A 144,179-nucleotide genomic window follows, 5' to 3' on the forward strand; every position below is an offset into this window, starting at 1 on the left:
GTTATTATAAACCAGGTTATAAATTCTGGGAATGTCTTAAGAACAGAATCGAAATTATAGTGGGAGATCAAGGAAAGTTTAGAAGAAGTAGTAGATGAACTGTGCTTTGGGGAATAAACAGACATTGGTTAGTCAACAAGAAAAAGACATTCCAAGTAGAGAAAATAGCACTTGAGAAAAGAGAAAGGAAATGTAAAAACATTGCACAGTCAGGGATCCCTTAGGACTCAGTATGGCTGGAGGAAAATATATGCAGGAATAAATAATTGAAGGTAATGTTATAGTCTTGCATAGGAATCATATCATGAAAGATTATGTTTGCACTTTTTCTTGGGAGCAGTGGGACACTTAGAAGGTTTTAATCATTTTGCAATTTATTTTCATCAGATTTGTATTTTAGAATCTTCTCTGTGAAATAGAGTAGTGGGTAGACTATACCCAGTTATGACAGAACAGAGAGACACCAACCACAAAGATGACTGACAGCTTGAACCTTGACAATTTTAAAGACCCTACGTGAAATCCTGGATTTACCATTTACTTGGCTAACTTACTTGTGTGACTTTTGGAAAAGTACATAACATAGTTGAGACTCAGTTTTTTTAATTTAAAAAATAGGACTAATGATAGTATCTACATCATGAGATTATTGTAAAATGTTAATAAGATAATTCATGTCAAGTTTTTAAAATATAGTTATTGTTCAGTAAATATTATTTTGATTATTTATCACTGATAACACTCTGACTGATAACCAATGTGAGTAGCACAAAGGCAGTGGCATGGGAAGAGAGAGAGATTAGGAAGGTAGAATCAACAGGCTTAGTGACTTCTTGGACATGACTGGGATGAGGTCCTAGGTGAATATTAGTGTTGTGGCTTGGGCAGGACATCATTCACTAAGATAGGGAGTAAAGAGGAATGACCAGGTTTAGAAGGAAACAACAAATTCATCTGGAGACAGAGGAAAGTTGAGACACCTGTGAGATGATCGTTTGGAGACAGTCAGAAGGCAGTTGGTTGTAGCTCAGGTTTCTGGACCCAGTCAAGGGAATCAATTTCAAGTAACAGGGAGAGTACATGGTTTCAAAGACATACTACCAGGGCATAAGCCATAAAAATAAAGACACTTAAAAGGATGATTAAACAAAAAGATACAAAGAAGACTATAAAGAAATAATGATAAAAGTTTTTTAAAAACCATTATGTTTATTTAGAAAGCAGAAGGGAAAGAGTTTCAATGAATTAGCAGTCAAACTTGTCAAGTGCTATAGAATTATCTGATAAAATAAGGATGAACACTAATCTGCTACCTCTGACAATGTGAAAGCAATTGATGATCCCAGGAAATAAATTATTTTACAATCTTCATTCTTACATTTGTTCCACTATATAAATTAAAAATTAAGAGTTCTAACTTATGGATATTTTTGAAGGATTATAACTTAACAGTATATATAAGTCTGAATTGCTAAAGATCATTATTATATAAATAAAAATCATGTTTACATTATTTAACAGCATTACTTATTTACTTTTCATTCACCACCACCTTCCCAAGGGCATTATAAAAATATCCCTGAATTTTTCAAGATGCAATTAAACCTTAGCTTAAAGAGAGAGCACTTTTAAAATTGGGGATGAGAGGAGCTTATATACTTCATAAATCAAGACCACTGGCAATGACAACCATTTAAATGCAGTAACTTGACTCAGCACAAAAAGTATCTTAAAATAATAACATATTTGAAGCTCAGTCTTTGAAGAATTGTGGGAGGTTGACTATTGACGACTTTATCCATGGAACTGAGAAACCTCCCTACTGATCACCAGAGGAACACATGTAGATTGATTTTCACTATCCTACTCTTCAGCATATCCAAAAAGGATACATAGAAAATAGCATGATTAAGGATGAAACTAAAAATAAGACTTATTAGCTTTTCTGTAAATCCTACCCATTTGTGCACTAGATCACATCCCCACTCACTTGCTCAGAAAACTCACTTCACAAACTCTACCCTCTTCTGAATTGTTGCTGTCTCCCTTTCTGATGTATTGCTAAAAATAAATGAAATAATACATAAATAATTTACTTGATTTAGTTCTATTTCCTGTGCCAATTCATTACAATGCTAATATCTCTTCTCCTCTTTACAGGGAAAATTATGTCTATATTTGCTATCCCCAACTTATTTCCTCTCATTTTCTAAACAAACTTTCACAAAAATTTCTGCCCATCCTTCCACTAAACTGCTTTGTCAATATCTCCAGAAATCTGCATGTTGCTATATCTAATGGTCAGTTCTTAGACATCATCTTAGTTGATCTATGAGCAGTGACATTTGCCACAGTTGACATATTCCTTCTCCTTGATATACCTTCTTCACTTGGTCTCTATGTAGCATACTTTTGGTTTTCCCCATCATCACTGGTCACTGCTTTTGTTTCCTTTGTTCATTCCTTCCCTACCTAACCTCTCAATGGTCTTCTTTACTTGATGTTCTCTTTTCTTTCTACATTCTTTCTCTTGATGACCTTAAGTTCAACCATGACTTTAAAATTCATTTGTATGTGGACAACTCCTAAATTTAAATATTGATCCAGACCTTTCTATTCAACTTTAATTATAGTAATATAATATCTTCTGGATGTTTCATACTCAACATTTTGCATACTGACCTCCTGATAATTTCTCCAGTCACAAACCAACTTTATCCCATCTCAACTGATTCATCTATCCAGTTGCACAGGATAAAAATATTAGAGTTATCCTAACTCATTGTTTATTTTTAACCTCACACCTACTCATTTACCAGATTCTGTTGGTTCTACCTTCAAAATATATCCAGCATATGACCACTTTTAACCATCCACATTCTACTCCACCACTGTTTCTCACCTTGTTTGTTGCAATTTCTCTGTTTCTACATTTGCACCCCCCAGTCTATTCCCAACATAGAATATCCCTCATCATCACTTTTTAAAAACTCTCCAAATGACTGCATATCTCAAAATAAAAATGAAAACTCTTTCAATGTTTATAAACATCTGTATGATCTATCTTTCCTTAGCCCTTACCTTCTTGTTACTTCTCTGAATTGTTCTTATTCTATTCTCTCCTTGAATCTCTTGGCCCTATACACAGTGGTCACTAGTTCCTCAAGTAATCAGGCATGCTTCTTATATGTTCACACTAGCTCTTCCTTTGAAAGTTTTTTTTATTGTTTGTTTGTTTGTTTTCCTGTAAATAACTGCCTGGCTAAGTCCCTCACCTATCTCAAGATTTTGATCGGATTTTAGATGTAAATGAACCTGCTGATCACTACCTTTAAAACTGTAGCCATCTCCAGTCTCTCTTCCCCATCTCCTCCTTCTGCCTTTTTTTTTTTTTTTTTACTGGCTCTTATCAACATCTAAAATGCTGCATAATTTATTACTTACTATGCTTCTTGTTCATTGTTGGTCTTCCATTTCAAGATATGGGAGTTAGATACATCCTATTCATTGATATATCCCAAACTTCTAGAACAGTGTATGACACAGATACAGAACAAATAAATACCTATTGTAGAGCAAATTTCAAAGAATGTTGATCAACTTAAAATGTGCCTGTAGGCTCCTCTGTCTTTGAAATTAAAATGCCAAACTAGAGGTTCCATTGGTTGACTTTTAAAGAAGTACCTTGCCATCTCTGACCTGTATCAGAAAAATTTTAAAATTTAATTGAAATTAAATTAATAGGTATATTGCATTATAATATGTATATTCCCACCACCAGCTCCCAGGGTCAGAGAAGGACAAATAAGGAGTTGTAAGGAACCCCACAGCCATGATGTCAGTGGAGACCACAAAGGCAGACTGAACTTCCACCTCAACCAGTTGAATGAATGTCCCCCTTCCTCTTTGCTGGGGTGATGCCAAGACCTATTGGAGAATCACGACTTGTACCACCACTCAGCAATAATGACATCACTTCCTACTACCACAACCACCATTCTGGTTTCAATGGAGGCCTCATGAGGAAAAGTAACAGGTTACTCTGCCCTTCTCAGCCAAACTGGTATCAGATAAACTCTATTAGGGAGCTTTAATTTCCACTCCCACCCCAAAATAATAAGGAACATCACCCCTGCATCCCAGGTGACCACAGAGGTGAGGTAGGGAACCTGAAATTCTATCCTCACCTCATAGTAATGAGGTGCCACTCCTCTGCCCCCATCAGAGTAGTGTCAGAGAAAAACTATTAAAAGAGAAGACTGAAATAAAATCCAGAGTTTTGTAACTTAATGTCAAAAATGAGCTTCTATTAAAAAAGAACACTTGTCTTACCAAGAGCCAAGCAATTCTTAACTTGAATGAGAAAATACAGTCAATAGAATCCAGCAACTAGATAACACAGAGGTTAGAATTATCTGAAAATGATTTTAAAACAGGCATCATAAAATGGTTGAACAAATAATTACAAACAAGCTTGAAACAACTAAAGGAGAGAAAGTCTCATAAAGAAAAAAATAAAATTATACTAAAATATTTGAAAAACTTTACAATACAAAAACTAAAATAAAAAAACTCAACAGATGGGCTCAGTGGCAGAAAGTAAAGGATAGAAAAAGAATAAATAGACATGAAGATAGAAAAATAGAAATTGCCATATCTGAGCAACAGAAAGAAAATTAATGAAAACAAAACAAAGCAAAACAAAAACATGAACATGAACTTTAGGACCAGAGGATCTATAAGAAAAGATCTAATATTCCAGCATGGGTTTCAAATGTAAAGGAGGAAAGCAGTGAGGCTGAAAAGTATTCAATAAAATCATGACTTTTTAAAAAGATGTAAACCTACAGATTCAAGAAGTTAAGAAAAACTCAAACAAGATAAATGCCAATGTACTTCATAGTCAAAATTTTGAAATCTAAATACAAATAAAAATATCATGACAGTAATGAAAGAGAAAAAGCACTTTATCTATAGAAAAACAATTTCTCAATTTTTAGTTATCTGAGAAATCTCCATACTGTTTTCCATAGAGATTGAACTAGGTTCACAATCCCCAGTGATCCCACTACTAGGGATATACCCAAAGGAAAGGAAATCAATATATATAAAAGATACCTGTACACATATGTTCATTACAGCACTATTCACAATAGCGAAATCATGGGACCAACAAAAATGCCCACCAAGGAGCATCACTACTGCATCCCAGGTGGCCACAGAGGTTAGGTAGAAAACTTGGACTTCTATTCTCACCTCGTTGTAATGAGGGGCCACCCCTCTGCCCCCAGCAGAGTGGTGTCAGAGAAAACCTATTAAGGGAGAAGATTGAAATAAAATCCAGAGTTTTGTAACTCAATGCCAAAAATGAGGTTCTACAAGAGAAAGAGAAAATGTGGATTAAGAAAATGTGGTATATAGACACCATGGAATACTACAAAGGCATTAAAAGGAATAAATTTATGCCCTTAGCAGCAACATGGATGGAGCTAGAGCTCATCATCTAAATGAACTGACTCAGAAAAAGAAAACCAAACAACACATAGTCTCACTCATATGTGGGAGCTAAATGGTAACAAAGATGAAAATAATAGGCTTCGGGACCCCAATAAAGAGGGAGGTGGCAAAGGGGGGTTAGGTTCATAAATAACCTATGGAATACATTGTTCACTATCTGGGGAGTGGGCCACCTGAAACCCAATCTCTACCATTATACAATATATCCATGTGGCAATCTTGCCTGTATAACCTCTGAACCTAAAATGTAAAGAAAGGAAAGAAAAAGAAAATAAATAAACACAAAAAATAAGAACAGTTTCTTTTTTCTCTCTCTGTCTTTTAATTTTTTTTAATTTTAAAAGTGTGGGATACACTTCAGGATTAGGTACACAAATGTTCATTCTGCAGGTCCCCTTGTTGATGAAGTGTGTTCCCCCTCCCCCAGCAGATTCCCACTACTGCCAGTCCCGCTTCCACCACCGCAACCCCCCAGGTGTTTCCCACTGCTGCAATCCTCTTTTTATAGTATTAAGATAATTGTTCAAGGACCCCTTATGAGTGAGAACACGTGATACTCATTTCTTTGTTTCTGTGATACATCACTCAGTATTATAGACTCTAACTCCATACAGGTTGCTGTGAAGTTCACAATTTTGTCATGCTTTTTGATTGTATAATATTCCATCATGTATATGTATGACTTTTTTTATCCAGTCCTCTTTTGATGAACAGCATAGTTAGTTCCATGTTCTTGCTACTGTGAACAATGCTATGATAAACATACATGTGCAGGTATCTTTTTCATAGTGATTTGAGTTCCTTTGGATACATTGCCAGCAGGGGGACTGCAGGGTCATATGGAAGGGTGATTTTTAGATCATTTAGGAATCACCACACTGTTTCCCACAGAGGCTGTACTAGTTTAACTCCCACCAAGAGTGTAGACATGTTCCCTTTTTGCTGCATCCTCTCTAGAATCTGTTGCTTTTGAGTTATTGATGATGGCCATTCTGATGGGAGTTAAGTGGTATCAGAATGTGGTTTTATTTGCACTTTTTTTGATGATGAGTGAGATTGAACATTTCTTCATGTATCTGTTGGCTGCTTGTATGTCTTCTTTTGAGAAGTGGCTATTCATATCTTTTGCCCACTTTGTAATGGGTCTGTTTTGTTTTGTTTGGTTTTGTTTTTGGCATATTTGAGTTCCTTGTAGATCCTAGATGTTAGGCCTTTGTCAAACATACAACTGCCAAAATTTTTTCCCAGTCTTTGGGCTGTCTCCTTGCTCTCTTGATGACTTCTTTGGCACTGCAGAAGTTTCTCAGTTTGATGAGGTCCCACTTATCCAGTCCTCTTTTGATGAACAGCATAGTTGGTTCCATGTCCTTGCTACTGTGAACAATGCTATGATAAACATACATGTGCAGGTATCTTTTTCACAGAGTGATTTGAGTTCCTCTGGATACATTGCCAGCAGGGGGACTGTGGGGTCCTATGTGTATCTCATCTCTTATGGCATGTGCACTTGGGGTTTTGATCAGGAATTGGTTGCCAGTTTCAATTTCCATAAAAGTGTCTCCTGCATTTTCTAAGGTTCTTAAAATTTGAGGTTTTATGTTTAGGTCATTGATTCATTTAGAGTTGATTTTTGTGAAAAGTGTTAGGTAGGAGTCTTGTATGAATATTCTGCATGTGATCAGCCAGAAAAACAATTTCTTATCTGAAACAATGATAGTCAAAAGGAAAGGCCACAATATTTTTAAATACTGAAAAAAAATAGGAGGGTCAGGAAGATAGCATCTGAGACTGTTGGACAATGTGAGTCCTGGTGTGAGTGAGTGAGTGTATGAAAAATTTTGTGTACATGCTAGTGAGTGAGTGAGCATGTCAGTGGCTGACTGAGTGAAGACTAGGGAGATAGTGGCCAGGGCTCTCCAGCTACAGGGCTTGGACTCTAGTGATCCCCAGAATGCAGAAGCTGAGCACCATTTTTTAAAAATCAACAAAACCTTTCCTGGGAAGAAAGTGCTGGGAGAGACTGACTAAGTGGGGTTTCATGAGCAAGTGTCCAGGACCCTGGTGCAATAGCTGGTGCTGCAGCTTCTCTGCTTGGTCCCTGGTTCTTCCCAGGTCTCAGAAGCTGAGAGTCATTATTTTTAAATGGACAAAAGTTTTCCTGTGAAGAAGCAGAGGGAAGAGGCTACCGCCCCAGGCTCTGCCTCACCACTGCAACAGGAGAGACTACTGGCTACAGGCTTGGCCTCACCATTTCAGCACTTGGCCAGGCCATGGCAGCAGAGGCTGTGAAGGGAGTCCAGAGGCAAGGTCCAATGGAAGACGACAAGAGAGACACTCCACCACCATCATGGAGGTGGGGCAGGAAAGTGCTCTGACTTGCTCACCACAGAGCAACAGACCCAAGCTCTGTGACTGGTGGATCAACTACTCAGAGGTTGACCATGACCCAGAGGAAATATCCTGAAAGCACAAACTTCAGAGGGACCCAATGAGTGCTGAGTTCCAGGTGCCCAACCCATTCTCCTGATCCAGTTGCAGGACAAAGGGGGTGGCCAGAAAAGGATAAGGAAGGACTCCAAAGAGATCACTGGTGAGTGCTAGGCTGATCCAAAAGCCCTCCTCCTCAATAATCCTCTGAATGTCAGACCCACACATCTGGGCTATGACTGAGAGGGACAAACCCAGGCAGAGTCTGGACGTCAGTTGCAATGGGAGAATGCCATTCCAGGATAGGCCTGGCTGGGGCACCCACTGCAACTACGTACCTGAGGAAGAGACAATCCTGCACCTCCGCAATGAAGGAGAGCTCCCTGACCATTGAGGAGTGGGAGGGGAGGACTGCAGCCCCAGCTACTTCCACTGTCCCTCTTTCTTCCCTGCTCCGGACACTGAGAAGAGAGTGAAAGAGGTGGCTCTGCAGGAGAGACCCAATTAGAGGAACAATTACAGAGCCTGCCACAAGAAGGCAGGTTTTTAAAAAAAATTTTCAATTAAAAAAATTTTTTTAAATTTTTTGACCATTTGTTAGTTCATCTATTTTTCATTTTTTAAAATTTATTTATTTGTTTGTTTGTTTATTTATTTATTTATTTATTTATTTATTTATTTATGTTGGAGTCTCACTTGGTCGCCCAGACTGGAGTGCAGTGGCCACTCCCAGCCACCGTAGCCTCGCCTGCTGGGCTCAGGCAATCCTTCGTCTCAGCCTTCTGAGTAGCCAGAATCACAGGCATGCACTACCATGCCCGGCTGACTTTTTGATTTATTGTACAGATGAAGTCTTACTGCCCAGGTGGGTCTCGAACCCGCAGGTTCAGGCAATCCACTCACCTCAGCCTCCCAAAGGCACGGGTTTATAGGCTGAGCCACAAAGCCTGGTTTAGTCAATCTATTTTTAAAATAATTGTTCTTCATGCATGAATGTGTATGTGAGGGTTTGTCTGCTTCCCCCCAAATATTTTTCTTTTCTTTTTCTGTTTCTTCCTTTATTTGTCATTTTCTATTTATGCGTGTATGTGAATGGTTGAGTAATCATCTTTCAATTTTACTGTTGTTGTTGGTTTACTTTGCTCTTCTCGGTTTTTTTTTTTAATATTTTCATCTTGTATAGCTTAAGGTGTGTGTCAATATATGTGTGAGGGTTCAACCTGAATTCCATTTCCCACCCCCACCCCACCCCCCGGTCTTTCTGCTTTTCTTCTCTATTCACTTTAGGCTAAGCATGGGTGTGTGTGTGTTTAGTTTTCTTGTTTGTGTGTGTGTGTGTTTGTGGTTTGTTTTGGTTCACATTGTTGTTATTCCAGTTTGTTTTGGGGTGTGTATGTGTGTGTGTATCTGAGTGTGTGTGTTCAATTGTTTTTTTGCAGTGGGTTCTGCTTTGCATCATCATATAGAGTGATAGTGGAGAGTGGGTCTCAGGGAAAACATACCACAATAAGTGAACATTGTAATTTGCAAGAGTTTCTGTATCCTAGTGCTCCATCCCATACTTTATTCAAATTTCAAAAACTGCAAGAGACAGCAAAGCTTCCCATCCACTGTTCTATTTCAAAATAGAACAAATGCAGAGCCCAAATCAGGGAAGAATAAAGGACTAAGCAAACATCAAAAGGGAAATCCTTTCCCACTGACACTGAATAACAGAACTCAAGAGAAAAACAAGATATCTGTCACAAATGAGGAAAAACAAAAGAAGACCTCAGCAATTTCAAGTGTGACAAAGACAAAACTACTGAAAAATCAGACTTTGGTGCCCAAACGATGGAAGTCACCAATGACTGGCCCCAGAATATGATAGGAATTAGGGACTGGATAGAAAGAGTGACTAAGACTCAAGAAAGACAAGACGCAACAAGGAAGGCACTTGCAACACAGATTTTGGCAATAAAAAAATTCATCCAGGAAATAATTAACAAGATGACAACCATGGAAAGCAGAATTAATCTAACTGAAGAAAGAATCTCAGAACGTGAAAAACAGAACATGGAATTAACCCAATCTGCAAAAATTATAGGAAAAATATTCAGAAATAAAGAACAAATCCTACAAGAGATGTACAATTGTATCAAGCGGCCAAACTTATGCATAATTGGTACCTCAGAAGAAGAAAGGGAAATGGAGCACAACTTGGAGCAAGTATTATAGGAGGCAATCCAAGAAAACTTTCCCCATCTCATCAGAGAAGTGACCAACCAAACACAAGAGATACAGAGAACCTCTACAAGACACCAGATGAGAAGACCAACCCCTAGACATATAGTAATTTGCCAACACAAAGTAGATACAAATAAAATCCTAAAGGCAGCAAGAGAAAAAGGTCAGACTACCTTCTAGGGAAAACCAGTCAGAATAGCATCAGAGCTATTGGCAGAAACACTACAAGCAAGAAGGGATTAAATCCCTATTTCAAAGTCCTGAAAAACAAACAATTTCAACCAAGAATTTAATCCAGTCAAACTCAGATTCATCAATGATGGAGAATTAAAATCCTTCCCAGACATCCAATCCCTAAGAGATTATGCAACTTCCAGACTAACTCTATAGGAGACACTTAAAAAGGTATTAAGCACAGAAGAAAAAAAAAACGAATGACCACACATTTCCCAAGAGAACAGTAGAGCACAGAAACGACAGAGAATACAGTACAACAAGAAGCTTGAAAACACACACATACATTAACCCCAAAGCCAAAAGAAAACAAGCAAACAAAGAAAAAACTTTAAAAGAACCTCATGACAGCAGTAAACAGTCACATTTCATTAGCCTGAATGTGAATGGACTAAATGGACCAATGAAAAGACACAGAATGGCAAACTGGATAAGAAAACATGACCAAATTTTTTGCTGCATCCAGGAAAAGAATTCCAATACAATGGATGCACACAGACTCAAAGTAAAAAGGTGGAAAACCAATTTCCAGGCAATGGATCACAAAAGAGGGCAAGAGTTACAATCTTAATATCAGACAAAGCAACCTCTAAGCTACCAAAAATTTTAAAAGATTCAAAAGGTCACTACATAATGATAAAAGGTTGAATCCATCAACAAGAAATATCCATCCTAAACATACGTGGACCCAACACAGGAGCACCAGCATTTATAAAGCAACTACTAAGTAAACTAAAAAAAGATATTGACTCCAACACTATTATAGCAAGGGTCTTGAATACCTCATTAACAGCCCTAGATAGTCATTGAGGCAAAAAATCAACAAGGAAATCCAGAACCTAAACTTGACACTTGACCAAATAGACTTAATAGATACCCACAGATTGTTCCACACAACAACCACAGAATATACATTGTACTCATCACCAAATGGAATGTACTCCAAGATCAGTCACATTTTGGGCCATAAATCAAGCATAAACAAATTCCATAAGATTGAAATCTTGCCATGCACAATCTCAGACCACAGTGGAATAAAAATAAATATCAACACCAACAACATTTCCCCAAAGCCCACAAAGACATGGACACTAAACAGTATGATGCTGAGAACTACCGATCAACACTGAAATCAAAGCAGAAACTAAAAGGTTTCTGGAAACAAATGAAAATGAAGAAACATCTTGCCAAAACCTCTGCAATGCCATGAAATCAGTTCTAAGAGGGGAATTTATATCTCTATGAGCACACATCAAGAAAAAGGAAAGATCACAAGTGTAGAGCCTAACAAATCACCTAAGGGAGCTGAAATGAGAAGACCACCAAAACCCCAACTTTAGCAGAAGAATCCAAATCACCAAAGTAAGAGCCCAAATATGGGGTATAGAAGACAAAAATATCATAGAAAACATCAGCAAAACGAAAAGCTAATTCTTTGACAGAATTAACAAGATTGATGGACCCCCAGCCAGAATGACCAAGAAAAAGAGAGAAAATACCCAAATAAACAAAATAAGAAATACAAAAGATCAAATCACAACTGACCTCAAGGAAATACAAAATATATCAGAGATTACTATGTACACCTATATGGAAACAAACTTGACAACCTAAATGAAATGGAGGACTTTCTGACATCACACAACCCCCCAGGTTGAAACACGAAGATACTGAGACACTAAATAGACCAAAAACAACCTGGGATATTGACTCTGTCATACTAAAACTACCCACAAAAAAACCCCAAAAAACCTGGACTGGATGACTTTCCAGCAGAATTCTATAAAATGTACAAGGAGGAATTCATACCAATCCTTTTGAAAGTATTCCAGGCAATTGAGAATATTGGAATTCTCCCCAAATCATTTTACAAAGCTAACATTACACTGATACACGAACCAGGAGAAGACCAACAAAAAAAGAACTACAGATCAATATCCTTTATGAATATAGATGCAAAATCCTCGATAATATTCTAGCCAATCAGATCCAAAAACACATCTCAAAAAAAAAATCCACCATGACCAAGTAGGCTTCATCCCCAGTATGCAGGACTGGTTCAACATTTTCAAGACCCTAAATGTAATTAAATGCATCAACAGATGTAAAAACAAGAACCACGTGGTTATAACATTAGATGCAGAAGAAGCTTTTGAAAAAAATTCAGCATCCCTTATTGATAAAAACCCTCAAACACCTAGGTATAGAAGGAACATACATCAAAATAGTAAGTGCCATCTATGGTAAACCCACAGTAACATATTGCTAAATGTGTTAAACTGGAAACATTCCCTTCTGAAAACTATAACAAGACAAGGCTGACATTCTCACTCTTCAACATTGTGTTGGAAGTCCTAGCTTGGGCAATTAGACAAGAGAAGTTAATCTGGGATATCCAAATAGGAAAACAGAAAGTCAAGTTATCCCTCTTTGCTGATGATATGATCTTATACCTTGAAAATCCAAGGGAATCTGTCAAAAACCTGCTTGCAATGATAAAGGACTTTGATAGAGTCTCAGGGTACAAAACAAATGTACAAAAGACAGGTGTATTTCTATACAGCAACAACAAGCAGGCAGAGACCCAAATTAAAATCATAATTCCATTCACAATAGCAACACAAAAAATGAAATGCCTATGTATCTTCTGAACCAGAGAAATGAAAGACCTTTACAATGAGAGCTACAAAACACTGCTCAAAGAAATCCAGGAAGACACAAACAAATGGATAAATATTTCATGTGCATTGATAGGAAGAACCAACATTTAAAAAATTTCCATCCTAATAAAGGCAGTCTACTTATTCAATACCCATTAAGTTACCAACATCATTCTTCTCAGAATTGGAAATGGCAATACAGAAATTCACATGGAAACATAAATGACCATGAATAGTCAAAACAATCCTTAGCAATTCCAGACTTCAAACTTTACTATAAGGCTACGGTAATCAAAATAGCCTGATACTGGTACAAGAACAGGCACATAAATCAACAGAACAGGATAGAGATTCTGGAAGCAAAACCTCAATTTCTCAACCAACTCATCTTTGAAAAAGCCTCCAACAACAACCACTTAGGAGAGGAGAACCTATTCAGTAAATGGTGCTGGGAAAACTGGCTGATCACATGCAGAAGATTGAAACAGGATCCCTACCTTATCACCATACACAAAAATTAACTCTAAACTGATCAAACACCTAAATGCAAAACCTCAAACTATAAGAATCTTAGAAAAGGCAGTGAACAACCTTATGAAAATTGGAACTGGTATCAAATTTCTGATCAGATCCCTAAATACCCATACCCTAAGAAGTAAGATTGACAAGTAGGACCTCACCAAGCTAATGGGCTTCTGCACAACAAAAGAAACCATTAAGAGAGCAGGGAGACAAGTCAGAGAATGGAAAAAAATATTTGCCTACTGTATATCTGACAAAAGCCTAACATCTACAAGGAACTCAAACACTCTGCAAGGAAAAAAACAAGCAGGCCCATTAAAAAGTGGACAAAAGACATGAATAGACATTTCTCAAAAGAAGATATATGGGCAGCCAACACACATGAAAACATGTTCAGCCTCACTCATCAACAGAGAAATGCAAATCAAAACCACATTGAGATACCACCTAACTCCAGAAGGAATGACTATCATTAATAAAACAAAAAACAGCTAATGCTGGCAAGGATGTGGAGAAAAAGGAATACTTCTGCACTGTAGGTGGAAATGCAAACTAGTGCAACCTCTTTGGAAGACAGTGTAGTGATTTGAAAGAACTAGGAATTGACCTTCCATATGACCCAGCAATTCCCCTGTTGGGAATATACCCAGAGGAACTCAAATCATTCTGCAAAAAGATACCTGCACACACATGTTTCTTGCAACTCTGTTCACAATAACAAAAACATGGAACCAACCATGTTGCCCATTGAAACTAGGCTGGATTAAAAAATGTGGTCCATATACACAATGGAATATGATGCAGCCATAAAGAAGGACAAACATATGGACTTTGCAGCAACTTGGATGGGTATAGAGTCAATCATACTCAATGATCTATCACAGAAATAAAGAACAGAGTACCATATCTTCTCACTCATAAGCAGACAGTGAACAATTATAATACTATAAGACAGTGATTAGCAATAGTAGGAAACTGTCAGGGAAGCGGGGGTGGCTTGGTAGTTGAGGGAAACTGCTAAGGGAGGGAGGGGCACACCTCATCAACAAGTGTACCGGCATAATGACCATTGTATACCTTACCCTGAATTACACCTCACAGCTTTATTAACCACACCCCCCCCCAAAAAAAACTACAAGTGACAGCAAAGCTTCCCATCCACTGTCCTATTTCAAAATAGAATAAATCCAGAGCCTGGATCAGGGAAGAATAGAGGGCTGAGCAAACAGAAGGGAAAACCTCTCACACTGACACTGAATAACAGAACTAAAGAGAAAAACAAGAGATCTGTCACAAATGAGGAAAAATCAAAGGAAGACCTCGGGCAATTTCAAGAGTACCAAAGTAAAAACTCCTGAAAAATCAGACCTTGGTGCCCAGACAATGGAAAACACCAAAGACTGGCCCCAGAATAGGGCAGGGATTAGGGAATGAATGGAAAGAGTGAACAAGACTCAAGAAAGGCAAAATGCAACACTGAAAGAACTTGTAACAGAGATTTTTGCATTAAAAACTTTCACGCAGGAAGTAAATAACAAGATGACAAGCATGGAAAGCAGAATTAATCTAGCCGAAGAAAGCATCTCAGAACTAGGAGACCAGAATATGGAATTAACCTGATATGTAAAAAAGTAGAAAGAGAACTCAGAAAGAAAGAACGAGATGTGCAATTGTATCAAGATGCCAAATCTACACTTGATTGGTATCCTAGAATAAGAAAGAGGAAATGGAGAACAACTTGAACAAGTATTTCTGAGGGTAATCCAAGAAAACTTTCCCCATCTCACCAGAAATGTAACAGTCAAGCACAAGAGATACAGAGAACCCAACAAGACATCAAATGAGAAAACCAACCCCTAGACACATTGTAATTCACCTACAAAAACAGGCACAAAAGAAAAAATCCTAAAGGCAGCAAGAGAGAAAGGTCAGACTACCTACCAGTGTAAACCAATCAGAATAGCAGCAGACCTATCGGCAGAAACACTACAAGCAAGAAGGGATTGGAGCCCTATAAACAATTTCAAAAAAATGCCCTGACCGGAAAGCTTTCCAACAGAATTCTACAAAACGTACAAGGAGGAGCTGATACCAATCCTGTTGAATGTATTTCAGGCAATGAAAAATTTGGAATTCTCCCCAAATCATTTTACAAAGCTAATATCACACTGATACTTAAACCAGGTAAAGATCCAACAAAAAAAGAGTACTACAGGTCAATATCCCTTATGAACATAGATGCAAAATCCTTAACAAGATTCTAGCAATTTGAATCCAAAAACACTCTCATAAATCATCCACCATGACCAAGTAGGCTTCATCCCCAGGATGCAGGGCTGGTTGAACATTTGCAAGACCATAAATGTAATCAAATACATCAACAGATGTAAAAACAATAGCCACATAATTATGTTATTAGATGCAGAAAAAGCTTTTGAAAAAACCTGCATCTCTTCTTGCTAAAAACCCTCAAACACCTAGGTATAGAAGGAACAAACATAAAATAGTAAGTGCCATTTACGTAAACCCACAACTACCATATTACTAAATGGACAGAAACTGGAAACATTTCCCCTGAACTGGAATAAGCTAAGGCTGCCAACTCTCACCCCTCTTGTTCAACATTATGTTGGAAGTCCTATCAAGGACAATTTAAAAAAGAAGGAAATCAGGGGTATCCAAATAGGAAAAGAAGTCAAGTTATCCCCCTTTGCTGGTGATATGATCCTATACCTTGAAAATCCAAGAGAATCTGTCAAAAACCTGCTTGTACTGATAAATGACTTTAACAATGTCTAAGAGTACAAAAAAATGTGCAAAAGACAGGTTCATTCCTATACACCAACAACAAGCAGGCAGAGACCCAAATTAAAAGCACAACCCCATTCACAATAGCCACAGATAAAATGAAATACCTACACATCTTCCTAACCAGAGAAGTGAAGGACCTTTACTATGGGAACTACAAAACACTGCTCAAAGAAATTCAAGAAGACACAAACAAATGGAAAAATATTCCATGCTCATAGATAAGAAGAAGCAACATTGTTAAAATGTCCATCCTACCAAAGGCAATCTACAGATTCAATGCAATACTCATTAAGTTACCAACAGCATTCTTCTCAGACCTGGAAATGACAATATAGAAATTCATATGGAAATATAAATGACCTCAAATAGCCAAAACAATCCTTAGCAAAAGAAACAAAGCAGTACGTATTGTACTTCCAGATTTCAAACTTTACTATAAGGCTACAGTAATCAAAACAGCCTGGTACTGGTACAAGAACAGGCACATAAATCAATGGAACAGGATAGAGATTCTGGAAGCAAAGCCTCAATTTCTCAACCAACTCATCTTTGAAAAAGCCTCCAACAACAACCACTTGGGAGAGGAGAACCTATTCAGTAAATGGTGCTGGGAAAATTGGCTGATCGCATGCAGAAGATTGAAACAGGATCCCTACCTATCACTATACACAAAAATTAACTCTAAATGGATCAAACACCTAAATGTAAAACCTCAAACTATAAGAATCTTAGAAAACGCAGTAGACAGCCTTATGGAAATTGGATCCTGATCAGATCCCTAAATGCCCATACCCTAAGAAGTAAGATTGACAAGTAGGACCTCACCAAGCTGATGAACTTCTGCAAAGCAAAAGAAACCATTAAGAGAGCAGGGAGACAGCCTTCAGAATGGGAAAAAAAAATTGCCAACTGTATATCTGACAAATGCATAACATCTGAATCGACAAGGATCTCAAACAGCCAAAAGGAAAAAAAATAAACAGCCCCATTAAAAAGTTGGCAAAAGACGTGAATAGACACTTCTCAAAACAAGATATATGGGCAGCCAACAAATACATGAAAAAGTGTTTAGCCTCACTCATCATCAGAGAAATGCAAATCAAAACCATACTGAGATACCACCTAACCCCAGTAAGAATGGCCATCATTAATAAAACAAACAACGACAGATGCTGGCAAGGATGTGGAGAAAAAGGAATGCTTCTACACTGCTGGTGGGAATGCAAACTGGTGCAACCTCTTTGGAAATCAGTGTGGTGATTTCTGAAAGAACTAGGAATTGACCTTAATATGACCCAGCAATTATCCTGTTGAGAGTATACCCCAAGGATCACAAATCATTTTACAAAAAATATACCTACACATGTATATTGGTTGCAGCTCTATTCACAATAGCAAAAACACAGAACCAACCATTCTGCCCATCGAAGCTGAAGTGGATTTTAAAAACCGTGGTACATATACACAATGGAATATGATGCAACCATATAAAGGACAAACATATGGACTTCACAGCAACTTGGATGGATTTAGAGTCAATCATACTCAGTGACCTATCACAGAAACAAAGAACAGAGTGCCATATCTTCTCACTCATAAGTAGATCTTGAACAATTATAATACTATAAGAAAGGAACTGGCAGTAGTAGGAAACTGTCAGAGGAGGACGGGTAGGATTGGCAGTTGAGGGAAACTGCTAGGGGAGGGAGGGACACCCTCCATCAACAAGGGTACCTGCATAATCAATGTTTGTATACCCAACCCTTTGTTTTAACCCAAATCTTTATAATAATAATAATTAAGTAAATAAAATAAAATTTAAAAAATAATAAGTAAATCCTGCTTTAAAAAACTACTTGTGTTATAGCGACATTAAAATGCAAATTTAAGAATAAAAAAGGGGCTATCAACTCTGTATTTTTGAAAAATGATAATTATAATGTAAGTATATCTTTTAATAAATAATTTTGAGAGGCAACCCCTTTGGGTCCCCTCCCACTGTAGGAGCTTCTCTGTCCTCTCAATAAATTCTACTTACTCACAAAAAATAATAATAATTTTGAGGTTGGTGCAAGCATTTCTTCTAAATTACAAATCAAGTTATTGTTTTTAGAAAAGATTGACCAATTTGGCTATAATAAACATAAGCTTATATACCAAAGTAAAAGACAGGCAACAGCCTAAAAGGAAATGTTTTGAAATATGCAACAGAATAATTAAATCTGAAATTTAAAAATGTATCATATGCCACCTCTTACCCATTAGGATGATTATAATTTTTTTAAAAAAGAAAATAACAAGTTGGTGGATATATGGAGAAACTGAAACCTTTGTGCACTGTTGGTAGGATTGTGAAATGGCATAGCCACTGCAGAAAACAAAACATTAAACATAGAAGTATCGAAGATTTCAGCAATTTAACTTATATAACCAATAGAATTTAAAGCAGGGTCCTGGAGAGATATTTATGAATCCATGTTTATAGCAGCATTATTCAAATACACAAAAGCTAGAAGCAACCCAAGTGGATTAACAAAATGTGGTATATACATGCAATGGAATTATTATTCAGCCTAACAAAGAAATTCTGACATATGCTAGAACATGGATGAAACTTGTAGGTACGGTGCTAGGTGAAATAAACCCATCCCAAGAAGGATTGATGGCACTACTATTTTCCTTTCTAGGAAAGTTGTTTCCACTTTAATTTATGCCAGTCCAAATCATAGCTTCTTACTAGTAGAGAATACCCAGGAATATGTGGGCTGGGAAATGCCAGCCCCACATAATGATAAGGAAGAAATTACTATTATTTTCATTGTAGATTCTACTTCTATATCCTTTCTAAAACAAACAGTAATATCTGATGGAGTTATACTTTCTTCTCTTACTAAAGGGTCAGAAAATTTCACCAGAGAAAGTATATTATGTAGGAAAAACAAGGAAGAACTTACTCTTACAGACTAATTCTCTAGTCCATAGAAGGGAGGGTACTGCAGATTTTGGCCTTCTTCTGACTGTACTCTCTCAAGCTCCCCATAATTTCCCTGATGTTCTTTATTAAGCCTATTAATCTGTCTTTACTTTCTGCTACTGGAGGACCTCTTCTGCCCAGATGTCCCCCCTCTGAAGAAGGTGGGATGGATTCTATTCTCAGGTATGGGAAAGATGGTGATTGTCTCTGGTCCTAGTTCAGCTGCCCTACCGGTAAGAGCTGCAGTTACCTTCCTCACTCATCGCCTAGAAAGGAAGCACACATCACCAAAATGGCAGGAACTTTTTTCTCCTGCGACACCATAGACAATTACCATGAGGAAAGCATCTTCCTCATATTACAATGAATTAACCCTGTTTCTTGTGAAGCACTAACCCTAACATTAACATGCTAGAAGCATTTGATTCCTTTCTGTTTGTGGTTTACTTTACTGGCATCACTATATGAATGGCTCCATTTTATCTATAGATGCAAATAGATTCTGATTCTCTAACTCATTTCTTGATAAAATTGGGCTGCTGTGAAGTTTCATTTCTACTGGTTTACATTTAGAGAATGATTATACAGGATATGGATTATAGGGAACACATTTGATACGAGATATACTTATAATTTCTACTGTCATTATGTTTATCTACACAACCACCCATAAACTCCAAACTGCTTTGGACTCCAAGAACATTCAGACAATAGGAGGAGCTAATAAGCATAGACAGCCTTGTGTGTGAGGAAATGCCAATGAAAAGAATATTCATTGTCACAATCTTCATCCACCTACTTTGACTCAAAGGAGTGGTCATATTTAAATATATGCAAATTATTAAAATTAGCATTTGCAAATGCAAAAATGAGCATTCTTGTTATTTGGTCTTTCTTGCTCTAATTTCAATTCTTGAAACCTGTCTTCCACAGTGTTTCCCATTTCAGTTCTTCACACATTTAATTATTTTGAGTAGTCAAGATTTGCATAAAATTTTTTTCCTATCCTTGCTTTTTGGTTAATTTACTCAATAACTTATACACTTGAGTTACTTTATGCTCTTACTCAATGTATTAATAACTTATTGAATACATAATTCTATGATAAAGAAATGATTAGTATCTATTTCACAGGCTTTGTAAAAATGTGAAGAAAAATCTATTATCTACATGTTTTATCAAAACAAACTAAATGCTCCTCTTATTCTATTATAAGTAGGTAGAAAATAAGAGAAAAAAGAATATATTCTTAGAGATTAAACAAGTTTATATAAGACATATTAAATATGATTTAATATTAGAATAATAATTATTTGACCATAATTGAATTTTAACTACTAAAGAAAGCATAGAGGCAATTTAAGCTCTATGTTTCATAAATATATAATCTGTGAAATTATGATAAATTGACTAAACATGGCATGATGAAAAATGCCAATAATAGAAAATGACAACAGCAGTGCTAATGATTATTATACATCTATTAATTACTCTCATAATATACACTTATACTGACTGGTATAAAATAAAAGAAGAAAAAGGAGAGGGAAGAAGTAGAAGAGAGAGCCGGGCTCGGTGGCTCAGCCTGTAATCCCAGCACTTTGGGAGGCTGAGGTGAGTGGATTGTCTGAGCCCGCAGGTTCGAGACCCGCCTGGGCAACTTGGCGAGACTTCATCTCTACAATAAATCAAAAATTAGCCAGGTGTGGTAGCATGCGCCTGTAGTTCCAGCTCATGGAAGGCTGAGGCGGAAGGATCGCTGGAGCCGAGCAGGTCAGAGATGCGGTGGCTGGGAGTGGCCACTGCACTCCAGTCTGAGTGACAGAGTGAGACTCCAACTCAAAAAAAAAAAAAAAGTAGAAGAGAGAAAGAGAAAAAAGAGAGAAAGAGGAGAATAAAAATTTATCTAAGACATTAAGACAGGTTTCAAGAATTGAAATTAGAGTAAGAAAGACCAGATAACAAGAATGCTCATTTTTGCATTTGCAAACGCTGCTAATTTTAATAATTTGCATATATTTAAATATCACCACTCCTTTGAGTCAAAGTGAGTGAAGATTGCGACAATGAGTATTCTTTTTTATATACTATAAAATTTTGGAAAGACTATCAAGTTCTCTTCCAAGAAACCTGCCCAAGGTCAATCACAATTACACAAAAGACACAAATTTATGCTAAACATTGGTGATGTCATAAAATACAAATCAAAAAACTTAAAAATTGCTTCAAAAGTCAGATACCTTAAAATATTAACTATTGATGATGTGTGGCTTAGGCTAACTAAATACTGTGCTTTGTCATTTTACATAATGAAGTTTTAAATCTGCAAACAGTGATATTGCAGTGTGTTGGGGGTTCTGGTCTTGGAACCAATCTTCCAAGGATACAGAAGACTGACTTCATTTTTACTAAATTGTAACAGTTATGAGCTATATATGTTTTGAAATATCATTGCCAACCAGGCTCGGTGGCTCAGACTGTAATCCCGGGCCTTTGGGAGACTGAGGTGAGTGGATTGCCTGAGCCTGCGGGTTCGAGACCCGCCTGGGCAGCCAGACCTCATCTCTACAATAAATCAAAAAATCAGCCAGGTGTGGTAGCACATGCCTGTAATTTTGGCTACTTAGAAGACTGAGGCAGAAGGATCGCCGGAGCCCAGCAGGTTGAGGCTGCGGTGGCTGGGAGTGGCTACTGCACTCCAGTCTGGGTGACAGAGTGAGTCTCCAACTCAAAAAAAAAAAGAAAAGAAAAGAAAAGAAAAGAGATATCATTGCCAAATAATCTAAGATTGGAAGAATTTAAATGTATCTCACCTTCTCCAAGAGGCTATGGAAGTTGGAAGGCGAGCCATTGAAGAGTGAGGCAGGATATAACAACACTTTTGAGATTAGAGACAGTTTACTTTAATGTCAATATATTTCCTAATATCTGAACAAATCCTCCAGTAAACAGTTTGCAAAACCCTAAAAAGCACAGGATGCAGGATAATACTGCCATGAATTAGTGGACAATAAGTCGTGTCAGTCCAATCGAATTCCCTTTCACCCAGTGACAAACTTATAAATGTAGAGGAATAAATGAAGTCATCTATCTTGGCTTCATAATGCTTTTAACAGTGACTCTCATAACACTCATAGCAAGAGAGTAAAATATGGTTTAAACTATAATCTTGGGAGAGTGATTATGATTGTTCATCATTTAATTTTTACTCTGTGAGGTGATATATATCTAGGAAATTACCTAAATATTTCTTTGAAAAATATTTTTATTAATGATTCAAATATTAAAATGCATCATATGTAAATACAAAATTAGAATCTCAATGATTACATTTGGAATAGTAAGAAATTTTTTTTTTGAGAATAAGTAATTTAATGGACATATGGTACTTAGCACATTTCCTGATTCATAGTAAGTATTTACAGTAAACATTAGCTATTATGGTGGTTGAGGTAGACAAAGCCTGCATCATCCAGTACTCCTCTCCAAGGAAACTTGGAAGATGGCAGTTGTGTTATAACTTCTTTATAAATAATGAAGCCTAGAAAAAGTTTCCTTTTCTTATCCAAAGTCACACTACCAGGAAGTGGGGAGGCTAAAAATAAAAGGCTTGTGTAGTTCCAAAGGGTTCAGAGTCTGGAAGGTTGGCCCAGGGCTTAGACCAGCCCTTATCTCTGCCTTTTTTCCTGCAGGGCAGTCACACCTCTGTGGAGAGAAGGTGACTTTGAAATGGCTCAAGCCAGATGTGAAGGAGCGACTCAGTCAGCAGCTTGTAGGTCCCTCCCTGTGGTCCCCACAGCCTGAGGGCAGCCAGTTGGCCCTGGTCAGGGACAAGCTAGGGTCCCAAAGGGCTAGGGCTACCCTGCAGTTGTTGTGTCAATGAATGAAGCTGGGCATCCCAGTATTCCTCACCAAATGTCTGGGTACAGGACCTGCTGGCTAGTACCACTTCTGGTACCAAGTAGTGATCCCTGGGCACCCAGTGCCCTTCAGCGGCCTCATCTGGGTTATGCTGTCCCCAGATGGCAGGATGGGCCCTTCAGCGGCCTCATCTGGGTTATGCTGTCCCCAGATGGCAGGATGGGCATGAGGTGGCCAAGGATGCCGTGTCTGCACAGCTGCTAGAGGCACTCAGTGAGTCTGGGGCCAGCTTCTTGTGGGCTGCTGGGGCTGAGGCAGGTACCATGATTAAGCAGTGACCCCATTCTCAATCCATAGGCAGCTTTAATGGGTAGGCAGAGCCTGTGTCATTATCCAGCCCAGCAGGCCTGGGTGATCACTATCTGACCCCAAAAAGGGGGACACATAGGCCTTGCCCCAGGCCTGATACAACTTCCCTGCTGGGGCGGGCCCCATCACACCTGGTGGTAGCTCAGTTTTAGCTAAAGTTTTGGTGAGGGATCTTGCCCTCCCCCTCCCAGCCTAGAGTCTGACCTGACCCTGTGATCTCCCTTGGCTGTTACCTCTGACTCACCCTAATAACTTTCCCCCCTCTTCCACAGCTTGGCATGAATCTTCATTATTTTCCTGATTTGTCCTCTTTGCTGGGTTTTTAAGGGGGGGCAACTGAGCCAAAACGTCAGAAATTCCACCCTTTCTCCCTACCACGTGGCATTCGGGTTTTGGTTTATGTATAGTTTTGAGTTTTTCTATGCTGGTTGTATTTATATTAAACCCCTGGTTAATATATAGTTGTGTTTGTGCTGTCTTGCCCACAGCTTAGGGTTTATCTTACTGGTAGCAGAGTAGCCACTACAGGGCAAATGCTTCCCCATGTCAGTGCCCTGAGTGCATTCTCTTGTGCTGTGCAATTAGATATTATAAATTCATATTGTCTCTGGGGATCCAGTCCAGGAAAAAAGAGTCTTGCCCAGTGGGACCTGTCCTGAGATCCAGTTCATCCCCTCAGTCGCTGTCATCGTCACTCTCCTCCTTTTCCTTTTGAGTCATGGAGTCGTCTCCCTCTTCCCTCAGTCCTGCAAAGAAGTCATCAGTGCTCCAGGCCTTGCTGCTTAGGGCCCGCAGTGGCCGTCCCTTTTTTTTGCACTGACGGTAGTCATTTACCACCACAGCTCGCAGCTGGGCTATGTCCCAAAACTTGAGGCATTGGTCATGGCCACTGCTGGCCAGGAAGCGGCCGCAGTGGGAAAGAGCCAGCTTCTCCACAGGCTCTCCGGCATGCTGGCCGACACTGCCCACTACTCGGTTTGGCAAGGTGTTCACAGCCCTGATGATTCCATCGGTGGAGCCAATGCACAGTAGACTCTCAGTGACTGGAGCCATGCAGTCTATGGACTCAGTTCTCAGGGCAAAGCGGTCACTTGTGGCCCCAAGGCCATTCCAATTGAAGAGGTAGATTGTACCTTCACTGGAACCGCAGGCCACCTTCTTCCCACAATAAGGGTAACAGAAGTCAGGTCCCCAGACTGAGGCTCTGAGAGCAGCTCAAACCGACGTCTCCTGATGTTGAAGATGCCAAGGCAGCCATCCCCACTGGCTGTCAGCAGCAGCTTCTTGGCTGGATCCAGAGCCATGTCCACAATGTACTCCTCATGCTGCCGCATATCCATTAAAGGGCCTTCCCTGCGCTGGTCCCAGAGGCGGATACCACCTGTGTCATCCCCAGTGGTCAGCACATTCTCATCCACCAGCAGCAGCTCATGATGGGGGCACCATGAGCCTTGGAAATACGTCTTTCCAGTCGGCCCTGTTCCACACCTAGAACATGGATGGCTTTGTCCTTGGAGACAGTAACAAGTTTCTGCCCATCTTCAGAGAAGGCCACAGCTCGGCAGGACTTGAGGTGGTGACCTGATGACCAGAGCTCCTTGGTTTCTCCCTCTTGGCAAGAGTAAGAAAAGACAAACACGTCCCCGTCCACGTCCCCTGCAGCCAGCAGGTCGCGGGTCGGGTGGAATGCCAACCCACTGGCCTGCGCTTCTAGCACGGTCTTCCGGGGTGTCCCGGATCCGGACCGGGGCTTCCATGAGGTCAGGGTCCTCATGGTCGCTCCCATTCTCCAGAAATTATTTTCTCTTGATGGCCCTTGGAGTCCGTCTGTAAATCATTCACAGTGTATAATGATATTCATAGAATCATCAGTTTTTTCATTTTTCTCTTCCATCTCCATTGGAAGTAAAACACCTACTGAAATTTAAAATAAGTACATTGTTCTTGAAACAGTGTGTGAATCTGTAGAACTACTTGCCAAGAGAGAGCATTTTTCCACTGTTGTTACATGTCCCTTTTGTGTTATGCCTTAAGTCCCATTTTTCTAGTGTTAACTGATTGACCATAGCTATTACATTGGGAGGCACCACTCAAAATCATGGCAGATTACATCTCAGAAATGCGAGCAGATACTCTTAAAACTGGAAGTCTATTTTCATGCAAAGCAATAGCCAGGATGTGTCAATATATAACCTAGATAGAGGAAAGAAAGTTTGTCATTTGTACTGGCAAATAATTCATTTAAATGTAAAGTTGAAAATGTTTTACCTAGGATAGTTGTAACTACATTCATGGAATAGTCTATTGTTGTATTATGTCAGCTTTGACATCAGGATTATGATAACATTATAAAATAAATTAGGTGACTTTTATAAATAACTTATCTGTTTCCTATAACTCACCATTAAAATCATCTGATCCTCTAGTCTCTTTGGAAATAATACTTCAGTAATTTCAACTTTCTCCCACAATTATTAGTGTGTCCTGTTTTCCCCTTCCTCTGGAGCCTATTTTGGTGGTTTAAGTAATCTAAAAACGTTTCTACATTCATCAAGAATTTCAAATGTATCTTCATTAAATTACACATAATAAAACATGAGTTCTGTAGCAATGACTGCTACAAGTTAATAACTTTATTCCTCAAACTCCTCACCATTAAAATAGTAATTACTATACAGTGTTTTTAACAAAAGATGAAGAGATAAAACTTGCAAAAACTCTTAGGACAGCCTGGTAGACACTCAAATAGTCCTTATTATGGTTGTTGTATTATTGTTATCCTTTTGTAAGATACAAATGCCTCAGCTTTTATAATCCCATCTTTCTAATTATTTTTCTCTATTTTTTTTGTTGTTAATTTATTCGTTTACATTTTCAAAGGCTTATCTATTTCTTTTTTTTTTTCTACCTTAAGTAATAACCACTATGCCCATCCTTTTTTATTTAACCCTTTTTGGATCACTTATTTTAGCTGTGTCTATCAGAATACTTTTCTTGCAAGTATCAGAAAATCTAACCCACACTGCCTTTAACATTAAATGAATATAGTGGCTCAGTTTCTGAAGTACTTTGAGGAAGAGAAGATATAGGCACTGTTGGTCCAGGGTCCCAACTCTATTTATTTTCAATTCCTTCGGTTCCACACTTTTCTCTATTTGGGATCCCTATTTAGGTTGGCTTCCCTTATGATTGTGAGATGTCTGTAATCATTAAGTAAGGACTCCAAGTAAAGGTGGGGAAAGTTGTTTCCTACAACAATCAAATGAAAGTGCTCAAAATTGGCAAGACTCAGTGGCTCAGCCTGTAATCTCGCACTTTGGGAGGCGGAGGTGAGTGAATTGTCCGAGCCTGCAGGTTAGAGACCTGCCTGGGCAACTTAGCAAAACCTGATCTCTACAATAAATAAAAAAATCAGCCGGGTATGGTAGCGCATGCCTGTAATTATGGTTACTCGGAAGGCTGAAGCGGAAGGATTGCCGGAGCCCAGCAGGTTGAGGCTGCGGTGGCCGGGAGTGGCCACTGCACTCCAGTCTGGGCCACAGAGTGAGACTCCGACTCAAAAAAAAGTACTCAACATCACTTTTATTAAACATTTCTCAATCTACCATAACCAATTGGGAAACCATAAACTAATCAGCTTAAGCCTGAACCAGTCACTGGCAAGGGATATAGGCTCATCTATTGAGCCAGGGGTAAAATCAAGACATCAAAACAATTACTACATGTGGGACAGAAAGAAATTAGCATGAATTGCCAGGCATATAAATGGATCAGATTAGAGCATTTCATCACGTTTCTTATGTGTACATGGAATTTTAAAACTGCTAGTTGTCCCTATTCCCTTTTTGTATATGATGAAATTAAAAATAATAAATGAATGTATATAAAAGTAAATAAATATGAATGAACAAAATAAAGAAACGTACTGGAGGAAGAAGAGGGAAGGAGAGAGAAAAAGGAAGAAAGAAAAGATAAATAACAGGTAGAGGAAGGAAGTTTTGAGAAAAAAAGATTTTCATATCATAAGTCCCAGCAGTTTATATTTCCCTGTATTCATGATAATCATTCTATATAAATGACTACTTGTGTGTGTTTAAAGCAGCTTTATTGAGGTATATTTTTAAAACTGCATATTTTTAATGTATACAATTTGATTAGCTTGGATGTATGCATACACCCATGAAGTTATCACCTTATCCATCACCTCCAAGTGCTTTAGTGTCTCTTCTTTATTTTATTTTATTTTATTTTGGGTAAGAGCATCTAAGATCTATCCTCCTAATCCTTCAGGTGTATAATACAGTATTGATGATCATAGTCACTACAATGTGCACCAGAACAAATTAATCTTGCATAATTAAGATTTTATATCAATGGAAAAACAATTTCCCATTTTTTCTCTCTCCAACCCCTAGTAATCTCCAATCGTTCTATTGTCTGCTTCTAGGAGTTTGACTATTTTAGGTACCTCATGCAAGAGGAATCATTTATCTTTCTGTGATAGGCTTGCTTTACTTCATACAGTGTCCTAAAAGTTCATCAATGTTGTTATAAATGGCAAGATTGTCTTCTTTTTAAACATTGAACAAGGAGGGATCCAAGATGGCCACCATGGAGCAACAAACTGGCACTTCTCTCGCTAAGCAAGTCAGAGAGTAGACAATGATAGACAGACATCTATAACACTTTTAGACAGGTGAAGTACCCTGTACGCATCAAAGTTCTCTTTGAACACATAGAGATAAGAAAGCAATAGCAAATGAAGGATTCCAGGTACTCCATCTCCTACCATGTGCCAGGCTTGCACAGGAACTGATGCCCTGCCCAGTGAAGGTGAGTGAGTGGTTCCTAGATGCTTTAGGTTCATTCACCCTTTCCCAGTCATATGCTGGGAACACTACAAGTCAAAAGGGACTGGAATCCCATTTTTAATGTTCTCAAAGATAAGCAACTACAGTCAATACTTTCCTAGCCTGCCAAGCTAAGCTTCATCAGTGACAGAGAATTAACATCCTTTCCAGACAACCAATTCCTAAGCCATGTCCAGACCAACTCTTCAGGAGACACTTAAGAAGGTGTTGTTATCTGTCCTGCACAGGAAGGATCAGTGGCACAGTGATGGAGAACCAGAGCCCAAGGGGAACAAGGCACAAAACCTGCACCCAGTCAGCTGATGTGAGCACAACTTCAGCCAATGGAGCCCAGTTGGCTCCCAGGCAGGAAAAACCCATCTGGTTAGCACCTGCCACCAAAAACTGGTGGTCATTTTCCCAGCAAGATCAGAAAAAATCACTTCCAAGTAGGGAGCTCACTGTTTTCAAGAAGAGAGTGCAGACTTGAGCAGAGAAGGGGTGACATGAAAGAAGCTCGAAGGTTTTCTCGGTGGGAATACTTCTGGACTGAAAACTGCAGATAACAGGTTGAGGGCCCATCCCCCCACTTGCTCTCTACAGAGTGCTAGCAGAAGATGAAAACTAACCCAACTAGATTAACAGTGGGAGAGAATATCTACAGGAGAGAAATGTGCCACAGGCTGGAGCAAGGAGCAGAAGTTAATGCCTCTCCCTCTCTCATTGAGTGACCTATATTGAAACACAGAAAGGGCCCTAGAATAGAGGGTCACTGACTAACTTCAGAGCAATAAAAATAAAGAAGGAAGAGAGGCTGCCACAAATGAGGAAAAATCAATGACAAAACATAGGCAACACTCAGAGTCCTAAAAAGGCAACACCTAAAAAAGCAGCTATGAGAGCACAATGAAACTCCTCAGAATGACCTGTCCCAGATGACAGTCACAGAAATCAATGACTTGAAAGGCTAAAATGAATAGTGAGAACCAAGAGAAACTAGAAGCAAAACTCACTGAAGTCATACAGGAAGTAAAAGCAAAGTTGGCCAGTTTCAGAAACCCCTATTCTGAAATAATGAGCAATTCAATCCTGGAAATCAGAAACACACTGACAAGGATAAGACGCAGGATAAACCAAGCAAAGGAAAGAACCTTGGAGCTTGGAGACCAAATTAACCCATTCTGTAAAAAATATAGAAAAAAAGGCTCAAAAAGAGGGAGCAAAGTCTTCAAGAGATGTGGAACTATGTTAAAAAGTCAAATGTTGCCAGGTTGGTATCTTTAAGGCAAAAAGGGAAATTGAGAACACCATGAAACAAACATTCCATAAGGTCATCCAAAAAACTTCCCACATCTCACTAGAAAGCTGACCATTCAAGCACAAGAGATTCAGAGAACCACTGCAAGATATCATATGAGAAGACCATCCCCAAGATACATAGCAATCCACCTCCAGAAAGTAAGCATAAAAGAAAAAATCCTAAAGACACCAAGTGAGAAAGGTCCAACTACCTACGAGGAAAGATCCATCAGAATCACTCAATTTATCTGCAGAAACACTGCAAGTCAGAAGGGACTAGAGTTCCATTCTTAATGTTCTCAAGGATAAACAATTACAGCCAAAAATTTCCTACCCTGCCAAACTAAACTTCATCAGTGACAGAGAGTTAACATCCTTCCCAGACAACTAATTCCTAAGAGAATATGGTATATTCAGGAAACACTTAAGAAGGTGTTAAACACAGAAAAAATAAAGTGATCATACCCATCACAAAAGTACAGAGTTAATAGAGCATATAGAGCACTCAAAAAAGTTAAAGTACACACATACAAAAACACAAAAATAAAAAGGAAACAAAACAGCCACCTAACAGCTGTATGATAGGGGAAAACTTACATTTCAGTAATCAATTTGAATGTGAATGGACTAAATGTATCACTGAACAGGCAAAGAGAGGCAAACTGGATAAAGAAGCATGATCCAACAGTCTGCTCTTCCAGGATACTCATTTCACTGCAAAGGACATGCACAGGCTCAATATAGGGAGTTGTAAAACGATCTTTTAGGAAAATGGAAAAGAGAAGAGAGCAGGTGTAACTATTTTGATATCAAACAAAGAAGACTTCAAACCATCAAGAGTTAAAAAGGACAAGTTAGGACACAACATAATTATAAAAGGTTCAATCCACCAGCAAGAAATATCCATCTTAAACATTATACACTCAACACAGGAACACCATATTTTATAAACTACTAAGTAAACTAAGACAGGCCACTGACCCTCACACAATTAGAGTTAGAGATCTCAATACCCCACTTATAGCCCCAGAGAGATTATCAAGATGAAAAACCAACAAATAGATCCAGAACCTTAAATGGTTCTTGAGCTATTGCATTTAATAGACATCTACAAAACACTCCACCCAACATCTACAGAGTATACATTCTACTCATCAGCATATGGAACATATTCCAAGATCGATCACATTGTCTGACATAAATCAAGCATGAACAAATTTTTAAAAGATTGAAATAATACCATGCATCTTATCAGATCACAGTGTAATAAAAACAAATATCACCACCAAAAAGGTCCCTCCAAAACACACAAAGACATGGACACTAAACAATATGCTGCCTAATGATTTCAATGTGGAAATCAGGACAGAAATAAAAAGATTCCTGGAAACAAACAAAAACAAAGACACATCTTATCAGAACCTCTAGGATACTATGAAATCAGTGTTAAGAGGAAAATTCAAAGCATTTCATACACACACACAAACACACACACACACACACACACAAACACACACACAAGAAAACAGAAAGGGCACAAGTAAGCAGCCTAATGTCACACCTAAAAAAACTGGAAAGGCAAGATCATATAAATTCTAACTTCAACAGAAGAATCCAGATCAATAAGATAAAATAATAATTGCAGGATATAGAAGACAAAAATATAGAAAGGATCAACAAGACAAGAAACTGGTTCTTTGAAAGGATAAATAAGATTGATTGACTCCTGCCCAGACTGATAAAGAAAGAGAGAGAAAGTCTAAATAAGCACAATTAAAAACTCAAAAAGTAAAGTCACAATGGACCTTGAAGTAATTCAAAATATTATCAGAGATTACTAAGAACATCTGTATGCCAATAAGTTAGAAAATCTAAAGGATATGAAGAACTTTCTGACATTACACAGTCTCCCAATGTTGAAACAAAAAGAAACTGAAACTCTAAACAGAGCAATAACAATCCAGGAAATAGACTCATTCCAAAGAAATCTCCCTGCCAAAAACAAAACAAACAAAAAAAAAACAACCCTGGACAAGAAGGCTTCTCAGCTGAAGTCTGCAAGACATACAGGGAGGAGCTGAGGAGCTGATACAATCTTATTGAAAATATTCAGGCAATTGAAAACAATGGAATTATCCCCAACTCTATTTAAAAAGCTAACATCATATTGATACCCAAACCTTGTATAGACCCACCAAGGAAAGAGAATTACAGGTCAATCTCCTTGATGAACATAGATGAAAAAATTCTCAATAAGATTTTAGCAAATCAGATCAAACAACATATCTCAAGGATCATCCAACATGACCAAATGGGCTTCACTCCTGGGATGCAGGGCTGTTTAAACATTCACAAGACCATAAATGTAATTCAGCACATTAACAGATGTGAAAACAAGAATCACATGATTATATCATTAGATACAGAAAAGGTATCTGCCAAAATTCTGTATACCTTCTTAATAAAAGCCCTTGAGCATCTAGGCATAGAAGAAACATTCCTCAAAACAGTAAGAGACATCTATGATAAACCCACAGCCAACATTTTGCTCAATGGACAGAAGATGGAAGCATTCTTCCTCAGAACGGGAATGAGACAAGGATGCCCACTTTCACCCTTTCTGGTCAACATAGTGTTGGAAATCCTAACCAGAGCAATAAGGCAAGAGAAGGAAATAAGGGTTATCCAAATAGGAAAAGAGGAAGTTAAACTATCCCTCTTTGTGGACAATATGATTCTATACTTTGAAAACTCTAGGGAGTCTGTCAAAAGCCTCCTCGCACTGATAAATGACTTTGATAAAGTCTCAGGTTACAAAATCAATGTGCAAAAGACAGTTGCATTTTTATACACCAGCAACAAGCAGGCAGAGAACCAAAAAAAAGCACAATCTCATTTACAATAGCCACAAAAAAATGAAATAAAGAGAAGTAAAAGACCTTTACAATGGACTACAAAATGCTGCTCAAAGAAATCAAGGATGAAACAAAAAAAGGAAATAAAAACATTCCATGCACAAGAATTAGAAGAATCAATATTGTCAAGATGTCCATCTTACCCAAGGCAATCTACAGATTCAACACAATACCCATCAAATTACCAACATCATTCTTCTCAGATCTGGGAATGACAATGCTGAAATTCACATGGAAACAAAAAGAGCACAAATAGCCAAAACAATCCTCAGCAAAAGGAACAAAACAAGAGGTATCACACGTCCAGATTTTAAACTTTATTATAAAACTACCGTAATGAAAACAACCTGGTATTGGTACAAGAGTAGGCACATAGACCAATGGAACAGGACAGAGATACCAGAAACAAAAACATGGCCTCTCATCCAGCTCATCTTCATTTCAAAAAAAATCTTCATCTTCGATAAAGTTACCAATACCAATCACTGAGGAAAAGAGGCCATATCTAGCAAATGATGCTTGGAAAACTGGCTGACTACTTGCAAAAAATGAAACTGGACTCTTACCTATCACCATATACAAAATCAACTCTACATGTCTCAAAGACCTACACATAAAACTTCAAACTATAAGAATTTTAGAAGAAAATGTAGAAAACACCCTTATGCACATCAGTGTAGGCAATGAATTCTTGACCAAGTCCCCAAAAGTGAATGCAATAAAAACTAAAATAGACAAGTGAGACATACTCAAACTAAAAAACGTTTTACAACAAAAGAAACTATCAAAAAAAGTGAGACAACCCACAGAACGGGAAAAAATATTTGAAAATTATACATCTGACAAAGGCTTAACATCCAGGATCTACAAGGAACTCAAATGAACTGAGAGGAAAAAAAAAAAAAAGAAGAAGAAGAAGAAGAAAGAAAGAACGAAATCTGTTAAAAAGCTGGCCTAGGATATAAACAGAAAATATGTCATACAAGCAGCCAATAGACACATGGAAAATGCTCAGTCTCACTAATCATCAGATAAATGAAAATCAAAACTACAACGAGATACCACCTAACCCAGGTAAGGATTGCTATCAAGTCAAAAAACAACAGATGCTGGCATGGGTATAGAGAAAAGGGAATGCTTCCCCACTCTTAGTGGAAGTGCAAGCTAGTTCAATCTCAATGGAAAGCAATGAGGCAATTCCTAAAGAAAATAAAAACTGACTTTCCATATGGTCCAGCAATCCCTCTCCTGGAAATGTACCCTGAGCAACATAAATCACTCTACAAAAAAGACACTTGCACCACATTTTTTATATCCACACTATTCATAGTAGCAAAAACATGGAACCAACTCTATTCCATTGAAACTGTCCTGGATAAAGGAAATGTGGTATATACATACAACGGAGTATTATGCAGTCATAAAGAAGAAAAACATGGCATTTGCAGCTTGGATGCAATCAGAGACCATAATACTAAGTGAACTATCACAGAAACCAAGAACTGAATGCCCCATAAGTTCTCATAAATGGGTCCTGACATTAGTCACATTAGCACAAAGGTGGGATCAACAGTCGGGCACTACCAGGGGAGGGAGTGAGGGATAATGGTGGGAGGCAGGTGACAACACAAAGGATAACTGGTTCACTACCAGGAAGAGAGTGCCAGTTAGAAGCACAAACTTCACCTGCATGCAACCTATTTATGTGGTTAATCCTCCCTTGTAACCCGCATATCTATAATTAAATAAAATTTTTTTAAAATTGATAAAAGTTGAGTAATATTTCATTGTGTGTACAGACCATATAAATGACTGCTTTGTTCTCATCCAGCCTGGTTCTGGAAACAAATCTGACATAGATTTGTTTTCAATAACTTATGCTATTTTTTATTTCCTACTCTTCTTCTCAACTTTCCTGAATCTCTGGAATTCACTGACTTTCTCAACTATCTTCCTTCCCACATCCTGTACTTCTGACATTTGCTCCCCTTTGTTGGCTCCTTCTAGAAGAACTCTGTCCCCTGAGAGCTGACAGATTCTGGTGAGCACATCAGTCTACATGTTGCTCATGCTGACTTGTTAACTAGCAAATCCTGCAAATGCAAATAATTAAGTTGCCTTCATTAGAATGCACTTTAGAATGATTAATACATATAAGTTAATATTTTCAGGACCATTTGATAGAGCACCTTTTGAGAAAATATTAGAAAAAAGATGTCTATTTTTCATAGTTTATCACATAGTTTTTTAATAAGTTCCAAATCATGACACTTACAAAGTTGAAAGTTTTGAGAAATTTGGAAAGATTGTGAAATAAGATATTTGGGATTAAAACAGGCTTTTTAATACTCTTCTAATTACTGCACACTCTGTTATACTTGGGGTCAGTTCTAACTACAGGCATCAAAGACATGAAAGTGAAAATGAACCTGTGATATTCTTCATAGTTATTTACTCTTTTCCTTACTTTTAGTTTTCTCCATTTCACTTTTGTATATATTGTATACAAGTTTTAAATATATGCATATGTTTTATACATTTATGATCACATATATAACATTTTGAAAAAATGTGAATAAAATATATCTTGCCAGTAGTACACATCAAAATTTCTGAGAAAAAATAAAAATGTCTATGTGTCCTTTCTAATGAGTCAAATGCTCCAAAAGAAAACAAATAATAAGGGTGTAATACTTGGTATAAAGAGTGCCTACTATTAGAACAAAGTCTGAAGGGGAATAGCAGAAAATGTCTAGAGAAACAAACTAGCACATGATACATAATTTTATAAAATATCAACTCTATTGTTTCAGAAATCATAAGTTGTCTCTTCCATTCTGGCACTTGCCTAAGGCAAAAAATGTGGTGGGGGCAACAAAATGTTAAACGATGCTTTATTATGGGTGATAGTTGGCCCTTCAGGGACAGTCATTTTTCAATTTGCCCAAGGCAGGAAGACGCCTTAAGACAGATAATGAAAAAAAGAAACTGTCCAAAGAGATCCAACAAAATGTCTCATTTCTAAATTACTCCGGTAAAACAAAACAAACAAAAAATTTAAGAAACATAAAATATAAGACACCTAGAAGTAGAAAACACCTAAACTTCTTAGCTTGTTAAATAATATTTTACTTTGGGCTCCCAAAAGCAGACCCTAAGACAGGATTTAAGTGCAAGTGTGTGATTTGGGAAGTGATCCCAATTAGCAAGGTATAGAAACAGGCAAGTGAGAGAGAGAAAGCAGAAAGTCAGTAAAAAGTGTTTGTTGATAACAAGGCAACTGGTGCTCAGTTCCAGTAGTAACCTTCGGTAGGAACACAGAATGCATCTCATCTTGGAATTTTTCTACTACGGTTCAGAGGTATTTATTTACCACCTTCCTTTGTTGCTTACAGGTCACATTTGCTCCCTACCTCCTGGGTGGAGGAACAACATAACCATCAGTGTTTATCATGTTTGTTTGCATGTGGCTTCTCAAGTGGGTTGAAGGCATATGTGCAGGACAGTGGATATTTCTGCTATAAGTAGGCTTAATTCACTCTGATTTAAAACAGACTTGCTTTGGAGATTTACATTCCTCATAATATAACAGAGTTTTTCAGTTTGACAGTGAATATATGTCTGTGTTATCAATGTTCCATACAGGTCTTGTCATATACTAAATTTTTTTATAGTTCTTAGTTGAATAATGGATCTTTCCCCCATTATCATTAAGTGTGTATTTCCCCCATTATCATTAAGTGTGAACTTTTGAATACATATATGAACTTATATAATGCCCTCTACTTTCAAGACAAAATATACTCCCATAGTCTCAGAAAGTTCTCTCATGTCCCTTTCCTACATTTTTCACTTCTAAGTAGTGTCCGGACCATTTGGAGTTATCAGGGTACCTGAAAGAGGGAGTGGAGACTAAAAGGAATACAAGACTCCTTTAGCTGCAAAGGGAGGGCACCGGGGCTAGTCCCCGAATGACCCCATTTCTCTTTATTCCAAAGTTTATATACAAGCACATTACAATCAGGCATTCAGACTTCCCCAATCTTCAACATTAAACTTCCCCTCTATCAAGAAGTGTCTGTACCCAGACTCAGACTATTTTGTCAACATTTCATATTAGTTTTGTCCTTGACCAGCACTTTCTGTACTTTGAAAGACACATACTATTCTTATCTGGACTCTGCTTTTCTAGGTAGACAGTTTCATGCTTTAACTATTTAGTCCCCGACAAAGTAGTCATCTTTTTATTAATTGATGCATAATTATTGTACATATTTCTAGGATGCATGTGATATTTTGATACATGTGTTCAACCTATAATTATCAAATCAAAATAATTGCGATATTCATAACCACAGACATTTATCATTTTTTGTGCTGGGAACATTCTAAATCTTCTCTCTTAGTTATTTGAAATATACAATGTATTATGGCTAGCTATAGTCACTCTGTTATGCTAACAAACACTAGAACTTATTCCTTCTATCTAACTGTACATTTTGTACCCATTAACCAACTTCTCCTCAACCATACCCATTCTTCTACCATTCCCAACCTCTGATAACCATCTCTCCGCCTCCATGCAATAAGCTTTTTTTAAAGTTCCTATGTATGAATGAGCATGTGTGATACTTGTCTTTATGTGCATGGTTTATTTTACTTAACATAATGACCTCTAGTCACATTAATGTCATGGCAAATGATAAGATTTTATTTTTATGGCTGAATAATATTCCATTGTGTATATACACCACATTTTCTTTATCTACTCATCCACTGATGGACATTTAAGTTTATTTCATATCTTGGCTATTGTGAATAATGTTGCAATAAACATGTGGATGCAGGTATCTCTTTGATTTACTTATTCCCTTTCTTTTGGATATATACTAAATAGTGGGATTGCCAGATCATATGGTAGTTCTATTTTTAGTTTTTTGAGGAATTTTTATACTGTTTTTCATGACTGAATTACAATGTTTTTGTGGTCCACAATCAAACTTTGATTTAAGATGGGATTTATGCAAGTGATTTATTTAGGAAGAGATATCAAGATATAGGATGTGGAAGTGAGAAAGAGAAAAAAGGAAAATCAACAAGGTATCAGTTAAACAAAAGAAGTATTTCAGAAATAACAATACTAGTTTTGTTTTTCACATTTCTTACCTTTCCTGATTATCCTCTCACTGTTTTGCATAATCCATGGTTCTTTATTTTCTCTTTTTTTTTTTAACTGGATTGAAATATTATTTTGTTTAGCTTGGACTGTCTGGACAGGAAGTATTCATTCAATGTTGCAACTATGAAACATTTTCTTTAAGCTTATTGGAGTTTATTCAGTTGACTAGATAGTTAAGTAGGTAGATAGATGATTAAATAGGGATAAATAGAAAATAGATAGATAGATAATTAAAATATTTAAAATTTGGCCATCCTTGAGAATATTAATTGATATAATACAAATATACATAGGGATAGTCACTGAAATATTGTCTAACAGTGTGAAACACTGGAAAGATCCTATATGTCCATACACAGGAGAGTGAATAAACAGACTTTTTTAAAATCTTAAATATTCTATTATCTTCACTTAGCTTTACATTCTAGCCACCACGCTCATTTCTGTGCTTTCTTAAAAGCAAAACTCCTGAAATATTTGTCCATATTTATTGTCACAAGTTTTAACCTTCTACTCTCTTTTGAAAACACTCAAATCAGACTTTCCACTCAAACAGCCATGGAAATTGAAAGTCACCACTGACTCCAGGTGGCTAATTCAACTATCAGTTCTCAGTTCCTTTCTTATTTGACCTACAGGTAGCATTTGACAGAGCTGATCATTCCCTTCTCCTGAAAACACTATTATTTGGATTCCAGGTCATCACACTCTCCTGATGTTCCTTCTGTCTCACTGGATACTCTTTCTCAGTATCTGTTCTGCCTTTGTTCTTCTGTTCCCCATTTCTTTAAGTTGAATGGGTCCAGGGCTCAGTCTGTGGACCTCTTTCCTATCTACATTCATTTTCTGTGATTTCTAGTCTCATGGCTTCAAATACTATCTATACTCTAAAAAAACCTGCACTAAATATCTTGTTGGCCCCTCCAAATTTACTCTTACTCTTCTTGCCTGCTCCATGCCTAAAAGGCTGACAATTCCCTGTAAGCCACATCTGGCAAGGCAATCATTCTCATAAAACTCTTTATCCTGGTTCCAGTAACCAGTCCCTTCTCTGGCGCCTTTAGGCCTTGGTTGGCAAAGGCTCTCTGTTGTTACTAGCCTCAATGTGCAGCACAGTACAGTGGCTTTCTCAACCCAAACCTTGCCCCAAACTTTGTAAGTATATTCTTTATCACATTTTGCTTAATTACCCAGCCTGAATGTGACATTTTTCTGAAGCATAATAATAAAATTCATACATACCTTGAAATGCAAGAGGTAGAGAATGTAAAATAAATCTTGCTCTCTCATTACTAGGGATCACATAGGTATTTGAGACAGTGGTTGAGGTAGCTGATGCAAGATAAATAGATTCATGATGTGGAACTCTCAGAATCAAACCTGCAAAAATCACTCCAAATCAGGGAAACATAACATAAGCATAAATGAGCTCTGTGGTAGGATATAAAGAATCTATTTAAATTTCCAAATAGATCTGACTGGTTAAAGAAGAAAAGACATAGAGATACTAGAGATGGAGTATATATCTATAGAAATAAATGAATAATAAAACAAAAGTAATGATTGAATAAGCCAGATCCTTATGATGCCAAAGGATTGCTCCCTGAAGATGTTACTTGAGGACTTTATGCACCAAATTTGCTGTATTTCTGCAAGCATTGCACAGCATGGTTGACAGAGAATTCCATCTTTATCTTTTCAAATACTGTTGATGTGAAGAACTCTTAAATCACAGTTTTCCTCCCTCAATCAGCAACTACATGGAAAAATTGAAGAAGGAATAATATTTGACATTTTGCCTTCACTCAGCTGACAACAAACTCTCTACTTAACCTTACAACCACTCCACCAGGAGACACAAGTTCAATAGCACAACATACCATCAATTACAAAGGAATAACATACTAATTAGGATTTAACATTTTGTAATTGATAGAACTCAAGCCAAGCTGACCTAAACAGTAAAGAAAATATTTAACCAAATAAATAAAACTCCATTAACACGTCTGGACTCCAGAAAGTTATAATCAGTGGCTTAAACATTGTCACCATAAACCCAGCTTTTCTTTGACTCTTTACTCTGCCCCTCTGGTATCTTTAATCTTCAAGTCACACATTGCCTTTTAATTCCTGATCAAAATGAGTTTCAGTCTATTCCCTTGTGATCAATAATGGCTGCCATAGTTCCATCCCTTGCATATGAACACGTCATTATCTAGGGACATGGAGTCTCTTTTTCCTCTCATACAAAGTCCTGAAATTTGTTGCCTCTCAGTATCTCTAAATACGCTAGGTATCCTACCCTAATCCAACCACTGTGCCTAATTGGAATGTGGCTTAATGACACAGATTTGCCATTGAACCAATGCAAATAAATGAAAATAGAAGTATTAATAGTATGAACTCATTAAAGGGAAATTAAGGCACTACTGGTGAGAAAGAAAGGAATTGGTGCTAGGAAAAGAACAAGCATATTTCTTCTGAAAGTCCAAAATGTGAGAATTTGGAAAGAGTTTTAAGTGTATGAATTAGTCAATTATAACGAGAGTAACCATTAGTTTATTGTCCAAACCAAAGCACTTCTGAGAGTGAAAGTAGATGTTATTAATAATTAGGCCATCAGAGCAATTGTAAATCAGGACTGTCCCAGACAAACTGGGAAACAACCTGGCACAGTAGTTCATGCCTGTAATCCCAGCACTTTAGAAGGCTGAGGAGGGAGAACTGCTTGAGCCCAGTAGTTCAACCAGCCTGGACAACATAGTGAGACCTTGTTTCTACAAAAAAATAATAACCAAAATTAGCCAAATGTGGTGGCATGCACCCATAGTCCCAGCTACTCAGGAGGCTGAGGTGGGAGCATTGCCAAAGCCCAGTAGGTCAAGGCTGCAGTGAGCCATGATAATGGCACTGCACTCAGATATTCTGAGTATCACAATGAAACTCCACCTCAAAAGAAGAGGAAGGAGAAGAAGAAGAGGGAAGGAGGGGAAGGAAGGGGAGGAGGGAGAAGAGGAGGAATAGAGGGAGGAGGAGAAGGAGAACTAGAAGGAGATGAAGAAGGAAAAGGAAAAACAAACTGGGAAGTATGTCATTCTTGAAGCTCCAGACACTACCTCAAGCCACATTAGTTTTGCCCATTTTCTCAAACATGTTGTGTTAGATAGCTGGGGTAGTTCTTACAGAGTACCACAACCTACATGACTTAAAACAACAGAAATTTCTTTTCATTTGGCTCTAGAGGCTGTGTCTAAAATCCAGGTATCAACAAAGTCATGTTCCCTCTGAAACTTATAGCAGAGATTCTATCCTTGCCTCTTTCTAGCACTTGGTAGTCGCTGGCAACCATCAATGGTTGGCAGCTTCAACATTTCAATCTCCAACACCACCATCACATGGAATTCTCCCCTCATGTGTCTGTGCCTCTGTGTTTCTTCTCCTCTTCTTTTGATCAGTCATATTTGATTAAGGGCCTCTCCTACTCCAGTATGACCTCATTCTCTTAACTAATATCTGCAAAAACCCAAGTAAGGTCACTTTCTGAGGTACTGGTTATTAGAACTTCAGCATATCTTTTAGGGGGACATAATTGAACCCATTCCATATGCCATATTTCCTCCAGCCATAGACACTTTGCATGTGTTATTCCTTCTGCAGGAAACATTCTTCCTTCATTGTTTGCTTGCTTCATTCTTATTCATGCTTCAATCTCAACTCAAAACTCACTTCACTGGGGTAGATTTTTCTTGTAAAATATATAAAAGTACAGAAGTCAATTTTCCCCATTATATAGACAGTATATAATTTTTAAATAAATATAATTTTCTTCTATTATAAACAATATAATTTTCTTTATAAAAATTATCACATTTATACGTTTTCTTAATTTTTTCATTTTTTGTATTATTGACCCCAATGCCAAGAAGAGGTACAAAGGAGGCATTCAATATATATATAGATAGATTTACTTGATGAATGCAGGAATGAAAATAATGACTTGCAATTTCTCTAATAGCATAAATTAGCCTAGAAAAAGTTACATTTTGATAGCTTTTAGCTTAATACTCTTGAACAAAGAAAATTAGAAACCTCTAGAGATATTTTAAGTTCTAAGCTTTTGCTACATTTTTAGAACTTTTATTCTGTTTTGCTTAAGTCATCTCTTAGTGCAATCGGCATGCTTAATATTCTAGGGTCTAGACACTGTAATCTTTCTTTTCTAACTTTTAAAAAAATTCTTTAAAATAGGAGGCAAAATCAAAGAAAATAGTTGTTTTTGTAACTCTATTGTAAGGTATATTGTACACCCATAAAGTGCCAAAATCAACTAAAAATCTGAAATTACATGATGAGCTGCCAAAACAATTTGCTTTCAATCTATCTTTTGTGTTTAGAATGTTATCATTTTCTTTACTTGTGTTAAAACTTTCTTTTGTCAAGATCCTCTGTTGACACAATTGAATGATGCAGAGCACATTAGATTTTCTACTGAAGGTACACAGCATACTTTCATCTCCACGGTCGTGCATTACCTCGGCATGTAGCTGGGCAATTCTGTTTAAACAAGAATATGCAGGCTTTCAGCTCTAGGTTGTCCTGTGTATCATTCAAATATTTTCTATAGATCTTATGTTTTGGTTCTAAAGCATATCTGTTGAAATTTTTGTCAAATTCTCTTTTGTTTGTTTTTGAATTAGTTCTAGCTGACATGAACAATCCAGTTACTTCAGCAAAATAGTTAATACAGGGGAAAAGGAGACTGGGAGACAAAGTGGAGGATAGGTCATATTCTGGAAATGTAAGTCATCATGATGTTTCTGGACTTTACTTACACTAAAGACCCTACTTCTTCCTAACTTTTTTTCTGTATATTCCTTTTCTTTTCAACTTAAATTATTTTTGAATAAAATATTCTGCTTACATTTCTTAACTTTCTTGAAATGAGACAAATAATAATTTTATAAATGTTACTTGCATATTAAAGGACAAGTATATATAATGCATATATAATATATTTTATTTAATAAGGAAAAAATAGTTTCTATATCTATAATTTTCTTTGAAAACAATCTTGATATCAAATAAAACAGGCTATTTCTTTCAAAGTTCCATTTCATCTCCACATTAAATAATAAAGAGTATTTCTGTCACGTCAAGGTATCAAAGATTTATAAATCTGCTGACCTTGTCTCCAGATCTCAGTGTGTCTGAAGTTCTTCACAGTGTCAGTCTCAGCATGATGAAGAGATATATCTACCATAATTATATCTATAACATACTTCAATATTTTATTGTAAAAATTGAACATGTCAACACATCCCTTTATCTTGTTTATTTCTTTCTATCATACTCTGAGAGTTAAACTTCATAAATCTCTGGTCATTTTTCATTTTTTCTTCCTATTTTAGAATGGTTCCATCTTCACTTCAGAGCATACATAGCTTCTATAGATTCTAATATATACATAGTCTTGAATAAAAATATACTGTTTCACTCTTGGTGAATAATCCAACTTGAAACATTAACCTTACGTTTAAACATATAGAATGTGCCCCCAAATGGCTCAGAGTTAAACATCTCTAAGCATATTTTAAATCTAAATCTGCATGTTATATATACTTGATACTTGTAGCTAATTTCTAATTTTTGCTTTTATTCCAGTGGTTTTATTTTTATTGACAATATATTTCCAAGCCGGGCTCGGTGGCTCAGCCTGTTATCCCGTGCCTTTGGGAGGCTGAGGTGAATGGATTGCCTGAGCCCACGGGTTCGAGACCTGCCTGGGCAGGCGAGAACTCATCTCTACAATAAATAAAAAAAATTGCCAGGCGTGGTAGCAGGTGCCTATAACTCCGGCTACTTGGAAGGCTGAGGCAGAAGGATCACAGGAGCCCAGGAGGTCCAGGCTGCGGTGCCTGGGAGCGGCCACTGCACTCCAGTCTGGGCGACAGAGTGAGACTCCAACTCAAAAAAAAAAGAAAAGAAAAGAAAAGAAAATACATTTCCATAATTTCTTTAAATCAACCAAGTTAAAGATAAATAGCTCTGGTTATCTTTCAAAGCTCTAAAAATCCCAGGCCTATTCCAAGAAAATATGAAAGAATAACAAAGAAGAAATTAAAATGTGTTGAGTACCTGAAAACCAGGAGCCATGATATATGTGTGTCTTGACTATCTCACTGAGTTCTCAAAATCTGAAAGATAGACCTAATTTTTTTTATAAAAATAAATGAAGAGAAGGATTCTGGGAAGATGGTGAAGTAGAAAACACCAGGAATCTCTTCCCAGACAATAATTGTACTGGCAGAATCTGATATAACTATTTTTGAATGCTGGAATCTATTAAAGTTTACAACTTCCAAGGGAAGGCTTGGATGGTAAATTGGCTTAATTTCAGCCAATCTAAGTTCTTAGCCCAGTAAAAGCTTGGGGGAGCCAGGGTGGGCAAAAGGTACCCTATTCTACAAATATTGGAGATCTGTGTTCTGAACACTGATTGCTGCTTCTGATTACAAAAGTGCAGACAAAAAGCAAAGAATTTAGTTGTTGCACTTCCCTCTATTGTTGCAAGTTCCTCTCCCTCAGCTGAAGTGACTTCTGGGGGACTTAGAGGAAATCTTTTTATTTCCCATTATTTTTCTAATTTTACCCTAGACACTAAAGACTAGTAAATTCAAAAGCAACTGCAAAAAGAGAGAAAATTAGAAAGTGATTGTGCATGCTAAAAAAAATGGCACAAGCTCAGAAAAGTCTGAGAAAACTTTATACTTACTGCTCAGCCTAAGTTTTGGTACAGAGACAGTCTACAACAACTTACTTAACACCAAAAATAATAAACTATAGCAGCAAGCCTTTTGGAAAGGGGAGAATCTGATTTCCAAATATTCCATATAATTAGATTAAAATATCTAGTTTTCAACCAAGAAACACAAGGCATCAATAACAAAAATAAAACAGAAAAGTGTGGCACATTTGAAGGGAAAATAAATAAATAAATAAACAAACAGAAACTGTTTTTGGAAAACACTTGTGATATATCTACTGGTAAAAAAACTTTAAAACAACTGTCTTGAAGATGATCAAAGAAATAAAGAAAGTAAAAAAAAATATGAACAAAATTGAAATATTAATAAAGACAGAAAACTCAAAAGAAACCAGAAATTATGGAGCCAAACTGACAATAACTGAAATTCCAAATGTACTAGAGGTATTCAAAAGTAGAATTGAATAGGAAAAAGAAATTCATGAACTTGAATATAGGACAATAAAAACTATCCAGTCTGCAGAACAGAAAGAAAATCGAAGAAAACTATTAAGTGGATCAACATATGCATTGTACAACTCTCAGAAGGAGAAAAGAGAAGAGGGAATATTTGGAGGAAAAAAAAAACCTGGAAACTTTCTAAATTTGATGAAAAACATGAATACAAACATCAACCAAACTCAATAAACTCCAAGTAAAATGAATGACCTAAGAAACTCATTCTGAGACACATGATAATCAAACTTTTGTAAATAAAAAAATATGAAAAAAGAATCTTAAGCAAGAGAGAAGCAACTTGACATTTATACAGGATCCTCAGTTAAATTATCAGCAGATTTTTCCATCAGAACCTTTGGAGGCCAGAAGAAAATGGACTGATAATATTCAAAGGCTAAAATAAAAATCTATGAACTAGCAAAACTCTCCTTCAAAAATAGGAGAGAAATTAACATATTTCTATGTAAACAAAAGCTGAGGGATTTTGTTACTACTAGATCTGCCTTGTGAGAAATGCTCCAGGGAGTCATACATGGCAAAATGAAGGGACAGTAGACACTAACTCAAAGCCAGTGATAAATAAATAAAGATCTCAGCAAAGATAAACACATAGGAAATTATAAAAGCTAGTGTCTTGTTACAACAGCTTGTAATCACACTTTTTGCTTTTATATTATTTAAGAAACAAATTAAATTTTTAAAAAGAAACAATTATTAGTCTACTAGCATTATTATAAGTTTGGTTCATAGCTCCACTCTTAGCTTTCTACAAAATTTAGGAGACTAACTCATTTTTTTAAATTATTAGTTTATGTTTTAGGGCACATAACTTATAAAGATGTAATTTAATGATACTAATAACTGAAAGGAGTGGGGATAGAGCTGTTAAGGGAGTAGATTTTTGTATTATTGATAATAAAGTGGAATAAATTCAGAATACAGTGTCATAACTTTAGAATATACATAGTTTTCATGGTAACCGCAAAGAAAATAGCTATAGAACCTATACAAAAGAAATTGAGAAAGGAACCCAAACAATTCATTACAAAAAATGAACTAAACGTAACAGAAAGCAGTAATGTAGAAAATAAGGGACAAGAAAGTTACAAAGCATATTAAAAATCGCAAAATGACATAAGTTTTTCCTTATCAATAAATACTTGAAATGTAAATGGATTATGCTCTCCAATCAAAAGAAAAAGATTGGCAGAATGAATTTTTTAAATGATCCAATTATATGTTATCTATAAGAGACTCAATTGAGATCCAAAGACACAAAAAGATTAAAAGTAAACAGATGAAGAAAGTTATTCCATGCAAAAGAGAGCAGTAATGGCTATACTAATAACAGATAAAATAGACTTTAAATCAAAAAAAGGTTATAAGGGACAAAGAAGGATATTATGTGTCAATAAAAGGTTTAATGCAATAATAATATAAACATTTATTCATTTAATTATATATAATCAAAACATATGAAGCAAAAACTGACAGAATTGAAGAGTTAAATAGCTTTACAATAATAGTCATAGACTTCAATACTCCATCCTCAATAATGACTAAAACAAGATAGAAAATAAGTAAGAGAATGGAGGACTTAAATAGTACAATAAACCAATTAGCTCTAACGACATACACTGAAGTCCCTACCCAAAAAAAGCACACATATTCTTCTCAAGTGCACATGGGACATTTTCCAGGATTGACTGAATGTTAAGCCACAAATGAGGCCTCAAGCAATTTTAACAGATAAAGTTATCTTCTCTGACCTCAATGGAAGGAAGTTAGAAATCAATCACAGAAGTAAAGTTAGATAATGCACAAAATTATGGAAATTAAGCAATATTCCTCTTAAACAACCAATGGTTAAAATAGAAATTCCAAAGGAAATTAGAAAATACTTAAAGATTAATGAAAATGAAAACACAATATACCAAAACTTATGGGATACATAAAAATTAGTGCCAAGATGGAAGTTTATAGCTTATGAACATATTTTAAAAACAAGAAAGATCTCAAATCAGAAACCTAACTGTATAACTAAGGGACTAGAAAATGGACAAAGTAAGTCCAAAGATAACAGAAGAAAGAAAATAATAAAGATTAAACACAAACAAAATAGAGAATAAAAAATAGAAAAGACAGTAAAACTAAAGGTTGGTTGTTTAAAAAAAAAAAAAAAACAACAAAATTGACAAATATTTAGCTCAATGGACCAAGAAAAAGGGAGAAGACACAAATTACTAAAACCAGAAAAGAAAGTGGGGACAATACGACCAATTCAGCAAAAATAAAATGGAGAGTACTAGGAACAACAGTACAACAAAATATCTAGAAACACAATACATGCTAAGAGTAAATCATAAATAAATAGAATGATAAATAGATTAATAACTAATAAAGAAATTGAGTCAGTACACAAAAATCTCCCATCAAAGATATGTGTCTGATGGCTTTATTGATGATTATATCAAAATATAAAGGATGAACACCATTTAGAGTTAATTTTTGTGTATGGTGATAGGTAGGGGTCCTGTTTCAGTCTTCTGCATGTGGTCAGCCAGTTTTCCCAGCACCATTTACTGAATAGATTTTCCTCTCCCCAGTTGCAGTTGTTGGAGGCTTTGTCAAAGATGAGTTGGTTGAGGAGTTGAGGCTTTGTTTCTGGAATCTCTATCCTGTTCCATTGGTCTATGTACCTGTTTTTATACCAATACCAGGCTGTTTTGATTGCTGTAGCCTTATAGTAGAGTTTGAAGTCTGGAAGTGTGATACTTCTTGCTTTGTTTCTCTTGCTAAGGATTGTTTTGGCTATTCATGGTCCATATGAATTTATGTATTGTTGTTTCCAGGTCTGAGAAGAATGATGTTGGTAACTTAATGGGTATTGCACTGAATCTATAGATTGCCTTTGGTAGAATGGACATCTTAACAATGTTGATTCTTCCTGTTCATGAGCATGGTATATTTTTCCAATTGTTTGTTTCTTCTTGGATTTCTTTGAGCAGTGATTTGTAATTCTCATTGTAAAGGTCTTTCACTTCTCTGATTAGGAAGATGCTGAGGTATTTCTTTTTTTTCTTTTTGGCTATTGTGAATGGGATTGTGCTTTTTATTTGGGTCTCTGCCTACTTGTTGTTGGTATATAGGAATGCAACTGACTTTTGCACGTTTAATTTTGTAACCTGAGACTTTGCCAAAGTCCTTTATCAGTACCAGCAGGTTTTTGACAGATTCTCTTGGATTTTCAAGGTATAGGATCATATCATCAGCAAAGAAGGATAAATTGACATCCTTATGGAAATTCGAACAGGGAGCCAATTCCTACTCAGAACTTTAAAGGCCAATACCTTAAGAAATAAGATAGGTAAGTGGGACCTCATCAAATTAATGAGGTTCTGCAAAGCAAAGGAAACCATCAAGAGAGCAGGAAGACAGCCCACAGAATGGGAAAAAAATATTTGTCAACTGTATATCTGACAAAGGCCTAACATCTAGAATCTACAAGGAACTCAAATGCACCAAAGGGGTAGGAAAAACAGCCCCTTTAAAAAGTGAGCAAAAGACATGCATAGACACTTCTCAAAATAAGATATATGGGCAGCCAACAGACACATGAAAAAGTGCTCAGCCTCACTCATCATCAGAGAAATGCAAATCAAAACCACATTGAGATACCACCTAACCCCTGTAAGAATTGTCATCATTAATAAAACAAACAACAGATGCTGACAAGGATGTGGAGAAAAAGGAATATTTCTACACTGCTGGTGGGAATGCAAACTTATACAACCTCTCTGGAAAGCAGTCTGGAGATTTCTAAAAGAACTAAAAATTGACCTTCCATATGACCCAGAAATTCCCCTATTGAGAATATACACACAGGAACTCAAATTATTCTACAAAGAAGATACCTGCACATGTATGTTTATTGCAGCTCTATTCACAATAGCAAAGACATGGAACCGACCATGTTGCCCATAGAAACTGGACTGGATTAAAAAAATGTGGTACATATACACAATGGAATATTATGCAGTCATAAAGAATGACTAGTATATGGACTTTGCAGCAACCTGGATGGATTTGGAGTCAATCATACTCAGTGATTTACCACAGAAACAAAGAACAGAGTTCCATATGTTCTCGCTCATAAGAGGATTTTGAACAATTAAAATGCTATAAGAAAGTGATTGGCAGTAATGGGAAACTGTTGGTGTGGGGGTGGGGAGGGGTGGTATTGGTTGTTGAGGGGAACTGCTAGGGGAGGGAGGGATATACTCTTTAACAGGGGTACCTGCATGATCAATGTTTGTATACCTAACCCTGAATTGTACCCCACATCTTTACAATAAAAAGTTAAAAAATAAAAATAAAATAACACCAATACTTCTCAACCTGTTCCAAAGAAATTGAAGAGGAGGGAACACTTCCCAATTCATTCTATGAGGCCAGCATTATCCTGATACCAAAGCCAGATAAAGACACTATAAGAAAGCCACAGGACAATATGCCTTATGAACTTTGATTTAAAAGTCTTCAATGAAATACTAGCAAACTAAAGTTATCATCATATTAAAAGGATTATATACCATGACCAAGTGGAATTTATTCCTGGAATGTAAGAAAGGTTCTACACATGAAACTCAGTCAGTATAACATACCACATAAGCAGAATAAAGGAGAAAAAAATGACCACCTTAATGGATGCAGAAAAATCATTTGATAAAATTCAACATCCTATCATGAAAAAAAAAAACTAGGAATAAAAGAAAACTACCACAACATAATAAAAGTCATATATGAAAAACTCAAAGCAACCATAATACTGAATGGCAAAAGATTGAAAGCTTTTTCTCTACAATCAAGATGAAAGGAGTATTCTTTTTCCATTTCTATCTAACATAGTACTGGAAGATATCACCATAGTAATTAGGAAAAAAAATGCAAGGATCACAAACTGGAAAGGAAGAAGTTAATATTTCTGTTTGCAAATGATATGATCTTATATGTAGAGGACCCTAATGATTCCACACTTGAAAAATTTATCAGTAGTAATAATGAATTTGCCAAAGTATCAGGATACAAAGTCAATATTTTAAAAATCAGTTGCATTTCTATACACTATCAATGAACCATATGAAAAGGAAATTATGAAAGCAATTCTATTTACAATAACATCAAAAAGGACAAAATACTTATAAATTAACCAAGGAGATAAAAGACTTGTACAATGATAACTACAAAATATTACTGAAATAAATTAAAGAAGATTTAATTATATAAAAATATATCTTATAATCAGAGATTGGAAGATTTAGTATTATTAAGATGCCAATGCTACGCAAAGCAAACTACAGATTCAATGCAATTTCTATCAAAATCTCAAAGTCAATGTCTGCAGATATAGAAAAACCTATTTAAAATCCATATGACTGTCAAGGGACATCAGATAATCAAAACATTGTGTAAAGGAAAAAAGTTGTAGGATCTACACATACTTATTTTGAAACTTTCTACAAAGTCACAATAATTAAAACAGTATGGCACTGGCATAATGACAGACATACAGACAAATAGAATAGAATAGAGAACCCAGAAGTAAATTATTGACAAATAGGATATTAAAATTAAAAATTTTATGCATCAAAAGGTAATATCAACAGAATAAAAAGACAGCCCACAAAAATGGGAGGAAATATTTGCAAATCATGCATCTGAAGAGAAATTAATCTCAAGCTATAAGAGAACTCCTAAAATTCAACAATGAGAAAACAAAAAACCCACTTCAAAAATAGGCAAAAGTCTTGGATAGATGTCTCTCCAATCAGATAATTACACAAATGACTAATAAGCTCATGAAAAGAAGCTCAACATCTCTAATCTTTATGTAAATGCATTTAAAACTACAACGAGATACCGCCTCACAATCATAGGTTGGCTACTATAAGCTAAACAACACAAAATCAGAAAGTAAAAAGTGTTGGCAAGAATGTGGAGAAATTATAACCTTTGTGCACTATTGCTGCAAAGTAAAGTAGCAAAACAGCTGTGGAAAACAGTACGGCAGCTCTTCAAAAAGTTAAAATACAATCAGTATATGATCCAACATTTCCACTTCTGGTTCTATACCCCAAAGAATTGACGGCAGAATCTCTAATAAATATTTGTGCAACTATGTCCATAGCAGCATTAACCACAATAGCTAAAATATGGAAGCAAACCAATTGTCCATTGAAGGATGAACGGACAAGCAAAATGTGATATATACATATAGTGAAAAATTATTCAACATTAAAAATGAAAGAAATCCTGACATATGCTACAGTATAGACGAACCTTGAGTATATTATGCTAAGTGAAATAAGCTCATCACACATACACACACACATACACACACACACACACACACGACTGTATGCTTCCACTTATATGAGATACTTAGTCAAAATTATAGAGATAGAAAGCAAAATTGTGGTTTCCATGGACAGGGGGACGGGGGAACAGGAAGTTAGTATTTAATGAGTATAAAGTTTCAATTTTAAAAGATGAAAAGTGATATAAAGATGGCTAGTAGTGATGGTTACACATCATCATGAGTATGTACTTAATACCACTGAAATGTACACTTATAATGCTCATGACGTTACATTTTGCTAGGTGTTTTACCATATTTTTTTAAATGGGGAAAATGCTTTTAAAAATGCAAAGTTTAAGGCACTGAAAAATCAAATAATATATCTAGCAAAATGTCCATAAAACAAATAGTTGTCCTCTCCATAATATGCCTCCTTGCTGCCCAACCAGCCTTAGCTGTCCTGACTCCTCCATATATTCCTACAACCCAGTTACACTGTTTGTTTATTATTTCCAAACACCCTGCCAATTTTCATCTACTGCCTTTGTAGTAGTTGGCCTTTTCTATGTAAAAGGTGATCATTGTTCAAGGGCTTGAAAGTTCTTCCTCCCTTAAGTCTTTCCTCATGATGTTTTTATTTCTCATCTTTTCGCTTTTAGTTCCCTTTATTATGTGCTTTTCAAATACCACTTTGTAACACTATTATTTTATTTGTCCTTTATATGTCGCTCCTTCCCCCATCCCGAAATGTCTGAAGGATCAGATTTGAGTATATTCCTTTAAAGAGCCCACAAAGCACTAGGCAGTTCATAAGAATTTGTATTAAATAAACACCTTTCGCAACTTTTAGCTGAAGGATTACTGGAAGATGACCGTAAGGAAATGACAAGGAGAACAGTAAAACTGTTGTGGTGATAGGCAACTACAATGTACCTTTTCTCTAGGAATCACTTTTCAGTTGCTCTGTTTTCAGTAGGGGTGATAAAACCCAACTTCCACACCGGGGAAGAGTTGGACTAGGGCCTGGAGAGAAGTGGAAAGATGATGTGTAACAGATGTTCTAGACAGGTATGCATGTTGTCTCCTGGAGTCTTGCCCTGAGCACTTTAGTGTGTGTGTGTGTGTGTGTGTGTGTGTGTGTGTGTGTGTGTGTGTGTGTATGTTCTTTTCTGCAGAGACAAGCTGGATTATTTTTTCCAATATTATTATACCTGGCCTAAAAGTAAAAGGAATATTTCAAGTGATAGCTCAACTTATAGGAAGTGGAATAGGGTCTGAGACTCTGTACATTATGAGAAGTCTATGGTACTTTGCAAAATGATTAGCAAAACTTGTGTTTGAGGCCCTTTGATAGAGGGTGTTGTCATTTCTGTTGTTCTAAACCTCCTTTTGCAATCTAGAATAAAAATGGAGCAATTTATACAAATATTCCATCACCTAAGGGATTTATTTACTTTACGAGCATCTGGAAATATTAGTTTTAAAATCAGTTGTACAACTGTGATGCACTATAGAAAGTCACAAAGCCCTTGATTACATAAGATATACATGCTTAAATGCAGACTTAACCTAGGGGAGCTAGAGTTATTGTGTTCTCAACACTAATAGTAGCAGTAGAGCATACTAGGTATTCAACAGTAGTGAATGGATGAATTCAAGAAGAAATGGATGCCAGGACTTCACCTTATTTTTCTGACTAATATTTTGGCAACATGGTAGTGTTTCAGGACACAGATTTTGTGATATTGTTTAGACTCAAACAGCCATCTCAACATATTCCTCACATGCAATACTCCTGGGGAAAAGAAAATTTCATTCATCTCTCACTTAACTTTCTTAAGTCAACACTTTGCACTCTAAAATCAGAACAAAAGTAGTTAGAGATAACACCATAATCCTGCCTGGGTGATTATCAAATCCCCAAATTATGACATTTTGGAGAAAAAATTATATACATATGTTTAAGAAAGAGACTGTCTTTATGATAAATATTATAACCAAGTAAAATTCCTTTCTTCCTGTCAGTAATGACCTGGCCTCCCTGATGTGTAACTTAAATTTAACTGGCAACATTCTGGGCCACTCATATTAACTGCAACAGGCGGAACAGCTTGAACTTCAATAAAATGTGCATTAAGTGACTGAGTTAATTTAACCTCATTAATCCTCAACCCAATAGAACCATCTAAAGTCTTCCAAGCAGCCTGTGCTTCATTGACAACATAAACATGCCCCTGTAGGAAATCAACACCCAGAATGCGCTGAAGTTCTAGCTCCCAAGTCATCACTCAGGGGTAAATGGATGCATAATTGCCAGGACCAGGCTCCAATTGCATTATATGATCCACTCAATCTTATTATTCTTGTTAACAGTAAGATGAGTTCTTGAAAAATACATTTCTCTCTGGGCTTTTTTTATTTTTTCTTTTTGGAACTGCTTCTCTCTTGACTAAATATGCTCTAATACACTTAAGGGCAGGATTTTTTATCAAGATAATAGTTGCCTTACAATTTAAGAAACATCTCTAGCAAAGAAAATACTGTGTTCGATTAAAAGAAAAAATTTAACCCATTTGACTTTACATCTCCCCCTTCGTGGAACTAATTAGAGAAGTAGTAATACCAGTTTTTTCTGAGGATTTTACTCAGAAAAGGCCAAAGTTTCAAAGTACTGTAAATTATCAGTGCATTTTAATCTTTAGTCAAATATTTGGTGCTGTACACGCAACATTTTAATTTCATGTAATAGTGTGTGTCTTTTATGAATCTTAATCTTGATCAACTTAAGAATGAGTCTAAATAAAGACACATGATGTGTCCTACATTACTCTTCCTATAGTTAATAGCATTGAGAAGACCTTTTATTGTGGGGAGTACGTGGTTCATTTTCTGTTCACATTACTCTTGAGCCAAGAAAACAAGATAGTACTCTATCTGCACATGCTTTTACTCCTTATCAAAAAACAGTAAGTTCTGGGCTCACTGAACATTGGATCTAGACTGAAGACACTATTTGGTCTAGGTCTATGAGGTTCATCTAAATTTGTGTTCTCACAATATAACAATTTAACACAATTTAACATTATTCAGCTAGTGGGAATATGCTACTTACTGCTCAATGATTTTTTGTAATAATAAAATCAGATAATGCATTCAAAATTTATATACCATAATGTCGATACAAATACATACCATTTTATTTCTTCACAATTGCAAGTTGATGGTGATAAGATCTGCATCAAAAGTGGGCATCAAAAGCAGACCCCAAGGTAGATCGTTACCTTCACCAGCCCCCACAGTAATTCCAAAGAGCTCCTAATTGTTTAAAATAATAGTATAAATTCATCATGAAGAAACATAACAAATATAGCAAAAACTATATATGTAAAAACGTCTTTATGTTGAAAATGAACCAATTTTTATTATAATAAGTCAATTGATTTAAAATATTATAAGCAAAAAAGTTTTCAGCCTGATAGCATGCCATTCAAAAAATAGCAAATAGAGAATTGAAATCCTTAAACAATTGTACGGTGAAATACCTTTAATATTAAATTGCTATTCTGCCGCCTTTATAAAGGTGACAGTTTCCAGAGTGGCATATTTGAAGTTTTCCTGGGATATTTTAAAATTCAATTAACATATAATTTCAACAAAGTGATGCATCAGTCTTTCTCATTTTCATCAGGTACAGGGAATTAAATGGTTCCAAAGCTTCATAATGTTATGACTCTATAAAGCAAGCAAGCGACTTCAACTTTGGGGAAGGCAATATAGAAAAGAAGTGTTCCCAAGAGAGCAAAACACATTTTTGTAGCTCTAATGAAATATAAATTAAAACACCTTTTTCTTGGCTAGTTCTAGTATTTTTCTCACCAGGTAAACTCTCTGCTGGCAAGTAGTTTAAAGTTATTTCATTTAGAACTGCCAGTTCCAGAAATATGATAGTCCTCAAGTCAAACACACTTTTAAAAAATATGTCATGCCAGCACTGTTCTGTTATATTTGTGGAAGACAGATTTTAAATTACTATTTAACTGAGTACAATTTTACACCAAGAAGCAATTTATGAAAATAACATAAATCAGATATGATAAAATCAGTAATAAATATTGTGAATGAAAGATTTTAGAAAAAATAAGCTATCTTTAGAGAAGACAGAGCAATTTACATTTCCAAACTACAGAGCATAACATTCTTTAAATCACGTACACGATGTTGAAAAATATAAATATATGCACATCCTTGGTATTACCGCCAGAATATATCTCCTGATAGCTGCTTGCCTTTACATATATGTGTGCATGCTTTTATAGAAGCCTGTTTCTCTTTTTTAAAAGTTTTTTTTGTGATATATTTTTAAAGTTAAAAAGTGCAACATGTTCTTGGAATTATCCTAAATGTGTTACACTTGCTATTTTCAATTTCTGACCTTTTCTGTTTAAGAAAAATAAATTGCTCCTTTAACAATTAAAAATATACACTTTTAAGTCATGGAAATTCCCTGATGAAATAGAAAAGGGAAAATGGTATTTCATTTCAACAACATTTCAAAATACCCCATCAGCACCTTTAATACATTCCACACATCTGTTATACTGCTCTAACGTCCTTTCATCCAGACTTAATGAATATATATTTCTTATCATGTTGTGGCATTCCTAATATTTGCCCCAGGCTCACTTCCAAAATTGGTGTCCAGCACTTTCAAGATTTGTTACAAAAACATTTCTTCTCTGGAGATTTTTTTTAAATAAAAATAACTTTTCTAATCTCTTGTATATGATGACCACCACAAAATTCTCAAACACTAATGTGAGGGTAAAATATAAAAAGTCAGCCAGGCTCGGTGGCTCAGCCTGTAATCCCGTGCTTTGGGAGGCTGAGGTGAGTGGATTGCCTGAGCCCGCGGGTTCGAGACCCGCCTGGGCAACTTGGCGAGACCTCATCTCTACAATAAATCAAAAAAAATTAGCCGGGCGTGGTAGTGCGCACCTGTAGTTCCAGCTACTTGGAAGGCTGAGGCAGAAGGATCGCCGGAGCCCAGCAGGTTGAGGCTGCAGTGGCCAGGAGTGGCCCCTGCACTCCAGTCTGGGTGACAGAGTGAAACTCCAACTCAAAAAAAAATTAAAAAAAAAAAATAAAAGTCACAGATCCTAGTAAAACTTGATCTTATGTCTGTAATCATTTCATATTCCTTACAAAGAAAGTACTTAAAATAGGCATCTGAACAAAGTGTAATTGCAAGACCAAATTGAATCATGTAATATTTCTTATTGCATAGATTGGTTAGCCAAGAAAAAAGGATTCACTTAATTTATTTTAGCTAAAATGTATTTGTAGTAGTGATACAGAAACTGGGCCAGAATCAGCTTCAAGAGTTGGCAAACCTCTCTCTTTTAGGAACTAAATTAGCTTTCTTAATGTCTGTTCTCTCTCCTTACCTACATCATTCAACTTTGCTATGTGGTTTCCTCTGTTTATCCAGTTTTTGCCCCATCATAATTACAGTTTGTATGCGGTTTCAGTGTGCTAACTACTTAACAGCATAATTCTGGCTGCAATGCCTATTCCTAACAGACTCTGGGTTTTTCCATTTAAATTCCCAAAAGTGAGAATCTGGTTGACCGAGTTCACATGTTTATAGCAGAACTAGTCACAGGCTGCTGTTAAGCATCTATTAGCTGCATTTTTCTTTTTTCTTTTCGTGTGTGTGTGTGTGTGTGTGTGTGTGTGTGTAATACTTTTTTTTCCTCTTTTAATTTTTATTAAACTTGTGGAGTACAATTCAGGGTTAGGTGTACAAATATTCATTGTGCTGGTACCCTTGTTGATGAGGTATGCATCCCCTTCCCCAGATAGATATCAACTACTGTCAATCCCACCTCCCCACCCCATCCTCAATTTCCCACTCCTGTCAATCCTTTTCTTATAGTATTACTGTAGTTCAAGGTCCACTTAGGAGTGAGAACATGTGATACTCAGCTCTTTGTTTCTGTGAGAGATCACTCAGTATTATACAGTCTAATTCCATCCAGGTTGCTGCAAAGTTCATGATTTTGTTCTTCTTTATGACTGCATAATATTCCATTGTGTGTGTGTTCCACATTTTTTTTAATCCAGTTCTCATTTGATGGGCAGCACAGTTGTTTCCATGTTCTTGCTATTGTGAACAAGTTTGCAATAAACATACGTGCGCAGGTATCTTTTTTATAGAGTGATTTGAGTTCTTCCGGGTATATTCCCAGTAAGGTGATTGCGGGGTCATATGGAAGGGTGATTTTTAGAACTTTTAGGAATCGCCACACTGATTTCCACAGAGGCTGAACTAGTTTATACTCCCACCAACAGCGTAGAAGTGTTCCCTTTTCACCACGTCCTCTCCAGAATCTGTTATTTTTTGAATTATTGATGATGGCCATTCTGACTGGAGTTAGGTGTTTTCTCAGTGTAGTTTTAATTTGCATCTCCTTGATGACTAGTGAGGCTGAACTTTTTTCATGTATCTGTTGGCTGCTCATATGTCTTCTTTTGAGAAGTGTGTATTCATATCTTTTGTCCACTTTGTAACGAGGCTGTTTTTTTCTTAGCAGCACATTTGAGCTCCTTGTAGATCCTTGATGTTAGGCCTTTGTCAGACATGGAGTTGGCAAATATTTTTTCCCAGTCTGATGGTTTCTTTGGCTTTGCAGATGCTTGTCAGTTTAATAAGGTCCCACTTGTCTATCTTATCTCTTATGGGCTGGGCACTTAGGTTGTGATCAGGAATTGGTTGCCAGTTACAACTTTCTGCATTTTCTAAGGTTCTTACAGTTTGAGGTTTTACATTTAGGTCTGTGATCCATTTAGAGTTAATTTTTGTGTATAGGGATATGTAGGGGTCCTGTTTCAATCTTCTGCAAGTGATCAGTCAATTTTCCCAGCACTATTTACTGAAGAGGTTCTCCTCTCCCCAGTGGTTGGTGGTGGAGGCTTTGTCGAAAATGAGTTGGTTGAGAAATTGAGGTTCTGGAATCTCAATTCTATTCCATTGGTCTATATGCCTGTTCTTGTGCCAGTACCAGGCTGTTTTGATCATTGTAGCTTTATAATAAAGTCTGGGAGTGTGATACCTCCTGCTTTTGTTGTTGTTGTTTTTGTTGTTGTTTGTTGTTGTTGTTGAGGACTGTTTTGTCTATTCTTGGTCATTTATGTTTCTATATGAATTCCTGTATTGTTTTTTTCTAGGTCTGAGAATAATGTTGCTGGCAATTTGGTGGGTATTACATTAAATCTGTAGATTGTCTTAGGTAAAATGGACATCTTAACAATGTTGATTCTTCCAATCCATGAGCATGGAATATTTTTCCACTTTTTGTGTCATCTTTGATTTCTTTGAGCATTGTTTTGTAGTTTTCATTGTAAAGGTCTTTCACATCTCTGGTTAGACAGATGCCAAAGTATTTCATTTTTTTGGTGGCTATTGTGAATGGAATTGTGCTTTTTATTTGGGTTTCTGTTTGTTTATTATTGGTGTATAGAAATGTGATTGTCTTTTGCACATTTATTTTATACCCTGAGACTTTGCCAAAGTCCTTTATCAGTGCAAGGAAGTTTTTGACAGATTCTCTTGGGTTTTCAAGGTATACAGTAATGTCATCTGCAAAGAGAGATAACTTGACTTCCTCTCTTCCTATTTGGATACCCCTGATTAGCTGCATTTTTCTTACCACCGATGATCCTTCCTAGTCCATTTAGTTGTATCTAGCAGACAGTATCTTGAGGTACCAAAATGGCCACAGTGGTAGATGGGAAGGAGTAAAATATTTTAACTAGGATAATTGTGTGTTAGCCAGTATTAACTGGCAACTTTATTGTGCCATATATAAATACACTTGTTTTGATTGATTATTTTAACAAGAAATGCCATAGAGAACCTTGTCTAGGAATAGAATCAAGTGAGTTTCTGCAACACCAACAGAAATTTTGGAAAACTGACCGGGAAATCAACTTTGAATTTGAGTATGTGAGAATAAGGTTACTTCACTATAACCTTCCGAAGTTCATCCAGTTAGGAAAAAAGAGAAACAAATTCTTCAGTGATATTTACATAGTCTTTCTACCTATGGTTAAATTTATAGTGTTATCTGATAAGTGGTATAGCAATTGGGGAAAATAATTCAGAAAATTGCCTTTTTAAACAATTACAGCTATTTAAGTATAAGTCTAAGTAATTACTGAGTTTTGTGTACAATTTTAGTGTGTCTTAATGTAGTTTATGTCACACTAAATGATAAAACTATCATATTTGGTAAAGAATCTCAGATTTAACCCACCTGACCAACAAGAACAAGTGCACTCAGAATTTTGGTGAACATAATTTCACAATTTTCAACACAGTGTACACTGCTAACATTTTCTTCAGCTGAGCATGTGATGGAATCTTAGTCAGTAATAGGTATACCTAACATTTATGCAATGCTTTCCAAACTGAAACATACTTTCACATGGATTATGTCTTATAAATGTGTATAGCAGCACTTATTTTGTAAAGGAGGAAACCAGGACTAGAAAAGTTTCCTTAAGTAGGAAAGTAACATAGCTCACAAAGGTAAGAGTCAGGACTCAAACCTACTAAACTATTTGTGAACTACTAGCACGGTACTACGTCACTATAGAAGTATGCTTGTATAAACGATGTATGAAAAAAAGGGGAGGGCAAAGTGAGCGGGACTGGGATCATGAGGATAACATCATGACCCAGGAAATAGTAGATAACTAAAAGTTCATACTGAAATGATTGATTTCAACGGAGCTGATATCAATTTATTTTGAGTTTGATGTCTTTAACTTGGATATGACCAAATTCATTTTCATTTCTTCAAGCAAATTGGGACTACTTTCAAACAATTATACAAACTTCACACATGTGGAACCACTTTCTTGACCCCTCCGTGGAAAACAATTCCACAGTCACATTATTTTTTAATTTTAAAAATGTGGGGTACAATTCAGGGTTAGGTATACAAATGTTCATTACACAGGTTCCCTTGTTGATGAGGTGTGCCTCCTCTCCCTGGCAGTTTCCCACTACTGCCAACACCACGATCACATTTAAGCTCAGTGAGGAAGGGTGCCATGATGGGTTAGGAATGTCTGCCATGGATACAGGAGATGGGAATGAAAGTGTGAGTGCTACATCACTGCCAACCCTCACTTGGACTTTCCATTGTCTGTTTGGTAAAAATGTATACCTCTCCTGCTGTGAAGCTTTGCCAGGTATGTAGGACTAGAATCTATAAGGGCCCCAGGTGACCAATCACAAATCATCAGTGGATGTTTGGAGATGTCTGCAAGTAGTGAAGCAGCCCTTCCAATCATATATTTGGCCAGGGAATCATCAGGAAAAATGTTATTGAAAGTAACGTGAAGTAAATCTTAGAGTCAATGCAATGACCGCTGTGTTTCTAGTGTGAAACAATGCTATGAAGAAATGCCCTTCAGATCTTCAACAAATCAAGTCCCAGTATATACTTGCCTTTCTTTGTTATCACTGGGGATGGAACCAGGTGAAGAGAGATTTGGATGGAAAGGTAGGAGAAACGAACAGCTTAGAAATAACTTTCAGGTGTTTCTAAAATATTTAAGCTTTAACATACACTTGTGCTTTCTTTCAAATGTGCTCTGCTAACTCTTCAAAGGAAATATCATAGAGAAGCAAAGACATAAGAGATAGGACCTTGGTTACCAGTCAATTGCTAAGTCATAGACTCAAAACAGGAGACTGAGATCTCCAGAATAATTTCACAATTTTCTCTGTAGATTTCTGACATTCCCAACCATGGGATGATGTACAAATGACATAACCAATTCCTTTTCCATTCCTTTCAGTTCTCAATCTTTCATGTCAGTCAGGGGTACAAATCTTTGGTACAATGAAAATGATTCATCTTCACAAAAAAATCTAGAGACATCCTGGTTTAAACTTTAGGATTTTGTCAGCGATCACAAATCTGACAATTTCTTACTAGTTCATTGTATAATAATGTCACCAAAACTCCTTCCCATGTTTCATTAAAAAGAGCACAATTATAATAAGATCCTATAATATTGAGGCAATAACTTTTAAGAAATATTAACACATTTACTAGTTTGCTATTAAACAAATTCATAAATGATTAAAATTAAAATATGCTTGTCAAAATAAAGAGATAAGTTACAGGCTCAGTGACAAATTTTAAAATGCATTCCTTTTACTCATTAGGGTGTAACATTTCTGTAATTAACCAGAGTTTTTTTGAATGTGACAATGAAATCAGATTCTATAACATAAAATATTTTATTGCCCTCCACAGAATTCATTATCACTTATAATTCAACGAACTATGTAATAAAATTACAAAGCACTATAAAAGATATCCTTTAACTGTGCATATACATAAGTTTATACATAGATATTTTATATGTATAAAACTTTGAAAAAAATAGATTCCTTACTGCCTAAATTATTCATATTGCTTGAATTTCGTATAAGAATGAATTAACTTTAATATCAGGAGACATGATAAAGATGCTCTGAGAAAATGAAAAGGAATTTTGATAACTGAAATACTTTGTAAGTGATTTCACTTCTCAATAGCTTTATTCCATAAAAATAAAACATTTTAAATGAGTGCTATTTTTTTATAAAATTTCTGCATGTAAGTCATCATTTTTAAGATATTTTCTGACAATATACACAATAATCACAAATTTTTCAAGATGAATTTACAAATGAGTGCAATTTAGTTTTTGTTTTTCTAAGTGCAAAGACAAATATATAGTCATCCTTAACATGACTAATTAATACAATATGATGTTTAGAACATACTGTTAGTAAAATATATTTGCAAAATGAACCTAACTCCCTATTTTAAAGAAATTTAATAATTTATTCAATGTCTTGTTGTTCATGGCAATCTTATGACTTCCAGTTCAATATTCTTTGTGTTATGATTTGATGCATTCAGAAAATAATTCTAAACCAGCAGAAAAAGAATATACTTTCTTTGAGAATGCCACAACTTCTCAAACACCCTGTAGAGATAAATTATTTCACATTAACATAATGTGCTATTCATAATATAATAATCTGGCAAAACTGTATCATGATTGAGAATATACTATTTATAATTAAAGGCACAGAAGAATGATAGAAGTAAGAGACCCATAGCATAGAAACCTAAATCATAAAGTAGGGAAGTTTCTTAGCCAAAAGTCCTGGACATCAGGAATAAACAAAAAACGTTATCCCTGTTTGGAATTAGGATAATGAAAACAAATTTCATCTACGTCACAATTTTGACCTACTTCACAATTTTGCCCCAAGATGACCATGAACAATATAATATTTCTTTTTCTCTGATTCATTTTGTTATTAATAGAAATATTTTAAGGACTAAACTATATAAATATGTAAGGAATAAACTCAGACACGAGAAAAAGGAGGAATGATGTTTTTAAGGATTTTTCCAGTAGCATTTTCAAAACTGGCAAAAACCCAAAGTCCAATATTAACAACCATGATTAATCCACCCTCAGCAAACATTTTGAAGTATTACTCCAACCAAAGTAACTTAGATCCAAGAAAATTAAGCCTATTGACATATAAGCAGAAAAAAGTGATGATTTTAGCTGAAAAATAAAGTGTTGCACAAGAATAGAAATGCAGACAAAGTATACTATTTGGCAAGTAACCATATTTATATAACCCTACTGATGGGAAGAGTGACTGTGGATTTAACAACAAAAAAAAATAATATCACCAAGCATATGTTAAGGAAACAGAAAAAGAGAATATAATAAAGGTAAGACCTACGATTACTACAAGAAGAAGTCAATAGATAATGCCCAAAAATGGCCAAGCAAAATACTGCAGTATATAATTATATAGCATATGCCAGAAGAAACAGCCAACAGAGTTGATAATGAAGGACTTGTGACAAACTGGAAGATAACATTGTGAAGATGACAGATATGATCATTTTTAATAACTTTCAGCCTGGATATTTTAAACTATGAGTATTTATTTACTTAATAATATGTATTTTTTACATTATAAAGGCAAATGCAACATCCTTACAGGAAAACCCACCACTGCTTCAATGAATGTGATAATCTCATAAAATTTAAACAACTCTCCACAATTTATATTTTTTAAAAATTGAAAGACTGCTTAACATCTCTTGAGAATTGTGATGACCGATATAGCCCTGAAGGCCTTTGAGAAAATCCAGGCTAAAGTAAAATTCACGAAATGGTTTTATATATTCTCTTTAATGAGTTCCTGTGCTATGACTAATTCTATCATCTGAGGCTCGCAGATTGTCTTGGTGCTGACATTTAGAATTTTTTGTGTTGCAGATAAAGACTCCATGAAGTCCCAGGCGTGCTGAAACCCAGAGCTCCATTTTACATTGCTTCTTGGCCCCTTTAATTCAATGTTGTGACTCAAAATGCCTCAAGATTTGATCTGTGTGTTGTCCAAATGCTGTCGGTAGCCTAGTGAAAGATTTAATATCGTTTATTGCCAAATATGTCACCAAAACTTTTAATTCCCTTATCTCCCAATTACTTGTTTATAAAACAGGCTAATGCAGTATTAGAGTCAGAGTGAGCCAATGAAGAAGCAATTCAAAATAAGAGGAAGAAAATTTGTCAGTTGTTGGAGTCTTAGCAGGATATTTAAAATTACTTGTCCAAGCTTTTAAGGTTAGTAAAACATAAAACAATTTTTTTTGGTAACACTTGTAAACAAATTATTTTAGGGAAACTTATTTACTCTGTTGAATTGTTTTGTTTTTTTTTTTTTTTTTGAGTTGGAGTCTCACTCTGTCGCCCAGACTGGAGTGCAGTGGCCGCTCCCGGCCACCGCAGCCTCGACCTGCTGGGCTCCGGCGATCCTTCCGCCTCAGCCTTCCAAGTAGCCAGAATTACAGGCATGCGCTACCACACCCGGCTGATTTTTTGATTTATTATAGAGATGAGGTCTCGCTGCCCAGGCGGGTCTCAAACCCGCGGGCTCAGGCAATCCACTCACTTCAGCCTCCCAAAGGCGCAGGATTACAGGCTGAACCACCGAGCCCAGCTCGAATTTTTTGGAGTTTAAATTTTACTTTTAAAGTAATTAGAATACAGAACAAGTAATTAAATGAACTAAGATTCCATTCCTAGTTATATCATTTATTCAATATACTGAATAATACTTCAGAGTTCTGCCCTGAGATATAATAGATATGCCAAGTGGATGGTATACAAGAAGATTAACTCCCTATAAAGTAAAATCAAATTGTCTATCCTTTGAGTTTATAAGTTTTCACAAAATTTTAAGCCCTTGATTAAAAGGTAATTTCAGACCTTTAAAATTTTAATTTCAAGAAAATGACTCATATTTAGAGGATGATAATTGCAGAGTAAAATTTCTGCATGTCAACCTTTTATTTTCTCTATTACACATAACCATATTGGACCTGAAAAATGCAAGGAAACAAAGCAAGCAGTGTTGCTCAGTGTTAGATCTGGCTTTATTCGTTTGTATCTTTTATAAATCAAACATTTGGAATGTCACCTCCTATTTTGTTATTGCCCAAGGTGGAGTTGTCAATAAATCTTGCTTTGAAGCACTTGCATGTTATAAGGGAAGGATTTTATTTGCACCTCTCATTGTCCAGCCCTGATGGGCAGCCCTTTTACTAATTCCTTGACTAGTCCCTTATTTCCTGATCTCTGTACCATCTCATACTTCTAAGACATTACTGTAGGTATTTTATATGGCACTGAGTACTAAAACAATAACATAAATAAATATGGTATGAAAGCAGGGAATTTAAGGTCTATAAGAAAAATAAACAAATATAGCTCTCTTTGAATCTATGAATAAAGACATAGAGTAAGGAAATAAGACATCTATTCATTAGCTTCTGGATATCCCTGGGATATTTTTATTCTATTCTATTAAATTTTACTCAATTGAGGAGTGTTGTGAAAGTTATTAAGGTTTAAAAATGCTGACATTTATAATAAGTAGTGAAGGGTGAATTCGGTTGCTTAATTATAGACATTTGAGTTAGGGTAATGGATAGCATCACAGTGGTTACTGTTACTTTATATAAAAGAGAAATTACAGTACATAAAAATTAAGTTTGATTTTTCTGGCATAATTTCTCTCCTCCCCAACTAAAATAATTACTGTGCTTTGCATCCACTAGGGTAACCATTAAGTTTTGGATGTTTCTTTTATGTGAACATTGTATGTTTTTCTCTCAAATCTCAATCACTCAATAATTCTCCAAAGTCTCTTGAACCCTATATTGAACCCAAAATAACTACTAATCACTCATTTAAACCTATCAGGACTTTCACTACTATAGTCAAAACATTTTTTTTAGCTTCTACATTTTCTCAAAATTAGTTTTGTTCTCAAAGCACATTCTTCATTTTTCTCCTGCCCATTATTCCTAAATACCAACACACAACAGTGTAACGATTGATGGAGAAACGTGATTTAATTTTTTCCCTTGTTTGAATAGGTATCTTTTCTTGGATGCAATTGAAAAATAAACTATCACAACTTTCAAATTTATTCTGCTTTATTTTTTCTCAAATTGTTCTAAATTTTAACAAAATCCCAGCAGAATTTTATTTAGAAATTGGCAAAATAATTCTAAGAAATTATTTTGAAATTAAAAGAACCTAAAATAGCCAAATAATAGATGAGAGAGAAACAAGTTAGAACATTAATACTACCTGATTTTAAGATTTATTATAATGCTATAGTGTGTTGTTAATTTCAAGAATAACAAATACATCAATGGAACAGAATGAGAGTCCAGATATACACCCATATGCAAATGGACATTTAATTTTTTTCAAAGGTACTAAGGTAATCCAGTGGGGAAATTAAGGTCTTTCCAACAAGTTCACAGATAAAACACTCAAAACATTATGTATAAAAGACAAAAATGATTAATTCAACATCATTTTTTATGGTCTTAAAGTTTATGTTTCCCCCAAAATTCAATTGTTGAAATTCAAACTTCTAAGATGATGGTACTAGGAGATAAGACCCTTTGGGAGAAATTAGTGCTTTTATAAAATAAACCCAAGAGATCTGGATTACCTCTTCTACTCTGTGAGAGATGTTGTCTATGAATCTGGAAGCAAACCCTCACCAAATACCAAATCTTCTGTCATATTGACCTTGAATTTTCAGCTTCTAGAACTATGAGAAATAGATTTCTGTTGTTTATATACTACTCAACTTATACTATTTTGTTATAGCAGCATGAATGTGCTCAGGCATTATCAAAACAAAGAACTGAATATCACATGTTCTCACTCATAATCGGACCTTAAACAATTTTCATAATACTATAAGAAAAAGATTGGAGCCGGGCTCGTGGCTCAGCCTGTAATCCCGCGCCTTTGGGAGGCTGAGGTGAGTGGATTGCCTGAGCCCGCGGGTTCAAGACCCGCCTGGGCAGCGAGACCTCATCTCTACAATAAAAAAAAAAAAAAAAATCAGCCGGGCGTGGTAGCGCATGCCTGTAATTCCGGCTACTTGGAAGGCTGAGGCGGAAGGATCGCCGGAGCCCAGCAGGTCGAGGCTGCGGTGGCCGGGAGCGGCCGCTGCACTCCAGTCTGGGCGACAGAGTGAGACTCCAACTCAAAAAAAAAAAAAAAAAATGATTGGCCGTAGCAGGAAATGCCAGGAGGTGGGCAGGGAAGCAGGATTGGCAGTAATGGAATCTGTCTGGGGAAGGGGAGACACACTTCATCAACAAGGGTACCTGAAATAATGATCATTTGTACACCTAACCCTGAATTGCACATCTTTAAAATTTAAAAAAAATTAATAAATTAATTAAATAAAATTTAAAAAATAAAATAGGGAAATAAATAACCCTACAAAGCAATCCTCAAACAATTAACAAAATGGCTGCAGTAATTCCTTATCAATAATAGCATTGAACTTAAATGAGCTACATTCTTCAGATAAAAAGACATAAAGTGGCTGAGTGGTTAAAGAGACAAGACCTAACTATATGCTGCCTACAAGAAACCCACCTGATCTGTAAAGATACACACGGACAAAGAATGGAAAAAGATGTTCCATGCAAGGGGAAACCAAAAAAAGGAAAAAAGAATAACTACCCTTAGATAAAATAGATTATAAGGCAAAACTTAAAAAGTAACCAAGAAAAGTTACTATAAAATAATAAAGGGGTCAATTTAGCAACAGAATATAACAATTATAAATATCTATGCACCCAACTTTGGAAAACCAAATATATAAATCAAGAATTAATATAACTAAGTGGAGAGATAGACTGCAATACAATAATAGTAGAGGACTTCAACACCCCATTCTCAGTTATGGACAGATTATCCAGACATAAAATTAAGAAAGAAACATTGCAGTTAAGCTATGTACTAGTCCAAATAGGTCTAACTAACATTTACAGAACATTTCACCCAACCGCTGCAGAGTACACATTCTTTTCATCAGCCTATGGAACATTCTCCAGAATAGATCATATCTTAGGCCACAAAACAAGTCTTCACAAACTAAAAAAGTAGAATTACATCAAGTATCTTTTCTAGCAGCAATAGAATAAAACTAAAAATCAATAAGAGGTAGCTTGGAAACTACACAAACACATGGAAATTAAACAGAATACTTTTGAATGATCAATGGATCAGTGAAGAAATTAAGGAAATTTAAAACTTTCTTGAAACAAATGAAAATGGAAATACAGCATACCAAATTCTATAAGATACAACAAAAAGAGCACCAAGAAGGAAGTTTATAATAGTAAATGCCTACAACAAAAAGATGACAGATTTCAAACAAACAACCTAACAATGTATCTCAAGGAACTAGGAAAGCAAGAACAAATCAAACCCAAAACTAGTAGAAGGAAACAAATGATAAAGATCACAGCAGATGTAAACAAAATTGAGACTAAATAAAACAACGCAGAAGATCAATCAAATGAAAAGTTTAAAAAATCAACAAAGTTTTTGCTAAACTTAAAAGAGCAAAAAACCCAATTTTTAAAAATTAGAAACAAAAAAGGAGACATAACAACTGAGACTGCAGAAATACAAAGAAGCATTCGAGAATATTATGAAAACCACATGCAACAAATTGGAAAACCTAGAAGAAACGGATAAATTTTTCAACAGATACAATCTACCAAGGTTGAGGCATGAAGAAATAAGCAGAACAATAATATGGAAGAGACTGAAAGCATAATAAACAGCTCCCCATCAAATAAAAGCACAGAACTTTCAGAATTCACTGTTGAATTCTACCTAACATATTTTAAATGAATACCAATTATAGGTAAACTCTTCAATAATATTAAGGAAGAAAGATTACTTCCAAATTCATTGTATAAGATGTGCATTACCTAATACCAAAATCAAAGTCACAATGGCAACAACAAAACTACAGGCCAAATCACTGATGATCATAGATTCAAAAATTCTCAACAAAACACTAGCAAACTGAGTACAATTTTTAATGTGTTGTTGAATACAGTTTTCTAGATGCTGAAAAAGCATTTGATAAAATTCAGCATCCTTTTATGATAAAAACCCCCTTAAAACAGTGGGTATAGAAGGAACATAATAACGGTTATATATGACAAACCCCAAAAACATCATACAGTATAGGGAAATAATTGGATGCTTTTTTCTCTAAGATCTATAACAAGACAAAGATGCCCATTTTTACCACTTTTAGTCCACGTAGTACAAGAAGTTTAACTAGATCAGTCAGACAGGAGAAATTGCTAAAGGAAGTCTAAAGTAAAAGGGAAAGAGTCAAATTGTTCTTTTTGTAGGCAGCATGATCTTATATTTAGAAAATCCTGAAAATTAAAAGCAACACCAAAAATACATTGAAATTGATAAATGAATTCAATAAAGCTTCAGGACAAAAAGCCAACATATAAAACTTGTGGCATTTGTATACATCAACAGCAAATAATCTAAAAAAGAAATCAATAAGTTAATCTCATTTAAAAATAGCCACAAAAAATTATAAAGCATCTTGGAATCAATATAACCAAAGAAATAAAATACCTGTACAAGAAAAAACTGTAAAACACTGATGAAAGAAATTGAAGAGGACACCAGAAAAATGGAAAGATAGTCCATACTCATACTGGAAGAATTAATATTGTTAAAAGTGTCAGTTCTACCCAAAGTAATTCACAGATTCTATGCAATTCCTATCAAAATGCCAATGACATTCTTCATAAAAATAAAAAATCCTGAAATTTATATGGAGCCACAAATGACTCTGAATAGCCAAAGCAATTCTGAGCAAAAAGAACAAAACTAGAGACATCACACCGACTTCAAAATATACTACAAAGTTAGAGTAACCAAATCAGCATGGTACTGGCACAAAGACAGACATAAACTAAAAGAACAGAATAGACAACCCAGATATAAATATACTCATTTACAGCCAACTCATTTTCCACAGCAGTGCCAAGAACCTACAATAGAGAAAGGACAGTCTCTTCAATAAATAGGGCTATTAAACTTAATAACTAAATGCAGAAAAATGAGACTAGACCGCTATCTCTCACCATATACAGAAATCAAATCAAAATAAGTTAAAAACTTTTATCTAAGACCTGAAACTATAAAACTACTAGAAGAAAACGTTGGAGAAATGCTCCAAGACATTGGTCTTGGCAGACATTTTTATGCAAGAACTCAAAAGCACTTTCAGCAAAAGAAAAATAAATGAAATTGCATCAAGCTAAAAAACTTCTGCACAGCAAAGGAGATTTTTAAATGACAAAAAAGAGATAACCTCCAGAATGGGAGAAAATATTTGCAAACTCTCCATCTGACAAAGAACTACAAACCAGAATATAGAAAAAGTTCAAACCACTCAATAGCCACAAAAAAACCCAAATCATCTAATTTTTAAAATGTGCAAAAAGTATGAATAGACATTTATCAAAGGAAGACAGACATACAAATGGACAAGAAAAATATGAAAAATTTCTCACTAATTATGAGAAAAATGCAAATCAAACCATGATAGGTATGTGTTCAAAAGAAAGGAAATCAATATATCAAAGAGATATCTGCACCCCAATGTTTATTTTGACATTATTCACAATGGTAAAAACATTGAATCAACCTAAATGCCCATATGGATGAATAAACAGCAAAACATGGATGGAATTTCAAGTCATTATGGTAAGTAAAGCAAGTCAAGCATAGAAAGACAAATATTGCATGCTTTCATTCATATGTGGTAGCTAAAAAAAAAGTGGATTTCAGGAGGATAGAAAGTAGATTCGTAGAAGAATAATAAAACAACTAGCACATTAAATATTCAAATATCAAAAAAAGAAAGTAGATTCGTGGTTAACAGAAGACTGAAAGGAGAATGAGAAATGCTAGAGGTAGATGAAGAGAGTTGATGAATGTGTACAAATATAGAGTTAGATAAAATAAATAAGACCGAATGCTTGTTGGATAAGTAATGGGTGACTATAGTAAACAATAATCTTTTGTACATTTTAAATAGTGAATAATTTGAATGTTCATAGTATAAAGAAAAGATAAATATTTAAGGTTATGGTTTTCACAATTACTTTGAATTGATCTTTACAAATTATGACCGTATCAAAGTATAACATGTAACCTGAAAGCATATAAGTTTTTGTGTATCAATAAAAATATTTTTAAAGAAAATAACACAATTTTTAAAATGAATAAAATATTTAAACAAGCACTTCACCAAAGAAGACACACAGAAGCTATACAGACAATAATCATGTGAAAGAATTCCTGACTTTGTTAGACATTCAAAAAAAGTCAATTGAAACCACAATGAAAGGCCACTATACACACCTAATAAAAAGGCAAAAAGGCAAAAAAAAGGCAAAAAACTGACACTATCCAATGCTGCCGAGGTTGTGAAGAAAATGGAATTCACATATGTTGCTGGTAGAAAGTCACAATGATATAGCTATTCTCAAAAAGAGTTTAGCAGTTCCTTACCAAGTTTAGTACATACTTACCAATGATGCCACATTTCTCCTAAATCCTCAGACATTCATTAGTCACTCACTCATCTTCACTTACTCATCAGTAACTCATCAGTCACTCACTCAATCTTCACTCACTCATATTCCACACTCCTTTCAGGGTTTTACATAGACCGCAAATATTAATATCTCTTAAAAATCAATTTTTAGCCATTTTCTTATTCTCTACTTTTCTATACTTTTTTCTTCCTAGGAAATCTAATCTACATCTATGACCTCAATGCATTCATCCCTTAATAATTTTCAATTTTACTTTTTTGTATTACACCTCTTCTCCATCTTCAGATCTAGATATCTAAATGTCTCCTTAATGTATCCACTCAAATGTACAAAAGTCACTTCAAACTCTACAGGTCCTAAAGATAATTAATCATATTTATTTAAAGTTGGTCTTCTCTGAAGTTTCCTTGTTTATTCAGTGGCACAACCATATACCCTGTTCCTCAAAATTACACGAGTCAACACTGACAACTCTCTTTTTTACCATCCTGTCCTCTATAACTTTTCAATCATCAAGGCCAAGGATTTGTTTTAACTATCAGTGAACTCCATCCTTTCTTCCTATTTCAAACATATTAAAAGCTGCCATCATTCTTCTCCAAGACCATAGCTAGATCCACTCAACTCACGACATCCTCTTGCATCTGCTCTGCCCTTCTTCTGCAGCCCATTCTTCAAACAGTATAAAATAGAATGCCTTTTATAAAGGTAAATCTGATTTTACCATTATTTTACTTATAACACTCCTTTAACAAATTTATATTGATTTTAAGACAAAATTTCAAATCCTTGGCATGACAAAGTTTCTCTATAATTTCTGTCTCCAGCCTCAACTCACACCATTCTCACTTCTCTCTGTAGTTAGTTACTTGAAGGTGCAGGACGTTTGTACTAGCTGTTGTTGTTACAAAAATGCATTTTACCCTTCTTCTTCAATCCTTCTACAAATTATTTCCTATACATTATTACAATCTCAAATCAAACAAAATTTCTTTAAAGACATTTTTACTAACTATCCTATCTAGATTATGTTCTGATTTTATAATCTCGCATAGTTTTTAATACTTGACAACAGTTTTCCAATTTGAAAATAATGATTTGTGGTTATTTTTAATTCTTGTTTCCCTCTCTATGATATAATCTTCATTAGGTAAATAATCACACCTATTTTTTCACCACTGTACCCCTAGCACCTATCTAGTGTCTGGTATATAATAAAGGCTCGGAAAATATTTATTTAAGGTGCAAATACATCCCTACATTATAGACAAAAACTGAAACTTAGGGAGATAATAAAACTTGCTCTCATTATCTTTATTAACATCACACTGCTAGAAAAAAAGGAAGAACCAGGATTTGAATCTGAATCTGTAGAACTCTATAAAGTTTGTTCACATATTCAGGTAAACCACTCTCCTTTCAGAACTGTCTCAGCTAGCCAGTTACACAAAGAAACTTAGGCCAGGTTTGTCCTCCCTTTCCCTTTAGTGTCAAAAGCTTTGAACAGCAGTTTTGAATAGCAGCTATTATCAAACCTGTGCCAATTGGCTGAGCCAACAGCATCCATTCCACTTATATGGTGTCAAAATTCTAGATGACCAATGAGAATGGCAGCCAGAATGTGTAAGGCATGTAAGTACAACCAGTGGGGAAAACATGTTTTTAAAGAGTTAAATTTATTCTCTATTTTATCCAACAGCTGGCAAAGCTACAGTTGGCAACAGTGGCGAATTGTTTGCCACATGCAGGTGGTAGAAGAGAATTAAATTACAAACACATGAAAATGTGGTTTTCAGCTGTTCCACAGTGCTACTATGTTGGCTGAGAAAGAAGTGGAATTTCTACTGGTCTGAATTTCATAAGATTTTACATTTGAATCAAGTGAGTTCAAATTGGGGGCAAGATAAAATATATATATCTTTTCTTTTTGTGTCTTCACTATTTCATTTCCAGACTAAATTGGATTTATTAATTTATGATAATGCATAACTTGGATAAGGCTAACTGCTAAGCATTAGCATTTATTTTACTCCACTATTTAATGATTTTCTGATACAATTTAATTACTTTCTTTTTAAATTTCTCCATAAATTTTTACAAAATTTTATCAGAACTTTGAAAACAAACAATGCTACAGTAGTCTTCTATCATTCATCTCTCAGGAAAATCTAAGCTTCCTATAAATATGGAAAATTATGTCTATAAATATGGAACACTTTATGTTTAATATGATAGGGTCCTGTGATAAAAATGCAAGTGAGTTTTTTTGTTCTTTTTGTCATTTTTACTTCTCTTTTTCTGTATTTATTATCAGATTTTATGCAGTGTTTGCTCAAGTAACTTTTATTAAGTCTGTTGTTGCCGATTTTTTAATCAGATCATTTCTTTTCTTACTACTGAATTTTTAAGATTCTTTGTCTATTTTGGATAACAGTCCTTTATCAGATATGTCTTTTTCAAATATTTTGTCTCAGTCTATGGCTTATCTTTTCATTCTCTTGACAGTGCTTTTTCCAGAATAGAAGTGTTTTAACTTTAAAGATGTCCAGATTATTAATTTTTCTCCCATTAATCATGCCCTTGGTGTGATTGTACCTAAAAGGGCATAACCAAACTCAGGGCCATTTAGATTTTCTCCAATGTTATAGTTTAAGAGTTTTGTTTTATGGTTTAGTGTTTTACATTTAGGTCTGTGATCCATTTTAAGTAAAGTTTTCCAAAGCGTGTAAGGTCTGTGTCTGTGTAGATTTATTTTGGGAAGTTAGGGGAATGCGCATGTCTGATATTTCCAACACAACTCATTAAAATGATTACTTTTGTTCCATTGTACTGTCTTTTCTTTTTTATCAAAAATCAGTTGAATATGTTTATGTTGGTCTATTCCTGGACTTTTTATTCTGTTCTATTGTTCTACTTATGTATTCTTTCACCAATAATCACACTGTCTTGATTACTGCACCTTTATAGTAAGCCTAAAAGTCCTATAGTGTCAGTCACCCAATTTTGTTCTTCTCCTTCATTATTGTGTTAGCTATTCTGGGTCTTTAGAATCAATTTATCAGTATGCAAAAAATAACTTGCTGGGATTTTGATTGGGATTGCATCAAATCTAGAAATAAAGTAAGGGTGAACTAAAATCTTGACAATAGTGAGTCTTCCTATTCAAGAACATGTAATATCTCTCCATTTGTTTCATCTGAGTTTTATAATAGTATATATTTATATATAATATTTAATTTTGAGTGTGTGCTAATGTATATGGTATTGTGCTTTTTATTTCAAATTTCACTTACTTATTGCTGATGTATAGGAAAGCAATTGAGTCTTGTACATTATCTTTCTATACTGCAAACTTACTATAATTTTTATTAGTTCCAAGAGTTTTTCTGTTGATTCTTTCAGGTTTTCTACATAGATAATCATGTCATCGGCCAACAGGCACATTTTTATTTCTCCCTTCGCAACAAACATACCTTTTATTTCCTTTTCTTATTTTATTACATTAGCTAGAACTTACAGTACAACGTCAAAAAGCAGTGGTAAGAAATATAGCAGGGTTTTATTTCTGATGTTACTGAGGAAGTACCAAGTTTCTCACCATTAAGTATGATGTTAGCTGTAGGGTTTTTGTAGACATCCTTTATAAAGTTGAGGAAGATTCCTAATGGCCATAGTTTACTGTGAGTTTTTATCATGAATGGACATGCAATTTTGTCAAATGTATTTTGTGCATCTATTAATATGATCATTTGTTTTTTCTTTAGTCTCCTGATGTGATAAGTTATGTTACTTGGCTTTCAAATATGGAACCCGCCTTGCACACCTAGAATAGATCTCATCCAGTTGTAACATATGATACTTTTTATACATAGTTGGATTCAATTTGCTATTATGTGGATAAAATTTTTTGCATCTATGAAAAATGTTGGTCTGTAGTTTTCTTTCCTTTTAATATCTTTTTGTATGAGGGCAATGCTGACTGCATAAAATTAATTAGAAGGTATTCCCTCCAATTATCAATAACTCAAAAAATAACAGTTGCTGGAGAGGGTGTGGTGAAAAGGGAACACTTCTACACTGTTGGTGGGAATGTAAACTAGTGCAACCTCTGTGGAAAGCAGTATGGCAATTCCTAAAAGCTCTAAATATCAACCTCCCATATGACCCCGCAATCCCCCTACTGGGAATATACCCTGAAGAACTCAAATCACTCCATAAAAATGATACCTGCACACGTATGTTTATCACAACATTGTTCACAATAGCAAGAACCTGGAAGCAACCATGCTGTCTATCAAAAGAGGACTGGATTTTAAAAATGTGGTACATATACACGGAATACTATGCAGCCATAAAAAAGAACAAAATCATGAATTTTGCAGCAACTTGGATGGAACTAGAGCCTATAATACTGAGTGACCTCTCACAGAAACAAACATCTGAGTATCACGTTCTCACTCATATAGTGGACCTTGAACATCCAATGTAATACTATAAGTAAATGACTGACAGTGGTAGGAAACTATGCGGGGGGAGGGAGATGGGATTAACGGTAGTAAATATCTGTCTGGGGACGGAGAGACACCTCTTATCAACAAGGGTGCCTGAACGAAGCATATTTGTATACCTAACCCTTAACTGTACCCCACAATATCATAATAAAAAATATTGATTATAAAATAAAATTTTAAAAGAAGAAAGTATTCCCTCTACTTCTACCTTGTCAAAGAAATTATAGAGAATTTGTAAAATTTCATCCAGAAATGTTTGGTAGAATTCAGCAGTATATCTACCTGTTCCTCTTGATTTTTGTTTTGGAAGATTATTATTTATTTATTCAATTTCTTTATAAATGCAAGCCTATTCATATTGTATATTTATACTTTTGTGAGTTTTGTCAGACTATATTTCTTTAAAGGAATTCATCCATTTTTTCTAGGCTATCAGTTTGTGGGCATAGAGTTGTCCATAGTATTCCTTGATTTTTTTTTTAATGTCTGTGGAATTTGTACTGATGTCCCCGCATTCATTTCTGGTATTAGTGATTTATGTCACTTCTCTTTTTTCTTAGCGTGGCTTGAGACTTATAGATTTTATCAGTATTTTCAAAGAACCATCCTTGATGGTATTGATATTTTCTATTGATTTCCTGTTTCTAACTTCATTGATTTCTGTTCTACTTTTTTTCTTTTTCCTTTTGCTTACTTGGATTTAACTTCCTCTTCTTACTCTGTCTTCTTAAAGTGGAAGTTTAGATGGTTAATTTTTGAATTCCCATTTTAATATATGCACTCAATGCTATAAATTTTCCTCCAGGCACTGCTCTCACTGCATCACACAAATTTTGAAAACTATGTTTCTATTTTCATTTAGTTCAAAATATTTTTAAATGTCCCTTGAAATGTCTTCTTTGACACGTGTTATTTAGGAGTGCATTCTTTAATCTAAGTATTTTGGTTTTTTACATCTATCTTTCTGTTATTGATTTCTAGTTCAATTCCATTGTGAATTAAAGGCAGACATTGTATAATTTCTAATATCTTAAATGTATTGAGGTGTGTTTTATGGTCAAGAATGTGTTCTGTTTTGGTGAGTGCTCCATGGGCACTTGAGATGAAAGGGTATTCTGTTATTGGATAAAAGTGATCTATAGATGGCTGTTATATACAGTTGTTTGATGGTGTTGTTGAGTTCACAAATATCCTTACTGGTTTTCTGCCTGCTGGATCTGTTCATTTCTGATAGAAGGATATTAAAATTTTAACTTCAGTAGTGAATTTGTTTATTTCTCCTTGCATGCCTGTGAGGTTTTATCTCACACAGTGTGACACTCTTTTGTTAGGTGCATACACATTAAAAATTGTCATGTCTTCCTGGAGAATTGACTCCTATATCCTATTTAATGCCCCTCTTTATCCCTGATAACTTTCCTTGCTCTAATGTCAGCACTATCTGAAATTAATATATTTACTCCAGCTTTCTTTTAATTAATATTAGCATGTTATATCCTTCTCCATCTATTGACTTTTAAGTTATATGTGTGTTTATATTTCAAGTGGGTGTCTTATAGACAACATAGTGTGTTGTGTTTTTGATCCACTCTGACATATCTGACAATCTCTGTCTTTTAATTGGTGCATTTAGACCTTGACATTCAAAGTGATTATTAATATTGCTGGATTAATAGGTACCATGTGAGTTATTATCTTCTATTTATTGCCCTTGTTCTTTGTTTCTGTTTTTGTCTGCTATACTTTCTGCCTTTTGTGGTTTTAATTGGGCATTTTATATTATTATTGTTTCTCTCTTAATAAGAAGTTAAGCTTCTTTTAAAGTTTTTTAGTGGTTATCCTAGAGCTTAAAGTTTGCTGTAAACACTTGTAACTATCCCAAGTCGACTTTCAACTGACACTTCACAGTTAGTGTGATACCTTGTAACTTAAAAAAATTATAATTCTGCCCTCCTATCCCTTGCACTACTGCTGTCATTCATTTCCCTTAAACACATACATATATACATTATACATAAAATATATAAATAATAAGATATATTAATATGTAATCAAATACATTGTTGCTGACACTTTGAAAAGCTATTATCCATTAAAGCAATTTTTAAAAATTTTAAAAATTTAAATTTTAACCTTCACTTATTTATTTTCCAATGCTCTTTCTTCTTTTACTTGATTAAAGTTTCTGATCTATGTAATTTTTTCTCTCTCTCTCTAAAGAACTTCTTTTAACATGTCTTGCAGGGCAAGTCTACTGGCAACACATTTCATCAATTTTTGTTTATCTGAGAAAGCACTTATTTCTCCTTCAGTTTTGAAGGATAATTTCACCAGATACAGAATTATAAGTTGGTTGGTTTTTTTCTTCTTCTTAGTATTTTAAATATTTCACTATATTTTCCTCCTGCTTGTGTGATTTCTGATTAGTAGTCAGATATAATTCTTATCTTTTCTCCTCTCTAAATAATATGCTTTTTTGGTCTTTTCTGGCTTCATTCAGAATTTTTTATTTATCTTTTCTGTTATGTAGTTTGAAAAATTATGCCCCAAAGATAAGGATTTTGGGGGTTTTGCTTGCTTTTGCATTTGTTCTGCTTAGTGTTCTCTGAGTTTCCTGGATCTGTGCTTTAGTGTCTAATATTAATTTGGGAGAATTCTCAGTAATTATTGTTTTAAATATGTTTTCTGCTACTTTTCTTCTTTCTTCATTTTCTGGCATTTCTATTATGTATATAGTACATGTTTTGTAGTTATCCCACAGCTTTGGGAATTCTGTTCCAGTATTTGTTTATTTGTTTGTTTTTTCATTTTTTTTTTTTTCCTATCTGTTTTTCAGTTTTGGAGGTCTCTGTTGAGAAATACTCAAACTCAGAAATTCTTTCCTCAGCAATATCACCTATATACCTGTCAAACATATCTTTTATTTTTACTACATATTTTTTTTATAATCGCCATCTATCTGCGTTCATTGTCCATTTATTCTTTCATGCTGTACTCCATCTATTAGAGTCCTTGAATATTAATCACAGTTGCTTTAAATTTCTTATCTGATAATTCCAACCATCAGTCATATCTGAGTTTGCTTCTAATGTTTGCTCTGTCTCTTCAAATTCTGTATTTTATCTTTTAGTATGTCTCATAATTTTTCAATAACTGAACATGACATATTGTGTTAAAAAAATTGCTACAAATTGGGCTTTAATTATGTGGTGGTCATGTGTAGAGAGAGGGGACACATTCCATAGCCCTATGATTAAATCTCACTGTTTTAGTGAGCCTGTGCCTCTAGACTGGGAACTTCACATATGCTTTTCAGGTTTTCTATTCCCATTAGGTGGGATAGGATGGCTAGAGTGGGTTGGAGTTGGGCATTTCCCTTCCAACAAGTCAGTTAGGCTGTGATAGAACTCGATCAGGTTGAACTCTGATAAAATAGTTTATCCTGAGTACACACAACTTTGTTAAGATCAGCAGAATGCTTAGGTGTATTTCAAAAAGATTGCTATTCTCCTCCCCCTTCCAAAGCATAGGAAGATTTTTTTGTAATATCCACTGTTAGAATCTGGAAGAACTCCAAATGTAAAACTCATAAAAGTATGAAGACACCCCTGATGACCCTCCCGAGTTTTTACCTCTGGAGTTTTTATCTCTCAGTCTTGTCTACACTGAACCTCTAGCAACTCTGAAATTATAGTTTGGGTTTCCCTACCTTAACACTAGTTCCTTTGGAGATTTCTGCTTCTGTGAGCTGGGATTCTCTATATTCACCTAGAGGAACCTCCAACTTTGGAAGCAGTAGTTAGCCCTGTGACCTCATTTCTCCTACTAAATCTGAGAAGAGTTGTTTCTTTTTCAGTTATTCAACTTTTCACTTGTTGTTGGAACACAGTGGCAACTTCCAAGCTTCTCACAAGATGGACACAGAAGTCCTTCTTCCCAACTTTCTATTTACTGTCTCATATTCAGGGTTTTATGTAGATTTTGTACAAATAAAGTGCATACTATTGATCATTTCCATCTGCCCTATTGAGGAACACTTACAGAGACACTGTTCATTTTTTGTTGATGACCAGATAAATGATTTCTTGGTTGTTTTCATTTGAGAGTCCAAACTGCCTACAAAGTTCTGTCTGGGTTATTTTTGACTTTTACAACAAAGAGCTTCATTGCTGCCTTAACTTACAAAATATTATTTCAGAACTTAGTTGACAAGCATTGAAAGTTTCACATTGATGACTCTAGCAATCTGAAGGAAACATTTTCCACTGACTCAACACCATTGCTTGCAGGTTTTCCTTGACTCATAACCAATGACAGCACATTTTCTATCAGGCAGAAGAAAAAAACTAGTCATTCTAATAGAATATTAATATCAGTACCTACAGATGGGAAGAGCATTTTTCTATAGAGAAATCACTATAAGAGAAGTGTTTTCAGGAACACACACAAAAGCAAATTTACTTATGTGGGTTTTGGGAGTGTGAAATGAAAGCATATAACTCTCATTTATTTTTAGTAAGTAAATTAAAATCTATGAATATGTACTTAAGTTTTATAGTATGCTTAGTAGAAAACATGTAAAGGTAAGAAGGAAATGAGAGAATATGAGAAAAATGGGAATGAAAATAAAAAGAATTAAGAAGAGAAAAGGAAGATATACCATGAGATTAAAAGAGAGAGAGAGACACTTGCAACATGACAGAGACTAAAGTCATCTCATCAGGTGGTAAAGGGTGTGCCCTGTCCAAGACCCCTGGAGAGTGGGGACTAGAAATAAGCTCTTGGTTTACTCACAAAGCCCAAGTAAGATGCCTACAGAATTGAAATCTATTTAGAAAGAGGTATCTACAGATTTTCAGAAGTCTAGAGAAAGACACCAGAGAGAAGGGAGAAGAGGAATTGGGGAGCAAAGCACATGCAAGAGAGGAAAAAGGAGGGAAAAAAAGAGAGAGAAGCAAGATAATGCCACTTTGCCTTCACAAGTGTTTTATCTTTCCCACTAGACCCCTTGTTCAGTTTGTAAACACTCTTTCATTGTATCAATTTAGACATCATCTATTCTGGGAAGTAATTTACCAATTTCCAGGCAGAACTGATCATTCCTACACACACACACACACACACACACACACACACACACACACACACACACACACATATATCTATTATACTAATTTGTCATGTATTTCCATATATTATCATATCCTTCAAATTCTGTGAGTTCCTTAATGATAGAAACAAAGCCTTGGTTGTAACCCCAGGCTTGATATATTTAAATGTTTAATGCTTACTTGACGGATTACTGAATATTAAAAAAAGTTTCTAAACAGAATAGCATAAGCCATAAGGTGGTGCTGCATAGAAAAAATCCTGAGTTTTTGGTAGATTTAGATCAAATATCCTCTTCACATCCCTAAGACGTAATTCTGAGTACATGCAGTTAATGCTAGGTTTCCTCATCTAGTTCCTTTAAGCTGATGTAGTGCTTCATCCTTAGGAAATAAAAATTACTGGATGATGAAGGGAAGGCTTAAGCCAAAATCTTTCCAGTCATCATCAAGCAGCATGGGTTAACTGAAGGTTATTCTTATGTTGTTACAATTATCCTTTATGTTACCATAGATATCATTTTGTCTTTGCTAAATTGTAAAGATGAAACTACCATTTTTAGTGAAAATTCTACACAAATTTTATGCAAGTAGCAGAAGGTTCTGAAAACACTATCAAGAGCCAGAATATATACACTAATTTTTGCCCACCCCAGTTCAACCAATCTTCTACCAAAATCTAATCCTACATTTGAATTTCTCTGAATATTAGCATATCATCAGTCACACAAAAAAGGTTTTAACTGTCTAACTCTCTCTCTCTCTCATTCTTCACATCCTACCCCACATGCATCCTCTTTCCTCATCCACAAAATACTGCCTTAGTTCACATCACTTTTCATAAAGATTACTGAGATCACCTCCCACCACTGTTCCCATTTGCCTCTTTCCACATTCTTTGCATTTGTTGTTCTCACTTGATCCTAGCCAAAAGACCAAGAAGCAATGCATTCGTTGTTCTCAACCTGCTTATCTTCTGGGAAATATAATGGAAGATGTTCACAAGTGCACAACCAAGTTTTATAAAAACAAAAAAGAAGCTTGTAAGAAAAGCATTAAAATAATTGATTCAGAATTATAACTATTAAAAGTATCTCAGTAGCGGTCACTTTCAAAGGACCAAGCAGTGAAAAGATAGACCATGGATTTTTGTGTGCAGTTCTAAGCCAAGGGATCTGCTCTTTGATTTACAATAAAGCAAATAAAAAAATAAATGAGTAGCATTATTAGTAAAGAACACCTCCCAATACTGTGTTAGAGAAACTCAGTATCATATTGCCACCAACAAACTTAAAACACAAAAATGACTATATCACTTTTTAACTTAACTTTTTTCTCTGTCTCCTCATTGCTTACAAAACCAAGTGCACATTCTTTAGTAAAGTCTGTAAGTACCTCCTCACACTTTGGCCTGGACCCTCTCTCATCTGAATCCTGCCCATATCTTGTCTTGATTCTTGCCATATTCCTTTTCCAATTCTACATTCCAGCCATACTTAACCACTTGAACTTTCCTGAATTTTTTATTGTGTCTCTCATTTTTAGAAGCCCAAGACTATATGTTTATTGTATTTGTAAATGAAGAAACTGAACATTTATATGGTGCAAGTTGTTGGTGATTAAGTGCAATGTTGCACATAATATATTACAAAATAATAGAATTCTGAGAACATAGCCGGGATTGGTGGCTCAGCCTGTAATCCTGCGCCTTTGGGAGGCTGAGGTGGCTGGATTGCCTGAACCCACGGGTTTGAGACCCGCCTGGGCAGGCGAGACCTCATCTCTACAATAAATCAAAAAATAAGCCAGGCGTGGTAGCGTGCACCTGTAGTTCCAGCTACTTGGAAGGCTGAGGCGGAAGGATCGCCGGAACCCAGCAGGTCGAGGCTGCGATGGCCAGGAGCGGCCACTGCACTACAGTCTGGGCGACAGTGAGATTCCAACTCAAAAAAAAAAAAAAAGAGAATTCTGAGGACATTCAGAGGCCTAATGGACATCCATTTTATTCTGACCTTAGTTGCCTTTACAACGGTTAAAATAATTTTACATTTCTGCTGCTAATTTCCAATTTGCCTAACTTCCAAATTTGAATCCAGAATTTGTACCTTCTGCTTTTAGCACAAAATATTATACTATATACAACATTGTGTATCATGACACATTAGTTAGGAATGGTTACTGACCAAGTAGTTGCATTTTTAAAATCCATATTGTTTTCTTCCTCCTCCCACCCCTCATGGGGCAATGTGAATTGGTTTTTATTTGTTTGCTTGTTTTTCCATTTTTGTTTTAGAATCAGGAGGTACACATGAATGTTTGTTACATGGACATATTTTTTAATTCTCATGTAGCCCACTCCCTAGATAGTGAGCATTATGTCCCATAGGTAATTTCTGAATGATAACCCCCTTCCCTTCCAACTGATAATCAGTCTACATTATTTATTACTTATTGGTGTTTTCAGTCTATTATTTCCTTCTTTATGACCATTTAACTCCCACATTTGAGTGAGAATATGTGGTGTTTGAGTTTCTGTTTCTGAGTCAGTTTACTTAGGATAATAATCTCTAGCTCCAACCATGTTGCTGCAAAGGATAAGATTTTATTATTTTTTTATGTCTGCATAGTACTCCATGGTGTGTATATACCACATTTTCTTTAACCAGTCAATTACTGGTGGGCACTTAGGTTGATCCTATGATTTTGCTATTGTGAATAGTGCCACAATGAATATGAGTACTGATATATTTTTTACATGTTGAATTATTTTCCTTTGGGTAGAACCTAGTAGCAGGATTGCTGGGTCAAATGTAATTCTAATTTTAGTTATTTGAGAAATGTCCATACTGTTTTCTGTAGAAGTTGTATTAGTTTACAATCCCACCAACACTGGATGAGCATTCCCTTCTGTCTACAACCACACCAACATCTGTTGTTTTTTGACTCTCTAGTAATAGCCAATCTGACTGGTGTGAGGTGATATGTCATTGTGGTTTTAATTTGCATTTCTCTGATGATGAATGATGTTGAGCATTAAAAAGTCCACATAGTTTTCTAAATCATACTTTGAAACCCTGAATTCCAGAATATACTAAAAAAGACTTAAAAGACAAATATATTTATGAAATTATTTCTATATAAAAACTTTAAAAAAAAAGAAGACGAAGAGTTGAGAAGGAAAAAGAAGATGAAAAGTTGCATTTGCTGATTTTCTAATTGCAAGATCTAGGTATTTGGTGTTGCCAATATTTTATGAGGGAATTGTTTTGTTTCAAAAACTAGTGTAATGGACAGTCTAAGAATTAATAAATAAAAGACATCGCTCCTCTCTGAGCTCTTTAATAAGTCTGGATATGCAATGTTTCCAAAATAGGGGTTGAAAAGGCATGAATTTATTTCTCTGCAAATAAAACGAGACTAAGTTGGGGCTACTCATTACTCAGGGAAATGCAAGACAAGGGAGTAAAAAAGAAATAACTTGACAAAGAACAAAGTTAACAAACCAGTCTGAGACAGAAGTGCTGCATGAGGTGAGACGGCCCGTGAAAAATTCTCACTTGTAGGGTGGCTAAAGAATTTTTTTAGTCATTTAAAAAATTTGTTTTATTGTTTTTACTTCTTAATTTTGGTTTATTTTAGTAGCTTTGGGGGGTATAAATAGTTTTGGTCTGGGCTTTGAGTGTGCCCACCACCCCTACCTGTGCACATTGTACTCAAGAGATTTTTTTTTCCCTCTGCTTCTTCTCCTCTCCTCCTTCTGAATAATCTCCAGTGTCCATTATATCATTCTCTATGTCTTTGCACACCCTTAGTTTAGCTCCCACTTATAAGTGAGAACATGGAAATCAATATGGATATTTCTCAAAGAACTAGAAGTAGATCAACCATTTGATCAAGCAATCGCACTATGAGGTATCTACCCAAAGAAACAGAGATTGTTAAACAGAAAAAGACACCTGCACTCATATATTCATCGCAGCAGAATCCACAATCACAAAGATCTGGAATCAACCTAAATGCCCATCAACTAATCAGTGGATAACGAAAATGTGATGAATGGAACACTATGGAATACTATTCAGTGATCAAAAAGAATAAAATGTCTTTGGAACAACTTGAATGGAACTGAAGAATATCTTCCTTAGTGAACTAACTCAGGAACAAAAACTAAGCAACATTCAAGATGGAAATATCCACTTTAAAGTTGGTCATATTGTTATACCCCAAACTCATGACAACACACAACTTCCATCTAAACTTAAGCAGGCAAATAGCTTGAGTGAGAGTTTGGCTTATTCATTAGTTTGTTCATTTACTTTATGTAAATGAAGGAACTGGGTGAATTCTGGGTCTGAGTCAACAGAGAGAGTAACCAGAGTGCCCTGTTAGGACAGATGAGTTAATTCATAACCTGAAGTAAATCATTGGAACTGGAGGCTTAGAGCAATAGTTTACTGAAGAATGTAAGTAATGGGAAATTCACACAAATGCCAAGGTTAGAATTCCAAAGGATAGACATGGAGGCTCAGGCAATGCTTATCTAACTTCAAAGTGGCAGGGACTCCAGTTGATAATCAGTTTACATTAGTTTTCCAGAAAGTCCCACAGCTGTCAAATGCTAATACACATGAGCCTTCCTGTGTATTTACTACATATCAAAAGATAAGACATTATTGGATGTTTTACTATAAAGGAGCCACAGTGGGATCAAATTTGATGATTTATGGACAAAATTTAATAGATTTGATGGTAACTATGATGCCACCCAAAGGAGAAGAATACAGAAAGTTCGCTCAGAAAATGTGATGCTTATCAAGGTATTTATTTATAATTCTATAAATCAATGTCCATTTAAAATAGATTCAAATAAATATGGCAATATTAATATTAACAATCATGCATAAAGATTCTGAAAATAAATACCAAGTGTTCACAAAATTTTCCCTGGATAGTAAGGACAATGAAAAATATGGTTTTTACCTTCGTTTTTCCCATATGTATAGAATTTTTCTTAATATTTTTATTTTGTACTAGAAACAAATAATTTTGATTGTGCACGAACATCTTAATTATATGGATGTAGTTGGAGATAAAGTACATACACATAATAGTCTCATAATTTTTCTAATTCCTAAGGTTATGCTGCTATGAGCTTTTGCAAATAAACTTATGTATATCAGTCCTCTTATTAGTTTTACATTTTCTTATAACTAGAAAGACAAAGAAACTTTGGAAAGATAAGCTGCTGACAATACAGTTTACCTTTCTCCCAGGGTAAATCTTCTTTAGTCATTGCCTGAAAATATTATTGCTCATTTCCTGACTCAGTTGAAATTGGATATTCCTTACCTTAGGTGATTCACAGTTTTAACTGCTTCCACCTGCCACATTGCTGCCATATTTCTCCACACATCGATGTTACAGACAGCCTGGGCAATCATCGTTTATTTGTAATTAGGCTGTTAAGGATGGAAATAAGTGAAAATGGTAGAAAACTGCAGTCACTCTGCTGGACACAGTCTGGACTCTAAACCTTTAGGGCCGTCCAATAAAGACCAAATTATTTCACTGAACAGAAATGGAAAAAAAAAATTATGTCAAGCTGTCAACAGAGGTAAAAATAGAGGTGTCATTTCTCAGTAATTTAGGAGACTAGAACATATCTTTTCTCAGGCGAATTTTGTGTGCATGCTTGTGTGTGTGTGTGTGTGTGTGTGTTTTAAACACTGAGAAAGAAAGAAATATGTCAAACCACAGGACTTTTTTGTAAGAATCCACCCTATTTCCAAACTTTAATATCTATAATTTTTCTTTCTCAGATACACAATGCTTTCATAAGCCCATAGTGTTTCACCCACTATTTCTTCAACCTCAACTCCCAGCTCTGCTTTAGTAATTTGAACATTTCTCATTTGTTCTGGAAGATTCAGCTCAAATTCCACCTTTTCAGTGGGATCTTCCCAGAGTACTTTATGAAAATTGTTATGCTTATATTTCTATTCAATCAGTTTATCATTTTGTAATAATAATTTCCTATGGAAATAGATTATATATTAGTAGAGGAAAGAGACAATATAATGGAACCTTTGTATTCCAAAGATCAAGCAAATGTAATATTTTTGAAGCAAAGATCTTAGCAGTGTGACTGTCTAATTCTAATACTCCAACATCTACTAGCTTGGGAAACATCAGGAAACGAGGTGAGACTTATTTTTTCAATCATAAAATTATAATGAGATAAACCCTATTTCATAGAGATGATATGATGATTAACTGAAATAACATTTACTCAACATGTTGTACAGACCCTGGCACATAATAAATATTCAATAAGTACCAGATTTGATATAGCTTTATTTTGTGTGAATCATGAAGTAAATTTGACCTATGCCAGAGAGAGGGAGAGAGAAAGAGAGAGAGAGAGATGGATAATAGATGATAGATAGGACAAATAGAAAGATTAAATAAAAGTAGAATAATCTCATTTATTTAAATAGAAAAAGAAAAGCTGAATCATATTCTATATTATTATTATAATTTTTTCTACTAATTTCATGCCATTTATATTAAAAATGGAAAGTTATTTTTATCAAAAACTTTTTAATGAATAAACTATTTCATTTTCTTTTTGAAATTTTATGAAACTTTTAAAAAACAAGCTGAAAATAAAACTATATGTTTTATTAATTTTTAAAGAGCAAACATAGATGTGATATAAGAAGGAAGACCTTAAAAATGAAATTTGCATTCTCAGGGGTTTCTCGGGAGAAGGCAGTGGAGGTCAGCTGCTCCACAGCCCCTGACACCTGGCCCACACCATCACCTGCTGCAACAGGCTGGGCACAAGCAGTGGGAACTGTGGAGAGGGCACAGCAGGGAAATCTTGAGCTTAGCCCCACCAGCCATGAGGAGACACCAACCGCTGCTCTTTTCTCTGGCCCAGGACTGGGCAGAGACCTGCATTGCCCCCTCCCAGTTCTGTTCAGCCTCCAACCTGGGACCCAGAGGCGATCTCCACACCCCTCTGAGATCGACCATCATTAATTCAGAGAGAAAACTTCAGAACACAGAGAGACAGACACCCAACCCCCACACTGGACAAGGCAAGGACACATCTGATCTGACTGGGGGACTCAGTGACAGCAGCAGCAGACAAGTTGGGTGAGTCCAGATCCGATTCACTCTCCTCCCATGTCAGCCCATGGGCTGTGTAACCCATGATAAGAGCAACCCCATCGGCCCTGCCAAGAGCAGAGGGGAAGGGCTGGAGATCAGAGCCCACTCCATACCACAGCTAGTAAACAGAGATAGTGATGGTGCTTGGGAAAGGAACCTGAAGTTCCAGAAATGGCCGCTGAGGGGGCTCTTTTTCTCTGTGTGTGTTTTCTTTATGTTTTAGTTAGTACTTGTTTTGGTTTTGGATTTTTTATTTTATTTTATTTATTTTTTTTTTTTTTGGCGTTTTTTAGTCTCTCTGATTGCATTATGGGTATTTTTTAGGACAAGGGCATCACCAGGGGTTTTTTTGTTTGTACATTTGTTTGTATGTTTTTGTTTTGGGCGGTTATTTTGTTTTTGTTTGTTTCTTTGTTTATTCATTAGTTGGTGTGTCTGTCTGTTTTCCTTCTCATTCTCCTCTCTCTTCATTTTCCTTTTGTCTCTCTTCTTCCTTTTTCCCTTCTTTTCCTTTTTCTTATCTCATTTTGTTTTCAGGGGGCATATGTATGCCCCACAGCATAGACAGTTTGTAAGGTGGTGGGAAGTGGGTTCTAGAGGGCCCACACACCTGTCGACAGATGCTGTGATCTGCTGATAGGTTCTGAACCAGAGCTCCCCCATCACACCTTAATCAAACCTCAAAAATGCAAAAAGCACAACTCCCCACCCCCAACCCAGTCTGGCTTCAAAATTGAACAAATCCAGAGGATCTACTTAAGGCAGAATAGGGGAATGAGCAAACAGAAGTGAAAGCTACCCCCCCTCCCATCACTGAGCAATGGTATTAAAGAAAGGGATAAAAGCAGGAGAAAAACAATCACAAATGAAGAAGAATCAAAGGAAAAACACAGGTACCATACAGATTCCTGGGAAGACAGCACCTGAGAATGCAGAGTTTCATAGATCAAGCAATGAAGAGCCCCCAGAACCACAGTCTCAAACCACAAACCCAAGCATCAAGAGAATGAATAGAAATGAGGAGAGACAAGAGGAAAGAATGAAGGAGTTGATAACTGAGATAATAGCAATAAAGAATACAGTAAATAAAATAAATAACAAGCTGGCAAGCATGGAAAGCAGAATTAACCAAGCAGAAGGAAGAATCTCTGAGTTTGAGGACCAAAATATGGAACTAACTCAAACTGTTAAAAACATAGAAAAGAAGCTTTAAAAGATTGAACAAAGACTCAGAGATGAGGGATTATATCAAAAGGCTGATCATATGATCAGTTGGCATTCCTGAGGTGGATAAAGAAACAAAGACTATCCTGGAACAAGCATTACATGAGATTATCCAAGAAAACTTATCTCATCTCCTCAGAGGAAGGACCATTCAAACACAAGAGACTCAAAGAACTGCAGCAAGATATCAAATGAAAAGACAAACTCCTACACACATAGTAATTCCCCTGCACAAAGTAGTTATAAAAGAAAAGAATCCTAAAGACAGCAAGAGAGAAAGGTCAGACTATTTACTGGAGAAGACCAATTAGAATAACAGACTTATTTACAGAAACACTACAGGCTAGAAGAGACTGGAGTCTAATCTTAAAAGTTCTCAAAGATAAACAATTCCAACCAAGAATTTCCTATCTGACTAAGCTAAGCTTCATTAGCAATGAAGGATTCAAATCCTTCCCAGACAGTTAATCCCTAAGAGTTTATGCAACTTGCAGACTAGCTCTATAAGAAATGCTTAAGACTGTTAGGAGGCTGAGGTGAGTGGATAGCCTGAGCCCGTGGGTTCAAGACCCACCTGGGCAGCAAGACCTCATCTCTACAATAAATCAAAAAATCAACCAGGTGTGATAGTGCGCACCTGTAATTTCGGCTACTCAGAAGGCTGAGGCAGAAGGATCGCTGGAGCCCAGCAGGTTGAGGCTGTGGTGGCCAGGAGTGGCCACTGCACTCCAGTTTGGGCAACAGAGTGAGACTCCAACTCAAAAAAAAAATAGAAATGCTTAAGAAAGAATTATTAAACACAGAAGAAAAAAAGGAAAGAACAACCACATTATCTCCAAGAATACAGGAAAAAGATTGAAAACATACTCATATTAACCCCGCAAATCAAAAGAAAATCAACAAATTAACAAACAATAAAAACTTTATAAAAACCTCATAACAGAGATAAATACTCACATCTCAATAATTAATTTGAATGTGAATGGACTGAATGTACCACTGAAAATGCATAGAATGGTAAACTAGATTTTTTTTAAATGATGCAACAATATGCTGTCTCCAGGGGCCTCATCTCACCAGAATAGAATTTTTAGGCAAACAGAACACAAAGGAAAGCAGGAATTATTTTCTTAATGTCAGACAAAATATCCTTTAAGCTATCAAAATGTAAAAAGATACAAAAAGTCACTACATAATGATAAAAGGTTAAATCCATCAACAAGAAATATCCATCCTAAACATATATGCACCCAACATAGGAGCACCAACCCTTATAAAGCAGCTTGTAGGTAAACTAAAAAACGATATTGACTCTAACACTACCATACCTGGGAACTTAAATATCCCACTATCAACCCTACATAGATTATTGAGGCACAAAATTGACAAGGAAGGTACCTACAGGATGAACATTTGTATATCTAACCCTGAATTTTAACCTACATCTTAAAAATAGAAAATAATCAACAAGGAGATCTGGAGCCTCAACTTGATGCTTGATCAAATGGACTTAATAGATACCTACAGAACACTCCACACAACAAGCACGGAATATACACTCTACTCATCACTACATGGAACATACTCCAAGATTGACCACATCCTCAGCCATAAATCAAGCATAAACAAATTTCATAAGAGTGAAATATTGCCATGCATCTTCTCAGACCACCATAGAATAAAAATCAGTATCAACACCAACAAATCTACCCCAAACTCACAAAGACATGGTCACTAAACAGCAGGATGCTGAACAACTCCTGGGTCAATATGGAAATCAAAGCAGAAATTAAAAGATTTCTGGAAATAAATGAAAATAAAGACATATCTTACCAAAACCTCTGGGATGCCATGAAAGCAGTACAGAGAGAGGAATTCATTTCTTTTTGAACACACATGAAGAAAATGGAAAGCTCGCAAGTTAATACCCTAACAAATTACCTAAGGGAGCTAGAAAGACAAGACCACCAAAACCATAACTTCAGCAGAAGAATCCAGATCACCAAAGTAAAAGCCTGAATGCAGGACATAGAAGACAAAAACATTATAGACAGAATAAGCGAGAAAAAAAAACTGGTTCTTTAAAAGGAAAAACAAGATTGACATACCCCTAGCCAGAGTGACCAAGAAAAAGAGAGAAAAAGTCCAAATAAATGCAATCAGAAATGAAAAAAGATCACATCACAATAGACCCTCACAATCGATTCTGAGGAAATACAAAAGATTATCAAAGGTTACTATGCATAACTGTATGGAAACAAACTTGGAAACCTAAATGAAATGGCTGATTTCTGACATCACACAACCTCCCAAGGTTGAAACAAGAAGCAATTGAGAAATTAAGTTGACCAATAACAACCCAGGAAATTGACTCCATCATAAGAAAACAACCCACAAAAAAAATTCCTGGACCAGACAGCTTTCCAGTGGAGTTCTAAAACACATACAATGAAGAGCTGATACCGATCATATTGAAAGGTTCAAGCAATTGAGATAGATGGAACCCTCTCCAAATAATTTTATGAAGCTAGCATCACACTGATACCCAAACCGGGTAAACAGCCAACAAAGAAAGAGAACTACAGACCAATATCCCTAATAAACATATGTGCAAAAATACTCAACAAGAATCTAGCAAATTGGATCCAACAACACATCTCAAAAATCATCCACCATGACCAAGTAGGCTTCATCCCCAAAATGCATGACTGGTTCAACATCTACCAGATTATAAATGTAATTAAATGCATCAACAGATGTAAAAATATGAATAACATGATTATATTATTAGATGCAGAAAAAGTGTTTGATAAAATCCAGCATCCCTTCTTGATAAAAACCCTTGAAAACCTAGACATAGAGGGAATCTATCTCAAAATAATAAGAGCCATCTATTATAAATCCATAGCAAACATATTGCTAAACAGACAAAAATTGGAAACATTTCTCCTGAAAACTAGAACAAGACAAGGCTATCAGCTTTCACCCTTGCTATTCAACATAGTGTTGAAAGTCCTAGCTAGAGCTATCAGACAAGAAAAGGAAATCAATAGTATCCAAATAGAAAAAGAGGAAATCAAGTTATTCCCCTTTGCTGATGACATGACCCTGAAAATCTAAAAGGATCTGTCAGCACTAATAAAGGACATTGGCAAAGTCTCAGGTACATAATCAACATGCAAAAGACAGGTACATTTATACACCAACAACAAGCAGAAAGAGAATCAAATAAAAAGCATAATTCCATTCACAGTAGCAACAAAAAAGATGAAATACCTTGGCCACTTCCTAACCAGAAAAGTGAAAAACCTTTACAACAAAAACCCAGAGAGATATGGCCTATGTCATTGGAGGTGACCTCTATGCACTTTGATTGACCTGACTAATAAGAGTGTCTTTGCTTGCTTGAGGGTTTTGGGCCACATTAGATAATCTAACAGTGTTATGTGCAGTGAGGCTCTGGGACACACAATATTAACTTAACCTCCAGAAGGGCTAGAAAATAAAGGTTAGTCATGGGTGGCAAACCATATTTATGTGACCAAGCCACCAAAAACAACTCTAGACATCAATGTTTGGTTGAGCTTCTCTAACTGGCAAAGCTCCTTGAGTATTCTCACACAACATTGCTGAAGAAGATAGCACTGTCCACAACTCCACTGGAAGATGACAACTAGAAACTCCACATACATAACTTGCTTAAACTCTGTCTTTTTTGTCACCTCCCTTGGCTGATTTTAATTTGTATCATTTCACTGTGATAAACCAAACCGTGATTGTAACAGTTTTCACAGTAAATTCTGTGAATCCTTCTAGAGAATTATCAAAACTGAAGGTAGTCTTGGAGACTCCTGAACTTGTATTTGGTGTCAGAGTGAGGATTATTTGGGGACAAGTGAACTTGGCAGTTGAAGTCAAAGTGACAGTGGTCTTGGAAACTCTTGAGCTTTGTAAGTAGGATAACTCAATAGGAGTTTAGTATATTGCATTTTGAATAAGATACTCAGGAATAAGGCTAACCCTAACTTTCCTCCTCTTTTTTGCATGGCAAGACAAAAGATGAAAACACATTAAATAGTAAGGATATCTGGCTATAGCTTTACACTTTTGGGATATAGAACAATACATTTTATCTATTCATAAGCTATGGAATAAATTCTAACAATATTCCTGTATTACATTTACACCAATATGATTCTCCAACACTTCTTTGAAAACTCTCTACTTCAAGAATGAAAAAATGGGGGCCTAGAGAAATTAGATCTCAGATCTGTGAAAATAATAAACTTTGCTCAGATCTGTGAAAATAATAAGACTTTTACACTTAGGTTTTCTGATTTAAAAGTTCAAGATCTTTTCTTTTAAGAGATGTCATGTTTTATCCCAATCACACCCATAAAAATCTCCAGGGGCACATATTTTTTATTAAATAAGAGTCTCTGATACACACTATTCTTTAACTTCACCAATATATTTTTGTGACAAGAAAAAATGTTGACACATCCTTATGTGTTTTCTTTTAGTATTTTTTCACTTTTCTTATCCCACTGAAGAAACTCTTCAATTCTGTCATTTTTCTGCCTTGGATGTTTTTAGGCAGTGTAAAAATAGAAGTACTATTCTAGACACTTCTCTTGCTTTGGCTTTTGTTTCAAAAAATTGTAGTCCATTGAAGACAATAAAGCCTAATGAAAGAGTCTTCAAAGGCTACAGAATTTCCAAAGGTTACAAAGAGTTATTTTTCATACACAATGAAGGTTTTTCTTTTTTGCTGGGAATAAGAATGGTCTGTGTCAGGCAACAGAGATCAATACTCTATGTCTTGGCAGTGATATATGTATGTGGCAGAGTCCTCAGAGGAAATGGGCAACCAGATTCTATTCCAGAGAACCCTGATGTCACTACAACCTCAGTACTCAATGTGTACCAAAAGTGATGGGTGAATTACAGACTTGAAAGGGTCCTGTGGGCTGGAACAATGAGGAGACTAAATGATAATCAATATGAAAAAGATGATGACTAAAGTAGCTACTCCCAATATCCTAGTGCTGAATAGAACCCCAAGACTTTTACCTCATCCTAACAGGGACTTCTAAAAAGGTCTGTTGTCTGAATTTTATTTCAGCTTGGCAGGATGTGGGCTTGGAGTCAAAATTAAATAAATTCATTAAAAAATAGTAGCATATCATTAAAAAATTTTCTTAAGACCTAAGTTTGTGAACTCAGTTTATACTTGTTTCATCATCCCTTTCCCTCTTTCTTTCTTCTTTTCTTTTTTTTTTTGAGTTGGATTGTCACTCTGTCGCCCAGACTGGAGTGCAGTGGCTGCTCCTGGTCACTGCAGCCTCGACCTGCTGTGCTCTGGTGATCCTTCCGCCTCAGCCTTCCAAGTAGCTGGAACTACAGGTGCACGCTAACACACCCAGCTAATTTTTTATTTTATTTTATTGTAGAGATGAGGTCTCGCCAAGTTGCCCAGGTAGCTTTTGAACCCACGGGCTCAGGCTATCCACTCACCTCAGCCTCCCAAAACGCGGGATTACAGGCTGAGCAACCAAGCCCGGCTCCCTCTTTCTTTCTAATAAGAATTTCTCTAGTGAATCTCAAACCACTTATTTCAATGTTTTGTGAAATGTGGTTTAGGCACATCTCTCAGGAACACATATTTCTGGGTAAATAATACATTTAAATGCCTGTGTACTTTTGTGGTAATTTATAACCCACTTTCATTTTCAATGACAATATGCTTGGCTCTATTTGTGGTATTTTGTCACATTACTATATCTACTCCTTTAATTTTGAATTTTTCTTGTCTTCAGTAAAATTTTTTAAAGGTTTTTTATTTTTCTTCCATTAGAGGTTTGAGTTATCTTTTTGAAAGATATAACATATTGTATTTCTATACTTTCAAAAGTTATCTTTTTATTTATTTGTTTGTTTATTCATTTATTTAAAGACAGAGTCTCACTCTGTCTCCCAGGCTAGAGCTCAGTGGTGGGATCATAGCTCACTGCAGCCTTGATCTCCTGGATATAAGTGATCCTCCTGCAACAGCCTTCCAAGTAGTTCAGACTACAGGTGTACACCACCGTGCTTAGCTCATTTTTTTAAGTAATTTTTTGTAGAGACAGGTTTTGCTATGATGCTCAGATTGATCTTCAACTCCCAGTCTCAGGTGATCTTCTTACCTTGACAGAGTTTTGATATATGTCTGTGACTCTGATCACCAGAAAGATGGGCTTCTTATTGGGGCCATTATTGACTAATGGCCCCAGTTGTGATGCTCAGAAATCCACCATCATGTTGACACTAATACCACATTGTTGTGGCAGGTGACTGAGGAAAGGCCCATTCTTAGGAAGTACCCCTGGAAATTTTTATGGGTGTGACTGGGATAAAACATGACGTATCTTAAAAGAAACGATCTTGAACTTTTAAATCAGAAAACCTAAGTGTAAAAGTCTTATTATTTTCACAGATCTGAGCAAAGTTTATTATTTTCACAGATCTGAGATCTAATTTCTCTAGGCCCCCATTTTTTCATTCTTGAAGTAGAGAGTTTTCAAAGAAGTGTTGGAGAATCATACTGGTGTAAATGTAATACAGCAATATTGTTAGAATTTATTCCATAGCTTATGAATAGATAAAATGTATTGTTCTATATCCCAAAAGTGCAAAGCTATAGCCGGATATCCTTACTATTTAATATGTTTCCATCTTTTGTCTTGCCATGCAAAAAAGAGGAGGAAAGTTAGGGTTAGCCTTATTCCTGAGTATCTTATTCAAAATGCAATATACTAAACTCCTATTGAGTTATCCCACTTACAAAGCTCAAGAGTTTCCAAGACCACTGTCACTCTGACTTCAACTGCCAAGTTCACTTGTCCCCAAATAATCCTCACTCTGACACCAAATACAAGTTCAGGAGTCTCCAAGACTACCTTCAGTTTTGATAATTCTCTAGAAGGATTCACAGAATTTACTGTGAAAACTGTTACAATCACGGTTTGGTTTATCACAGTGAAATGATACAAATTAAAATCAGCCAAGGGAGGTGACAAAAAAGACAGAGTTTAAGCAAGTTATGTATGTGGAGTTTCTAGTTGTCATCTTCCAGTGGAGTTGTGGACAGTGCTATCTTCTTCAGCAATGTTGTGTGACAATACTCAAGGAGCTTTGCCAGTTAGAGAAGCTCAACCAAACATTGATGTCTAGAGTTGTTTTTGGTGGCTTGGTCACATAAATATGGTTTGCCACCCATGACTAACCTTTATTTTCTAGCCCTTCTGGAGGTTAAGTTAATATTGTGTGTCCCAGAGCCTCACTGCACATAACACTGTTAGATTATCTAATGTGGCCCAAAACCCTCAAGCAAGCAAAGACACTCTTATTAGTCAGGTCAATCAAAGTGCAGAGAGATCATCTCCAATAACAAAGGTCATATCTCTCTGGGTATGATTAACTCTCGACTACAAAGCATTTGGACATCTTACCAAAACTGAAAGCTGGTACTGTGAAAGACCATGTTAGACCCCAAGTATCTGTGAAGTTTCTGAGTCCTCACAGCCAGTTGAAGCCACTTTTCTAAAAATTTTTGCTAATCTGGTAAAGGATAAACATTTGAGACTTTTAAAAAGCTCGTGATACTTGATCTTTTTATCTCTAATTTAGAAATATTTTCACTATTGAAGTTTCAAGCATGATCAAATAGCTACTAAATGACAAAGCTGCGATGCAACCTCCATCTGTTGGACTCTCAAGCCTTCCACCCTACCACCTAGCCTTACATATTCTAATGTTTTATACAGAAATAAATGGGACATCAAGTAAAATAGTATGTGAAACAATTTTTAGAACATGGCACTTAGTAGGTGTCAATAAATATTAATGCACTTCTTTAACTTGTGTAGATTGTTTTTCTCATATATTGTTAGAGTCCAGCTCCAACACAAGGGTTAGGGCCTGAGGCTAGAGAATCAGATGCGGCGAAGGAAGAAGACATAAGTCAACTCCCTGGGTCGAGTTCGGGACTCTTCCAAAGTTTATTCAATTTCCACATGTTTATATAAGGCATATTCAACCCTCCACCCCTTCGCACATATGCCCACAAATGCTTACATTATGTTCTCCTTCACAAGCAAATGCTTTACAATGATTTATTTGTTTCTTCCTATTCTTTTTTTGTTTCCATTATGTTAAAACCAACAGACAGGAACGAAATAATTTTTGCTAAAAATAATTAACTGTAACCTTTCAACCCTTACCCCTTTTACGTCATATTTCGAACAATTCTTACATGTAACTTAGCAGCAATATATTGGCGTTTACATCTACAACTAATTTTATTGTTTCTTATAACTAATTTTATTATTTCTTAATTATTTCCTATAAACTTTCCTATTATGTATCTATCTTTATTCTTATTTTGCTTATATGAATCATAATCTAATAATGTTTAACAACCTTTATATGAATTATACTTGACTACTCATATCCTATATTTGTTTTTTAATTATTTTTTATCTAATTATCTTTAATTATCATCCTATTTTTATCTACTTAACTATTCTCTCCTATATTATTATACTTATACTACTAGATCATTTTACTCTTACAAACTTATATCTACTATGTCTATACTTTCTTAAATTATGTTTAAAAGCAGCTGCCCTCAGGATTGACTTGTCTCAGGTCTCACAAACTTCCTCCTCCATCTTACCCATCTAAGGTGTTATTTTAGTATAGGGTCTGTTAACCATTAAAAATAAAGAATGGGAAAGTTCTTTTATTTTCTTTATACGCAATGGTTTTGCTTTTTATGGAGACGAAGATAACTAAACATTCTCTAGCGTCTCTAATGGCTGTGCTTTTGCTGTGTTCCTTATTCATGTCTCAAGCTTCAGTTTCACCAATACATCACCCTCGCTTATCAGTTAATGCTTCATCAGAAAAGGGGTACTTTCTGTCTTATGCACACACTCCTAGAGACCAAAGGGGCCCATCAATGGGATCCATGGGGCTTTGCCTCTGGCACGGCTGCTTTAGCTGGGGCCTTGCTCCCAGCCAGCGTTTTTCCCATTTTCAGGTAACCCTTACTTTGCCTTCTGTTAGGAGTTGCAGCCCCCGACAATATATTATTTCAATGACAAAGAAAAAGGGTTCCACATAATAGAAGATATTGAAGTAATACATATCAGAAACTTTCTTGGTTTGTGCAAGTTTCTTCTCTGCTCTTTGTAAGTGAAATATTATGCATCCATTTGTCTGGAGGGAGGAAGAAGTAAAGAGGATGACTGGCAGGTAAAGAGTAAGGACACAAAATGTTCTTGGGTATGTAGGATTGGAAAGAGAAAAATGTAAGAACTTCTCTAAATATCTCTGATGCTAAAATACTTTGATAAACTGTGAATAGGGTTTCTGAGTTTCTAGTAGTTGACCCTTGTTCCTTTATCACCCAGGAGATCCAGATGAATTCTCTGTCCCTGGCAAATGAGCCAGTATTTTTTTTTGCAGTTAATTTATAAGTCAAATTCAAGGTTCCATTTTAGAACAACCGTGAGAGCATTTGTCCTTGGACCTTTTACATTGGGTGACAGCAAGAGAGCATGGCAGGAGGATATAAAGTGAAACTGAAAACAAGCAAGATTGCTAATATTGAATGGATGGATACTGGCATTTTCATTTATTTCAATGGCAGCAGCCCAATGTCTTTACAATTTCATGTTTTACATTGAAAAAGTTTGGAAAGATTATTGTAAATAGGCTTAGTCAGATTGTCCATTAAACATGCATTTTTAAAAAACAAATGTTTCTAAACCCAGCTATTAAATTTAAATCTTTTTGGCAGCAATGTGCACTATTTCACCAACTCACTGCCAGGATTCAGAAAGTTGGAACATTACCTTTTTCTGGAGGATATTAAACCATCATCCTTAATAAGTTTATCCTGACCTTCAGGTATCTCCCATTCTTTTAAATATGAATTGATCCTTTAAAATGGCAATCATATATATGAAAGTGTGAAATTCACTTGATAAAGGGAATAACTAAATATTTAGACTAAGCTAGTTATGATAAGATCAGCTGCATTTAGTAGAAAACTTACTGAAGTGTTATTCAAATTCATAAGAAAAGTTCCATTGGTGAGCAATCCAAGACCAGTAGAGCTGATGAAGGTGTCAGCAAGGACCCAGTTTTCTTCTAATTTACTATTATGTTGTCTTTGGGGTGTGGCTTTCATTATCATGATTGTAAGGTGGCTATTCCATCTTAAGAAATTGCATCACATTCCTAGCAGGAAGGAGAAGCATGAAAGACAAAAGGTACATGCCAGCTGAATATGGTCCATTTCCAAATGTTCCCTGACATTTCACCTAGCAGTCTTTCCTTACACTCACGATTCCCAAGCTGTGTGCCAAGCTACCTCATGATGCACTAGCAAATGCTGGGGGACAGAGGGGAGTGTATGACAGAATATTTTAATTTTCTGAGAAAAGTATGATAATACTCACCATTTATAAGACATCAGTTAAATGATTAGCTTGAGCAAAATCAGTTTTAACATTTGTTTCTGCTTGGCTAAAAAGACTTTTCTTTGGAAAACTGGGTTTTTAGTAAATGCCACTGTGAGAAAAAAATGCAAGTCTCATAAAAATCAATGTGGATAAGGAAAAGAGGACAGCTGTGTCTAATCTGATTCCAAGATTTGAAAAGTTAAGCCATACTCAAGGTGCAGACTTCTCATTCATAAGTGATTTGGGTTGGTCAAGAATAAAATTAAAATAGTTTTTCTATTTATATATATTAATTTTCATATATCTAGTAACTTGTTAGAACATAGATATTTTTAAGTAGTTTGGATCAAACCATTTAACACAACTGTTACATATTTCTCTTGGCTTAAGGGTGTAGTAAAATATTGCCGAGGCACTAAAAGCACAGTGACCAAGAAAGTTTGGTAAACTCTGCCTTAGACCTTCAACTATCTCTGGCAGTAGGGAAAGTGGGAAGGTTAGAACTTTTATTCCTTAACACAAATCCAAGGTAATGCTAATAAAAAAAAAGAAAAGAATGAATATTGAACAGGCAAGGAATAGTGTCTGTCACACAGATAGATCAAGAATTTTAATGCCGCTGCAAATTATTTTTCTTTTTGTAACATTTCATTTTCAAATTCAAGTAAAGGATAATTCAATAATTGGAAAAAATATGAAAAATTATCAATCAATACTCATGCTTACTATTCACACACTTGGATATCATTTTTGTGAATTTTATAATACTCTACTTAATTAGCTCAAATTATAACACATAAGTTAATATACTATAAGTTTTATATTATGGGAGTACGTTGTCATTGTCAGTTACAAAGGATCTAACGAAAGGGGTTAAGTTAAACATATTATGGAGTCTCAGTAACATTTGCCAAAATTGTTTCCCAATAATTAAGAGAATTAACTCAACTTTCCAAACTCAACAGAGAAAGTAATTCAGATATTAGAAATTTAAGATTCAATATCTAGTAATGAAAAAATGTTAAACATTTACTGAAAGAGCTTAAAATTGGCATTCATATATGTTAAACCTATTCTAAGTCAATAACCTGGGGCTATATTGAATTAAGGAAGGCAATAATTATCAAAGAATAGAGTTCTTTAAGACTCTATCTTACCACATAATATATATTGCATGATGACAATTGTAATGCAAGTACATAAAAGAAATAACCAAGTAGCACTTAAGGAACTAAAATACCCATCCTAAACTTTACTTCAGCAAGTTGATATTCATTTTGATTATAGAACATTGGTATAATGTGTTTCCTTGTAATCACACCCAGAATCACTTAGATTGCAAAACACACAATGACTAAATAAGCCTGAAGTTTACAGACACAAAATATTAAGAGTAACTGGCAACTAACATAATTTTTAAAAGATACAATGTCCTTGGTAAACTTGACAGGAATTTTATTTCAAGTCAATATTGTAACCTGTCTATAGAAACTGATTGATATACAGTACACTTTATAATATGAATTGAAGCTCCCTCTTCCAGAAACAAGTACACAAAAAAAGAAGACAAAAACATAAACTCAATCTGGAAGACCCATTATATCTGGAAGCTTCCTATTATCCATACTGTTTGATTGCTATAATGTGAATTTATTGACACTGAAAACTGAGTCTTTTAAATACCCATTTATCACATTAAACTAATATCATTGTGGTGTAGGACCCTAAATAAGTATTATATGACTTTTTGACATCTAAACCTGGAAAGAATCTTAGTGGCCTAACCCCAAGTTTCCTTTCCCACTCAGTTGTCACAGATAAGGTCTGTGCCTGTTTACCCCTGAGTAGTAAGCTTCGTTTTACTGACAGCTTGCAAAATTATTCACACAAACCAATGTCATCCTCCCATAGATGCAGAGGTCATCTCACCCTCTTGTTACAACAAAACCTGTCTTCTACAGCCCTGTTTCTTCACTCTCTTCCCAAAAGCAACCACCTGTGACTCTGTATGTTGTTCTTCTTCCTCAAGCTCTGAGAATATGTAACTAATGAACTGCTGTTGATATCATCTACCTAGTGTCATGTGTCCAAACATCTTCATAACCCCAAAGTTGGAATTCCTCCCTCAATAAAGGAGTAAAGAGGAGATGATCAAAAAAGTCTTAAAAACATGGAACTCAAAAATATGTTATAACTGAGAGAGATAAATTTAAGTTATTGTTATTAATAATAAGATGGCCATAGTCATTACTCATACACGTCTTTCTACCTGCCAGGTACTGTGGTGAGTGTTTCACATACATGTTGTCACTCAATCCTTCAAATAGCTCTATGACATATTTAGATTTTATGGATTAAAACAATGAGATTTGCAGAAGTTAAGTAATTTAGTCCAGGCTGTACAACTAGTTGGGCATTGAACTGAGATTTAAATTTATTCTGACACCTTAACCTTAAAAGATTAAATCTTATAATTCATATAGTTCTAATCCAATAATTCAGTCCTATAGAGGTCATGTAATATCTTTCAAGACAAAGTTTATCAAACATTCATAATATAATAAATTCTTTTAAAAGAAAGTAATGCTTATTAAATTGTATTGTTAACAAGTTGTTTTATCATCATGAAACTTAAATATGTCCACATAAATTAAAATATAAACTCTGTAATCAAAAACAAATTTTAAAGTGAATATTAAAAGTAAACTGAACAAGTGTATTTTAAGTAAACTGCAAGTAAACTGAATAACTTTTAATGAATCTAAACTATCATTGATGGGTTATAAAAAGATGTGACTAAAGTGACTTTGACTTTTGAGCCTGAAAGGACTTCATTCAACATTATTAATGGCTTTTTTGAACAGTGAACTTGAACCACCAAAGTATTATTTTGATGCACTACACTACTTAATAGTGAATACCAAATTTTAACATTGAAAATAATAATATTCGGAGTGGTCAGGAAGATAGTGGCTGAGCTAGTGGACTATGTGAGTACCAGTGTGAATGAGTGTATGGAAAATGTTGTGTATGTGCTGGTGAGTGAGTGGGCATGTGAGTAGCTGACTGAGTGAGGTCTAGGGAGCTAGTGGCCAGGGCTCCCCTGGTGCAGTGGCTAGTGCCACAGCAGCTGGACTTGGACCCTAGTGATTCCCAGGACACAGAAGCTGAGCGCCATCTTTTTAAATCAACAAAACACTTCCTGGGAAGAAATTCTGGGAGAGACTAACTAAGAGAGAGCTCACAAGCAAGAGGCCAGGGCCCTGGTGCAACAACTGGTGCTGCAGCTTCTCTGCTTAGTCCCTGGCCCTTTCCAAGTTACAGAATCTGAGCACCATTTTGTTTATAAACGGACAAAGTTTTCCTGTGAAGAAGTGGCAGAGAGAGACTACCACCCCAGGCTCTACCTGTCACTGTAGCAGGAGAGACTGCTGGCTCCAGGCTTTGCTTCACCACTTCAGCACCTAGCAGGGCACTGGCAGCAAGGGTTGCAGAGGGAGTCCAGAGGCAGAGTCCCACAGAAGAGGACAAGAGAGGCACCCCATCACCATCTTGAAGGCAGGACAGGAAAGTGCTCCAACTTGTTCACCACACAGCAACAGACGTGATCTCTGTGACTGGCAGATCAACTATTCATGGATTGATCATGACGCAGAGGGAATATCCTGAAAGCACAAACTTCAGTGGAACCTGAGCAGTGTTGAGTCCCAGACGCCCCATCCCCTACCCCTACCTTGATCCAGCTGTGGGACAAAGGGTGTGGTGAGAAAAGGATGAGGAAGGATTCCAAAAAGATCAGTGGTAAGTCTGGAGCTGATCCAAACCCCCTCCTCCCCAGCAATCCTCTGAATGTCAGACTGACACAAGTGGGCCACAACTGAGAGCAACAAACCCAGGTGGAACCTGGAAGTCAGTCGCAATAGGAGAACTCCATTCCAGGATAGGCCTGGCTGGGGCACCCACCATGAGTTCATACCTGGAGAAGAGACAATCCTACACCTCCCCACCAGAGGAGATCTCCCTGACCATATGAGAGTGGGAGGGGAGGACAGATGCCCCACACACCTCCACTGCTTTTCCTCCTACCCTGCTCCAAATACTGAGAAAATAGTGAAAGAGGTGGTTCTGCAGGAGAGACCAGATTAGAGGAACAAATACAGAGCCTGCCAGAAGAAGGTAGGGCTTTTTTTAATTTTTAATTTTAAAAAAAATTTTAAATTTTATTGCCTGTTTGCTTGTAGGTTCACAAAATATTTTAAAAATATTTTTTCCTTGGTCATGAATGGGTATGTGAGGATTTGTTCTGCATCCCGCCCAATTTTTTTCTATTTTTCTTTTCTTTTTCTGTTTCTTCTTCTTTTATTTGTTGTTTTCTGTTTATGTGTGTATGTGAATGAATGAATGTTCATCTTTCAATATTGTTGTTGGTGGTGGTTTGTTTTTGCTCTTTTTTTCTGGTTTTTGTTTTCATTTTTTTAAAGTTTAAGGTGTATGTCAATATATGCGTGAGGGTTCAGCCTGAATTCCTTTTTATTCCTTCCTCCCCTCCCCCCCGGTCTTTCTGTTTTTCTTCTCCATTCACTTTGTGCTAGAAGTGTGTGTGTGAGTGTGTGTGTTCAGTTTTCTTGGTTTTTTGTTGTTGTTTTTGTTTTCTTTAACTTTGTTGTCATTCCAGTTTGCTTTGGGGAGTGTGTGTATGTCTGTGTGTGTATTCTATTATATTTTGTGCTGGTTTCTGCTTTGCATCATCATATAAATTGGTGGTGGGAGTGGGTCTCAGGGAATTCATACCACAATAAGTGAACATTATAATCTGCAAGTAGTTTCTGAATCCTAGTACCCATCCTCTACTTTATTTGACTTTCAAAAACTATAAGACACAACAGAACTTCAAATCCACCATCCTATTTCAAAATAGAACAAAACCAGAGCATTGATCAGGGAAGAATAGAGGGCTGAGCAAACATCAGAAGGGAAAGCCTCTCCTGCTGACGTTGAATAACAGAACTAAAGAGAAAAAAAAGATCTGTCATAAATGAGGAAAAACCAAAGGAAGACCCCAGGCAATTTCAAGTGTAACAAACAGAAAACACCTGAAAAATCAGACCTTGGTGTACAAACAATGGAAGTCACAAACGACTGGCCCCAGAATATGACAAAGATTAGGGATTGGATGGAAAGAGTGAATAAGACTCAAAACAAGATGAAACACTGAAAGAACTTGTAACAGAGATATTCATAATAAAAAATTTCATCCAGGAAATAAATGACAAGATGACCAGCATGGAAAGCAGAATTAATCTAACTGAAGAAAGAATCTCAGAACTTGAAGATAGAACATGGAATTAACCTGATCTATAAAAACATAGAAAGAAGATCAGTGGTAAGTCTGGAGCTGATCCAAACCCCCTCCTCCCCAGCAATCCTCTGAATGTCAGACTGACACAAGTGGGCCACAACTGAGAGCAACAAACCCAGGTGGAACCTGGAAGAGATGTGAATTGTACCAAAAGACCAAATCTATGCCTACAAGAGATGTGAAATTGTACCAAAAGACCAAATGTGAAATTGTACCAAAAGACCAAATCTATGCCTGATTGGTATCCCAGAAGAAGAAAGGGAAATGGAGAACAACGTGGAGCAAGTATACTGTGAGGTAATCCAAGAAAACTTTCCCCATCTCACCAGAGAAGTGACCAGTCAAACACAAGAGACACAGAGAACCCCACAAGCCATCAGATGAGAAGACCAACCCCTAGACACATAGTAATTTTCCTACACAAAGTAGGCACAAAAGAAAAAATCTTAAAGGCAGCAAAGGAGAAAGGTCAGACTACTTACTGGGGAAAATCAATCAGAATAGCAGCAGATCTATTGGCAGAAACACTACAAGCAAGAAGGGACTGGAGTCCTATATTCAAAGTCCTCAAAGATAAACTATTTCAACCAAGAATTTCCTACCCAGTCAAGCTCAGTTTCATCAGTGATGGAGAATTAAAATCCTTCCCAGAAATCCAATCCCTAAGAGATTATGCAGCTTCCAGACCACCTCTACAGGAGAGACTTAAAAAGGTATTCAGTGCAGAGGAAAGAAAAAAAAATGACCATGCACTTCCCAAGGGAATAGCAGAGCACAGTATCAACAGAGAATACAGCACAACAAGAAACTTGAAAACACACACATACATAAACCCCAAAGTAAAAATAAATAAGCAAACAAAGAAAAAACTTTATAAGAACCTCAGGACAGGGATAAACAATCACATTTCAGTAATCAACCTGAATGTGAATGTACTAATGCAACCACTGAAAAGACACAGAATACCAAACTGGATAAGAAACCATGACCCAATTATTTGCTGCATCCAGGAAACTCATCTTAACACATGAATACATACAGACTCAAAGTTAAAGGATGGAAAATGAGTTTCCAGGCAAATGGATCACAAAAGAAGACGGGAGTTGAGATCTTAATATCAGACAAAACAACTTTAAGCTATCAAAACTTTTAAAAAGATGCAAAAGGACACTACATAATGATAAAATATTCAATACGTCAACAAGAAACATCCATCCTAAACATATGTGCACCCAAACCTGGAGCACTAGCATTTATAGAGCAACTGCTAAGAAAACTAAAAGAGGATACTGACTTTACCAATATTATAACAGAGAACTTGAATACCCAACTAACAGCCCTACATAGATTATTGAGTAAAAAAATCAACAAGGAGATCCAGAACCTAAACTTGACACTAACGAAAAGACTTAATAGATAACTACAGATATTCTACCCAAAAACCACAGAATATGCATTCTACTCATCACCGCATGGAACATACTTTAAAATTGATCACGTCCTTGGCCATAAATCAAAAATAAACAAATTCTGGTTGAAATATTGCCACGCATCTTCTCAGACCACAGTGGAATAAAAATAAATATCAACACCAACAAAATTTCCCCTAAGCTCACAAGGACATGGACACTAAACAGCATGATGCTGAACAACCACTTGTTCAACACTGAAATCAAAGCAGAAATTAAAAGATTCCTGGAAACAAATGAAAATGATGAAGCATCTTACTGAAACCTCTGAGATGCTATTAAAACAGTTCTCAGAGGGGAATTTATATCTCTACAAGAACACGTCAAGAAAACAGAAAGATCACAAGTTGAGAACTTAACAAATCACCTAAGGGAGCTGGAAAGAGAAGATCACTGAAATCCCAACTTTAGTAAAAGAATTCATATCACCAAAATAAGATGCCAAATATGGGACATAGAACACAAAAATGTCATAGAAAACTTCAACAAAAGAAAAAGCTGGTTCTCTGAAAGAATTAACAAGATTGATGGACCCCTAACCAGAATGACCAAGAATAAAAGAGAAAAAGCCCAAATAAACACAATCAGAATAACAAAATATCAAATCACAAGTGACCCTGAAGAAATACAAAATATTATCAGAGATTACTATGCACACTTATATGGAAACAAACTTGATAAACTAAACGAAATGGAGGACTTTCGGACATCACAGAACCTCCCCAGGTTGAAACTAGAAGACATTGAGACACTAAATAGACCAATTACAACCCAGGAAATTGACTCTGTCATACAAAAACTACCTACAAAAAAAAGCCCTTGGACTGAATGGCTTTCCACCAGAATTCTACAGAACGTACAAGGAGGAGCTGACACCAATCCTATGGAAAGTATTGCAGACAATTGAGAAAGATGGAATTCTCCCCAAATCATTTTACAAAGCTAACACACACTGATTCCCAAACTGGCTAATGATTCATCAAAAAAAAGAGAACTACAGGTCAATAGTCCTTATGAAAATAGATGCAAAAATCCTCAACAAGATTCAAGCAAATCAGATGCAAAAACACAACTCAAAAATCATCCACCATGACCAAGTAGGCTTCATCCCCAGGATGCAGGGCTGGTTCAACATTCGCAAGACCATAAATGTATTTAAATACATCATCAGATGTAAAAACAAGAACCACATGATTATCTCATTAGATGCAGAAAAAGCTTTTATGAAATCCAGCATCCCTTCTTGATAAAAACCCTCAAACACCTCGGTATAGAAGGAACATACCTCAAAATAGTAAGTGCCATTTACAATATACCCAAACATATTGCTAAATGGACTAGAAACATTTACCCTGAAAACTGGAACAAGACAAGTTTGTCCCCCTCACCCCTCTTGTTCAACATTGTGGTGGAAGTACTAGTATGGCAATTAGACAAGAGAAGGAAATCAGGGGTATCCAAATAGGAAAAGAAGAAGTCAAGTTATCCTTCTTTGCTGATGATATGATTCTATACCTTGAAAATCCAAGAGAATCTGTCAAAAACCTGCTTGCACTGATAAAGGACTTTGACAAAGTCTCAGCATACAAAATAAATATGCAAAAGACAGTTGCATTCATATACACCAACAACAAGCAGGCAGAGATACAAATTAAAAGTACAATCCCATTCACAATAGCCACAAAAAAAATGTGAAATACCTCAGCATCTTCCTGACCAGAGAAGTGAAAGACCTTTACAATGAGAACTACAAAACACTGCTCAAAGAATTCCAAGAAGACACAAACAAATGGAAAAATATTCCATGCTCATGGATAGGAAGAATTGACATTGTTAAAACGTCCATCCTACCAAAGACAATCTACAGATCCAACGCAACACCCATTATGTTACCAACATCATTCTTCTCAGACCTGGAAATTACAATACAGAAATTCATATGGAAAAATAAACGACCATGAAGAGCCAAAAAAATCCTTAGCAAAAGAAACAAAGCAGGAGGTATCACACTTCCAGACTTCAAATTTTACTATAAGACTACAGTAATCAAAACAACCTGGCATTGGTATAAGAACAGGCATACAGACCAATGGAACAGGAGAGAGATTCTGGAAGCAAAACCTCAGTTTCTCAAACGACTCATATTTGACAAAGACTCCAACAACAACCACTTGGGAGATGAGAACCTTTTCAGTAAATGGTTCTGGGAAAACTGGCTGATCACATACAGAAGATTGACACAGGACCCCTACATAGCACCATACACAAAAATTAACTCTAAATGGATCAAAGACCTAAACATAAGACCTCAAATGATAAGAATCTTACAAAACATAGGAGACACCCTTATGGAAATTGGAACTGGCAACCAATTCCTGATCATAACCCTAAGTGCCCATATCATAAGAAATAAGATAGACAAGTGGGATATCATCAAACTAACGAGCTTCTGCAAAGCAAAAGAAATCATCAAGAGAGCAGGGAGACAGCTCACAGAATGGGAAAAAAATGTTTACCAACTGCATATCTGACAAAGGCCTAACATCTAGGATCTACAAGGAACTCAAACACGCTGAAAGAAAAAAACAAACAGCCCCATTAAAACGTGGGCAAAAGACATGAATGGACATTTCTCAAAAGAAGATATACAGGCAGCCAACAGACACATGAAAAAGTGATCAGCCTCACTCATCATCAGAGAAATGCAAATCAAAACCACTTTGAGCTACCACCCAACCCCAGTAAGAATGAACATCATTAATAAAACAAACAACAACAGATGCTGATGAGGATGCAGAGAAAAGGGAACACTTCTACACTGCTGGTAGGAATGCATACTAGTGCAACCTCTTTGGTAGACAGTGTGGCGATTTCTGAAAAAACTAAAAATTGACCTTGCATGTGACCCAGCAATTCCCCTACTAGGAATATACCCGGAGGAACTCAAATCATTCTACAAAAAAGATACCCCCACATGCATGTTTGTTGCAGCTCCATTCATAATAGCAAAAACATGGAACCAACCATGCTGCCCCTTGAAGCTGGACTGGATTTAAAAAATGTCGTATATATACACAATGGAATATTATGCAGCCTATAAAGAAGGACAATCATGGACTTCGCAGCAACTTGGATAGATTTAGAGTCGATCATACTCAGTGATCCATCACAGACACAAAGAACGGAATACTGTATGTTCTCACTCATAAGCGGAACTTGAACAATTTTAATACTATAAGAAGGGCATTGACAGTAGTGGGAAACTGTCAGGGGAGGGGGGTGGGTTTGGCAGTTGAAGGGAACTATCGGGGAGGGAGGGGCACACCACTTCAACAAGGGTACTTGCATAATCAAAGTTTGTATACCTAATCCTGAATTGTACCCTACATCTTCATAATACAAAATTTAAAAATAATAATTGTATTATGAATATATTTAAATATTTACTAATAATGAATAGATTCAAGTCACTATTTATAAATATAGATTTTTTTTCTGTTATAAATATGGTATACACACATACAACACACACACAAATATTATTGGTTCTTTTGAGATTGGAGTGTTGTGTGCCACATGATGAGTTGAATTTCTCAAAACTTTTCTCTAATTAAAATATTGTGAAATATTTATATTAGACTGACAAAGTTGGTCTTCTTAAAAAAACAACATTTATACATTAATTACTGCCACTATTCTCTTCTCAATACTACACAGTAATTAAAGTAGCATATTTATTCACTACTCCATGTCATTTCTATCATTTTAAAGCCACAGTTTATAAAAAATTTAGTCTTCTTGTGTCAAAATGTCACTTGATTTGTTGCTTTAAAAAATAATGTTTTTCTTAGTAAGTGCTAAAAGAATTCAACATGAGTACAAATACAAAACTGACATAACTTTTGATATTTTGATACTGGGACATTCCATTTCATCAGAGACAGGCATTTTTTACCAATATTCCAAAAGTCAAATGACTTGAGATATAACTTGGTACAATGGACATGAATAAAATTGCATGGCAGGACTCACAGGTGAGATACAGCTAGTGCAGAATCTGCAATTGCTGAAACTTCACCATCAAAAATAATTTGAAAACTGCTGGGGAATACATAAACACCTGGTTTAACTGTTCCTAGTAATTTTAGGCATCAAATACTATTATTATTCCCACTTAAATGTGTACTAGTAAATTAAATATATAAACTATTAATCAAAACAGATTCAAAAATTAATATTAAAACTAAGCAAGGCTGAGTGTAGTGGCTCATGCCTGTAATCCCAGCACCTTGGGAGGCTGAGGCAGGAAAAATGCTTGAATCCAAGACCAATCTGGGCAACATAGCAAGACTTAATCTCTATAAAAAATAAAAAATAAGCCAGGCGTGCTGGTGTGTACCTGTAGTCCCATTTACTCAGGAGACTGAGGCCAGGAGGTTGAGGCTGCAGTGAGCCATGATGGTGTCACTGCACTCCAACCTATGCAACAGAATGAGATCCTGACTCAAAAAAAGAAAGAAAAAAGCTGAAAATAACACTTTCCATTTCAGTTTAATAGAGGCATAATTATCATAGATAAAACAAATTTTCTTACTCTAAACTAGTAAAATAGCAAAAATAAGTTAGCCATTTCCTCCAGGAAATATTTCCTCCAGTAAGATAAAATTGCAAACCATCTAAAACAGGTTACTTACCAAGAATAACAGCTAATTCATCAAAACTTCACTGATAAGCAGCTTGTTTGTTGAGATACACTTATAGTCCCTCACTAAATTAGACCTAACTTCTAAAGCTATTCCACTGGTGTACTGTGAACTCTGCCTAATCCCACTTCGTTTCCCCTCCTTGCAAAACCTAACCTTTTTTTTTTTTTTTTTTTTGAGTTGGAATCTCATTCTGTCGCCCAGACTGGAGTGCAGTGGCCGCTCCCGGCCACCGCAGCCTCGACCTGCTGGGCTCGGGTGATCCTTCCGCCTCAGCCTTCCAAGTAGCCGGAATTACAGGCATATGCTACCACGCCCGGATGATTCTTTGATTTATTGTATAAATGAGGTCTCGCTGCCCAGGCAGGTCTCGAACCCGCGGGCTCAGGCAATCCACTCACCTCAGTCTCCCAAAGGAGCGGGATTACAGGCTGAACCACCGAGCCCGGCTCAAAACCTAACCTTTTAAAATCATCCAAGTCAGCCCTAAGATTCTTTAAGTTTCCTTTCCTAACTTCCCTCTTGTTATATGCTGCTAAGACTCTGCCAAAGTACAAGCTTTGTAATTTGAAATAGAATTTGTTGTTTTTTAGCGTAGGTGTTTTTCTTTTTTCTTTTCTTTTCTTTTCTTTTTTTTTTTTTGGTAAGGGTCTCTGTCTGTATCACAGTAAATGTAAAATCAACAGGTTTTTTTTCTGAAGCTCATTATGGGAGTTTTTGGAATAAATTTACAGGACAGTAAACTGAGACATAAAGAATTTATACATAATAAAAAGCAAAGAAAAAACTTATAAAATTAGGCTTTTAAATAATTCTACTCTTTCTCTCCTAAATTAATGGGAATAACATTAAAGCACCTAGAGGTATGATTCCATGCACAAACATTGTTAACTGTGTACTTGGAGTTATCATATAATATATCATCCAAGCAAGAACATTTTAAGAGTGGAGAGAATTGCTAATATTAATTTTATTGCAGTGCAGTATATACGAGGACTGAACCTGGTAAACTGAAATGTGTGGCCATCATACCTTTCTCTCACATTTTAGAAAATGACTTCTTGACTCTCAAGCCATAAAACAAAAATGGTAGAAATGCAGAAAGAGAAACGAAAAATAGTTCCAAGGCATGGGAAATACTTCGATACGTCACAAATAGTTACTAATCAATTTGCCCAAGGGTCAAAGTCTTTTTGCAAAAATATATGCAATTGGTATACATATATAAACATATATACACAATCCTTGTTACAACTTGTGATTTCAATTATATATAAAATATTAACATTCTATAATATATAAATTATTTCAGTGAGTCCTTCTTTGATCACTTATTAGTGAACAAACCTAAAACGTGATTCTTTTGGAATTGCCTCATTTTCCTAAGTACAACATTTAAGATTTTTGTCAGTCCTTCATTCTGTGAAGTTAAACTTATTATTTGGAGCCAGGCAAGAAGTGCTGAGAGAACAAGACATTTTCCCCAGTGAGTTGAAAATCTAAGAGCTTCAGTGATTCTTGTGTGAAATAGAACAAAAAGGGTATTTTAAAATTTGGGGGAATTTAAGGAGTCTTCAGGTAAATAATACTTGTTTCCCACCTAGTACTGAAAGCAACTGAGCAATAGACTCAAGTCACACTCAAAATATAACCATTATTTCTAATGGAACACATAAGAGAATACAGTTTTCCAATTTCGTCAGAATTAATATTTCACCCTGAGTAAGATAGACATATCTTCAGGCAAAGACAGTACTGATCTGTTTTGGGATTTCCACCCTGCCCCCTCCCCAACCTTCAAGGCAAGTAGAAAGAGATCCAAACTCCAGCACTGTGCAGCAGTCAGACTGAAGGACACAAGAGGCAGAGTGAGAAAAGGGGTAAAGTTGTTCTGTTCCTCCTCCCAAGCTTACTAGGTGAGTCACTGTTCCACCCAAAAATGAATGACATGCAGAAAAAAGAATTGACACACTAAGCTTCATAAAGTCGCTCCACGGTGGAAAACACAGGCCACTGATGTAGAGATTTTCACCTAAAAGAAAGATATGTGCTTTGTAATTCCTATTTGAATATTGGGAAGATCTTTAGGAAAAACCAACTTATACTAAAATTAAAGTAGTGTTGTTTTTTATCTTTTGAGTCAAAATTTGGCAAGTGGTTTCATAAAGGACATAAATGTCTGTTTGCTTATACACATTTTTGTTCTTCCAGAAAACCATTTGACAGAAAGTAAATTCAATAACTTTAAATGAAACTTTTATATACTCTGAGCATGAGAAGGCAACCATATGATTAAGAAAAATAATTAAAATGAGAATGGATAGAAACTGAAAATATCTGAACGTGGTAAAGGGAATTGATATAATCAAATAAAAATTCCAGAAGGTGAAGAATATTTGACCAGGTCTAAAATTACAAAGCTTTCAATAAAGAGTAAAATAAGCTACATTTGAGAAGATTGGCTATCATATTTATATTGACAGAAATGAGTATGCCTGTAATACTGCCACAGTGAATAAGATTTCTAATAACCCCTTTGCATTGTTTTCACAAGTGATGGTCTAATTTCTATTGCTGATCCTACAATGTCTCACTTCATGTCCCTGGTAAACATTAAGGTACTGTGATAGTCCCTGAAACACTGAAGGATGCTTCTGTAAGTGCCAGAGTTACTAATATGTAATAGCCATCATAATGCCCTAAATAGAGTCTAATTTGACAGAATTGTTCTGACTTACCACAGCAACTACCAGAGAGCTAAATATGATTTAAAGAATAACTTCCTGAGTGAATATTGATAAAAGTTTTTTGAATATTGAAATTTCTGTCAATATTTTGGTCAGGTGCAATGGCTCATGCTTATAATCTCAGTACTTTGGGAGGCTGAGGCAGAAGAATGACTTGAGCCCCAAAAGTTCAAGACCAGCCTGGACAACATATAGGGATCTTATCTCTACAAAAAACAGTTAGCCAGGCATGGTGGTACACTCCCGTAGTCCCAGGTACCCAAGAAGTTGAGGCAAAAGGATCACATGAGCCCAGGAGATAGGGGCTGTGGCGAGTTGTGATCCTGCCACTGCACTCCAGCCTGGGTGACAGAATGAGACACTGACTCAAAAAAAAAAAAAATCCAGTAAAATATATTTGAAATAACCCTTGATTGTAATCATAACTAAATTAAACTATATCCTTATTTCTCATAATATACATTTTTAGGGGTAACATTAATCCCAGCTTTCATCTAAGTATCTGAGTAACTTTATCTTATTGAGTGCTATCAGAGTATAATATATTGTTAAGGTCTGTTTTTAAGATCCAAGCTTTCTTTTTTTTTTTTACTCTATTGGGAAAAAAAAATCCCTTCTCAATTCTTGCAATTATTTTGACAAAAATGTGTATTTTATTATAATGATCCATTTCAAAATCATTTCAATATATCATCTGCTCATAAAATTTAATCATTATTTTATATGCACAACCGAACTGTAACAAGTGCTATGTTGTCAATCATTAAAACCACTTCTACCATATATTTCTAGTTATATAACTATCAAATAATATTAGAACTGTTCCTCATAACAAAGTAAGATAAATATGAAATTTCATATTTGAATTGAAAACTTATTTTCTACTTCTTAGAATAATTATATTTTTAATCAGAATTGTTCTCATTTAGAGAATGATACTTTTTCATTATCATATTTAAAAGAGGATTAATTGAATTGCATTTTTTGGTAAAACTCCAAAAATGTCTTCACGTTTTTACTTTAGCATTGTTTCCAGTTCCAGGTAGACATTATTTGAACAGTATTTTTGATATACAGGATAAAGCATTAGATTTATCACCTGATAAACCATGACGGTCCCAGTGGATTCCATTTCAGAGCAAACTTGATCAAATTTGATCCAAGCAATATTGGCACTGTATACTATTGGACAGTATTACTAGTTTAACTTAATTGATAGGAAATATATATTCTTCTATGGGAGAATAAAATAAACAAAAAAATATTTTTTCTCTTTAATAGTATCAAATTAGAATTAATCTGAATTTCTTCAACCTACAGCAACCATAGATCTCAATTAACAATATGATGCATCCTTTAAGGAGAATTTCTACTATAGGAAGTGCTTTGCATTGAACCAGTCAAAAATTATCTCCCAGGATATGGCTAGGACCTAACACCATTCCCTCTCCAACTCTGTTTCTCTACACGTGCCTCCTTCTGGAAGCAATGTGGCTGTTCCTTCTTTTTAAACCTAACCAAGTTTTCAAGTCCCAGCTCAATTTCTACATCACCCTTGAATTATTTCCTGGTCTCCTCAATCTACACTAAACTCTCTTGCTCCCCTCAATGCCTGTAAATCTGATTGCGTGATTCATCTGTCTTTATCTTCTTTTCTCTTGAATTGTCAGTTATACTCTCATAGACTTATAGAGATATGACTTATTTCCCCAACTAGACCAAAAACTCAAGACGGAACCAAACATCTTAGCCCAAATTATCTACTCTAAAGATAAAATGAAGAACTAAGAAGAGTTAAATACTCTATAAACTTTCAACATGGAAATAAACACAATTTTTAAGAGGACTTTTCTTGTCATGTATCTTTAGTTAATAGAAAGGTGACCAATAAATATTTGTTCATTGATCTATTTATTCAAAAAGGCAATAATCTCTCAATATATAAATTTCTTAAGAACTAAGGCATTCTGACTTGGTTTTTTTTCCTGTCATACATACTCTACAGGATTATATAAGATGAAGGCAAATGGCCCAAGTGGACTTCTTAGTAGTCCTATCAACTGGAAATTATTTTGTCGGTACAAAATCTATTACAATCTTTTGGCATTGAATAATAAATAATTCATCACCTCTAATCTCAATTAAGAAATCTCCTAAGATTCAAAGGCTGCCTTCAGATCACAGTGTTCACTCACTGGGATGGGGACCCACTTCCCAATAACTCACAATATGAAAAAAAAAAAAGAAAGAAAGAAATCTCAAAAGATTCTGAAGTTGTTGAATCAATAAGCCATAAAAAATTAGAGCAGATATTTACCTTAAGGTGTTTCTATTTTTTTTACCATAAAAATTATTTGTAAAAATCATTAGAATACATGCTTTAAAGATCAACTTTAAACTGATCAAGTATCTATTTGTTTTGTTAGGTCCCAAGTTATACACTGTAAGCATGCATGGGTCAGTAAATACATTTTCAATTTTTATGAACAAAAACATTCACCTTCATCCCAGCCTTTCAAAAAAATTATCATTCACAAAGCTAGAAAAGAAAATAAGTCAAATTCCTTTCCTTCTTAAATAATGAGATCACAATTTGAAGACCTTTAGGCTCTAATAATGCTTCACTAACATCTAAGCCATCCGTTTTTAAGAATAAGAAATTATATATGGAAAGAAAATTAAATGTTCCTTGGCTCATCTGAATATTCAAGACAAGCTAAGACAAATAGAAAAAAATAGAATCAGTGCCTAGATTTTAATAGTATCAATTCATTCAGTCCATGTTGGTAGATTAGGGAGGATTGTGAAAACCTCTTTCCACTTGCTCTTAGCGCTCAACAGAAAATTGAAACAACAAATTTTACAACAGAGTGGTTGCCAGTCTATTGTACCAAATTGTGTATTTCACACATTTCAGAGAAGCAATGTATTGAATTGTGTAGTTAAAATAGGTCTTGAAGGCCAGACTTTCTGGGTTTGAATGCTAACTCTATAACACTGAATAATTTACTAACCTTATCTGTGTTGCTATTTCCTCATATGTAAAACAGGAATAATAATAGAACCTATCTCACTGATTTGTTAGGAGAAGGTACTTTATGCTAAGCACTTAAAATAGTGCCTGGAACATAGTAAGCACTCAATATGCATTAGCTAAATATAAATTGCCTTTAAATTAATGTTTTTATACTTCTATGTAAAAAAAGGTTTTGTGATTGCTTTCACTAAACAAGAAAAGGGAGTACTTTTTACATGCAAAAATACGAGTCATTCTCTCTATATATATTCATACACATACTAAAGGTCGACTTTAATATTGAGTTAAATGAAGACAAGGGTAAAATAACAAAACAGTTCATGAAATGAATAAATAACTCAGTAGGAAACAATTGCCTAATTGCCTTGCCTTTGAAATTCTGCCTGTCAATCCAGTCAGTGACCTGAATTAAGCCCAGCTGTTCACACCATATTACCTTGTTAAGCCTTTTGGGCACTGGGATCTAATTCATGTCTACTGTCTGCCTTTACTATCTGCTCCTCGAATAAATATGTCCGGGAAAGTTTTTGCCCACAAACAAGCTTCCCACCTATCTTAGTTCCTTGCCTAAACAGAAAAATAGCTTTGCAAGGCTTGAAGTAAATGTCTCTTGCAACATCTCTCATAATAAGTACAGAGATGTCACCATCACTTTCATTACTAAAAAGAACTCTGATCTAACAGAATAAAGTGTTATTTAAGAATGTACATTCACTTAATGACATCCATTCATCGTAAATTGTATTTTAGCAGCTTTATTTTCTCTGATTTAAATGAGCTATTACTTTAATCACAGACATTTATGAGTTTGGTTTTTCTTAATGTCTGCTAAATTTACTTATGATAGACATATTCTTTTGCTAGAAGTAAAACAGATATACTGTGTGGTTATTAATTCCAGTAAACACCAGAACAAAGTATTAATTGAGGTGGAATATTTCTGCCACTGTAGCTTAATTTTTTTTTCTAGTGAAATGATGTGAGAGTGTGACTCACACACCCGTTCAGTGAATGTAGGAATTGTTCAGTGTCTGTCAACTTGAAGACAATGCTTCACCTCAGTGTTTCCTTTCATGGGACTCCAAAGGAAATTTAGCAAGATTAGGAGATACATAATGGAACTATAGTATACAAAAGTTACTGTTGTTTTGTTGGGGTTTTTTTCTTTACACATTTTATACACAATAGTGACATCTTCTGGTTGACCGGAATACTAATGTTTTAGGTCAATGTTTTGAAACTATGTCTAACTTTTTTCCTGGTCACTCATCGAAAAATGCTTTTGTTTGCCTACAGGTACTATATTAATATTTCTGAATTAAGGAACATCATCTTTGACAGCATATAGTCATCAACATTTCAATTTAACAGTTTTTTAGAATAAAACATAATAAAAGAACAGATACTTTTTTTTCCCCAAAAAAATTTAAGACAGGTTAACTGATTAAATTAACAGACCTTAAAAATTCCCTTGACATAATTAACAAGTCTGGTTTTTAGCAACTGCTACAGAAATTTCACTGTCTAGGGAGTTCAGTGACAACTGAAGAAAATAATTAAAAGGAGGCAAGTTCAACAAGATAATATTTTCAGGTTATTTCTACTAAGCAGTGAGAGAGTTTGGGGCATTCTGGGAGAAGGAAGGGCCTAATACTGATGACACTCCTCTTCTCTCTGACTTTTTCCATAAGGGTCAGTCTATCTTGGTGCAGAGGACCAGGTGTGCTGAGGATGTCCTTAGGATGCTACCCTTGTTCCTAAACCCTCATTTCACCTATCAACCCTCTTCTAGTGCAAGCAACCAACCCTCAGCAATGCTGAGCCCCACTAGTTCCAGCGATTGCAACCTCAGCGCTGGTTCCAGTGACTGCAACCTCAAACATCCAGAATCCCAACCCCTTCCATAAGGATTGAGCCAGGCATTGAGCAACTAAATAGAAAGTATTTATATTATAACCTCTTTCCCCAGACAGTAGGGAAAAGATGACTTCAGTAATTGCCAGGTGATTTTCTTGAACCTATCTCACTAGAAAAGACAAAAAGTACCACATATATTCGTCATAAATCAGTTAAATATAATCATTACCAGGAAAACCTAATTAATGATTGAAGAAAAATTAACTTCGAATTAGAAATTATAGAAATAGAGAAGTATAAAATTAAGAGAATTGAAATTGTTTCATTAATTATTAATGCAATGAAACAGTGAGCACTGTAACTTCCAGTCACATATTTTAAAAAGAGAATTTAATCTTATGAAGAAAAGGTACATATTTATGTGGTTTAAATACAAATAAACCAGAGAAGCTTGTTACTAAAATTATACTAATTATATTCTTCCTATCATCTGGATCAGCTGGTTTCTATCTTAGTAATGACTGCTCTTCACAATCTTGTTATTTTTACATCTAAACAGATTTTTTTTTAAAAAAAGAACATGACCATTTTGAATGTCAGAAAATATATTAAAGGATATATGTCTCACACCTTTTTACATTTGGATATAAGGCATTTATGTTTTCTGTAATCGCAAATCACATTTGACTAAAGAAAAACACTATAAATAATGTAGTTACCTTTTAAACAATGCATAAAATATATGATTAATAAGAATTTGCTGTTACAGTCAGTATTATATACTGAATATATTTCTGAATTCATAAGCAATATTATACTCTCAAAGGTGTTAGAAGTAGGCAATTGATTCAATTCCTTACCTACTCTATAATAGCAGCGCTAGTTATTCTTGGTATTGTTATTGCTTTATTACTCAGATTTCCAAACTCATTTGTTAAAATGTTCTCCGTGTAAGGAAATAAACTAGCCTCATATAATAGTTATGCCTGCCGGGCTCGGTGGCTCAGCCTGTAATCCCGCGCCTTTGGGAGGCTGAGGTGAGTGGATTGCCTGAGCCCGCGGGTTCGAGACCCACCTGGGCAGCAAGACCTCATCTCTACAATAAATCAAAACATTAGCGAGGTGTGGTAGCGTGTTCCTGTAATTCCAGCTACTTGGAAGGCTGAGGAAGAAGGATTGCTGGAGCCCAGCAGGTCGAGGCTGCGGTGGCCGGGAGCGGCCACTGCACTCCAGTCTGGGCAACAGAGTGAGACTCCAACTCAAAAAAAAAAAAAAAAAAAAAATAGTTATGCCTACTACACACATTTTTCAAAAAAGAAAAAATGTTAAAGTCCTTCAAATAAATAGTAGTAAAATAAGAAAATGATAAAGAAATGGGTCATTATTTGGTTGAAAATAAAAATCTCATGTTCCATGTAAGAAATGCAGAAAATATAAAATAAGCTTTGCCTTTAGGTAAATATATGCAGCCTATTATCAATTTTACTCAAAAATTAGGTAAATAAAACTGTTAATATTGGCTTACTTGTATAATTTATAAGTTAGAATGGATTAATGAGAGCTACAACATTGAATTCATCTGTACTATGATCTACCTAAACAGTTGCATAACCAAAATAACATTTAAATGATCCAATACCACAGAAACTAAAAATAATCAATTTACATAATTACTAACAATGCCGTTCTAAGGTAGCTTCCTGTGTTTTGGAATAGTTATTTCTGTCAAAGAATTAAATTTATTTTCAAAATAAGAATAAATGCTAATTTTTAAAGACGTTCATCCTTTCCATGTTCTTTGTAAAGTTTAATGTAATTCCAACCAAAACTACAGTGGGATTTTATTTTACTTCATTTAAACTTGATAATCTCTGATTCCTTAAATAAATGCTTAAAGCAGTACTACAGATACACAGAAAGTGCACAAATTTTAAGTATGTAACTATAAGTTATGCCTTACTATTCTAAGGATTTCATAACTCTTCTTCATGCCGGTTTAAAGCTGGGATCATTTAGTTGCATTGGGCTTAGTGAGACAGTATATTCCACATGGAAATGATTTCAGGGATTTTTGAACCTTTCTTTGTGATCTACCTAGTTCATTGTCAATTTGTATAAATATTGCATCTGTGCTTAGAAATAATTTCTCTCTCTTTGCTGCACATAAATTTATATAAAAGCAAACATATACTGCCTGTATTATTTAACTATTTTTGCTTGTTTCTTTCTTAGAATCACATTCTAAAAGGAATATGTTAAAATACTCACTTATATTTGTTTCTGGATTATTTATTTCTGTAATTTTGTCACTTTTGGTTTTACTTATGTTAAGACTATGTTGTTGGTTGCATGTATGTTCATAAATATATAATATTTCTTTGTATACAGAGGATTCCAAAAAATGTACACATATTTTAAGAAAGGAAAAAACTGTATTAAAATTGTAATTCTCACCTGTAATCCCGCGCTTTGGGAGGCTGAGGTGAGTGGATTGCCTGAGCCCATGGGTTCGAGACCCGCCTGGGCAACTTGGTGAGAACTCATCTCTGCAATAAATCAAAAAATTAGCCCGGCGTGGTAGTACGTGCCTGTACTTCCAGCTACTGGAAGGCTGAAGCGCAAGGATCGCCGGAGCCCAGAAGGTTGAGGCTCCGATGGCCTGGAGCGGCCACTGCACTCCAGTCTGGGCGACAGAGTGAGACATCAACTCAAAAAATAAAATAAAATAAAATAGTAATTCTCAATATATACCAGTAACAAAAGATGAATACAAGTTGTTTGACTCCTTCAATTACAAGAGGGGCTCAAAGTGCTTACTATCAGCATTCAGAAACTTCTGATTGCAGCAAACTACTGCAGTACTTGTTGCTGCACAAGGTCTCATGGATTTTTCCTTGTGCACATCACACACAGTACCATGCATCTCAAATTTATCACACAAGCGTGCAATTGTTAAGCATGTTGGAGATTCTGTTTCAGACTCATGCCTCCATTGTCGTTGTATCTCCCCTACGTTCTCATATTTCAAACACCACTTTTTAAAATGGTCTTACACCAGTCATCTTCTTTGACTTCCTGCCTGTCACATGGTGATGCTGGCCTTCATTTGATTAATGCCATCTTTTGAGCGAACATCATACTGCACATTGCTACCATAATTCAATTCAACTTTAAAAGTAATACATAAATAACATCTCTTAAAATGTGTACACATATATTTTTGTCACCCTGCCCCCCCCCCATAAATGTGATGTTTCTGCCACGAATTCTGTTTAGTCTGAAATTTACAATCTTTATTATCTTGATTTAGATTTGCCTGGTTGTTTTTAAATTTTGTTTATAATTTTGCAGTCACCATATTCCTACAAATTTTTTAAAATTTAATCTGAGATTTTCTTCTTAATAGCGAAGGCCAGATTTGATCAAAGAAGACTGATGTAAGAAACTGGAGCACATCAGTGGGAACTTCCCATAAAGACTTTTACTTTGTGTTTGTGTGTGCATTCCTGTGGAATAGTCACATCCAACTTACAGATTGAATTTCCCCCTCTTACATTGTAATACTCTTAATTATATCAACTCTTCTGGGCCACTGTGGAAAATAAAGATATAGTAAAGGAATATCTATGGTTATGATTTTTTTAAATAACCAAGTATAAAGTAAAAACTACATATGGAGATAATAATAGTAAGAAAGAGTATGTTACTATAAGGAAAACTAAAAGTAGATAACTTAAGAACAACTAAAGAAAAATAATAAATTCAAAACTCGGCAGTGTAGTATATCTCTATAGGAAGATATAACTTTGAAAGAGGAAAAAAGAAAATCCTTTGATTTACATTTAGAAATCTTTGGTTTACATTTAGAAACCTTTGGTTACATTTAGAAACACAAATGATTTGTCAATCTTTGTTTTCTAAGTACAAAGTCAAAAGTGAAGCAGTTACTCTTGTTACACCATATATGAGCTATAAGGTAAAGTGTCACAGTGCTTTTAATACCTCACTCCTTTTATTCTATTAGTTGAATGTGGGAATAGAGACCCAGGTTGTTTTTATTACTATTCTCTTTCACAATGCAATCTTCTTTTTTATTATAATTTCTGGAACATGCATTTAATTTCCTTACAACATTTCAACTTCAAGATTTCACTTAGCACAAATCCTTTCATATCATAACTTCAAATTCTTGAGTTTTCAATTTTGGTCCTATACCTGTTTCTCAGATTCTTTGTTTATCCCTGAGCTAAAGCCATGAAAATGGTCATAAAAATCTCCCAGTTCTTCCCCAGAAAATCTTGATGTTTTGACTAATATGATGAATTTTTTTTATCATGTTTCCTAAGTCATTGTTATCAATTTTAAAAAGACATAAGAATATAACTTTTCTTTTCACAAAGTAAAGTCTTTCCTCCATTTTCAAGTGTTCATGTAGGTTTTATATTCTATGTTTTTATAACAATTCCAGTCAGAGTTACAATGGCAAATTAGCTCTTTAGTACGCCACCATCCTTATTTGAAAGTTGAATATTTCCAGTTGCTAGTATCACAGAAACCAGTTTCTAATCTTAGTTCATAGGCTGATATCTGACTTGCTAGCTCTGACTCCAAACTGAATGAAGAAACATTTGAATGTTACCCCTCTATTTTTAAGTGATGTAACATAATAGAAGAATCTAATGTTGTAAAGAAATAGACCCTTTTTGTTGTTGTTGTTGTTGTTTAACTTGGCAACATCTGTGGCCTGATTTTTAGTTAACTTATTTTTTAAATTATTAAGTCTGAAAGAAATAAAAAGTCTCATGAATAGTTTATGTCTGGAAAAGCAAATACATGAATCCTCTAAGATATGCCAGAATTATGCCTAAATGATTAATTAGGTATTTTTATAAGTACAACACATTTCCATTATCATTCATAAGTAAATTAGTGTTTTGTTGCCAAAAGTAAATAAGTATTTCTTAAAGTGTCAATTTATTATAAAGGATTAAGAAATAAGCCAAAGGCATTAAAAAGAACAAACTTGTTTGCATTTAGATGCACACCATCTTTAAGAACTAGAGTCTCTTAGAGTTTTAAAGAACATTACAGATCACCTAATTCATCTTCTATGCAGCATTCTTATTAGCCCCATCTCTCTATTCCTGACTCTCTCTTTTTTTTTGCTTTTTTTTATTTCAAAAGCTTTAGGGTGTACAAATAGCTTTATATTCCTGATTATTTTAAATTACTTCTCATATTATAATTTTTACATAATCCTCTAGGACATAATCCTCAAACCTATAAGAAGCAATAATGGTGCAAAACACATTGTTAACGTTATAGAGTTGGATAAATGTTTGTTAAGATAATGTATAATGTATAGAGTTACATTATGGAGTTGGATAAATGTTTGTTAAAAGAACTAATGACTAGCTGAATGTGGGCATTCATCTTTAAAAACCCTCTCGATGTTTTCTATAAAAGTAAATTTAATGAGTCTTTTAAAACTCTGTTTTGTGTTTGAGCAACTCTAACTCTTTAGAAGTTTTTCCAGACACTAGACTGAAATTTGACTCTCTTCAAATTCTTCCATTAAAATGTTTTAGCATTGAGTCAATCCATTTTTCCCTGTGTTTAAACTTGATCTGAAGCATGGGCTCTTCCTGAGTCTCAAGGTTATCTACATTTGTACTAAAACTCCACCATCAGCCTTCCCACTCCCATTCTGAAAGGATCAACCCTGAATTGCCTAAGAAAACTGTGATAGTCTCCCTGAAGTAGTTGTCATACAAGACAGTGGTAAGTATCCTCCAGACCCACCTTCAACGCTTATTTTTCCTTTTAGACCTATGACTAGAATCATAGCAGTCCTCTAAAGGTGAGATAGAAAGTATGACCCATAGGGAGGGTGCTACACTCCAAAAGATCTACTTTAAGTTTTCTAATATAGAATTAAACAGAAATCTGGGAAACATGTGTGGGAATGGATATTAAAGGTGTGGGATAATGATTGAAGGAACATAAGGTTGGATCAAGCTGAATTTATTGATATGGACTCACTAAGTAGACATTCTGCATTTAATGTTGCAGTTCAGAGAGTTAGAAAGGTCTCTAACAGTTTGATTGGTTGACTGAAACATGGGCTAAAATTTGACCCATGGTGAGGAAATTAGAAATGGCATACTGGCCATTGCTTTACTAAACTCTGGTGTGGCCATCTGCTCTTTGAGCTATGGTTGCCGCCATGTTTCCTAAGATTTGGCTTCTTCTCCTACCTTGGGGAGGTGAATCTCCTCTCTCTTCTCTCTCTCTCTAATTTCTTTCTGAATAAACTATATTTTCCAATTAAAAAAATGCCAGATCATCCTTGGTTTAATGTAGAATAAGGGATTCAAAGGTTTAGGGAGACTGGAATGTTAAAGTGGATTTATCTAAGACCTGTTCAACCACACTGGGAGGGTCCAGAAGACATATTCACCAATACTATGAGAAATTTATTTGGGAGAGGTGCTCCAGCATCCTTGAAGAGCTCTATGATCACTCTCTCCTGTAAGTCAGACCTTCAGTGGGAAGTAAAGTCACTGAAACGAGAGACCTACTTCAGTAATTGGATCCTCTGGGGGCAGGGAAACATGGCGGCAGCCATAGCTCAACCACCAAAGTCAAGTTGAACACAGTTACCATAATGGAAAGATGAGTCAAAGCAATCAAAATAGTCTAATTCACACAGACCTATGGCACTGGCTAGTTGATTATGGTGTTCTTTAAAGTGAGATAGGTAGGAAGCCTAATAAATTCTTACCTGATCTGTATAAGCAGAAAAGTACTAGGTCAAGGGAAAAAAATCATAAAAACAGAATCATGGCCCCTTGATCAATCCCCAGACTTGAGTCAGTTTACAGACCTTAAACTTCTTGAATGAGGGAGAGGCCAGGTCCCCTTTAGAAAAGACTCCAGTACACTGCCAAAAATTTATACAATTCATCTTTTTCACAGCCTTCTCCAAAGCAACCTATGACTTTGTACCAGAGTAAATGTGCACTGAAGAAAAGAAAATAGGCAGAGCTTTCTGGAATGACCAGACACTGGCTCTGAACTGACACTGATTCCAGAGGACCCAAAACATCACTGTGGCCCTACAGTCAGAGAAGGCATTTATGGAAGTAAGATGATCAATGGCATTTTAATGCAGGGACATCTCACAGTGGTCTCAGTGGATCCCTGAAACCATCCTGAGGTTGTTTATCGAGTTCAGAGTGCAGAGGCAGAATAGACATACTTGGCAGCTGGCAGAATCCCCAAATACTATCTTAACAACTATTCAAAAAATTATTGTGTTCTCTCAAAGTTTTCTCTCCTCTAAGGCACACATTCTCACTCCTTTTTACATTTCCTTAGATAAGATTACCTCTAGCCTCTTCTTTATGCCTAACATTGTGTCATATTTTTAAATGCACGGCTAATATTGAAATTGCATTTACTAAAATCCCAGGAGAATTTTTTTTCATATGTATTGTCATCAAGCAGAGTGATTCTCAAACGGCACTAAAGCAAATCATTTGAGCCTAAACAATAGTATTAAAATTCACAACTGTTAAATTTCATCTTCTTGTTTCTGACCTACACTAAAAGCTATCAATATCTCTTTGAGTCATAAGTAATTCAGTAGGCAAACACGTATCGATGGTCTACTCTGAAGCAAGTCTGGTAATGGAGTTATAGAGATGAACAAGACACTGTCTTTGACCTCCAAATTCTTTGTCTAGCAAGGAACACAAAAAGTGGATAATATAAGTAAACAATGTGATAAGTACTGCAGGATTGCCACATGGGAAAAAATGAGTAAGTGGAGCTGCTGAGAGGAAGATGGAAAAAAAGACAATCAATCTTAAGCTTCAGGGAAGACTGAGAGATGGGGAGAATGAGCAGAAGAAACAGAAAATGAAGAAAAAGAGGAGGAAGAGAGGGAGACCAGTGGAGAAGGACAGAAGACAGCACTAAAAGGTAAGTCTGAGGGCTGAGGGAAGAGTCTACAGGTTAAAAAACTCCCAATGGTTCATTAAATATTACTGTAAACTTTAAAAGCAACGAAAATAAATACTTTTTTTATAATGTGGTGAACTAAAAAGCAGGTATTTTGCTGAACTGATCTTTCAACAGCTAAACTTTTGATAAATTGATCTGGAGCCTACTTAACCATTAGATAGGAGAGCAAACTCATGAAAAAATTTGCTAGTTTTAGAAGGTTCTATTTTCCAAAGATGGCTACAAAAATATCTTCCATCTTCCACCCTTCACAATGTAATCCTGCTCCCACTGGGAAGTAGAGTTATTTTTCCACTGTCTTGTGACTGCTTTGACCAAAATAATATGGCAGAAATGCTACTGTGCCACTGGCAGTTAAAACCCTTACCTTCCCTGTTACTTTTGCTACCTGCCTCTTGGAAAGCTTGCTTTTGGAAAACTTCCTCTCAGAATTCAATTGCCGCACTGTGAGAAGCTCATGTCACCTGAAGAGGCCACTTTTAGGTTCCCTTCTTCACAGCACTGAGCCTCAACTGTCAGCTGTCTGAGACATTGAATGTTAAGCCCTGTCAATCTTTCAAATGACCTAAATTCAATGCAAAATCTGACTGAAATTGTATAAGAATGTCCAAGTAAGAGTCACCCAGTTGAGCTCATCAACCCACAGGACCTAACTGATAGTAAGATATTGTTTTAAACCATTAAGTTGTGGAATTGTTTGTGACACATTGTCAGTCAGTTGTGTAACTATAACAGATTAACATAAACTGAGTGACTTAAATAACAGAAATTTATTTCTCACTGTTTAGGGTTGGAAATCTGAAATCAGGGTTCTAGCACAACTGATTCTGGTGAGTCCTCTTCCTGGCTTTCAGACAGCTCTTTTCTCATTGCATGTTCATATGGTTAAAAAAAAAGAAATTCTCTTTCTCTTCCACTTTATATAAGAGAAGAAATCCCATTCATGAACCCCCGCATTAACTAATCACCTCAAAAAAGCTCCACCTTCTAATACCATAACTTTAAATTTTAGGGGAACACAAATATTCAGTTCATATAGCACATTAATGGATAACTGGAAGAGAAGGATTAAGAAAGACAAGAAGGTCTTACTAACTGGTGACCAAGGGTACTTGGAGTATGATCGAATTAACTACATTACAGACTGGCTATAAATCCTGATAATAGAGAGCGTAGGTACTCTATTCTCAAAGTTCAGATATAGACTGACTGTTTATTTCTGGGTCACTAAATTTTGCTTCATATGAGACAATTTGAATAACAATATCATTAACCAATAGATTTTTAAAATTTTTTTATTTTAAAGATGCAGAGTACTATTCAGGGTTACGTATACAAATGTTCATTATCAGGTACTCTTGTTGATGAGGTGTGCCCCCACCAAAGATTTTTTTAAAGTTAGTCTCACTCTGTCACACAGACTGGAGTACAGTGGCACAATCATGGCTACTACAATCTCAACCTGCTGGGCTCAGGCAATTCTTCCACCTCAGCCTTCCAAGTAGCTAGAACTACAGGTGTGCCACCACACCCAGCTAATTTCTTGTTTTATTGAAGAGACTAGGACTTGCCAAGTTGCCCTGACTGTTCTCTAATCCCTAGACTCAGGCAATTCTCTGGCCTCTGCCTCCCAAAGTCCTGGGATTACAGGCATGAGCCCACCATGCCCAACTGACCAACAGAATTTTAAAAGGAAAAATGGGCCGGGCTGGGTGGCTCAGCCTGTAATTCCAGCACTTTGGGAGGCCAAGGCGAATGGATTGCCTGAGCCCGCAGGTTTAAAACTCACCCGGGCAACTTGGCGAGACTCCGTCTCTACAATAAATTTAAAAAAGTTAGCCGGGTATGGTAGCATGTGCCTGTAGTTCGACTTCTTGGAAAGCTGAGGGAAGGATCACCGGAGCCCAGCAGGTGGAGGCTGTGGTGGCCAGGAGTGTGCCAGTGCACTCCAACCTGGGTGACGGAGTGAGACTACAACTCCAAAAAAATAAAAATTAAAAATTATTTAAAAAAGAACGATGGTTCGACAAAAGCCATAATAAGAAATTTTTAATATGTTGAATTTAAGTTGTTTATAACAATTCATATGGAGATGATCAATATTACCATGTAAATATAGATTCTGAACTTAGAAAAAACATACGCACTGTGTGTACTACACCATTAGCATATATGTATTTATTGAAGTCATAAGAGTGGATGATATTACCTATAGAAAAGACGAAGAGGAGTTCCAAAAGAAAGCTGTGAGGAACACAAATAATTAGAAAGTGGGCAGCAAGGAAAGGTGCTTTTTGACAGAATTCTGTTGAACACTATCATTTCCACTTTCAAACAATAGTCAATTTATCTTCTCACTGGAAATGAAGAAAAGAAACTATTCCTTTTTATACAGCAACATTGTGTAAAATGTAGGATTTTAATAGAAAAAGAGCAAGTGATGCTGTCACATATAATGAAATTTAAGGCTAAAATTGCAAGATGAAGAAATACTTTATCAACAATAAACTGTCAAGGACTTGCATTTAATAAGTAATGTATATATGTTTGAGTCTACCATTTCTACAGAAATTAGTATGACATCATAGACCAAAACAAAAACTACTTGACCTATAAAGCATTAGAAAATGAATTTCTTCTAACCATGTTTACAAGGCTTTGACAGCTTTATCTTATTTCCAGACAATTTTAATCTCTGCACAGAGCTCACAGATCAAGTTGTAAATTCAAACTGAGGTTAAAAATAAACAGTAGTCCTCCCGTATCTGCAGGGGATATATTCTAAGAACTCCAGTAGATGACTGGAACTGAAGAGAGCACCAAACTCTATATATACTCTGTTTTTTCCTATATATGATAAAGTTTAATGTGTACATTAGGCACAATAAGAGATTAATGACAATAACTGATAATAAAATAGAGCAATCGTAATAATATACTATAATAAAAGTTATGTGAAGAGATCTCTCGCTCGCTTTTTCTCAAAATGACTTGTACTTTACTCACCTATTTTCAGACCACTGTTGATTGCAGGTAACTGAACCATGGAAAGCAAAATTATGGGTAAGGGACAACAGCAGTGTAGTCTACGTTTCAGTGGAAAACATCCTGATGAACACTATTTTAAGAAACACAAAATATTTATTCTGAGTATCAGCACAAAGAAATGCAAATCAGTATATTCTTTGTGAATATATAGTTAGATTTTTCTCTGGAGTTAAACTTTTGTTTGATCACAGAAGCATGTCAATTACATTTATTATAAGCAATGTAGTTATTGACAGTGGAGGGCAGTGTGCTAGATTAGATGATGGTCAGCAAATATTTACTCCAAATCCTAAACCTCTATGGGGTGCATTTCCTGCCTCATTGATACTGGGCTTGGTCATATGACTTGCTTTAGCCATTGAAATGTAGTCAGAAGTGATGTGATGGAGTATCAGTTTTGAGCTCAGGGTTTAAGAGATTTCTGCTGACCCTGAGACCTTTCTACCTGTTCGATTAAAAAAAGAAAAAAGAAAGAAAAGAAATGGCCCCAAATAACCAGTTCCATTCCAACATGGGCCCAGAATGAACCATTTGAAGTAGAGCTTCCCTGGCTGCTTGACACACCTGTTGGCAAAAGCAGAGCCAGTAGCACAACCATTGAACTATCATTGTTAGAATAAAATATAATTCTAAGCCATTGAGTTGGTACAGTCTTGTTGAGATAATTCCTGGCTGACACAAGATGTGTGGAAAAAGTTGATAACATATTATTTCATACCAAAATATGTCTTACTCAAAATATTTCAGCAACCAATATTTTATTTGTAAGTAGAAAAAATAAAGGAGTGTAATATTTTTAATATAATTAGATTTTGTCTGTGAAAAAATTATAAAACATCACTTATCATATATATTATATAATTAAGATATGGTTAAAATGAACCCATTTCTGAATGATTTATGTCTGCATTTACTTTTTTCCCTTATTTTTTATTTTAAAGATATGGGGTACAATTCATAATTAGGTACATAAGTGGTCATTGTATAAGTAAAGTGTGGGTACCCTTATTGATATAGGCCTTCCCCTCACCTGGCAATGTCCCACTACTGCCAATTCCCTTCTTATAGTATAATGATAAATGTTCAGGGTCTGCTTATGAGTGACTATATGTAGTGCTCAGATCTTTGTTTCTGTGATAAATCACTGAGTATTATAGACTCTAATCTTATCCAAGTTGCTGCAAAGTTTATAATTTTTTTTTCCTTTATGGCTGCATAATATTCCATCGTGTGGATATACCACATTTTCTTTGTCCAGTCCACTTTTGATGGGCAGCAAGGTTGGTTCCATGTTTTTGCTATTTATAAGCAAGGTAAAATCATAAAAAATTTTGCCACCGGTCATGAATAATAATCATTCAAAATTATAAATTTGCATATTAATTAAAGAGTAGATTAAGGTCTATTTCTCTAAAGAGGAAGAGAAAAATAGAATAATCAGCATATTCTTTAGTAGTAATCTTAAAGGAAACAATGTATTGATTTAACTATCTAGAATTAGATACCTTATTTTGACCGTGGAGGCCTTTAACTTTATCTGAACTCTTGTCTTCTGTATTAAATTAGTTACTATCTGACCAGAAAAGTCATGTCATTAAAGCCTTTCATAATCAGTAATTATAAAATCTCACTAAAACAGCGATAACTTAAGTGTCTCACATTAGTAAATAACTCACTGTTGTGGTTTGAATCTGTCTCCCACAAAACCTGTGTTGGAAGGTGAAACCTAATGGGAAATGATGAGACAGTGAAGACTCAGTCCTCATAAATAGATTAATGTCATTCTCTAAACCCACAGGTGTGGGTTTGTTGTAAAAATGTAAATTCAGTGCACTTTTCTCTTTCTCTCCCTCTCTTTCTATCTCTTTCTCTCTCCTTCTTCCTCTAACCTTCCAGTATGTAATAACACAGCAAGAAGACCCTTATAAGATACCATTTCCTTGATCTTGGACTTCCCAGCCACAACTGTAAGCCAGGAAATTACTGTTCTCTAGAATTTACCCAGTCCCAGGTATTCTGTTATAGCAGTACATAACAGATTAAGACACATGTCTTTTTAAAAATTTTATTATGCACTTTTTGGCAGTTCCCAGAAAAGATGGAAATTTAGTGACCTTTAAAATAAAAGTTTGAATGTATTTCTAAATACAAATAGGTAATTTTTTTTAAGATCTCATATCTTATGAAGAAAAATAAGACATCTATTTTAGTGTCTCAATGTAGAAAAAAGTTCATATTTTCTATAATGAATGTTTTTAATGTTTATTTAATGAATATTTTTAATATTTTAATTTTTAATCAATTTGGGAGAATAATGGGAGCAAAAGGAAATTAAAATCATGATTATGGTAATTTGAAAACAATTCAAATAATGCAATTTAAAAGACTTTGAAGATTTTCATCAGTTTGAATAAAAGCAAGCAAACCCAGATCATATTCATGAGAATGATAAGAAAAACAATATCAATATATATATACTCCTTGACTTACAATGGGATTACATCCTGATAAACCCATCATACATTGAAAATAACATAAGTTGAAAATGCATTTAATATATCAATCCTACTGAACACCTCAACTTAGCCTCGCCTATCCTAAATGTGCTCAAAAACTTGCAATAGCCTACAATTGGGCATGAATAATCTAACATATAACCCATTTTAAATGAATTGTTGACTGGTTCATGTATTTTTTTAAATACTGTACTGAAAATGAAAAACAGAATGGTTGTATGGTACTTGAAGTACAATTTCTACTGAATTTGTTTTGCTTTCATAACATTGTAAAGTTTTAAAAAATTATACATCAAACTATGGTAAGTTGAGGACTGCATGTACTCAAACCAGACTGAAAGAAGAGTACTGAAACAGAAAAAATACAAAAGTTAATATAAAATAGTAGGAAATAAATATGCTAGCATTCGGTAAATCTAATTTTGTACTGGTGAAGTATGAATGAAGATTATACACTAGAAGGCTATCATAAAGCAGGTAAGATATGGTAGATGCAAATCAAATGAGATATAAATGCTATGGGTTTTATTATGGGAAAAGATGTACTCCTAAGGGCTGAGGCTGAACTTAAGATTAACTCTCTATGTTCTTATATTTGGCAATATAACTATCTGAACATAGCATAAAATAAATGTCTTGTCATGGAATAAGCTGGTTCATAATATTGCAGTAAGATTATGAGCTGTGGCTAACACATAATCTCTGACAAGGAAACTGGTACTACTGTCCAAAATAGATTCCCTTTTTATAGGGTGAGTAGAGACTAGAGTAAATGATTTAAGACCTGGTAAAATATATTATGACGCATAATAGAATTTATGATCCTTAAACTAAAATACTGCTAGAGTGTTTTTGAATGAAGGAATGAATTACAATTTAGAGTCATAAAAAATGTACACCAATTTGATATTTTAACAATCCAAGATAGCTATTTGGAATAAAATTATATATATATATAAAATAATTATATATATATATAATTATTATCCTGGTTTAATAGCAGTTTATTTATACCAAAGGGAGTGTTAGGAGAGAGAAACAGGATGAGTCTTACAACAATACAACACAAATAATCATCATTTTCATAGAGTAAAATGGTAGAATAGTCATTTTCCTTTATATGGTTCTCCATAGTCTGAACTTTTATAAGAATGTTTTCTTTTAAAATTTAAAAATGTCAGTCTCATCTCAACAATATTCTTTTCAGAAGGAAACTGATTGGGTTTTACCTACTGTGCTTCATTCACTTTCTTTCATATGCACTAGATTGAAAGAATTTAGCAAAGTAGCCAGATATATGTGACCAAAATACAAACATTGATTGCACCTCTAAATATAAGCAAAAAATCTACAGAAGTCAAATTTTTAAAATAATTTCCACCAAGATAAAAAATAAACTGTTGAATAGTATCAAATCATCTGGCATCTGTGTAAAGAATAAGCTGTAGGGGGGTTGGGGGGCAAAGGTGGAGCAAGGAGCTAGGAGGCTGCAGGTATTCAAGTGAAAGATAAACAGGTATTTTATAGGACAAGCCATGTGTTAATAAACATATGTGCCAACTATCAGCTTCACTAGTGAATAGGGAAATGCAATAAGCAGGGGGAGAAAAAAAGAGACGAAAGTAGCTTGGATCTGGGTAGTAGTGATAAAGAACCCAAGGCATTACTAGATTCTGAATTGATTTTTAGGGTAAGCAATTAAAAAAACTAAGAAGACCCCTTCTAAGAAAAAAAAAAACCTGATGAATAAATCTAACAAGGTATATTTATAATCTCTGTGAGAAATAATACAGTACAACAAAATTAAAGAAAACTATAAAGTCTTCATGAATAGGAATACTTAATAATATGATGTCACTTCTCCTCAGATTGATAAATGCAATTCCAATCTGAATACCACATGATGAGTTTTTTCACTGGAACTAATAAAATCATTTTAGAATTATATGGACATTTAAAGTTTTGTCATTTAATTTAGAACACAATACATAATCAAAATACAAAATATATAATCAGTCTTAAAGCTGAAATGTCCTTGTAGGATGTTTGGACATATGGGCAAGAAAACCTTCCACAGTATCCCTGAAAAAATCCTAAAGACAGCAAAAGAAAAAGATCAGACTACCTATTGTGGAAGACCAACCAGAATAGCAGCACACTTATCAGCAGAAACACTACAAGTTAGAAGAGATTGGAATTCAATTTTTGAAATTCTAAAAGATAAGCAACTTCAATCAAGAATTTCCTATCCAGCTAAGTTCAGCTTCTTCAGCAAGGAAAAATTAACTTCCCAGATATCTAATTCCTAAAAGATTATGCTGCTTCCAGACCAGCTTTACAAGAGATGCTCAAGAAGGTATTACGCACTGAAGAAAAAATAAAGAACAACCACACACCTCTCACAAACTCAAGAAAACAGAATCAACACAGCACACCTCATGACTGCAAAATTGAAAACACACATATATCAATCTCAAAAATAAAAGCAACCAAAACAGCCTTATAAAAGCCTCATGATAATGATAAACTCTCACATTTCAATAATTAGCCTGAACATCAGTGGATTAAATACACCACTGAAAAACAGAATGGTAAACTGGATTTTTTTTAAATGACCCAACAATATGCTATCTCTAGGAAGCACATCTCACTACAAAGGACACCCACAGAATCAGAGTTAAAGAATTGAAAACAAACTTTCAGGTTAATGGAAAACAAAAGAAGAGACAGGAAGTCATGATTTTAATATCAGACAAAACAATCTTCAAGCTATCAAAATTTTTTAAAAAAACAAAAGGACAATACATAAAAACAAAAGTTTCAACTCATCAACAAGAAATATTCATCCAAAATATATATGCACCCAACACAGGAGCATCTGGGTTTATAAAGCAACTACTAAGTAAACAAAACGAGGATATTGACTCTAACAATATCATAACTGGGAACTTAAATGTCCCACTAACAACTCTATATAAATCATAGAGGCATTGAAGTTAGCTTCATAAAATGATTTGGGGAGAGTTCCATCTTCCTCGATTGTCTAGTGTACTTTAAATAGGATTAGAATCTACCCCTCCTTGTATATTTTGTAGAATTCTACTGGAAAGTTGTCTGGTCCAGGGCTTTTTTTGTAGGTAATTTTCTTAAGATGGAGTTAATTTCCTGAGATATTGGTCTACTTAGCATCTCAATTTCTTCTTGTTTCAACTTGGGAGATTATGTGATGTCAGAAAGTCCTTCATTTCATTTAGGTTATCAAGTGTGTTTCCATACTGGTGTGCATAGTAATCCCTGATAATCTTTTGTATTTCTTTGGAGCCAGTTACAATTCAATCTTTTGCATTTTTTATTGTGCTTATTTGGTTTTTTTCTCTCTTTTTCTTAGTCATTCTAGCTAGAGCTCTGTCGATCTTGTTTATCCTTTCAAAGAACCAGCTTTTTATTTCATTAACTTTTTTGATGATATTTTTGTATTTTATCTCCTATATTTGGGCTTTTACTTTGGTGATCTGTATTCTTCTGCTGAAGTTAGGGTCTGGGTGGTCTTATTTTTCCAGCTCCCTTAGGTGATTTGTAGGCTGTTAACTTGTTCTCCTTTTATTTTCTTGATATGTGTTCATAGAGATATAAATCCCCCCTTAGTAATGTCTTAATGGCATTCCAATGATATTGGCAAGATGTTATAGAAAATGTGCTAACAATAATAGAGATGATGTGAATTTAAATAAAATTAAGAATTTGTATTCATTTAGAGACATTTAGAAATTGAGAAAAGATGTAACATTTACAATAAATTCAAACAATTAGTATTGTCATAGAAAAACTCATTTAAATCAATAAAAACATTAACAACCTAATTTAAAATTTTAAAAAGAAACATTTATTTCCTGGAATCTTTTAATTTCTGTTTCAATTTCTGTGTTGACCCAAGAGTTGTTCAGCATCATGCAGTTCAGTGTCCATGTTTTTGTCAGTTTTGGGAGAATTTTGTTGGTGGTGATATTTATATTTATTCCACTGTGATCTGAGAAGTTAATGGTAGTATTTTGATCTTATGAAATTTGTTTACACTTGACTTATGACTAAGGATGTGGTCAATCTTGGAGTACATTCCATGTGGTAATGAGTAGAATGTATATTCTGTAGTTATTGGGTGGAGTGTTCTGTAGGTATATATTAAGTCTATTTAGTCAAGTGTCAAGTTGGGGTTCCAGATTTCTTTGCTGATTTTTTGCTCAATGATCAATCTAGGATTGTTAGTAGGGTATTTAAGTTTCCAACTATGATAGTGTTTGAGCTGATATCATTTTATAGTTTACTTAGTTGATGTATTATGAAAACTAGTGATCCTGTTTGGTTGTATATATGTTTAGAGTGTATCTTTCTTGTTAAAGGATTGAACCTTTTATCATTATGTAGTGTCCTTCTATATCTTTTTATAATTTTTGTTAGCTTAAATGGTTTTTGTCTGATATTAAGATCATGACACCTGCCTTCTTTTGGAATCTATTTGCCTGAAAATTTGTTTTCCATCCTCTAACTTTGAGTCTGTGTGTGTATTTTGTAGTGAGATGTACTTCCTAAAGGCAGCATATTATTGAGTTGCACTTTTTTAAAAAATCTAGATTATTGAAATATGAGAGTTTGTTCCCATCATGTTTCTTTTTTAAAAAAAAATAAAGATGTGGGGTACAATTCAGGGTTAGGTATACAAATGCTGATTATGCAGGTGCTCTTGTTGATGAGGTGTGCCCCTCCCTCCCCTAGTAGTTTCCCTCAGCTGCCAATCCCACCCCCCCGACAGTTTCCCACTACTGCCAATCCCTTTCTTGTAGTATTATAGTTGTTCAAGATCTGTTTATGAGTGAGCATAAGTTTCTTATAAGACTCTGTTTTTTTCTTTTAGCTTTTGTGTTCATAGATGTGTGTGTTTTCATTTTTGTGAGTGTTCTGTGTGTTCTGTTGCTTCTGTGTTTTTTTGTGATCTTGTGAAGTATATGGTCTTTCTTTTGTTTCTTTTTTCTTCTGTGCATAGGACATTTTTTAGCTTATCCTGTAGAGTTGGTCTTGGATTAGCATATTCTCTTAGAAATTGGATATCTTGAAAGGATTTTAATTATCCATAACTGAGGAAGTTTAGGTTGGCTGAGTAGGAAATTCTTGGTTGAAATTGTTTATCCTTGAGAACATTAAAGATTAGGGTCCAATCCCTTCTGGCCTGCAGTGTTTGTGCAGATAAGTCTACAGCAATTCTGATTGGTCTTCCCTAGAAGGTAATCTGACCTTTTTCCTTTGCTGCATTTAGGATTTTTTTCTTTTATACCTACTTTGTATAGGCCAATTGCTATGTGTCTAAGGGTTTGTCTTCTCATAAGATGTCTTGTAGGGTTCTCTGAATCTCTTGTGCTTGTATATCAATCTTTCTGGCCAAGTGAGGAAAGTTTTCTTGAATGATCTCATGGAATGTTTGTTCCAGGGTGGTTTCCATTTCTCTTTCTACTTCAAGTATTCTAATCATAGATTTAATTTCTTGATAAAATTGTATATCACTTGGAGAGTTTCTTCTTAAGTTTTTTGTTTTTTCTATATTTTTAATAGATAGGGTTAATTTCACAGCTTGGTCTTCCAGCTCTGAGATTCTTTATTTTCCTTGGTCAATTATGCTTTCCATGCTTGTTAGTTTATTATATATTTCTTGAATGAAGTTCTTTATTTCTGTTATTTCTAAATATGCTTTCTTGAGTTGTCCAACTCTGCTACAATTTAATTTAGTTTTAGCCCTTACATTTCTGATTTTTATTAATTCTATCCAATGATTCTCTGATCTCTGTAAGTACTTCCTGGGTGGTGTTCTCAGAGATAGTCATTATTTGTGCTCCAGTAACTGTTCTTTCAGGCACTGACTCTTTGTTGGGGCTCTGAAGGCTATCAGTGATTTTTTTGTTGGTTTTTCTTCATTTGTGGCAGTTCTCTTATTTTTGTCTTTAATTCTGTTGCTCAGTGGGAAAAGGAGAAGCAATCACTTCTGATATTTGCTCTACCTTTTGTCCTTCCATAAGCTGAAGCTCAGGGTTTGTTCAATTATCAAATATGGCTAGGCATTTGGTGTTGTGCTATCTCTTTACAATTTTCAGCGGTTACTAAAGGTAAGGGAGAGGCTGCAAGGATTCAGAACCAAGTGATAGGTCAAATGTTTGTTATCTGGTGAATGGGCCAGCTAGGACTCACTCTTCATCTTCATACAAAATGACCTTACAATGTGTGTGCTTGTGTAGCCCCTGACCCCAAGACAGGACACACAAGAGAAAAGAGAGGGAAGAAGGAAAGAAAAAAGGGAAAGAAGAAGAAAGAGAGAAATAACACAGAAAAAGAACAAAAAGAGAGAAAAAGGAGGAAAGAAGAGAAAAACAACCAACAAACAAAAAAAGCAAACTCATAAATGAGACAAACAAATAATTTCAAAAAGAGGAAATAAAAGTAAAAAATACCAAACCAAAACCTCAAAATCTCATTGGTAGATAGTTCTCAGCTTTAGTATATCTCTTTGAAAGAGGGGGAGTTCACTCTTGTTGTAAGTTCTGCAACTGCCAGTCTGTTACTGCAGGTTCCCTCTTCACTGATGAAATTTAAGATGTTAGAATCGTCACCCCCTGCTGCCTACAATTGATGGGCCATGCACACCCATGGTGGGAGGGGGGATAAATTAACTTGACTTAGCATCTCCTGGGCTCTCTTCCCCTTCTTCTCCAAGCATGGTCACAGCTCCCATGACTTCCAGTTCATGGAGGAGAAAAGGGACCTCCAGTCTCTACCCTGCTCTCCTGTTCTCTTTCTCTTGTTTTTAGAGGTGGGGGGGCTAGTCAGCTTGGCACTTACTAACCTCCTTCTCAGTCAAATCTACTGTATGCATCTATCACTCAGGAACTGACTCAGGAGGAAGTGGATCATATGAGGCTCTGTATCTGCCATTACCCACCAGGGTTTGTGCACTGGTGGCAATGTTCTCTGAGTTTGTGGAGAACAGACCCAAAGCAATGCAGAGATAATCTTCAGTCTTAAGATGCAGGTCTGCTGTTCTGCAGAAGCCACCCTGGAACTCCTCTTTTCCCAGGCTTTAGAATGGCTATTCAGTTTCTTTACCAACTGCTATTCCTGCTGCAAATTGAGTCAGGAAAGAAAGCTCTCTCTCCAGCAAGTACCACAGTCTCTGGATCTCAGGTCCTACCATCAGGGCCTTGCAGCCTAGTCTGATGCTGAATGTAGTGGCAGTGAGTCCAGGTTTGGGTTGGCCTCTCTCTGCTGCTTCTTCTGGACTCTGCCTCTGACTCCCTCACTTCTTTCCCTCCACAGCCCTCAGTGCTAGCATTTGTTGGCCTGGGGCTGTGGTGGTGGGAATGGCAGTGACTTTGTCAGCTTTCTCCCAGGAAAAGCTTTGCAGAGTTTAGAAAATAGTGCTCAGCTTCTGTGCTCCAAGAAGTGCTAGAGTCCAAAAAGCAGCTGCAGCACCAGCTGCTTCACCAAGAGAGCCCTGACCCATTGTTCCCAAGTCCCCACTCAACCACTCAAACACCCACTTACACATAGTCATGAATGCAAATTTATCCATACACTCACTCACACACACACAGTAACTCATGCAGTCTGACTGGCTATGCTGCCATACTCTTGGAAACCCCTCACCAACATTTTATAGTTTATAAATGTAGACATTCTAGTAGGTGTGTACTGCTATTTTATTGTTGTTTTAAATATGCAATTCCCTAAAGACATACTTTTGAACAGCTTTTGATATGCTTAACTGCTATCTTAATCTCTTCTTTGGTGAGGTTCAAATCTTTTGCCCATTTTTAATAGGGTTGTGTTTGGATATTTCCTGTTGATTTTCCAGAGTTACTTGTATATTTTAAATATAAGTCCTTTATCAGATATTTGTTTTGAAACTACTTTCTACAAGTTTGTGACTTTTCTTTTCACCCTTTTGACAGTGTCTCTTGCATAATTGAAGTTTTAAATTTTAATATAGTACAATTTATGAATTGTAATTTACTTTTTTTAATGGATCTTGATTTTTATTTTGTTCCTAAAAATTAATCCACATGCCAGGTCAGAGGACTTCCAGCAAGATGGTGATGGGGCATCCTGGTCTATGAGACCTTCCACAAAGGAGAATGCAGAGGGTCTCTGGCTCTCTCCCCAGGGGCTGCAGATCCCATCATCAGCAGCCTGCTCTTCACACTGAGCTCGGCCGTCACCACTGCCGGGGCATCGCGGCAGTCTGGATAGCCACTGCAGTCACAGACACAGCAGCCGCCGGCACTGCTGCGGCCTCCTTGGCGGCCATAGTGCACTGTGCCACCTGTACCTGAGGCAATCCATGACTTCAGACCTAAAGCCCCTGCAGGCAAGATCTGCTGGGATCGCTGCCACCTCTGCTGCCACCATGAAGTCCTGCAGGCTGTGGGTCTCCTTCCATGTGTCCTGAGGCAGACTCCCATCTGCAGCCTCTGCCCAGCTCATGTCTGGCTCCACACCCTCTGGGATAGCACAACCTGCTGGCAATTCAAGGTAACAATACCGAAATGGGAAAAACAAGCTAAAAAACAGACACAGGCCAGATTTGAGTGGTGAACTTAGTGGTGACCTGAACTGCCCTTCATAGCAGGCCAGGGGCAACTGACCCTAACTGTGAACAAATTTACCAGCCTGAGAAGACAGCTAGAATCAGAGCTGAAAAGACATTGGACTTAAACAAAAATCCTCAGAATATGCTCGATTGGTTCTGTTAGTTTAATGACTTGATTCTATTCCTACTGTTTTGTTCCTTTTTTCTCTCTTCTTTTTTTTCTCTTTTCTCCTCTCTGTAAATGATATATTTGTATAGAGGAACAGCACACCAATAAGGTGGTTGGTTAGCTTGCATATTAGCATCATTGTATATTTTAGTTTTTTTTTGTATGGGAGTTGGTTAGTCTGTAGCCATGGTGTATTGCTTTTATCTGTTTCAGTTTAGGTCTCTCTCTTCATTTGTTGGTACACTCATCTGTTTCCCCCCTTACTCCTCTCTCTCTCTACCCCCTTCTTTCCCCCAATGTCTGCTCCATTCTTTTCCCTCTGCTAACCTCTTTTATTTCAGGAAGTAAACCTACAGCCCCACTGCATGGACAGATTACAAGGCAGTGGGAAGTGGGTGTCAGATTATCCATATACCTGTTGGTGGATACCAGGACCTGCAGATAGATTTTGAATCACAGCTCCCCCCTTAGTAAATCTCAAAACTGCAAAAATGACCACCCCCAACCTACAGTGCAACTTCAGAATTGAACAAAGTAAGAGGACATACATAAAGAATAGGAGATTGAACAAACAGAACTAAAAGCAACCCCTCTACCCCTGAATAACAGAATTAAAGAAGATGGTGATGTGGAGGGATGGAAAACGTAGGGAGGGAAAAAACCACACAAATGAAGAAAAACCAAACAAAAAACATAGGTCTCACACAGACCCCTGGAAGGTCAGACACTGAGAAAACATGAAGAGCCCCCAGAATGACTGGACACATGCAGCGAACCCAGACATCAAGGTACTAATAGAGAGAATTTTAAAAATTGAGGAGAGACAAGAGGAAAATAGGAAGGAGATGACGTCAGAAATAACAGCAGTAAAGAATAATGTGATGGAAATAAATAACAACCTAATAAGCATGGAAAGCAGAATTAACCAAGCAGAAGAAAGAATCTCAGAGTTTGAAGACCAAAACACAGAACTAACCCAAAGTGTCAAAAACATAGAAAAGAAACTCAAAAAGACAGAACTAAACCTGCAAGAGATGAATGATCACTTCAAGAAACCGAACCTAAGAGTTATTGGCCTTCCTGAGGCAGAGAGAGAAACAGAGACCAAACTGGAACAAACATCTCATTAAATCATTCAAGAAAACTTCCCCCATCTCATCAGTGATGACAAAATTCAAACCCAAGAGATTCAGTGAACCCCAGCAAGAAAACAAATGAGAAGACCAACTCCTAGACACAAATAATTCACCTAAACAAAGTAGGTATAAAAGAAAAAAATCCTAAAGGCAGCAAGAGAAAAAGGTCAGACTATCTATCAGGGAACACCAATTCGAATAGCAGCAGATTTATCTACAGAAACCCTCCAGCCTAGGAGAGCTTGGAGCCCTATCTTCAAAGTCCTAAAAGATAAATAATTTCAACCAAGTATAACCTACCCAACAAATCTAAGCTTCATCAGTGATGGAGAATTGAAATATTTCCAAGATATCCAATCCTTAAAAACCTATGCTGCCACTAGACCACTTCTACATGAAACACTTAAGAAAGTATTGAACACAGAAGAAAAAGAAAAAAGAACAACAACGTTCTTCATAAGGGTACAGGCAAAAGATTAAAAACACATGATCCAACCCTAAAACCAAAAGAAAGACAACACACAAATAGAAAGAACAACAACTCTGTAAGAACATTATGATAGGGATCAACTCCCACATTTCTTTTTTTTTTTTTTGAGTTGGAGTCTCACTCAGTCACCCAGACTGGAGTGCAGTGGCCACTCCCGGCCACCGCAGCCTCGCCTGCTGGGCTCTGGCGATCCTTCCACCTCAGCCTTCCAAGTAGCCGGAATTACAGGTATGCGCTACCATACCCGGCTGATTTTTTTATTTATTGTAGAGATGAGGTCTCGCTGCCCAGGCGGGTCTCGAACCCGCGGGCTCAGGCAATCAACTCACCTCAGCCTCCCAAAGGCGCAGGATTACAGGCTGAGCCACCGAGCCCGGCTAACTCCCACATTTCAATAATTAGTTTGAATGTGAACAGACTAAATACACCACTGAAAAGATATAGAATGGCAAAATGGATAAAATATCACCAGGCAACAATATACTGCCTTCAAGAGACCCATCTCACTAGAAAGGACATGCACAGACTCAAAGTAATAGAATGGGAAACAAATTTGCTGGTGAATGGAACACAAAAGAAAGGAGGAGTCACAATCTTAATCTCAGACAAAATACCATTTATGCTATCAAAAATTTAAAAAGATACAGAAGGCCACTATATAATGATAAAAGTTTCCATCCATCAACAAGAAATATCCATCCTAAACATATATGCAACCAACATAGGAACATCAACTTTCATAAAGCAGCCCCCAGGTAAACTAAAAAAAGATATTGACTCCAATACCATCATAGCTGGGGACTTTAATACCCCACTCACAACCCTAGACAGCTCATCAGGACAAAAAATCAGCAATGAGATCCAAAACCTCAATGTGACTCTTGATCAAATGG

General features: G+C 35.7%; 1 pseudogene; it reads right to left on the bottom strand.

Annotated features, from left to right (window-relative positions):
- Positions 1-24,276: 24,276 nt before the first annotated feature.
- Positions 24,277-86,628, bottom strand: LOC103254449 (annotated as a pseudogene).
- Between the last annotated feature and the right edge of the window lie 57,551 nt (positions 86,629-144,179).

The sequence above is a fragment of the Carlito syrichta genome, unplaced genomic scaffold, assembly GCF_000164805.1.
Source record: "Carlito syrichta isolate Samal-C Ts95f unplaced genomic scaffold, Tarsius_syrichta-2.0.1 Scaffold280221, whole genome shotgun sequence".
Taxonomy (NCBI): domain Eukaryota; kingdom Metazoa; phylum Chordata; class Mammalia; order Primates; family Tarsiidae; genus Carlito; species Carlito syrichta.